At 37.9% G+C, this 139,590-nt stretch overlaps 12 protein-coding genes across 15 annotated transcripts in view; 6 read left to right on the forward strand and 6 right to left on the reverse strand.

Annotated features, from left to right (window-relative positions):
- The window catches only part of mrpl11 (mitochondrial ribosomal protein L11), a 45,208-nt gene extending 34,911 nt beyond the window's left edge, over nt 1-10,297 (forward strand). For 2 of the 3 annotated variants that reach the window (XM_079249596.1, XM_079249595.1), the window contains exons 4-7: nt 88-183; nt 5,948-6,041; nt 6,134-6,293; nt 10,088-10,297. In XM_079249596.1, the coding sequence (XP_079105722.1) occupies nt 88-183; nt 5,948-6,041; nt 6,134-6,293; nt 10,088-10,202 (465 nt within the window). In that variant the 3' untranslated portion in view covers nt 10,203-10,297. The remainder of the gene's footprint in view (nt 1-87; nt 184-5,947; nt 6,042-6,133; nt 6,294-10,087) is intronic. The other variant, XM_079249594.1, reaches the window with a different exon arrangement.
- A 6,681-nt stretch (nt 10,298-16,978) lies between these two features.
- npas4a (neuronal PAS domain protein 4a) lies at nt 16,979-20,899 on the reverse strand (the record flags this gene model as incomplete). Its single annotated transcript, XM_079250538.1, has 8 exons — nt 16,979-17,007; nt 17,146-18,920; nt 19,058-19,193; nt 19,339-19,448; nt 19,570-19,879; nt 19,995-20,097; nt 20,196-20,359; nt 20,725-20,899. The coding sequence occupies 8 exons, from the start codon at nt 20,897-20,899 to the stop codon at nt 16,979-16,981; spliced, it is 2,802 nt and encodes a 933-aa protein (XP_079106664.1).
- Nucleotides 20,900-38,761: 17,862 nt separating this feature from the next.
- On the reverse strand, nt 38,762-46,242 carry efemp2a (EGF containing fibulin extracellular matrix protein 2a). The gene is made up of 10 exons (XM_079249519.1): nt 46,128-46,242; nt 44,408-44,456; nt 44,098-44,286; nt 43,476-43,598; nt 43,276-43,392; nt 42,023-42,142; nt 41,793-41,912; nt 41,503-41,629; nt 40,827-41,022; nt 38,762-39,524 (listed from the first exon to the last, which is right to left on the reverse strand). Exons 1-10 carry the CDS (start codon nt 46,227-46,229, stop codon nt 39,351-39,353), a joined length of 1,317 nt encoding a protein of 438 aa, XP_079105645.1. The 5' UTR covers nt 46,230-46,242; the 3' UTR covers nt 38,762-39,350.
- Nucleotides 46,243-51,563: 5,321 nt separating this feature from the next.
- On the reverse strand, nt 51,564-56,607 carry fibpa (fibroblast growth factor (acidic) intracellular binding protein a). Its single transcript, XM_079250616.1, has 11 exons — nt 56,275-56,607; nt 56,088-56,172; nt 54,582-54,780; nt 54,301-54,427; nt 53,938-54,038; nt 53,571-53,704; nt 52,928-53,036; nt 52,737-52,800; nt 52,547-52,633; nt 52,309-52,406; nt 51,564-51,782 (listed from the first exon to the last, which is right to left on the reverse strand). The coding sequence occupies exons 2-11, from the start codon at nt 56,170-56,172 to the stop codon at nt 51,713-51,715; spliced, it is 1,074 nt and encodes a 357-aa protein (XP_079106742.1). The 5' UTR covers nt 56,275-56,607; the 3' UTR covers nt 51,564-51,712.
- Nucleotides 56,608-60,154: 3,547 nt separating this feature from the next.
- Nucleotides 60,155-62,611, forward strand: ccdc85b (coiled-coil domain containing 85B). Its single transcript, XM_079250617.1, has 2 exons — nt 60,155-60,210; nt 60,305-62,611. Exon 2 carries the CDS (start codon nt 60,927-60,929, stop codon nt 61,527-61,529), a length of 603 nt encoding a protein of 200 aa, XP_079106743.1. The 5' UTR covers nt 60,155-60,210; nt 60,305-60,926; the 3' UTR covers nt 61,530-62,611.
- A 1,708-nt stretch (nt 62,612-64,319) lies between these two features.
- On the reverse strand, nt 64,320-66,534 carry fosl1a (FOS like 1, AP-1 transcription factor subunit a; the record flags this gene model as incomplete). The annotated part of the gene is made up of 4 exons (XM_079250027.1): nt 64,320-64,841; nt 64,943-65,050; nt 65,950-66,207; nt 66,415-66,534. The coding sequence occupies 4 exons, from the start codon at nt 66,532-66,534 to the stop codon at nt 64,320-64,322; spliced, it is 1,008 nt and encodes a 335-aa protein (XP_079106153.1).
- A 3,368-nt stretch (nt 66,535-69,902) lies between these two features.
- On the forward strand, nt 69,903-77,179 carry yif1a (Yip1 interacting factor homolog A). The gene is made up of 9 exons (XM_079249862.1): nt 69,903-69,996; nt 70,390-70,445; nt 72,416-72,660; nt 73,533-73,637; nt 75,173-75,251; nt 75,333-75,390; nt 75,490-75,645; nt 75,791-75,884; nt 76,312-77,179. Exons 2-9 carry the CDS (start codon nt 70,412-70,414, stop codon nt 76,468-76,470), a joined length of 930 nt encoding a protein of 309 aa, XP_079105988.1. The 5' UTR covers nt 69,903-69,996; nt 70,390-70,411; the 3' UTR covers nt 76,471-77,179.
- A 4,994-nt stretch (nt 77,180-82,173) lies between these two features.
- On the forward strand, nt 82,174-84,729 carry LOC306763093 (forkhead box protein N3-like; the record flags this gene model as incomplete). The annotated part of the gene is given in 5 exon segments (XM_079249779.1): nt 82,174-82,794; nt 82,993-83,114; nt 83,906-83,962; nt 83,964-83,983; nt 84,377-84,729. Coding segments are annotated over 5 exon segments (1,173 nt in total).
- Nucleotides 84,730-86,018: 1,289 nt separating this feature from the next.
- Nucleotides 86,019-98,838, forward strand: LOC306763655 (atlastin-3-like). Its single transcript, XM_079250521.1, has 14 exons — nt 86,019-86,116; nt 87,450-87,672; nt 89,119-89,253; nt 90,993-91,097; nt 91,181-91,231; nt 92,673-92,729; nt 92,840-92,932; nt 93,036-93,174; nt 93,283-93,410; nt 93,522-93,578; nt 93,677-93,748; nt 93,930-94,121; nt 94,261-94,500; nt 96,849-98,838. The coding sequence occupies exons 2-14, from the start codon at nt 87,469-87,471 to the stop codon at nt 96,909-96,911; spliced, it is 1,536 nt and encodes a 511-aa protein (XP_079106647.1). The 5' UTR covers nt 86,019-86,116; nt 87,450-87,468; the 3' UTR covers nt 96,912-98,838.
- Nucleotides 98,839-104,072: 5,234 nt separating this feature from the next.
- cfl1 (cofilin 1) lies at nt 104,073-109,582 on the forward strand. The gene is made up of 4 exons (XM_079250588.1): nt 104,073-104,166; nt 107,352-107,662; nt 107,738-107,814; nt 108,565-109,582. Exons 1-4 carry the CDS (start codon nt 104,164-104,166, stop codon nt 108,675-108,677), a joined length of 504 nt encoding a protein of 167 aa, XP_079106714.1. The 5' UTR covers nt 104,073-104,163; the 3' UTR covers nt 108,678-109,582.
- A 186-nt stretch (nt 109,583-109,768) lies between these two features.
- prss23 (serine protease 23) lies at nt 109,769-113,013 on the reverse strand. The gene is made up of 2 exons (XM_079250587.1): nt 112,773-113,013; nt 109,769-111,425 (listed from the first exon to the last, which is right to left on the reverse strand). The coding sequence occupies exon 2, from the start codon at nt 111,415-111,417 to the stop codon at nt 110,260-110,262; it is 1,158 nt and encodes a 385-aa protein (XP_079106713.1). The 5' UTR covers nt 111,418-111,425; nt 112,773-113,013; the 3' UTR covers nt 109,769-110,259.
- A 23,154-nt stretch (nt 113,014-136,167) lies between these two features.
- The window catches only part of ubl3b (ubiquitin-like 3b), an 8,976-nt gene continuing 5,553 nt past the window's right edge, over nt 136,168-139,590 (reverse strand). For both annotated transcript variants that reach the window (XM_079249530.1, XM_079249531.1), the window contains exons 4-6: nt 138,935-139,021; nt 137,961-138,038; nt 136,168-137,692 (exon numbers count right to left, since the gene is read on the reverse strand). In XM_079249530.1, coding sequence (XP_079105656.1) covers nt 137,640-137,692; nt 137,961-138,038; nt 138,935-139,021 — 218 coding nt within the window. In that variant the 3' untranslated portion in view covers nt 136,168-137,639. The remainder of the gene's footprint in view (nt 137,693-137,960; nt 138,039-138,934; nt 139,022-139,590) is intronic.

The raw sequence follows: 139,590 nt of genomic DNA on the forward strand, positions 1-139,590 counted from the left end.
GTGAGTTCAGATTCCTCATACATTTTAATGCAATTCTTCTCCATTTTTACCATGTTTATATTCTCTTTTCTATCTTTTCCAATGCAGAAAGGAATCCCTATCGGACAGTTTTGCAAGGACTTCAACGAGAAGACCAAGGACCTGAAGGAGGGCATCCCTCTCCCCATCAAGATCCATGTGAAGGTGATTCTCTCTAAGCCACACCGGCCCTTTTCACTTAACACCCTTCCCTCCCACAATTGTGGTTAATTCAACTAGCTGCATAACATCATCAGAGCACTTCCATTATTCATACTCTACCACTGAAGTAAGCCTTTCCATTTGCATTCATTAATGAAGCAATACCCAGAGGATCTTGGAGTCAAGAGGCATTAAGCGTATGCAAGAGATGTGAATTACGTAGAAATGGGGGGTTTGCGAGGTACTACTTTAACATTTCACACGCTCACATATTGTTTGACTTGTCACACCTTCCTTTCATGTTTGTGTGAAAGGAGGACACATCCAGAGTTGTGTCCTCTTAGCAGAGTAAACATGACTTGTAATGAGATTTGTGATGTAAGGAGGGGTCTTCTAATCCTTTAAAAGGCATGAATTCTGTCTTACATGCAATATCTAGCAACAGTTCTGCTGTCACAGCTGGGTCTGTCCGTTGGTGCCATCTACTGGTGATTTTTAGATCTTCTCATGTGCACACTAAATACTTGCTTGTAACATGTTCAAGGCCCTGATGCTAAACAGTTTGATTTCATCATGTCGGTGTCTTTGAGCTCTCATTGCCTTTCATCTCACTTTACAGGAACAGATGGACTGTTTAGACAGTTCACCTTTTCACTTTCCTGCAGAGAGTCAGATGAAAAGATCAATGCCTCTCATGTCTTTCTGTTAAGTGAGGAGCTGGAGCCAGGAGGCAATTAGCTCAGCATAAAGACTGAAAGCAGGGGCCAATGAGCAACCTGCCTGTCTCCAAAGTTATAAGAGTTAGTGATTTCTCTGTAGAGGTTGTAAATCAGTGCAGCTCAGTTTTGTGCTGTGCATAACAACATTTGGCTGACAATAAAGGATCAAATGGCAGATCAAAAAACATTAATAATTACTGAAGTCACTGCCGCTATGCCACTTGGGTAAACTGCATTTGCCACTCTATCCATCTGGAGACACTACACGTTGTGCAGTTGTGTGTTTCCTCAGTTGTTTGGTAAAATGAAAATGAATAATGCAAGATTCCATGATTGTTTATTTATTTTGTGCAAGTTGGTTGTTCTGTGACACTGATGGAGCAGAGTGAGCTTCATCAGTTTACACAGTTCAAAGATAGCTGAATGAATGACCGAAATGAAAAATGCAGATGATCAGCAGATAATTATTAGCCCATAATCTTCAAAAAGCTGAAATGACATAACATATCCAGCTCGTGTTTTAACAAAATTTACCCTACAAAGGTGTACTTAGCAGGAGCGTGTTCTCTGGCATTTCATTCAAGACAGAAATACGATGATATCCTCTGTTTTCCATAACATTGCAAGGAGTACTATTGGAAGCCATTATAATAATTCTTGTCTTGGCAGCTCTACCACATGAGCCACTGCCACCACTAGTGTGTAGGAACGACTATTTCATGGCTATATTTGTATTTTACTTTAGTTACTTTCTTCTGCTTTGCTGCTCTTCTTCTTTCTGGAGCTGGATGTTTCTTGCTTTCACTGTCAGGAAAACAACAACAGTGAATGTGTTTCATTTTATGAAATGAAGGAGCAAAAAATAACCTCTCATTCATCCTTATACAAGCAATAGCTTCTCCATGTTTGGTGAAAAAAAAAATCTGTTCTCTTTGTCAGAAGGTCTCTGCTGTGATAACCTGACTCTGATGATAAATCACCACCTTTGTGATATCTCCTCAGCTCAGCCTGCACTCTGTGTGCACTTCTGAGAGGACAAATAGTAGTTGAGCCAAAGAAAACTTTTCCCCTGATGATTTATTGATCGGATCAATATGTGCTCATCTCAGATTAAGTAAGGTTCATATACAGGCTGTAAATAAAAGAACTAAAAAAGAAAAGTCAGAATAACCAAGAGACATAAAGGGATTATTTCTAATTTGGTCCTGAGCAGAGGATGAAACGGGGGAGCAGATGTTCAACAGCAGAAAAAATAAACACATAAAAAAAATCTCAGTCTGACAAGTTTGATTCTTTTCAAGTTAAATAACATTTTGTAAGCTTCTCTGCTTGTCAGTCATTTTCAAAGGTGAAACGGTATATTTTTATATGAGCAGTGGATCAAATGGCTGCATGTAATGTGGAAGCGTATGTTGGTGGTGATAAATCAACTAAAGAGTATCACCAGACACCGCAGTTTGTCTCAGTTTACAGTTTTGGTCAGCTTTCCTGTTCTTGTTTAGTCCCACAAGTGTTACATCCTGCCACAACACACAGCTGCTCACTGACGACACTCTGATAAAAATAGTTATTTCACATCTTTTAAGGCATAGATTAATGAGGACCAAAGAATCTGGAACTGGTCCAGTTTTTTAGAATAAAACGGTATTACCATCAAATAAAAAACACGTATGCAATATTAGTGAAAGGTCTGTGTCTAGTAGGGTTTGTTTTTGTTGTTAAATATCCTCATTGTAGATCAACAAAACAGATAAGTGTGTATTGTCTCCTCATTTTATCATTTTTTTCTATCAGAAAAAGTAACTGTAGTAAAATGTCCTGTTTGATTGGCAGCAGTTGTCCTAAAAAACATCAAAACATGATGATCTGCAAGTCACAGTGTACAGGAAGATTTAAAGAAGGATAACTTGTTTATGGTCTGATAAGGTTTTTTGTTGTATGCATGTTTACTCAGTTGGTTGAATAACTTTTGACTAAACCATAAAACTTGAAACACCATCTTTTTCCCCAGTAACTAAGACATGTATTGTTCTGGAAGTCGCTCACCTCCTGGGAGATTTCAGAGGATTTCACAAGATTTCAGAATTTCTTCTCAAGTGAGACCAGCTTGTCGTGTAAGACACACTTCTGTCTCTGCAGGAACCCTGTTTGTGATGTTGTCAGGCACATTTTATCAAGCTGAGCATCTCTGTTCAAAAACAAGAATCCTCACTTTGACAATGCGTGGTCACCGGTGAATTTCTTTGCAGCAGTTTTAGTTTCCATCATTTTATTCCTGAATGTTGGACCTGTTCTAAACATTTTGTCGCATTTAATATAATTCAGACTTGAAACATTTAGAAAATAAGCCCCAGTTAAAAAAAAAAAAAAAAAATGATAACAATAATAATAACAACAAATAATAATAATTAATAATAATAATTGAGATTCAACTCATATTCATTAATATTGGTTATTTGTGCCTTTCTTTTCCTCAGTTACTCCTAAAAGCTGTCTTACTTCCCTTCAGTCAAGCAGCCAAAAAGACAGCTGTAGTTTCATTTTTATGATTCTTATGATTTTAATACAGCATATTTTTTATTGGAGTAACTTGGATAGAGAGTAAGCTCTTATAAGGAAACAGATTATTTAAAGATAGGTAGGTAGAACAAGAGATGGAAGGAAAAAAAACTAAATGTTCTTTTGTTCTTTAGGGTAGGATTAAATTAGAAAGTCTGTTCCTTTAAAAATTCAGCACGTCGTTGCAAGAAAAGAAAACAAATGACCTTGTTGTAACTTCTAATGTTTGATTTAATCATGTAGCCCTGAAAAGGTATTTTCTAACATTTTACAGTTCAGTAAATCAGTGTGCCCTAAATAATTTATTCCTGAGAAATATTTTAATCTAATGAAATGTGGTTGAAGCTATGCTTTTGCTGCAAAGATGTTCAGTGCTCATGTGAAAACTGTGTGAAGACCAAAGTTAAATTCAAGATAAATGCGTAGAAACTATTTTTTCAATAAAATCAGATAGATGAATATAGTTCTTCGGTAGAGTTACACACCTGGCAGTTTCAGTCCTTCTTCAAAGCAATCTTTAAACCATCATGTCTGATGGATAAAATGTAAAATGATTGTCCAATTTCAGAGACACAGAGTAGTGTCAGCCGTGCAGAGCTTTGAACGTCTTTGCATCCCGACTACATACACCAGTTGCCATCTGAAGACTAAGCCTATTATTCAAATTAGCAACCTGAGGCAGCTTTGTTTCCAGACACTGCATCATCTAGCCTCTGTGTGGAAGCTGACATCAGTTCAAGTTGAACTGTTAAAAAATGACAACATCAAGCAAAGAAAATAGTGAATGTTCAGCAGTCCACACTTATATTGCATATTTTAACCTTACTTTGATTTTACAAATCAGAGCCCCGTGTGGGAACATGTTTATGAATCCTGCTAATACTAGATTTCTGACCACTATCATCATCTTCTACACAAGGTTTGTGTTTGGCCCTGTACGACCCTAATCCCAATATTATTTGACACGCTGCTGATATTTCCTGTAACAAAATGCAAAATTGCTGTAAAAAATGGCACAAAACTAGCAGTAGTTGCATAATTAGATCCACTGACAGTGAAGCAGAGCACTACAACCCTGCACTACAAAACACTTTACATGTTTTTCATTCTTTCATGGTACACAACTCTGCTTTTCTCTACAGGCACAATAATGAGCATATTTGAGGAAATATGGAGTTCAGTGTTTTTGGTCTTTTTTTGTCTGTTTTCTTGGATATGAATATATGTTTCTGAGCTGATCCTCCAAACATGATCATATTTAAATGAGTTTTCATATCCGGTGTTGATACTTTGTCTGCATGTAAGACATCTTTGGTATCAGATGCCTGTTCACACAATGTCAGCCTCAGAATGACTGATATATAAAATAGAAACATAAAAATATGGGGGATTCTTTTTTTCTTCTATATGCTCCTTTTTCAAACCAGAATAATTTAAGGAAGCTGATTATCTTTAGTTTTCATTTAGTTTCATATGTGATTTTGTAGTTTATTATGTAGTAATTCATTTGTTTTATTTTGATGTATTTTTCTTCTTTTTTTACATCCTACAAATCCAGTTTTCAGCAAGTTGAGCTTCTGTACCTTTTCATTAAGCGACACTAAATAATCATAACCATCACAATGTTTTGATCCTTGGTGATTCTATTCTTGTACAGGTTTAATACAGTTCCTTTGGCGTTGAAGTGATGCTGCCAGGAAGCAGGAGTTTCATTTGGTATATTCCTACAAATAATTTATGTCAAATTCACAGAGCTGGATTTTTCACTCTTCTGTGGAAATGACTTTAATTAGTCTCATTCTGTATCACAGAGTTTGATACAAAATGCACATCTGATGGTGCTTTAAAATCCCAGCTGATCATTTTGAGAAGTCTGCCTCTTTGTTAAGGATCAAGAATTTAATCTGCTGCATGGCAAAATAAGACTTTGTAAACCTGCTGTTAATACAAAACAGACAGCAGGTGTTTAAGGTTTTCGAATATCTCAGGATAATTATCTTTTCACAGAAAGAAATATTTACCCTTGTGACAGATTAGATGGTTATCATGCTAAGACATTAGAGAAACAACTATTTGTAGCTGCAACAGTTGATTCAAATGTAAGACTTTTGTCTTGTTAGCCAGAAAAGAAGTGACAAGACCTCTCTGATCTCCATTTCTTGCTTCAAACATTATAGTGAATGTCAGTGAGTAAATCTGCCATTGTTGCCTCCATTAGCTGCATACATACTGTGAGAACAGATCATTTTGTCTGATATGGGGAATAGTTTGCTGCATCAATAAATAAATTAAGGATAAATGCAACAAAAACAAAGAATCCCTCTGTTAATAAGCATGCATTTCTTGTGGTAGGTGCTCTGCAGGGAGAATTGTTTCATCAAACTTCCAAAACTTAGCTGCATCCTTAATTATTGGTTCTATTACAGTCTTTTTAGTTGACATGAGAACCTTTGAGAACAGTTTTGATTTTTAGCTCCTCTCCTTCGCAGCCTGACAGAACGTATGACATGAAGATTGGCCGACCCACTGTGTCTTACTTCCTCAAGCAAGCGGCGGGCATTGCAAAAGGAGCAAGCAAGACCGGTGAGGAGCGCTGCTGTTCTGGTCTCTGCACTTTGTACCAAACTTTTTTCTAAAGATCTGTTTTCCATATTTGTTATGTGTTATTATTTAAGGCCACGAGACAGCGGGAATTGTGTCGGTGAGAGCTGTATATGAGATCGCCCAGGTGAAGACTCAGGATGAATGCTTCAAAATGAGGAACACCTCCCTCCAGAATGTCGTCAAAAGTATCATCGGCTCGGCCCGCTCACTGGGCATCGAAGTAGTTCATGAGTAAGTCCTGCTGATCTTATTTCACTGAAATGCCAGAAAAATTATAGATAGAACCTGGAGCTACCTGTGTGCCCGGCATACAGCTTCAGGTATACGTAGTGTGTCACGCTGCTGTGCTTCCAGGCCTGCACAAAAGATCAGTGGAGGTGAAGGTAACAGACCACAGCAACCACAATAACAAGAATGCCTACAAGGAGCTATTTAGATGCTGTTCAACAGATTAGTTTAGCCACTATATGAAAGGAAAATGTCTTTCTTTATGGTTGAAATATTGCCATTGTCTGGATTCACTGAAAGTAAACTTTTCAATACACTAACCTTGTACAATGTACTAGATAATTATAGCCTCAGAAAGAACTGAATGGACCCTTCGAAGGTCTCTGCTCTTTATTTATTGAATGTACAGCTAGTCTATATATATTAAAAGCATATTAAAAAAGATAAATAAAAGAAGGAATGGTTTTTTTGGGGCAGAAATTATCTGCTTGTTTAGTGGTGGAATAAAACCTTGAAAACTTGTAGAAATTATTGCAATTTTTCTGTTAATCTTTGTGGATTGGTTGTTGTAACTTATAATACCAGAGTAAGGGATCAGTCCAGTATTAGGTGTGTGTACTCATCCATGATATTCTTAAGTGTTCTGATATTACAGAACCTGATACCAGTGTGGAAAACCAGGGTTGTCAAAATGAACATGTTAATGAAGAGAAATTATTATGTGGAATTAATGCATTAATATTTCTTTTACAGCAAATTTATTACTTTGCCATGTTAAAAATCTGACTTTGGCATTATCCTGGTGAGGAAAGCTGATTTTGGACATGTAGTTGCTTTGTCACAGCTGTGAACAGAATTCACCAAAAACCACTTTATTATCCTTATTTATAAAGGTTGTGGCCATTTTCCACCCGTATATTTAGAGGATGGCTGCTGGATGACCCATTTCATATATGGCACAATTAACCACTCAGTTGTCCCATCAGACATTTTGGTCCCCAGTATTTTACTAGTTAACTGTAACGAGATTTATTAGTAGTAATATCAGTGCATTGGCAAGTACTCAAATGTAATTACTATAACTTGTATCTGGTTTTTTTTGTTTGGGTTTTTTTTTTTTAAAAAGAGAAGGGGAGGTCATCCCTACTCATGCAATATTTACTTAGCTTCTATTGTGAATGTCCCACATGCATCCAGAGCTTTAGTTTTATGGCTAGTAGGATTTCGGCTGCTGTAACAATTTTTTCTTCTGGCATTAATAAAATACTCTAAATTTCTCTCAGTTAGACTGTGTTGTATTAGTGCGGTTGTAATAGTTACATGATTCATGGTTGTAGGGTGCACATATCACCTCATTTTTCTTAGGAAATGTCATAAAAACATAATAAGCCAGCGATGGCGAGCAGCCAACACTTACAGTCTGAAATATTAGTGCAGTCTGTCCCCGAGTCTCCTGTGGCTCTCATGTTGCAAGGACCAAACTAAAGTATTAAATGTAGAATCTGTTTACATTGTGAATTAAAATTTAAAAGGCAGAAACTTGCATAAGCATGATTTTTCCCAGTTTCATAAGGCTATGCATCTGTGTGTTTCTCATGTATGAATATCAGTCATGACAACAGCCAATCTGCATTTCCGCTTCCATCATTAGTCAGGAATGGTTGGAGACGCTCGCCATACTAAATAGACATAAAGGTGAAAGCACACCAACACAAGGATTATAGATCTGTTTTACTCTGTGTTCTCATATCTGTTCAAAGAGTTCAGACCAAAGGACCCTGTAAAGGTTAAAAAAAAATGAGAGATTGTATGAGCAGTTCACTTCAGACATGGCAGAGCCATTTCCTCAAACAGCTCAAGAAGAACAGCTTTACAAAACCTTAACCTACTTGTTTTATCATCTTGCACCAGAAAATCTGATTGATTTCTAAATACGTTTTAATAGATTTTCATTTATTTATTTATCAATTTTTGTCATTGTGTATGGTGTTGATGGTATGTGGCCCTGAATGGGGAAACAACCTGGAACTATGAATTTTACCAGTCTGGGTGCCACAATGTACTTGTTGTCACTCAAAAACTTTTAGTTTGTCTTTTTTGAGTGGAAATACATTTTTGAATCCAGGCGATCAACCTCAATGCCATTAGCAAAGATTTTAAACATCTGCAAGGCTGAAATTATAGAGGTCCAACACTCATGATTCCTCTGATATATATGTATAAAGAGCAGCTAAACAAAACTGTTTGTCTTAATGATGCATGTTCACAAGCCAAATAAATGTGTGTGAAGATACAAATACACAGTATCACCAGATTTCCCCCTGGGTATTCTTCCACTTCTATACTCCAGTTTGTTTGTCTTTGTACTGCATGTTGTTTGATTCAGGACAGTGCATTCGTTTGTTGGTGTCATTAGAAGGATCAAGGTATGGTTTGAGTAGAAAATGCTGCAGTTTAACTGTGTGATGCACTTATTCAAGTTTTTTCCCCTTCAATTTTATAAAGCATACAAACAACACATCAGAGTGCAACAGCAGCCCCTCATCCTTGCAGAAATTTTGATAATCCAATAAATGTGCTGGGATTTTGCACATTCCACATCATGAAAATCCTGTCATCTTTGACTCCTCTCAGACTAGATTATGAAATCGACTGATAAAAAAAAAAAAAGAAATAGAATAAAATCACCAATCACACTGAGAAAACTGAATTGTTCCTGTTTCTGTTTCATTTTGTCAGGATTAAATTGCTTTGAAACATTCATGCGTTGATGCTCTGAAGAATGTGTGGGTGTGCACATTTTTTATTTGTAAATAGCAGTTTGTAAGTAGCAAGAGGTGTACACAGTGTGCCAGTATGCAAAGTTAATGCTTCTGGCTTAGAGTCAGTGTTTTCTCAAACCCTTGATTTTTGTGTTGGTAGTCATCAAACATCTATTAAGGCTCTAAAAAAAATGAAATAAAACTAATTGGATGTTGCTGCTGAGGTGGCGCTCATTCAGAGACTGCTGTGTGACTGATGTGCTCATGTTGCATCCTGTCTGTTTTATTGGATGCTTATTGCACAAACAGAAACAGCATAATGTTTATGCAGTACACAATCAGTGTGTGTAGAGCACACTTAAACTGCGTTACCGTTTGTAATCTTCCTTTTACAGATCCAACAATGCAAACCTGCTTGCTCTGCATCTTCATATCCGTGATTTCTTTCATACAGTCTCTCCAGATACTTATTATTTATGGCACCCACAGTGTTCTGTTCATTTTGCCATCATGTGCTGTGAGTTGGCATCCAGGCACATTATTCTCTTCCGTCACTTCTGTTTTTGCTTCAGTTAATGAAGCACTTTTCTCAGAATCAGTTTCGCCCCCTTCAAACTCAACATGTCTCACATTTATAATATATTATCATTTATTTAGTGTGCCATCAGTGGAGAGGTTGGTATCTTTGCCCCTGCAGCAGTGGATTTCTCCTTGGATGATCGTTGAACATTGCTGCATTGTGATGAGCTTGGAGGGAGGCCATTGCTCTTTGATTCTGGGGCTCTGATGCTCAAAATGAATTAAAGTTAATGATGCAGATGGTTGTTATCACGCTACGCATGTACTGGAAATATGATTATATGGTGTTTTTCTGTTGCCTTTTCAATAGCACTGTTCAATTGAACTCTTGGTGCAAAAAAAAAAAGAATAGTTGTCACTTTTTGTTTGTAAACTATTTTAAATGACTTACTGTTGTGTTCTCTTTTTAATAACTGAGCATGATTTCTTCCTCTTTCCCCCGTCACTCCCGTTTAGTCTATCAGCTGACGAGTACAAAGTCTTCCTGGAGCAGAGAGAGGAGAAGCTGAAGGCAGATGCTGCAGCAGCTGCAGTCGCTGCAGCTGAAGCTGCTTCGGGCAAAAAGAAGTGAAAACCTGCAACTCTGACTCACAATTAAATTTATGTTGACTTTATACATGTTTCTCTTTCATCAAACAACTCTGTTAATATTATGTATTAATAAATCTTGTTACAGAGTCTTTTTGTCTTCCTTCATTTTTGCTATAAAGATGTTTCCAGCATTTATTCACTGGCAGGCCAAACAGAAAATCGCTACCTGGATTTAACCAAGCAAATAGGTACAAGTCTCCTATGAGGTACTTACTGCAAAGCCAGGGGATGGTCTTTTAGCTGGTAATATAATGTTTTAACCCCAACTGATTAAATTAGTCGCTTCACGTTTCCTAACTATGTTGAAAGTCTGTTTAAAAAGAGTCACATTGTTGTTCTCAAACAGAAAACATCTAAGAAGTTTGCAGAAGCAGCTAAAATTGGGTTAAGAACTGTCTTAACCCCAGTTTAATCTGGAAGGATAGTGGGGAACAATCGTCTCTGAGGAAGAAATTAGGTTGCAAGTAATCCTATATGATTGTGATCAGCAATCTCATAAAAATGTTTGGCATCAAATCACAGAAGAAACGAGTGTAAAAATCAGGCTATGTTTAACTGAATGTAAGAGCATTTCCACATTCAGAATGCAAAGGGGACTCAAGGGATTGGGACTGAACAGCTGTGTTGCCATAAGAAAAACACTAAGCAGTGATGCTTATCGGAGCAAAAACCTTCTATTTTCTAGGGAGCATAATGATTGTACACTGGAGCAATGAAAGAAGGTCATGATGTCTGATAAATCCAGATTTACATTGTTTCAGAGTGATGTACGCACCAGGATCAGGAGAGAGGCAGGTACTGTGATGCAGGTATCCTGCCTAGTGTACAAGCCTGAGGAGCCAGTGCTATGATCTGGAGTTGCTGTGGGGTCAGTAGGTTCAGAAACATGTACCCAAACAATGAGGTGAGCTGACTAACTGAATATACCAAATGACCAGTTCATCCCATTAATGGATTTTTTTTTCTTCCTTGCTGACGTGGTCGAATTCCAACATAACGATGCCAGGATTCATGAGGCTTAAATTGTGAAAGAGTAGTTTTATTCACACATGGCTTTGCCAATTAGACCTCAGCCCCATTGAGAATCTTTGGGATGTGCTGGAGGCTTTGTGCAGTGTTCGGACTCTCCCATCATCAATACAAGATCTTAATATTAAATATTAATGGAACACTGGATGAAAGTAAATCTTGTGACGTTGCAGAAGCTTTTGCCACAGTGAATGTGTGCCGTAATAAAAGCTAAAGGCTGAATGAAATATTAGTGCAACCTTTTTCCTTGATGGTAAGTTTTGTTTTTTTTTGTCCTCGCAGTATCTTTTGCCGTTTATGACCCAGAGTAATTAGTTTTATCTGAACTGAGCTGCAGAAAATGTAATTACCCTGACAGGATTTGTAATTTTAGTCACTTTGATATTAATATCCACTATTAACACTTCTGGAAGCCGTTTGGCTTTTTGACAGGTTGTACAGGTGTGTTCCTCCACATTTTTACACTTTTTTTTTTTTTTATTAGTCAGGGATCTCAAACATTCAGCACATCAATTATTTGTAAAATCTCAAGAATTCCAGGCAGTAATATCCTTCAATATTACTGACTTTCAGAGAAATTGTGATCTTGGCTGCATAATATTCACTTTTTTAAATTAATTAGCTTAAACAGCTTAAAATTAGCTCAACATGTGAAGTCTTGTCTGTTTCACAAATTATTAAACAACAGCTAGGTATAATTGCCAATTTATCAAGCAAACAATTCAATTAAGCAGAAAAAAAGATAATTACTTTACATACTTTTTCAACCTAAATATTTATGAATTTTATAATTCAGAGTTTCTGCTGCCTGTTGAACATAAAACCATAATGTTCCCACCTTAGACTGTGAATTTGACAATTTTGGTACTTTAACTTCCAAAGAGTTAGATGTGATCTGACCGGACCAGAATCCGTCCCACCAAGGACTGCAGAGAGCGTCACCACAGGAACCTCCCAGATCAGGGCAGGGAGGAGTCCACACCACAGCCAGAGCTGCAATTCACTCACCCCCCTGAGTGGAATGATTGGTGGGCAATTAATAGTAAATTATCAAAATTGACATTTAGAACCAATAATTGATGTAATCTTGCTCATGTCAATCATTTAAATTGTTTGAATTTTTAAATTTCTTTTAATTTAAATAAATATTATTTAAACTGTGTGATTCCTTATGCATATTGTTTATACATACTCTTCTGTTGTGAAAATATTTGCAACAAAGATTTCAGTTAGTCATGAGGGCCAAAAGTAAAACTGAAATCATTGCTAATTAATCATAATTGAGAGAAGCTGTTCAATTATTTGTGATATTGATTTGAGGTTTTATCGCTCAGCCCTTCAGAAACCATAACACAACATGGCAGACGGGCCTTTCTGTGTCGTTGCCTCACATCTGTAGAATTCTCTCACTAATACTTCCTTAAGGCGCCACAATCCAGAAACTTTCAAAAGAAGGACTTAAGACATTTAATTTTAGGAGAACTTTTTTTCAATGATTACTTTCTTATAGGTCTGGTTTTAAATCCTAAACTGTTACTTACCATTAGTTTTCTCTTATGAAGTGATTTTATTGTTTTAACCTAAACATTGTTCCCTATTCTTTTGTGTTTTATTATGTCTGTTTTTGTTTTTTTTTTTTGTTTTTTTTTTTTACCTTTGTAGCCTATGGCACTTTGCTATTTCTTAATGTAAAATGCATTATATAAAAATGTACAATTATTTTTTTCAAGTTTAATTAATTTCCGATTCAAAATTGCAAAATAATTTTATTCACCCTGTTCTGTTTCAGCAATGTTAAGGTGTATTAGTGCTATTTTAGATAAAGCATGGATTAGAAATGATTTACTCTTGGAGATCAACAATACTGTGCAAAAATATTTAGCCACCTTGATTTTTCATACTTGTTACTGGAAAGACACACCTGTGAAGAAACACTTACTTAATAATATTTAGGTCCTGGGCTCCTTGGAAGAAGTATCTCTGCACCAGATCTGTTGTCACTGATTTTTGTACAATTTTAGTCTTTAGACAAACCGCATAACCTTTTTTCCTTTTCTTTTCTTTCCTTAAGATTGCTTGGTTGGTTGACAGCAGCTCTTTTCTGATGATTTTTAGTGAATAATAGATTAATCAGCTGAAGGTCCAGGTGCTTCTCTGATGCCTAATCACTGGTCTTTGCTAGATTTTCCTGATTCAGCATCACTTTAAGATGATTCTTATCTGCTGTCAGCTTAGTTTTTTCTTTTTTACTTTAAAGGACCTGAGACTTGTCCTCAACTTGTTCAGTTTTCTCATGGGTTTTATTTTAAGAGCACACTGCACACCACACTGTTTCTTATAAGTGGTCTGCTATGTATAAATGCAATACTGATTCTTTCTTTGAGTTAAGTAAGTCAGTGTTAAATGGCTTTGAAAAGTAAAAGAAGGATAAAAAAAAAATTACATTCCCTGAAAATAGTCAAGTACAAAAACTAGGCTGAAAATAAATTTGAAAAACAGCCAATGCCAAGAAAATAAACTCTGAAAGACCTTCAGAAAGTCTGAAGAACTATCAAAGACTACTTTAAAAGATTAGAATAGAGTTTGGCTCTGATGACGCATACAGTAAAGAGAAATTATAAGTGGCTCAGGACTTTTATACAATACAATACAGTATTATCAATTATCATTGTTTGCCTCCAGATGTACGAAATACTTTATCATTATGGTAAAGTGTGTCATTAAAACCTCCAGTCCTGCAAGGCCTTTATGTTCATCTAAGTTATGAAAATTGCCAGTTGTGTCTTGGTAATACTGAATGCAAGGCAAGTTTATTTGCACAGCACACTTCAAGGACAGGGTGATGCAAAGTGCTTTAAAGACACATTGAGACATTACAAAATAAGAAGCAGAGTTTAAGATGAAAAACAAGACAGAGCGGGAAAAGCAAGAACATTAGATTAAAACATTATGAAAAATATGATTAGGAAAGTTAAGTTGGATTTGGCCTAGTTCTCCCGTTTTGTCCTCCCCATAACCTTTTCCTCATATGACTTCTTACACAACACACACTAAAAATCACCTCCTTGACGATGCAGTGCTTGTCTTTTCCAGAAGATAGCAGCAGTAAGCTGTGCAGAATCGCCTCCACTCATCTTCCCTCCATCACCAACACTGCAGCAGGTAGCAGTGGAACAAAATGTTCGCTTTTAAGGAAAACATATAATGCTTTCATGTCTATTTAAAACTGTCTTTTTTCTGTTCTTTTTTTTTGGGGGGGGGGGGGGGGGGGTATATCTGTTTTTAAACAAATGAGGCAAAGATTTATTTCCACCCTTCATCTGTAAAACTAGTCCAAAGGAAAACAGCATTTCCATACTTGTGTTTCTGTAACTGTGATTCCAGTCATGTCCATTTAGATGTTTAGTGATGGACAATCGATTCGTCCCCTATACCGCTTTACTGTACCTCTAATTTTAGCCTCCCTTCACTCTCTTTGTCCCCATCTCAGCCCTCCCCACTCTGAACCTTCTGAATAGAGCTGAGAATAGATGTAAAGCTGTTTCAGTCAGAGCTCTGAAGCAGGAATGCCTATATATGGAGTCTTACACCACGCAAAATGCTGAAGGAGTTGCAGGTACATCAGTGAATATTGGCTACTGTTATTTTGGTAAAGGGGTAGAGTGTCTTCGTGTATGAGGGTGGGGGGGGTGTCATCTCTCCACTATTATGTTTGTGTGTGTGTGCATCATCATAAGTGGGAGGCCATCTGCGTGTGTCTATGCACATCCTCACATGCAAAAATTTCAATGCCAAGTGTGTGCGTCAGACTGAGTCAGATAGTGTCTCATTCTGTCTCGTCATGCGTGTGCGTCAGTGCTGTTGCTGAGCGAAACTCGCTCCAGGGGAAGAAACGTAGGAGAGTGAAGGGGAGGGAGGAAAAGAGGCAGGCATGGTGGGATGATGATGATGGTGATGATGAGGCTGAGGGAGGAACAGAGGGTGTGATTATGACGACACAAGTGCATAAGCAGCATTAAGTGCACTTTAATATAAATGCATTTGTATGACAACCAAATACACTTATAAGCATCACAATAGAACACTGGTCCACAATGTCCGTTCTGTAGTAAATAAGATGTTTAGAATATATTCCATCTTATGCATAAAAATCTCTTTCTCATATATACATACCAATAACTGTTTCATACAAATGTACAAATGTGTACAGCCTTTCTGAAAAGAACATATGCCTACATCCTGAGACATAATGCATATGAATTAACATCATCTTTTTTTTTTTCAAATTTCACACAAACAATAACAATTAAAATAATACAATTTTATACATGTATATTAACTTAGCCTTTAATAGCTAGAACGTAGGAATCAATCCTTTACTTGACCGTAGACAACTCTACGTGAGCATGTCGACACCATGGGAATTGTACCATTCTCAACCCGTGTCGTTTGGTAACTGAATAGAAATAGCACCCCATCCCTGTTTTCATTTTTTAAAACAAAACCTTTGTATTCTAACCCCTCTCAAAAAAGAAGAATCGCTCATTCACATAGTCAATTGTGCCTCACTACACCGCGCTCCAGTGGAGCAACGATGTAACTGTCCATGAAGAATGGACGTGATAAAGAGTTCAGAGTTCAGCAGGTCAGGGCCGTTTCAGGCACACAGGAGCCGCTATAAGCTGCCAGCATTTCAAATATTGATGCTGCAAGAATATCCAGCTGACTGCCCTCCCCACCAAGGGAGGAGACGGGGGGGGAGGAGGCGATGAGCCTACATTCAGAGTCTTATTGTACAGTACAACGTAGCAGTGAATTTGTGGTATGATCGTCAGAGCCTTGGCAAACTTCCAGACGTCTTGTTTGACGCTGCGTCTTGTGACAGCAGTGGACACCTTCATCATTCCCAAGCCAGGATCTCTTTACATGTTTTCTTTTTTTGTTTGCACATCACATTGATACACAAGATTTTAGATGAAGAGATAAAAATGAAATGTTAAAGGTTTGAAGTTGCAAACTCAAAGCTCAAAGTATCTCCGTTTTCGCTGAATTCTATCAGTAAGTTTTGGTGTAGCCCTAAAGGCTCTGAAGAATGTTCTCAAACCAGAGCTGTACCGACTCCGGTGACTGAAAAGAAGATTTCATCCAGAAAATCTTCCTTTTATTTGTTGATGTACTGATTGTAATCACCCTAAGGTTGTAAACAGTTGTAAACATTTGATTTCCAAAACATTTGAGGTTTGGGTTTGCATTGCTGCATGTCAGGCAAAAGTGCTATAATTCATCTCCCAACTGAAATATCAAGAAATGTGTCATTGTTTTTGTTCACAACAGATATATTTCACTACAAGTGAATACATACGCGCGTCTGTAGGTTGGACGGCGCTTACAAGTTCAGAGATGTTTCTCTGTCTGGTCGCAGCTGAAGCTCATGTAACAGAGAAGCTGAGACACCACATGGACTCAGAACCCAGTCAGTTTTGCGTCTATGTAGTTGCACCATTGTGTAAATGTTGCACCAGTTTTTGCAGTAATACACAGAAAAAATGACTGAACAAAAATATAAAGCCAATCTTTGTTCTCAGGACACATGTAGGAGTTAAAGTCCTTAAGTTATATATACATTATGTATATTTATACACTTAATGATTTTTTACTTTTCAGTAAAAGGGTCTCCACAAAATATGACAATATGCCATACTTAATGAAGTAAGTCACAGACTTATTTTAGAACGGAGGAACACTTCCACTCCCATCTGAAAGACAAAAAATTGAAAAGAGACAAAGTGCAAGTTAGTTTAGCATTTTTAGATATTTAAAAAAATAAATAAATATATATATATATATATATATATATACTGTTTAACAAACAAGAAAACATGAGAGATTCATACCTTTGTGGAAGCACTGTGGCGATGGATGACATTGGAGTTGATACAACTCAGGTTGTTGCCCTAAGCCAGGGGCGATCGAGGCACCTGCCCCAAACATGGGTTCCAGGACGGCCAGTTCCTCCAGGAGGGACTGAGTGCAAGACACGGCGGGCGTGGGCGAAGCGATGGGCGTGGAGGTGGCAGGGCTCGGGGACGTAGTGAGGATGAGGGGAGGGGAAGCTGGGATGGAGTAGCAAGAGGGCACAGGAGATGACACCACCTCGATCTCCATTGCTTCCTCCACTAGCCCCTCCCCTTCCACATTTACCCCGGCCTCAGCAGCCACAGTCGCCCCGCATCCGGCCATGGAGTTACATTGCGCCGATTGGACGCTACAGATATGGCCCACTCCCTCAAACTGGGAGGGTTGGTGCCAGCACACTGGGGTTTGAGGAGAAGTTGGGCTGGAGGGATTGGGCACAGGGGAGGTTGAAGGGGAAGAGGAGAAAAGCCCCGGTGTCTGGGGTGGAGCAAAGTCGTCTTGCAAAAGGGTTTCTAGGATGCTCTCTTCAAACAGAGAATCATCATCGTCAAGGAAGATGGGAATGTCCAGATCTCTCCATGCTTTGATGGGATAAAACTCCCTAAGCATGTGGACTGAATCAGTAGGTTCTGTGGCTGGAGACAAGAAGGGGGAGGGAGGGGAGGATGAGGGGGATAACGAGGGAGGAGACAGCTTGGACAGCAGTGGATCCAGGTAGAATCCCTCAGCCAATGAGCTGATGTGTTGAGCTAAGAGGGAAATTTCTGCCCTCTCCTTTTCCCTCTCAAGAGAAAAGAAGGAGAGGCAAGGCTGTTTTCCAGGTGATGCCTCAGGGGTGAGGAGGCCTTCGGGGGGGCACTGGAGAGGCCCCAATGGTACATCTACGTACAGTGGACCCCGTACCTCAGGTAGGGTCATCACTGTGCAGTCCCCATCTCCAGGGCTGTCAGGTGTTGGGGGCAGTTTCTCATAAAGAGAGCCACTGCAAGGCTCAACAGAGAAGAGGAGGTCAGTAGATGAGGTCGGCAGTGCAAGAGGGAGTTTGGTGGATAGAGTGGTGGGAGGAACGGGGCTGGAGGCTGTAGTTGGAGGGGCTGTGGAGGATTCAGAAGGGGCCAAGGAAGTGGTGGTGGTGGTGCAAGTTGTAGCAGAGGGTGGCGGAGTGGTGGTGCCAGTTGGATCAAAGCTGAAAAGGGGTTCACTGAATGGGAAGCTTGCCCCACCAACCTGTGGGGTGTAGGGGGGAGTGCACACAAACTCTTTGGTCTGCTGAGCTTGAGAAGTGGGGACAGGGGGTAGAGGGAGGGGGAGAGCTGGCAGTGGAGGGTCAAGCTGGAAGGAGGGTGGCAGAAGAATGTTCTGGGTTAAAAAGTCTAAATCTGCTACTGTTTCAACGGTGACTGGAGTGGGGGAGGAGGCAGCTGAGGGGGTTTCAGTAGGATGTTGCTGAAAGAAGCTCTCTTCTTCCAGAGAGGAGATACTGGATCGAGGGTCACCCTCAAGCTGCATGGCTTCGGTAACAGAGCTCCCAGGTTCGTCAGAGGAGCCAACGCTGCAGCCGGCAGTGCTGAAGTCAAAGGACTGTGCAGACAGACCACTGCTGCCTGGTGTGAACACTTGGTCTGGGCTGGAAAGGGTCTCGGGAGACTGGAGACTTAGACTCTCCTGCTGAGAGGTACCAGCACTTAGGACCAGGGTCAACTGTGTCTGCTCTGTACTGAGCTGCTGACGCACTGACCAAGCCTCAGAGTCACTGTGGACAGAAAAAAAAAAGAAATACAAAAGACAAACAAAGAGTTAGGGCTTTGTTTTACTTTGTTATAATATATTAGACTTCTGCCTTCAAAATTATATTTTTTTTATGTAAAAATTAAAAGAGGCTGTAATCACCTGATTATGTAGTTGTTGCTGCTAATGGGGAATTCTCCAGACTGTAGTTGAAGCACCATGTAGAGCCAGACCCACGACTCGTCCTGAGCCTGTACACGCACCACCATTTCAGCTCTGCCCTCTCCTCCTTCTCCCACTGTTGTAGAACAATTGAAGAACAAGTTGGCATCAGTTTCTACTTCTATTAATCATCATAGTGTCATGGTGTGGATGTGCCAGTGGGCACAATTTGTGTTATTGTGTAGGTTGAAACTGTTGTCTTTTATGAAGAGTACACTTACACAGGCTATGGTGCTGAGCAGAGGCATGAGACAGATCCTGTGGGTGGAGGAGACTGTACCAGGAGCGAGAGCGTAAAGCTGTCACATCAAAGCCGAGATAGGCGCTCACACTGCAGGGCAGAGTGGGTGGTGATGTGTTATGAGCATAATCTTTCACCGCTTTATCTCATAAACAGATGCATCTATCAATTCACATTAAAGCAACAGGTGAGAGATGTAGGATGAACTTACCTGTCTTGTGCTGCCTGTAGCCTCATGTCACGGCCATGCTGGGAGTGGAAACAGGCCAGGAACAAGTTGGTCTCAGTCAGGGAAGGAATGGAGGTCGACTCCCTCTCTACCCCAGGGCTGGAACGGGTTGGCTGTGGCTCCAGAGGAGAGCAGAAACACACCCACACTGGGTTGGAGGTCCAGTACGACCCGGCGGCAGGAGAGGTGGAGGGGGGACAGAGGCAGCGAGCTCGGATCAGAACCAGTTTGTTTCCAGCACTCTGCCTCCGCACGGACTTGGAGGTGTTGAAACGGCAGCGGAAGAGACGGTCTGTGGGGGAAAAAGATGACAGGAGTTTTGTTAGATATCGCTTTTTGGTTGCGCTGCTGTATTAGACAGAGAGGAAAAAAACACACATAAAACAAACAGGAATACTTTGTCTTACCCATTTCCAGTGATGTGGAGGTTGACAGGTTGGTCCTCACGATAAAGTGGTCTGAGGCATCGATGATATCATAAACACTGTCGCCTTGTGACACCAGATCCACCTTAAAATTACATACAGAAATGTTACTCTTTAACATCCAAACAAACGCCATGAAATAATTTCCTAATCTAAGACTGCATTGCATTTATGTTGGCTCACCATGGAGTGTCCGAGGTGCTCGGAGACGCTGTCTGACAGGTACAGGAGCTTTCCCTCTCCTGTCAGCAGCATCAGAAAGCCCGGTAGCGCTTGCATCAACTCTGACAGCTCTTCAAAACACAGGAACCTTGCGCCTTCATCAGGACCAACAGCAGTTCCCGCTTCTAGGAGGAAAAAACGTGTCGCATTTGTTAATAAAAATTGAACATAAAAATGACAGAACAATGTGTAATCCCTGCAGCAGAAAAAAAAAACCCGTGGCTGTACAACATTTCAGCACCATGGACAGCAACAAGGCGGCTCTCGTCACGTTAAAGCGTTTCAGCACCACGGACAGAAGCAAATTAATATTGTAACGCTTTATATTTAGCTTTAGTCGATCACACATTTCTGTGTTTTATACTAAATCCATTTTTTTCTATCAACACAGTTGCCTTAAGTGGCAATAAAACGCTTGCGGATTGCGCTAGTGTTAGGATTGCTGTTAATGCAGCGGAGCATGAGAAACATCAACAGGTCTTTTTCTTACCTTGGGAAAAGAAGACGGATTTCCTGGTGTACATGCAGGCGAGTGACATGATGTGAAGGTATGAGAGCCGCGCTTTATCGGCATCAGATATCGGCAACAGGTCTTTCAGGTTCCGGATCTCAGCATTGATCTGGTCCCGTCGAGCCTTGGATGCTCCTTTGGTTGAACGGTACATTGTGGTCAGATGCTGCGGCGAACTACCGAAATTCCTTCAGGAATAAGTTGTGAGCGGATTGCTGTTAAACGTCGAGCCTATAGGTGAAAGTAGACCCTGTCTCACATGTGTTGAGAGACAGGTTGCAGAAGTAGAAAAGCTCTTCAGGTGTGTTATTGGACTTTCATCTCAGCTGTTTTCTCCAGAGCAAGGTTTAAAAACCTTCTCCTGTTCTGTCTCCTTCCACTTTAGCCCTGCCACAGCGTCCAGCTCGGATGCTGGCCGGCTGCTGGATGTCTCTCCTTACGGAGTGCAGGTGAATCGGCGGATGGTCGCCGTCTCTGGCAAAAAGTCCGGAACCCGTAAATCTGGTTGAGGGACTCTGCTCGTCGGTCACTTATATAGCCTGGGACTCCGCCGGTGCAGGGGGGCTCCCGACGCACCAACACCGACGTAAAACGGAGAGACGGGGGTGAAGAGGAAGAGGGGAGGGAGGGGGGGCTAGATATGCCTCATATCAATGTAAGCTATGGTGAAACGCTCCCCCTCCCTCTCCGGTGCCCTCTCCTCTCAGTGAGTCTTCCTCGACGTCAGCTCTTCCCTTTACTCGGTGATGACGTGGGGCTGAAATCGGGAGCTCCGGCGACGCAAAAAGCCCGATTTGGACAAAACCGAGTAAGGGGCGGAGCAAGCGTAAAACGCAAACGGAGTCACCGGACTCCGGTGAATTGGAAAGGGGTGGTTGGAGGAAAGGGGGGGGGGGGGGGGGGGGGGGGGGGGGTGTAGTAGGAAGACTGTGTTGCACAAAGAGGTTTCTGTGTTTATATGTCTGGCACTTGAGGGAGCAACCCGTCACTGTTTGCCCCGGACCTGTCAGTAAAAACACGACAGGTGCTTGTTAAATGATCCTCATCAATCCATTCTGATAACATTTGCTGTCAGCAGTTTAAACGTGAGATTGATAAAGCTCAGCTGCGCCGTAGAGATCAGCACAACATGTTCAATGGAGGCACCGATGCCGAGGCTGTTTCACATCGCGCCCTCTTTCTGTCGCCGTTCCTGAATGGAAATAATATCAGATCAAAACAGCAATCATATAAAACAGCAACCTATTTATTTATTCTGTCTGTGTGCAAACTCGTATTATGTGGCAGTAATTTCCCCAGTGAGTCGATATGTTTTTGCTTCATGCTTGCTGTGAATTCACTTCAACCCAAAATAACCATTTTTTTGTCTTTTTTTTTTATTTTATTTTATTTTTTATCCGGAGTAACATTTCTGTGTATTTGATACAGAATTTTTAAAAGTTTCACTGCTCCCATGGAATAAATTCAAGCTATTGTTCACATAAAATAATTAGAGCATCAACCCACGATGAAAGAAACAACCCAAGCCCAAAAAGAAATAGTGTCCATCAATCACTTGCACACAGTTTGTGTTCTGTCTTGACAAAAGTCTAACAATGACGTTCATGTCTGACTCAAGTCGGTTTCTCTTTCATCTTTTTCATCTGCTTCCAAGTTGCGATGATGATTTTTAAAGTCTCAATGAAAAGGGAAGCTGTTTAATGAATGGCAGTCATGAATTATTTCACGCGGGCAAACACAACCTCAGCCATGTATGAAGCACGTGAGCGAAGCAACGCCGTTTCTAAAAATAGATCTCACCGGTGGCCAACGGAAGAACCGCTAGTCGCGCCCCCTCATCCAGCTCTCCTTGTCCTATTTATAGAGGGGAAAATTCACCTTTTAGATCCCAAAAGAGACCTGTTTGTGTTAACACCTTGCACAACTGTGCAGCGGTCACACACATAGAGTTCACGCGCATCATGTAGTGGACGCCATTCTGTGCAAAAGGAGACGGGAGCAGTTTGACATGATTATAAAAGTGAATGGGGGTTGGGAGAGGGGGGGGATATTTTGGCCCATTTTCTTTTGCAGGACTCTATGTAAAAGTCAAAACTTCAAGCTTGTAGATGTTTAATCTAGTGGGAAAGACCTCTCCACTCAGGTTATTCGACTTAAGTGTTTTATTAGGTTTAAGTGACAAATTAATTAAATTCCTTTTAATATTAGTCTATCTGACAAAGTGCTTCCAAACTTGATCTGTTTTATCTTCTTTGTAAGTCACCTGCACAAGAGGCGAGGTTAATTTATCAATAGGTTACTATGACGTTGTCCCAGCGTTTACCTTCTGAGGTATCCATCAATATGGATATGCAAATGATTCATCCTGCTTTTTCTTCAAAAGTACACTTTTTTTCTGGGGTCTTTCTTTACTTTTCATACGGGATGACTCAGCCATTTCTGCCTTCTCTTCCTCCATCACTGACTCTAGATTAGTAATGTCATAAAGAAAAGAAAGTGCCGGCAGATAAGCAGAGACAAACGACAAATGCGCACCTGCTGGCGAGAGTAATGGACTGGTTTTAAAAAAATAAAAAAAAAAGACTGTTTATCCAGCTTTAATTTTCCTTTCCCTGAAGGTGCTGGAGCTGCTCAAATGAAAGAGAAAATTTGTCGTCTCTGCAGCACATCACATGAGTGGTCCTTGGAGCAGAGAGAAATACATCATACACCCATCTGATGCTAAAATGGGGTCTGTAATGTGTCAGGTCAGTGACATCAGTTTTCCTTCAGGCAATTCTAGATGCAGCATCATAAACTGCTTTCATTAATGAGTGCAGTTCTCTAAGAGAAGATATAATTGTGGTGGCTCACTGGTCATTTGGAACATTGTTTACTTTAATGACTGAAAAAGGCTTAAAATTGAGTCATGCTTTTTGTTGGTGGGTGCATCAGATGGCCATTTGTTTGGTTCATTGTCTCAAAGATCATCCAGCTTGAGTTCATGTATCTGCATGTCACTAATGAATAACAGGTGGATTTGACAAAACCTTAAACAAGGGTTACCTGAAGAGTAACATTATTATTGCAACGTTTGCAGTAATCGAATAAAATCGTGACCCGTGTTGAAGATTGGTTGCTGATAGTCCAGGATTATTACATTTAATATGACTTTATGAAAATTAATTTTGAATTGTTGGTTAGGTAAACAGTAAATTGAGCAAAATTGAATCAGCAGGTACAATAATCCATTCAGCTGAACATTCTCTGGTTTCATCAATCATTACTTATGATCATTTTCCTATATCTTTTTTGCTGTAATTCACCATCTATTTGCTTTAATCCAGAACATCAAACTCCTACTTTATACAATATAATTAAATGTTTTAATGACGTACTGTTGCTTCAGACTATGTTCAGTTGAATTAAATGCAATTGCTTTATAAATATCTGCATATAATCCAAAAAATTCTTTCTGTATAGTCCTTCAAATTTTGCTTTTTCTGATGTTCATGTTTCTCATAAAAGATGTAAACATCTCACTGAATTACAGATCCCTTTCCGGTGCCCTTGCAAGTAAAGGGTTCATGTTAGACTTCACTTTCCTTCATTAAAGGCAACACAAATCTGGCTTTATAGGATTTTGCGGTTTATATATTTGTTCATTTTTATCCAGGATCCCCGTTAGAGGCGCCAAACCCACCACATACTCCACATCACCCTACACCTACAAATTAAAACCAAGATGCAATAAAAGATTAAATAACAGATACTGAAAAATGCACAATCAAATGGTAACAAGAAACAGAGGCAGATTATAATTTCTACGTAAATCTATATCTCTATCCAATTCAATTCAGCTTTTTTGTATCGTGCCACTTAACAACAGTGTTTTCCCAGGGCACTTTACACAAGAAATCACACTAAAATAGCATTTGCAAGATCAACACAGTTCATGTCATCTTAGATTTAGATTTATAACAATAACAGTAAAAATAACTTAATCTTATAACTCAAATTTAGAAATTAGATAAATGATGTATATACTTTTTAGGTTTATTTTTAAAGCTTATTCCAATTCTATTCTACAAAGAGACTTTTTTTTGCATAGTATAGGATTTTGGCATGGAAACGGCTACATGACCTGGCATGGCCTGTCTAGAGATGTGACTGCAAGGCAAGTTTATTCGAATAGCACCTTTTATGTATAAGACAATTCCAAGTGCTTTACTTAATAAAAGCATTAAAAGCAGTACAGATGGTGTAAAGAAGCATAAAAGACAACAATAGCAAAAATTACAGTAAACTAATAAAATAATTAAAAGCAAGATCAGTTAAAAGTATTTCTTTGTCTATTATTGACATGATTAATATTATAAATGAACTTGTATGGTGAGCGCATATAATAAACTAAAACTAAGATACTGGTAAATGGTCTATCCTCAACTTTTAACAAAGAAAAAACTTTGTGCATAGAATCAACGTTTGCTCTAAATGAAAAGCGCAGAACTAAACATACAGCTTTATTCTGCACCAGCTGAAGGTTGTGCAGGTCTTTTTTGTAGAAGTAACAGACCAGATAACTGAGGAATAGTCAAGATGAGAACTAACTCATAAACTCACTATGAGAACTAACAATTGTAAAAAATGTCTAATTAAGTGATCAATCATAAAAAAAAATGCACATCTTTTGACAGTGGACACTGCTTTTCCACTTTAGTTACAGTTTAATTGATATGATGGGACCACTTTAGCTGATCATCAAGGAATAACAACCAAATGTTCTACTATGTGGACCTGCAGAGCTAAACCATTCATAGTGAGAGGCAGGCTTATATTTCAGCATCCTTAACCTCATAAACCAGTTACCACATGTTGTTTATGAAAACTGTTAAAAGAAAAGAAAATAGAAACCCAGTCAGTGAAAAATGGAGCACAAATAATCAGGAGAGAGTTGAAACTGTGGAGCAGCCAGATTTAAAGATAGAACATGTAGTACTGGATTTTAAAAAAAGAAACAGAAAAAGCATTTTTCGGATCAAGATTAATGTGCATGGCATCAAGTAGAAAAAGTAGGAACATAATATTGTAATTTGTATCAAACCAAAAGCTGGTAGCTAAAGACACATGCATGATAATGTTAGCTGCTCTGTATGGTCATAATGCATCAGCAGATCATTGCAGAGCACTGATGGCTGACACTGTAATGATCAGCGTGTCTTTCTCAAGATGGGGCTCATTTTGCTCTTTAACAACAAACTATTTATATATCCCTGTGTTCAACACACAGGTATGTAAACACACAGGTGTATTTACAGAGTATGTACAAAGTTAAAGTCCATACTTCATCTTCAATTTCACATTTAATTCCTTCCATTTCATTCATTTACACTTCACCATGCATAGCATCATCTTATGCTCCAGACTATATAACTAGTACTGAGTGTGTTTGCTCTTTTCTCTTGTATGATGTTTTTCGTCTCAAAAGATCATCATGAAGAAGACATATTTTCTTTAAGGGCATTAAATCAGATAAAAACAATATGCACCAGCGAATTAAAACTGATCCTACTATATTATTAATATGGATTGTTGAAAGACTGCATGAAATGGGATCCTGCAAATGATTCATTACATTCATAATCTTTATTTAATTTATCTTCTGGAATGTTGATGCATTTTGTCCCAAAGACAACTGGGAAAATAAAAGTTGACCATACACATCTGGACCTTGCTTTCTTTGGCTTTTTTTTTTTTTTTTTTTACCATGCAGGAGTTACTGTTGATTAGATTTGATGTTATCAAAGATATCTTTTTAAAAACAGCTGTCTGAAGAGGCACACATCATTATGCAGGAACTCTCAAAACAGAAACACTTCAAGTTGTTTTCATGTTTTTTCACTGAGTGGTTTGGTTGGTAAGGTTTTCCAGTATCCCACACACTATTGTCTCAAACACTGTTGTTGGTGTGGTTGTCATAAGGATGCTACCATTGTGAGCTGTGCTTTTGTAAGCATCAACAATAAGAAAAGACAAGAACATTGCTGTGAAGAGGCAGGTGGTTGAAGAGCAAGGGGTTGTAGGGATGAGTGCCTTGTCTCCCTGGTAACAAATGGACTCAGACGAATCTGATTAGAAGAGTGTTTTGTGCCTGAAAAAAAAAATCTGATTCTCTCTATATTCATGTAGAGATTCATTTGGTTTCATAGCCATCTCTATTACAAACTCTTGTCCACGTTAACACAAATATATTTACATTCTCTCATCTGTAATTTTAAGTAAAAAAAAAGAACATTCTTCATTTTATTAAAATGATGTTGTTGTCTTTTTTGCTATGATGCTAGTCTGGAATGTAGCTTGTGTGTTTGTTCAGTCTCAACAGGAAGAGAGTAGAAACCATTCACAATCATCTGACTAATTGTGTTTTGTTGGCGTATGTGATAAAATAAGCATAATTTTCCTTGTTAAAAGAAGTTAAATCACTTTGAAGTCTATCTGAAAATGACTTGACCTCTTGCTTCACTGGTTTACTGAAGTTTGCTTTCTTGTTATTAATCGATGTTGTCTTAAATTCTGGCTCTCTTTAGAGTAAAAGAGACAATTAAGTAGGTTGTGTTTTAGGGCAGGATTTGCTTTTGTGCATGTCTGCATCAGCATGCATTTGGTGCTGTCAGCTTGACTGAGAAGTTTAGGTTATAACTGGAGTTCTCATGTCTGACTCCTGTCTGAGTTTTATCAAGGTTTAAACAGTTTTAAAATGAGTCCTTCCGTCATATGCTTCAGGGTGGTTTGAGATCTAGAGAGATGTTGTCTTGAGCTGTTTTGGGTTTGTTTAACGTGAGATATAAGCAAAGCAGTTGGTTACGCTCAGTTAGCTTCAGCCTTAAACTTCTAATTAAAAATGTTTTTCTGTTTTTCTAGAGCGCACATCACACATTTCTGTTACTGCTACAAAATCCATACTTTTGCCTATAGAACAGGGAGGATCCGCTTCAAAAACTTGAATAAAAAAATCACCAGTAAATGCAGGTTTTAGTGATTTTTATAAGGTTTTTTAAAAAAAAAAAAATCTTTTTTATGAATAAGAGTTAAACATCCTTTGCAACAAAAGATGCATTGTTCTGCTCTCTTTAACAAAAGGGTGTGAAATCTTTCAATACGGTAATATTTTACAGAAAATGTACTCAACCAGTTGAGAGAAAAACCTGTAGTCTTTTGGCTCGCTCATTTTTCACTCACATGTCGCTCACCCACACAGCAACTCAAACTTGCTTATTCAATTTCAATTCACTCATTCTCCAACACTTACTCTTTGTCCACTCACTGAGCAGATGCACAAAGGGCAGGGACTATTTTGGCTCTTTCTCTACACACTTTTTTCAGTGGCACTTGACAACAGGTGTGACTTTTGCAGCTTTGGTCTTTGGCAGCGAGTGATACTGCGGATGAGGGATGAGCAGCGTGTTCCTTCATATCCTTAGTCATCACATCACAGGGAACAGAGCACACAGGCTCGGCAGCAGCTCCATCATCATATGGGTGTGAAAGTTAATCGCTGATGAAAGTCATTATGATGATAATGAAACATAGACTTTGTTTATCTCAAAAGTATACATCAATAAGTAGGTTATTTTTGTGCTACTTCAGAAAGGGGGAAGGGGACGGGGAGGGGAAAGGGCTATGAGAGACGGGTGTATAGAAAAGAGTGCGGCTCTCATGCCACATTTGAATGATACTCATGTTTTTTTCCTTTAAGACTATCTTTTCTTTTTCTGTTTATTTTTACACCAAGAGTCAAGGTCTGCACTCTGCTTCTTAAGAGGAAGGAGCTAATCTGTCGCCTAGCAACACGTCCCACTCCTGCATTGAAGTGGGAGTGGGAGAGAATGTGGAGTAAAAAGAGCTGAGAAAAAAAACATTTGGAAAATTTAGAAGTTAGAGAGGGGCAATTGGAAACCAGAGAACATGGCAAACAGGTCAACTTTATTATTTCCTCAGACTTGCAACGTGGAGTTGATTTTGTCATTGATGGTCATGTTAATGATTACACAGCTGGCTTTATCTGTTTTGTTTTTCTCCAAATTTATATTAGACATTTACTTTTAAACTGAATTACATTCCAAAGTAAGACCCCCTGTAAGACCTGCTGAATTAGCATTTACATACACAGAGTTTAGGAAGCAGCAGTTGAAAACACCCCGAGAATCAGCTGGAAATTAGCCTCTGTTATGGATGTTAGAATTGTGGAAGAATGACCCGAACAAAGGCTCATTGCAGGTGTAGAGGAAGAAAATAATACTTTGAAGTATTTTGGTTTTGGTTTAAATGTAGAGAATCCAGAAACACAAATGTAAAGATAAAGAAAACTGGAGCAAGGCAGGAATGAGGGATTACATAAAAAAAAGTTTAACCTAACCTACAATGTAGCAAATACCAAATAAAGCCTAGTAGTATTTTACACCAACAGAGGTGATAAAAAGAAAAAACAGATCAAACGTGAGGAGCAATCAGGATAAACCTAAATGTGAAACAAGGACAGGAAGTAAGACTAAACAGCTGTACGAGGGAACGTGCTACTAGGTCAAACAGAAAGTAAGCCCAGGTGAGGAACAAAAACAATACTAGTTTCAAGCTGAAACCAGAAAAATGGATTAGAATAAAAACTAAAGCAAAATATTATAAAAACTCATTGTCTGTTCCAGCCTCAATCTAGAAATTCAGCCTTTATTGGGATTAAAATGTAACATCATGTGCCCTTCAGTAAATACTGATCGCACAGATACAAAGAGTTGTAACATAAGCCCTTTGCTGGATGTGAAAGAGCTTTGCCGTTTTATATCATTGAAAGCACTCAGCAAATATAACATGTCTACGCAGACTGATTTCCATGTATGAATACAGACTTGTGATAAATTACAGGCAAAACCATCATTCCTCTCAGCAAGGTGTTCAACCACTGTGTGTCTGCAGGAAAACTTCAGCACTTCTCAGCATTTATTTCATGAGTTTGTGTAACTGTGTTGAAGGAATGGGTTGCCAGTCTTTTATAAGATATTTCTTTTGTGTATCTGTGATTGAAAGTACTGTTCGACATGTCAGTCCAAATTATGGTCAGTTATTGCCAAGGTTTGGTTACATGTTAACGGCTTGTAGCAGTCACATTCTTCTCATCAAACGATTCATTGATGCCCTGTGGACTGAAGCAGTGTCATCCTGGCAGGAACCACTCCATGATTACAGAAAAATGTGATTTTTTCAGAACAACTTTGTGTTGATTTGCAGTGACTCTTACCTCTAAAGGATTAGGTGAACTCAAACCCTGCCAACAAAATGTCTTAAACGAGTAATTTCTCTGTATCTAGAAACTTCACGGTTAATAAAATACCAAATAATGCTAATAGAAGACATTTATCTACATGTACTTTTGTGTAATAAATTAATAAGATCAAACTTTTCATTGCTTTTTCCTGTTCAGGTGTGAAGCTGCTCAGCAGGATCTGCACAAGACCTTATGGAGCCAAATCCAGGCAAACTGCCAGGTTAAAAAACATGAGCAACCTGTTAGTTGCACATGTTTACCACTTCAGTCATAGTTTTACTCAATTTTGTTAGTTTTTTCTTATAAGCCACAGGTGTCAAACTCCAGTCCTCAAGGGGTGGTTTCCTGCAGGTTTTTGTTGTCTCCATCCTCCAACAGAACTGACAGACACTCATAAATAGGTTGACGAGAAGCTGCTGGATCCATTTGATTTGAATCAGCTGTGTTGGTGGAGAGAAACAACAAAAACCTGCAGGATACCGGCCCTCGAGGACTGGAGTTTGACACCCCTGTTATAAGCTTTAAACCATCACTTCTGTTGATTCCTGTTTCTTTCTAGTGTTTGCTGGGAGAGCCAAAAAAGTTTAAATAAGAGTGAAACATGAATTTGCTATTGCTATATTAATATATTATTGCTATATTAATATGTATGTATGTAATATGTATGTATGCACATAGAATAGAAAACTCCTAATAATTTTGCAGATCTGTTGTGTTTTAACTAATTCAATCTGCTGCTGTTTGGATGCTCGATCAGATTTTGAGTCAGTCAGACCTATCAACAGACAGACACAGCCTGTGAATGTGAGCCATACAAACACCCACTCACGCTTTTGCACCTCACATCCCGCCTTTATCCATCTCTGCCTGCCTCCCTCTCACTGCTTGGCTTTGTGAGCCAACAGCCTTGCACCTTTTCTCTTCAAGTTTCAATATCCAGTTTATTTTTAGCCACCAGGGCACAGAACAAGGAACAGAAGTTTTTCACCAGGGCTCTTTAGTTGTGTGCGCATTCTCTGTCTCTCCAAGGTCCCCGGATTATTCTTAGATTCCCAAGAGAACATGGGGACAATAACTCAGTAAATTGCCTGCATTATTCTATTGAATATGAAGTCCATCATAATAAGAGAGACTGCTTCTGCATGAAGTTTCAAGTGTTTATACGCAAATATGTAAGATCTAGATATTTTACATATGAAACATCTGAAAGGCAAGCTTCAAACATCTTCACTTAGTTTGGAAACAGTCAACTATTATTCATTTACCTCATTATACTAATTAATATAAACATCTGTATGTAACCTTTTTGTTCTTATTACTTATTTCATTTATTCTTTTGTCTTCTTTTCCTCTTCTTCTTTTTCGGTTTTTTTTTTTGTTTGTTTGTTTTTTTTAGATTTTTTTTCTCCCAGAGTACTGTACTGTAACATACCAGCACAAACACTGACTCTTTCTCCACACAATTAGTTGGTGCTGATGCAGGGTTGCCATGGTGATGTGATGTAGATGTGTTACATCATAAAAAACCTCCTAGCAGCAGATCTTTCACTGAGACTCCTTCTCTGCCTTTTTCTTCCTCTTTTCCCCATCTGTGTTCTGCTTCCCTCAATTAACTTTCAGCCTCCCTTTCAGCCAAAAGGTCAAGTGCAGAAAAACCGGGCCAGAGACAGTGGGTGTGTTAGGCCAAGTGTTGATATTTATGTAGAATATACCTGGATGTATATTTGAAATAAGAAGATAGATTGAGCTGTTGCATAACTAACGCAGTGAGTGGGTTGATGTGAGTGCAGGAGGGACAGATTGAATGGATTTTTGCTTTGTTCATTTCTAAGACTCGGTCCATTTGACCTTGTTTTTTCTTGCGGCCCTTGTCCTGTGGGGCTCAGAGTATGCCTCTCCTAACCCAGCATTTTGAAACCAACCACATGTCTTTAATTTTTTTCCCTGCTCTTTCATATTGTCCACTGTCCCTCATCTATTCATTCTGAGCAGATTTGTGAATGGATAGGGTCTTTTACTATGAACTCATTCATTCATTTTTTTCCCCTTCCCATTAAGGTCTGCTTTCTATCTATGGTAGTCCAAAAATACAAATTAGGGTGAGAGCAAGCAGGGAACGAGTGACAGATTAATGACACCTTTTTCCAGAAAAGTAGCTTTTTATCAGACGTAATTCTTATATTGTACAGTAAACACTAAGCTATTAAAAAGCAGGTGTAACTACATATACATTTTTGGTGTCTTTTTGCAGCTCCTGTGTGTCTAAATGGGCAGAGTTTTTTTTGTTAGGAGTTCTGTTTTTATGAGATTTCAACAATGGACATTGATAAAATGAAACTCATACATTTACTAATGGTGTGTTTTTATGTGATTAAAGTTGTGAAAAAGATGTCATTGTTGGCATAATGATCAAAATCCATCTCCATTGTAACTCATGTGTGAGGAGGTGGGTGGTGTTAAAGCAGGGCAGATGTCCACTGCTGGCAAGTGAACTTCTCTTTGTTTTTACATTTACAAACTTTAGTTTACTGCTCCAAAATATCCATCCAGCAGGTTCTGAACTTGTATTATTCTGTTCAGGGTCACTGAACATAATTGGTTAAGAGGACTGGAGCCTAGATGCCTCAAAGGACATTTCCAACTCAGAGGCAAATAGATAAACATACTCCACAGATTCAGTTGACTTTATCATAACCCACTATATTGTTATAATCTCTGTTATTCATCATTTCTGTGATTGTCCATTGAAATGAACTTTTAAATTCTGCACCAAAGACCAACCAAGAGGCACTGCTGTTTTACATAAATGTAGCTGCACTCAAAGCAAGGATTCAAGTCCATTTTTAGAAATTACAGAAATTAAATGAGATTTTGTCACCTAATGTGTCATTAATGTTATATTTTTCTGTTGTTGTATCTGTATTAAAAAAAAGTGTCAACATATGTGGTAGAATTATATATTTGAGTAAAAGTGCAAAAATGATCATTTGCGTGAGTATTTCTGTCATATTAAGTAACACTTTGATCGTTGAATATATCTTCTTTTAAAAGTAACCAAGTGCTTAATGAAGGTAAAATGCATGCACAGCCTCAAAATATCAAAAGTATTCTTAAATACTTGAACAAATATACTTGGAAACTTTTCACTACTATTGAATTCAGTGTCCTGTTTTTACCTGAATCCTTTAAAAGTGCGTCACCTAACCAACTATCTGTTTCACAATCACTTTGTGTTTTTGTGATTCACAGAATTCCTCTCTAGCCTTCTGTTCCCTGCCGCTCTCATACCTTTCACTTCTTCTCTGTTATTTTTCTCAGGGCTGAATGTGTTTTCAGCATCAGTCCCTTTTGGCGCTCTACACCCACACATCCATAGCAACACGTTGCTGTCTCTTGGTAACCACATTTACGCAACGAGTGAAGGAACTGAAAGTGAGCGGGCCTCAGTCTTGCTGAGATTCTAATATGAATCAGTCTTAACAACTCACACAGAACACATCTCTGCATAAGTTTTCTTTGTTTAAAAAGACATCCAGGTTTTCCGAGGCCTTATTGTTTTTGCACCTGTCCCTCAATATAGACTTCCTCGTGTGGAATGTGTACTCATCCCAGGCTGCTGCACACAGTCATACACTTAATAATGCTTCTGTTAATCACTGACATGTGACTCAATATCCTACTCAATGTGATAACCTGCACTAAATTCCCAGTGTTCATGGGAGATTACATTGACCCAAATTAATGAACGCACCCCGTAACTGAACCTTTAATTGGACAAGACTGATAAGCTAATTATTTCAAGAGTTAACATGATATTAATCCAGTTGTGTAACAAGATGGTAGTTCAGAAAGCATTTCACAAAAAGTAACTGCTTTGTGATATGTAGGGGTCATGTCTGCTTTGTCAAATGGTCACGCTTTTAAAAAGAAAATCCAACTAGATTTAATCGCTAACACTAAATCCAGTCATAACATGCCAGAGAAGCTGGTTCAGAAAGTCAAACATTGGAGCTCTTGTAGATTTAAAGGAATTGTTTTTTGGTAATTTTAGGTTCAGAAATTTGTTTTAGGTACTGTAGTTTATTTAAATGTTTTATAAAAGGAAATAAAATAAGATGGGGTTTTTTTTCTTGAGCTACTTGAAACACCTTGAATTTTAAGTTGTTCAGGAACCCTGTCTTCTGTGGAAGGAATTTTATCATAACTATTGGTTTGGATTTTGGGATTGTTTTTTTTTATCTTTATCATTGTTCTCTGTTTGGATTTTAAACCTCTTCAATTCATTGTGATGTGAGCTACAACCATAAGTCAGCCTGTAGAGCTCTCCTATGCTCTGGTCACTCTGCATTGTCACCTGCCGTCAGGGTTTTGGCTTCATGCACTTCATGAAAATCCTGAGGCGGTCTCCACAAGATCCACCAACATCCAGAATGAGCTTCCAAAGCTCCAGTAACTTCTTTGGTTCTCCATTTTTAACCTGAGAGTTTTGGTTTTTAGGTTCTTCATCGAGTACCAAGACACAACTTTAGGAAAATGTCAAAAAGCATAATGTCATTTTTAAATATTAATGTCCTCTTTTATTCCATCCAAACTAGACACATAAGTCAATCTGTATGTAAATTTGATCCAGCATGTAAGTCAACTCATGTCCATTTTGGACTTATAGCAGCGAGTTATGTCCAGTGTTATGATTAGGATAAGGAAAATATTTGGGCATGAAGCATAATCTTGCACTGCAATGTAAACATGAAGTCTTATGTTGACTGCTTGGGTTGAGAAGTTGCAGGAGAGACTCTGTGGCCTGAAATAAGTAAATATTATATAATAATTACAAAATTAGTCGTAAAAAAAATATCTGTTCTTTAAGCCCCTCAAGTGGGGGAGTTCAAATAAAAAAAAAACTGATTTTAAATGGGATCATACAGAATAATAATGATCCTAGACTGCTAGGAGTTCATCAATAGCAAATGGGTAAATGTATTTTGTTCAAACCTTATGTGAGATTATTTAATTTCAAATCCAATTGTTTAGATACTCCTTGATTGTCACAAAGTTAATCAGTTCACAATCCTTTAGTTTAGGTCAAACCTACAGTTTGACCTAAACTGTAGGTTTAGGTCAAACTGTAACTCATCATTGATGAAGGAGTGAATGTTTAGGTGTAAAGTATTTCTAGCTACTTTTAGTTAGTTATTTTTGTACTTTGTAATCATCCTCCCCCAGTGCCCACCCTCTTAACATATATCTATATATAATGTAGGCAAATATTCAGATGAGAGCCATTTCCTGCTTCGAAGCCTCACAAACTCGCACTCTATAATCACTCAGCTCTCCTTATATTCTGCATCCTGTTTTTCATGTCCCTCAGATTCCATAGCCTGCTCTTTTCATTAATAAACTAATCACAGTGCTCGGGGTTGTGGGTGGAGGGAAATGACACTCCACCTCACTCTTTCATTCATAAATATAATACCTGCATTGTAGTGTAGTGGAGGGGGAAGCATCAAGAGCTTTTTTGTAAAGCAACATGAGAAGATCAAAGGGGAAAAGATTGCTCCTCTTTCATGGTGACAAGCATTAAATGGTGGGACAGAACATGTTTGTAAAGGCATATTTTCTGTCCACTGTGTTTGTTGCATTGTACAGGAGTTGTTCCCCACATTACTACTTCTCCACTTCCGGTCCCACACAAACCCCAACATCAGTACTCTTTGCATCCCACAGGGCACGGCTTGTCCAGAAATGAGATCATTCTCTGGACGAGGTGCCAAACAAGAGAGGCCCGGGCACTCCAACAATCTCTGCCATCCCAAACACTCCTCCCACTCATCTACGTGGGCACTGCCACTCTAAAACAAATGCTCTCCTATGTAAACACCCACACCCTGCACACACGCAAACAGCCTACATACACAGATTTAAACACAATGGTTACCATATGAACACTAAATGCAAATATAAATCTACTTAACACACATTAAAAGTACTGTATTTGATTATTACTGTTACATATGAAGAAACACACACTCTGCAGTGGAAATCTGAGATACTACAGCATCCAGATAGATTCCAAGGTCCAACAAAACTGAGTTGGAACATAAATGTCTTTCCACCTTTCACAGGAACACAATGTCCAAACTCCAACAAACACGAGGATCCTTTGGGAGCTATTTTTCTCTTGTGCTTGTTTTATGCCTCTTTGGGGTAATTTTGTATCTATTTTAGTTCATTTCCACCATATTTATGCTGCTTTGCTTTGGATTAACAACATTTACAGTATTTTTTAAAATAATTTTTCACTATTTTCTGCTTGTTTAGCTTTTTTGTTGTTATTTCTCATTTCTGTCATGTCCTCTGTAACTCTTTACATGTTTGCACCCCATGCGTTTGTTAGATATTCATTTCCAGTCATCCTCTGCTTTTATGTGTGTGTTCATACTATGTTTTGATGCAACTGATTTGTGTCAGTCCAACATTTTATAGGTGACTTTTAGAGGCTGTTTGAACCCTTGAAACCCAATATTGTAGAGGTTGTCAACCATGACGGTGTCATTCTGCTTTAGTGAGGTTTTCTTACCATCTGAATAGCAGCATAAAAATGAATTAACTACTTTCTGTTAATGTGAACACACACACACCTCCTACCCAACTCCATTCTTTAACACCATCACTAGGCTCTGTCATCTTTGTTCTTCATCACAAGCTGTCATATGATGTTTGAAAAAACTGCAGCAGCACATACTGTACTCTCTATCAGAGCTTGAAGGTTTGCTGCCTGGTACATAGCTTAAAAAGTAGACAAAGATGCCATCAGTTTTTCCTCCTACAGGTGTATGAGTGAGGGAAATGGAAGAAAATGTAGGCTCAATAGTCTATTAGGTTATAAAACCACCATGTTCACCTCAGGCTTTTGCTATTCCTGGATTGCTGCCCTGCTGCAGAGAGGATCTGCAGCGTCGACTGCCCCCTGGTGGCTAAAAACTGTCTGATCCAATTACATAAAAACGGGGCTGTGAGTCATCACCCCCCCCCCCCCCCCCCCCCCCCCCCCCCCCCCACCGCCCCCACCTCAGTAGGAACAGATGGGAGGTGTGTGTGTGGTGTGTTTGTGTGTAGGACTGGGCGGAGAAAACGGCAGTGGACTGTGAAATAAGGGCTTCCCCCTCTCTCTCTGTCTCTCTCTCCCATTTTTGGTGGGCCAGGGAATCTGTGAGATGCTGTGACAGTAATGACAGAACAAAAAAGGTGTAGTCTTGCTGACTTTCAGCTGCAGCTGTCTACTGTATTTCCTTACTAATGAAAGGAAAATACAATTTAATCTATCTCTTTCTCGCGCAAAAACAGATTATTGACAAAGATGAGAAACAAATAGTGGGGAAATGACACTCAGTTTTGTCTTATGTATCCAACATGCAGCTTAGCTAAGAGGCATTAGACTACATCTATTGGCGTTACTTAACAGAGATAACAAAGATGATGCTACAGACAGAAGCTGTACATATCTTTGCTTGGCAGGCTTGTGTTAAATATGTGGGTATAGGCAAAAACAAGGTGGTTATAATATCTTTGATGATGACTTATTCTCTTAGCCATGCTCTAATTACACAGAGAGGATGTCCCTTGATAGACCATCCTGCAGTCGTATTCCCACTTGTATCGCAGGTAAAATATGTTTCCATCCCTTATATGAAAAGAAAAGTGACAGAATTCTTCAAAACCATCTGAGAGTGGCATCTTATGGTTGAGACTTATGGGGCCTTTAGTGATGGTGTCTAGAATAATGCTCTGAATCACCCCAGATATATCTTGCTTTGTATGAGTTACAGTTTGTAAACACCTACACTCCCAACACTACAGTCGATAGCTGGCATCTCACGTGTTAAAAGAACACCTAGAACTCATAATAGTCAGCTCTACTAACACTTTAATCACATGAGCAATTATATTTATAAGACTTTTAATGTGTTCTTTTTAGGTAAGTAGCTTGTGGCATTATTAATACATTTAAATTCTATATTCTTGTTTCTGACCATTTATAGTTTTTTCTTCTCACAAAAATGATGGAGCATGATGGTGAGTGGTTTTCTAATGAAAGTACTGATTCTCTTTAAGCTCCTGCATACCCAGCACTGGAAACCACAGACTGACTCACTAAGCTGATTAGTTACCTTACCACAGCTTGTTTGTGTGTTCATTCATACATTACAAAGATATCCTGCAAATGCCAGACTTGCACTATAGGACAGGCTGCAGGTCCTGTTTTATGAGATAAACACCAAACAAAGGCTCCAGGTCAGGCAGCACACTTGATGAACTTTTTAGTCATTTTATATGTTGGCTGATGGTCTTATCACAACTGATCATTTAAATTAAAAATATTCTATTTACTGGGGAAAATAGAAAAGAGCATCTAATGTTTACAATACATTTTCTGCTTCTAAACTCCCAACATTCTTTTTCTATTTCACTTATTTCAATTCATGGTTGCAGAGGATTGATGCCTATTCCAGCAATTACTAGTTGAGCTCATAAATTCACCAAATACAAAAACAATCTAAAAAAAAATATTGGCAGTGCCAACAAGACTTATGTTTAGTTGTAGTTGTTTTTTACTGAATAGTCACAAATGAAAAGGTATACTGTTTTATTAGGGTTCAGAACTTTCAAAAATAAAAAGTACAACACAATGAAAGAAACTTAGAAATGGCAGATGTAGCAATAGCATGGGAGTGAACAGTTGAGAGTGAAAAACGTGGGTGCTGAGGTCTTGAGTGAGTGGTTACTGATTCATGCTTGTCAACAGGAAAACAGACTGACAACAATAAAGTGACCCATAGAACTGAAATAAGGATGTAAACTGGTGAAAACAGATCAATCTGGTGACAAGGGGCATGGATCACTCCAGTTGAATGCAGAATTTGCCACACAGATTCATCATCACCCTTGAAAGAATTCAAACTTTGTCATACCATCTGACCAAAGAACAGTGTTGTCAGGCAGATGTAAAACAGGAAATAAAGGAAACATGATAACAAAGAAATGGCCAGGGTAAACACAAGAGAATTGATTGGACTAATTAAAGCTGCTACTTATCGGTGTGGCACTGCTGCTATGATGTAGTTGCACACTGAACTGCATGTATATTCTTACAACTAATATAGACTGACAGAAAAGAGTCACTTTCTTTAGATGACTAAGTACAAAAAGCTAATAACGTAACATCACAGTGACTGGTTGAACTGCATTGACCACTTCTGTTTCCCAGCTTGTTTTTGCATCTGTGTCCCTCCACTCTTCTTCTTCTACTTTAAAAGGAATATGGCCCAACATAGATGGAGAGTCTGAGGGCGGAGCTGGTCTGGTAGTTGCCCTGGTAGCTGAGCAGAGGGTTAACAGAAACCATCTCCAGGTCCAGCGTGTACTCTCTGGGCCCAGACACGGCCCGGGCCAGGACCAGCATGGCACTGATGTTATTGATTTGCTGCAAAAGATGAAAAGATATTTCTGAGTACACAATGTAAAAGATCAAAGATATAAAAAGCAAGTGTTACATAAACAATCACAATATTTCTGAACAGATTTGAACAATTGTCCCTTTTTTTCCATTTGCACTATTGCTTTTCTTACTGGCACATATCATTCAGTCAAAAGAATGTCCAGTCAAATACTTCTTAAATGTCAAGTATTACAAGTATTTTGACTTTTTCAAACACAATTTAGACATATGGGAAGCAAATTAACCTGTAAATGCTGGAATTAACTATTTCGTTCTGATTACATTTTCAGAGGTTTTTAAGTCTTAAGCTTTAGATGTCTTAACTAATGTTTCATACTTTTTTATGACATGTAATTATTATTTTGTGTCAAGTTTTTATTGCTACTGACCTGGCCTGTTCCCTATCTTTGCCAGAAAACTGATTTTAAAGAGATTTTAAATCTCAAATTTTTTTATAAACCTTATTTAACCAGGAAATTGTGTTTATCTTTTTTTAAGCCTGTTAAACTTTACAGTAAGCACAATGTACGTGAAATGCAACATGATGAAATATAGGGCAAAAAAATAACAACTGGACTCCAGGTAGGTAAAGAACAGTGTCATTTGAAGGAGGAATAACATCTCTCTATGTGGAGCCCTTACTCCTGAGTTTAAAAGAATATTTCATGTTTAGCTTTAAACTGTTTGGAGATTATCTCATCTTCTGCATGCTAACTATTCACAGTAATGTCAATCATTTTGCATTTATGCCTTATGTGACTAGTGGGACTTTTGTCAATAGTATCATGTTTATGTCTGATTGAGCTCAAGGCTCTTCATTACTAATTGGATTAATGAGGCTGGGAGGGTCTGGTTGCGTCATGGGATCCAAAGCTTTTGAAGCTTGATCTAGTCAGTATATCCTTGCCTGTACAGACACAGGTCCCCTGACTCTACGAAAAGGAACTACTAATTCATATAAAGTCCTTTCACTTAAAAACATTCAGTGGAAAATGAATAAACATCATATAAATGTTAGTAAACTAAAAAGACTGTAAAACAGGACACGGATCATCATTTGACATGAAAGCATTTGTGTCACATGATAAATTTGAAGAAATTCTGCATTAAATATACAGAAAGTTTATGCCTCTTGCTGACTGGAGTCTTTCATTTAAAGTAGCACAGTCAAAAACTTTAAAAACTTTGCTGTGATTACAGTTTCTGTCAGCAGACACTAAGCTGAACTATTTATCATCAGATCACTGCTTCTTCCCACTCCCGTCTCTACCCTCTAATAGTTCTCACCCTGATGTAAAAGTCTCCATTCTCGTCCCCAGAGCGAATGCGGAAGGTGTTATAAGCACCAGCAGAGACACTGGTGGCTTGAATCTGGAAGATATCAGAGGGGACAGAGCGCTCCGAGGTGATGCTCATGTAGCGGTGGACCACAGAGAAAGGCAGCTCTCGACAGGCGGGGTTGCTAATGGGACATATACAGCGGCTGGTGACAGACAAGGAGCAGTAAAAAAGCTAGAGTGAGATCAATCTTGAATCAAATAGATAGAAGTGCTATTTATCACAGGGACAGCAGTTCATATCTCTACCAGCAGAGGGAGTAATGCAACCGAGAGGAGAAATCTCTTAATATCTGAACCAAGACTGAACAGCAGCCTTTCTGTAGTTTCTGTTGCTCATATCTCATAGTATCAAGTCTTCTGGGATATGTTAACAGTGACCCACACCTGTTACAGCTTGTTCAGTGTAGTAATAGTTTTCTTATTGCACTGGAACATGTTCAAAAGAAAATGTTGCAGCATTGGACTCATATATGGAAAAAGTAATTGGGGTAATTTTGCAGTCTGAGCCATACTCAGCACAGGGCCTGATTATATTCTGAGCACATATTTGAGTAATTAGGACAAGATGTGTGGAAGTGTGTTTGCGCACAAACACACAACACCCTTCTTGAGGTGTCACTCACTTGTCAGCTACTTGTATGTAAGGGTCTTGGCAGCGGTTGTTGTCCACACATTGGTATCGTCCGTGGATATTCACACAAGTCTGTGCCTCTGTGCATTGATGTTCACCTGTTTCACATTCATTTATATCTGCAGAGGACAAACAACTCACAATGTTTGACTGAGCAGGACAAGACAGGAAGAGAGTTGCTGCCAGATAATGAATGAGTATTGACTCAGAACAGGATTCGTGACTCTGAGAGCAGAGTCGAAGGCGTTCATTTCAAGAGGAAATGGAGGCCAGCACGCTTACCCTGGCACATTCTGGTTCCATGCAGCTTATATCCTTCTGGGCACACACAGGAGAACTTCCCAGGTTCATTAACACACTGGAACTGGCACAAGTAATTGGAGTAGCTGCACTCGTCGATATCTGAAAAGGACAAGTTCAGGTTGTGTGAGTTCTGAATAATTAAGTGCCAAATGGAGCAGAAAAACAGTAAATCACAAATTGATTCTTAATTGACACAGTGGCTCTCTTACCATTGCAAGTAAAGCCATCTGGCCCAAGCTCGTAGCCCTGTTCACAGCGGCAAAGAAAAGTACCATATGTGTTGTAACACCTCTGAGAGCAGGGGGCACCCATATCACATTCATTCACATCTAAAAGGGAGGAAAGGGAATTTCATTGCATAAAAGTCTCTGTAACATGTTTTTAGTGAGTCAGTTTGTTACCACAAACGAAAAGGTCCATACGATGTTCTGCCGAATCATTCAAACGAGACCAAAATGGAGACGGGGTCTGTTAGAAAAAGGTGACTGAACAAACTGCACTGAACTGTAAAATGCTGTTACAACTGATGTATTTAATGATCCACAAGTTAATGTTTTACATTTTTTTTAAGTAACTCAGTTTTGTTAGGCACCTCATAAAACATATGTAAAACTTCATAAGAGTAATAGGTGCAGATTTTTTATGACAGTTGAGATTTAGTTCGGAGTTACCTGAAACTTGTCATGTTTTTCTGTGTTTTTTATTCTCTATAGCAGAACGATAATAATATGAACTTTGGTTCAGAGGTGACATGTGGACAAAGCGATAATGCATTTAACTTCAGTGTTGAGACCACTGTCACTGCAGCAGAATCAGTTAGTTAACTTTTGGGTGCATTTAATAAAGATATGGTTTTCGTGTTTCTTTTTTTAAATATAAATATATACCATAAATGAGATGCAGTTAGATTTGCTGGTTTAAACCAGGTTAAAACATCCTAATAATTTAATTTTCAGCATATAGAATTTCATAAAAGCATTTTTAATTAGACAGTGTTTTCAAATATTTATCAAAAATGACAACATTATCTTCAGGCTGAGTCCCAAAAACATTATCAAACAGATTTATGATTTTTTTTTTTTTTTTATTAGTGTCCATCCTGTTTTAGAAAATAAAATAAAAATATGTGAAATCTGAGCAATGAGTAAAAACTTTCTTCTTTTAATATTCTGGATACAGCCCCAATTAGCAAATACATGCATATAAGCACAGATATAATTTACAAAAGTTACATTATCTATTTAAAATAAGTTACAATATTAAAATATTTTCTGACAGGAAATAAGAAGGAACAATAACAAAAGGTCAAAGATATGTGCATTATGTAGAAATAACTCCTTCAGTGCATTTCAATCTTTTATGTTGGCAAGATGCATAGTTAACATCAGTTTACTTGTAGCAGAGTTTTGCATTGGTATAAAGTCACATTTATTGAATTAGGCTTAGAGATAATTAAACTCACCAACGCAAGAGCGGTTGTTTCCCGCCAGCTGAAATCCAGGCTCACACTGACAGGAGAAGGAACCAGGAACATTGACACAGCGATGCTGGCAGTACCTGTACCTGCACTCATCAATGTCTGACAGAAGAAAACAGAATCAGAAGGTTTTAAGGCTTACTTAAATACATGTTACAAATGATGCCACATTTACATTATCTCACCGATGCACTCTGTGCCAACCTTGCGATAACCATCAGGGCACTGACAGGTGAAGGCGCCCAGTGTGTTGATGCACTGCTGGCTTGGAAGGCAGTCGTGCTCATCTCGCTCGCACTCATCAACATCTGTGTATGTGGGTGAAGTGCAACAAAGACGGATGTAAAATGTGGTTATTGTGATCAAATACGGCATCATTCAGCATGACTGACAGATACAGTATGACTGAACCAGTAGCCACAATGTTCTCCTCACTTGCACCCAACAGCTGAGAATATCACTTTGAGTCATACTTGCTGTCTCATGCAAGCTACATGAACACCTCGTCGTCCTTCACCATAAGTTGGGTTCTTGTTGCAAGCCAGTTTCTAAAAACACAACAGCTGTCCTCGTGTGGAATCATCTAAATTCCTGCGCTGCCTGTCTGCCTCCCATGAACTCACTCACACTCACACAAATTACACCAACACGTTGCCTCCAGTCCCAACGCCTGGCAAAGCCACCTGTCCCTCAAAATATGCAGCCACCGACAGTAAAGTTACACAATCACTCACAAATGCTTAATGATCACTCATCCTGTGGCCACCTGTCCACCTCCAACCCTCAGACGAAAAACCAGACACCCACCCACACAGCTGGTCTCCTGCAGCTCATAGCCTGAAGGACAAGGGTTAAAGGGCATAGTGGGCGAGATGGGGGGCTCTGGAGCTGGGATGACTGATGCAGATCGGGGAAGGCACAGGTAGCCTCCATAGTGGTTGAAGCACTTCATCTCCCCTTTGCAGGCATCTGGAATGGTCTCACACTCATTTATGTCTGACGGGAGATACATAAAGAAATCATGAATAAAAGTGGGTGTTTATTAGACGCTAATTAAAAAGGGCTTAGAGAGGTCAGAGAAGTGCTGAGGAGGCATTAGCTTGTAAAATAGCCTTACCTTTGCAGTGCTCAGTAAGAGGGTCCCAATGATACCCATCTGTGCATTCCTACAGAAATGGGCAGCGAAAATGAGTGTGTGAGAAAATGATGGAAAGAAAAATGTGAACAGCCTCGCTGAACCAAGATGTTGCATAATATATTTGTAATATATAATAAATCTCTAGTAGTGGAACATGAAAAAAATTAAGCAAGGGATGGGGAAAACTGTTCCTCTGTGTTCGCGTCAGAATGCTAAGCCAATGAGACAAAAAGCTTGATTGATTTTAACGATGTAAATGTAATTTTTGACGTAGTTTGGAAAATGTATAATTATCATTTAATGACCACTACTAAGGGATAAAAAAACATTAATGTGGATCACTGGACGAAAACAATGGCAGGTGATTTGTGGATAGTGTTTAACCACATTAAAAGAGCAGAATAAGCTGACAGCGTCATGCAAATGTTTGGACACCTCCGGTTAAATGTTCTTAGACTATAAATGGCAAAACATGTGAAACACCTGGGGCCTCACGTATGAAAGCTGCTCTTACTCTCACTAAGAAGGCAGCCCAGTGCCTAAATGTATGATTTTTTTCTGTGTCGGCCATGTTACATTCTTAACTCCCTCATCATATTCGCAACGTCTCAGGGATTTCAGCCCAGTGCTGGTCAGTACACAGTCAGCTGAAGGTCCAAGGTGTGCTAGATCTGTGAGCCTGCAACTGCGCAGCTGTAGCAGAGATGCTGGCGCAGCCGGTGCTCATCTGATGACCCATAGTTGTGAATAGCAAGTCAACCTCATGGATGGCATCTCTGTAACACTACACTAACTTTCAAGTTTATGTTATGAATGAAACTCAGTTTCAAACCGTCATCTTCACACCGTCTCCTTGGGCTACAACGCTCCACTGATGTGCAGCATTCATTGTTTTACACTAACTTTTTCTCTATTTTGATTATAATAGCATGATGTTCACTTTTGCTGTGATTATAACAGGAGAAGAGTAAAGACTGTCTAACTTTAGTTACCTTCTGAATAATAGTTTCACATCAATTAACACAAAATAAAAATCAGTAATAAAACCAAACAAGCAGTAAAACAGATTAATGTATATCACTGCACTATACCTCCAGAACGCTTATATTCATGTATGTATGTATGTTATGAACTCTCATTCTTCTTCTCGGTGCCACCTAAAGGTTTAACTCTTGTGTTTGTCTGTCCTCAGGGGCTTGTTTGCAGAAAGTATGAGGCTTGTTTAAACTGCTATTAATGCTTCCATGAAGGTTGTAAGGCTCCAGGTGTGGCGGCACACGAGAACAACACCCAACCATGAGTGTCTGCTAAATCTTCCCAAAGGGGATTTGTAGTCAAACACCATCTACATCTATTTAATAATATTGCAAAGGATTTTCTCTAAATATGGCACATTGAAAGTAAAGTTTAGCATAGTCTTCTGTACCCCACTGTAATGGTTTAATGTTTTTTTGTACAGCACTTTGAATTGTCTAGTACATGGCATGGGCCACACATATAAATGCGTCTTGTCTTTCTTTTACAGAGTACCTTTAAGGTATCATTTTGCATTTGCCTAACTTTTTGCAGTAGCAGATGTTTTGACTAAGGTCCCCACACTTTCTCAAGCTGTAGTCAGTAAGAAGGAAGACTTATGAAGATGCAAATAAAAAGGAAAGAGAGGAGAGAAAAATTGGGAGAAAGATTCATCCATCCTTACCGTGTAGGTGTCAGTTTCTCTATGTGACTGTGAAATTGCACTGTGGAGGAGCACAGACACACATATGCACACACACAAGACTGACACACAAGCACCCTGCATACTAATGCACCAACTGATGTATAATCAAGCAGAAGCACATGTAAAACACACACACACGCAAACACACTCACACGACTATCAGACAGGTAACAGTGCCTTGAAGTCGAGACTGTAATGTACAGAGCAGTCAGGAAGTGGTATCTGTATTTCAGAGAGAGAGACAGAAGGAATGAGGGACACAGAAAGACAAAATTAAAAACTGTCTGATTCAGTGTCAAAGCTGAAAAGACAGTTTTAAGTAAAAACAGCTTTGTGGACATTCTCTCCTTGATTGCAGCAATAATAAATTAAATGAATCTCAGGTCAAAACACAAACACTGTGACATACTCCAACCCTCACCTAAAAATAACCAAGTCAACATCATAGAAATACTTTCATATTAGCTGCTTACAAAAAGCTCTCTGTCTGCACACTGGCAGTCGCTGGAACGACAGTCTGTCGTTGATCAGTTTGGAGACAACGATCCTGACCATTTCACAGCAGACACTTTCAAAGTTTAAAGTTGATATTTTGCTGTGTTTCACTGTCATTCTGAGCCTCTCAGTAAAAGAAGGCCTCTGCATTTGCCAACAATGGAACGTAATCGAATACATTAGTACTTCCGGTTTACGATACTAGATTCTCCACTTCATTTTAGAGGTAAATAAATGTTCCCCAAATACATTTGTACATTTTACACACAAAACATCAAAGGCTTAAATCTAAAGGGTGATTAAATATCTAAAAATTAAGAATATGATTCTTCTATTTCTCAGGATAGGTTTATGGAGAGCATTTCACTTCAGTCAAGGCCTTCCGTTCTTAATTATCATATTAAGATATTCTAACTTATTTCTGAAATTTCATTACTGGCTCTTTGTAAGTTATGCCTTCAACCTGAAAAAGCAAAAATGAAAAGGCTTTCTTTGTCAGTGTGTCATAAAATATATTAAATGTAATCAGACAAGTATAATTGCTTTTGGTTTGGGTAATCTAGTTTTGCATTCTTCTTCTTTTTGAAAAATTAAAAGTTTCAGTCACACTGAAACAAGAAACAAGAACTTATAATGGTTCTGCATACTTGCATTTGTAGTGAAAACCATTCATTCTGAATCTGAATGCATGATTTTTACCTCAAACTGTTTTTGCTAGTTTCCTTTAGAAAAGGATCTAAACATTTCTCCATATTTCCTGGTATTGATCATATCTACAACACTGTCAGATGTCTTGTATTTTTAAATGGATTTATGTTGTGTCATATTTGTTTAGTATTCTGATGGTTTGGCACTCTCCACTAGGACGTACACAAGAATCCCTCCGTTAATGTTCCTGAACAAGAGCTGTTTTTGTGGGTGTTTTTCAAACTGACTCTAATAAATAAACAAATCACCCATTAAAACTGGCAAGCTAAAGATGCACAAAACCTTTTAAATAAAGACAAACAGGTCAATGTAAGTCAGGAAAAATTCTAAGCAAGTTTTGGTTACAAAGTGAGAGAGCGCCACAGAAAGTGCAAGACAGGGAGGTTATCATCACTGTCTGTCTACATGCATACAGTCACGCTCTCATTTAAACCTCAGTGGCCACGTTTGCAGGGACTGCTCATTGTTGAATTTGGAGTTTGGACAAACGGAAGACCACAGGGTGACTCGAACACTAAAATACTTTCTGGGTGACATCACAGGCAATTTGTGACCTTTTGCATTGTAGAAAGAAACTAAGCTAAGACAGTGGAAGCACACAGGATAAAACATACCACCTTGCAACCGCACTACGTGACCTCTCTGAACTGGACCAAGAGCCACTTACAACCAGCAAGAATGCAGACCAAAACTTCCTGAAAAACAAATTGACCATCAGTCTAGGGTCCACTCACTCACTGGCTATTGAGTATGGACAGCGGGGACACAAGGGTGTTGCCCTGTTGCCACTAGAGATCAAGTGGCGGTGGACCTCTGGAATGTCCGTGGCAAGGATGTGGGCGCCAGTTCCTAGCTGGGATGCCCTGCCACTGCAGTGGTTCCCAGAGTATCAGGTTCTGGGAAACCCCCATGGTTCAAATAAGAGGACAGCTGGTGCCAAACCTCCAGCCACTGCTCCCCGAAACTCCCATCTCTTCACAGGCTGCGTAGGAGGAAGTCAGAGGATGTGGGTTTGACCTAGGAGTTCACTGTCTGAGTGCAGCTAACACTAAGAAACTCAGGTTTGCTAAAAATTAAAGCTGTTTTATTAATAAGTCACTCTGCAGATAATAATCATAAAGTATTTTGATTATTTAATTATTAGTTTTCAAGGCAAAGCTCCTTGCTCCAGCTTAGAAACTGTGTTTTGCTCCTCTTTTGTCACATGTAGGCAAATTTAATATTTTTTTTATTTTTCAGCTGTTGGCTTTCTGAACTTGTGATGAATTACTTCAGCAAATAAAATTTGATTAGTGGAAGCTTAGCGTGATCATGAGTTGCTGTCTATGTTGTAACCTGTAAATAACAGTCCAACCTGTAGTCACTTTATCCTGTTATGGCCACAAAAGCAGGACAGGTGGACCGTTTGTATGTCAGGCTACATACTCTTGTTCTATAAAATAATAATCATAAAAGCATAAATAATTATAATCAGCTCACTGTTTTATTTGGAGCGTGGACAGGCCACTAGAATTTAACAGATCAATTTAACAAGCAAAATGTGCAACTTCTTATAAAAGTGACCACATGGACAACCAGAATAAACACACAGCCAGACCACACACACACACACACACACACACACACACACACACACACACACACACACACACACACACACGCAGGGGGAACATAAACTGCAGGATGGTCATTTGTTATTAGAGCATACACACTTTGTGTGGCTGTGCTCAGCTGTGCATGGAGAAGCCAGTGAACATGGTGGCCCACTGCGTCCCAGATGAGCTCTGTTATAGCTGCGGCTTTGAACCTGCAAACCAACAACCAGGGGTCCTCTGTCTCATATATATCCTTCCTAATGATGACCTGACAGAGAATTCTGCACACAGCACCACATGTTCCTCTGAGCTGCTCTTTGCTCCCAGTGGTGATGCTGCCTTGTAAAGAGTGGACATCTGAGTGTCAGTGTGGCATAAAATGGACTGCTCTTGTGGGAATATCCTTTCTTACAGTTCCATTTCAATCCCATTTGTGTCAAGATACAAATGTTGACCTGTCTTTTGTCAACACACAGTATGTTGTTTAAACGCCATTATCAGTCTAAAGTCAAACAGCAGTGAGATATAGTTAAGAAATTAGCTGTCACCTGCATGTCTTTTGGAAATTGGATTCCTCCTGAACTGTGTTGCTGTTGGTTCTCCCATGCAGTGACTAAACTGAGATTGTGACACTGACTTTTTGGTTGTACAATGAGATGAGGTAAAAGAATTTTGCAATATGCAGCACCATAATACATCCCCTGTGACTCACTACTCGTCTTCCTGTCTAACTCTGTTACAGTCAGAGCCAAGCAGAACTCTACAGAGCTGGGAGAGCAGAGCAGACAGTGGTGCAACTGTGACGTGTACGGCCTGTACCAGAAAACTGGATAAGAGGTACATCTCACCTCAAATCTGTCTCTTTAAAAGGTTCTTAAACTTCCTAAATTACCTACCGACTGTCTGTTTTACATGACTCTACTCCTACATGTGTATGAAACTTTAAGCATAGAAAAACTCACGGATGAGCCTTTTCAATTGGGTCCTCGGTCTGTTAGTCTCCCTCTGACTGCTGTGTGTGTCTGCTGGCCGTGGTCGTCCCGGATGACTTGGCGTTCAGACCTGGTCCCTTAAACTGCTGCCTGTATGACCCTGAGAGAGTGAGTGAGGAAACAGACAGCTGGAGCAGATGAACACATGCAAAGGGAGGGAGAGACGAGACGAGGGAGGGAGAAAGGAGAGAGGGACAGCCCATTCTTACCCCCCCTCTAGCCCCCTGCACTGCCATCCTCCACTCTCAAAACCCCCTCTCCCTGAACCCCCAGGATGCAAATTCCTGGTCTGTGGCCCAAATACCAAATCTGTTCAAAACACAGACACAAATGCTCACAGATTCACACACACATGCCCCCCATCTTCTTTCCCAGTGGCCCCCGCCCCTCCACCTTCCACCCTGTACTGGTCCCACAACACACCTGGTTTCATTTAAACTAAACCCCCGCAAAAGCCCCACGCTCTCCCACCCTTTCCTCCCTTCTTTTTCACTACTTACCCCCCATCTATCTATACTTACCTCCCCCATCTTTTCCTTTTTTCCCCTGTAAAGCAACTTAAGACCTTGCTCTCGTCCAATCTGACATGCAGGATATTTATAGCCAGGGAGAAAGAAGTTAATGGAATGTGGACAAAAATTAGAGAGTGGAAGAAAGTGACTGTGTGGAGACCGACATGGAAAATTTTTCAGCTTATTTTGCCGAATAAACTAGTTAAGTTTTTCAGGAGGAAAAAAAAAAAAAGAAAATAAACATCTGTGCTCTTCTCTGTTTGTACATGACGAATGTATTTCTGGGCTTGGAATCATTTCTGGTTTGCATATTTTCTTGCAAAATATTTAGGTTGCCATGTTGCAAACTAGTCATGTTGCTTAGCTTACAGTACCCATAATAGTCGAAAGTCTCACAAACAAATTAAGGCCAAACTGAAGTTATATTTGCCTTAATTAGACATTTTTTGCAGAATTGTAGATTTCTCCTCTAAAACTATTAAAATGAAATCTATATTAAATTTTTTAGACAAATATCACATATTTAGTGAGAATTTATTTTATTTAAACAAAACAAAGCAAACTTTTGTAAATCAGTCTAAACTGTTTTTTCACATCAGCTTGTCTATCTGCCTTGTATGTGTGCTTGGTGGCAGAGATAGCAGCTGTCATTCTAGGGGGGTGTTTTTAAAAACTACACTGACACCCCCCTGGTTGCACCAACTGTGCCCTGCCTGGTTGGTCTTTCATGACCACACACAGACATCCCACACACTGGCTGTGGTCTGAGTTAATCACACATGTGATGTGCTGATCAACACTAACAACCTCAAACAGTTTATAGTCAGTGCTGGGCACGAACTCTTGTCACAAGTGTTTGCGAATCTGGCAACATTGCTCTCGCATGATTCAAATCTCCTTTTTACTTTTGGTCCCTTATCTCCACCCAACACCCACGAGGTCATAAATTGTGTTTCTGGGATGGCTTAATGAGAACATATCCTCCCTATAATGCTGCAGATAAAACACTAACATAAAACACAGACATATTAAATGGTAATGTAAAACAGAATGACATTCTGAAGTAAATTCTTTTTAATTTATTTATAAACCAAATTTACAGAAACAACTAGGACATTCATGGAGCAAACGAACAACAATAAGACATCAGTCTAAATGATCATCGTTAACAAAACAAATACAGAAGAGGAGACTAACAACTTCGGTAAAATGTTTGGGGGGGAGACCAAAAGGGGAGCAAACAGGCTTCCAAGAAATACGCCTCAGTCGTGATACATTTTGAAGATACAGCTTTTGACGACACCCATGTATCTGTCCCACACGACTTGATGTCTGAGGAACAGAGAAGAGAGACGGAAAGAAAGTAAACAGTGAGTGGATGACGCATAGAAATGCTTACAAAAAACTTAAATTGTGAAATCTGGGTGAAGAGAGTAAATGAGGCAATCCTTTTTCCCCTCTGTATATTCAGGGGGGGTCTTTGCCTCTTTTTATGAATATCTCTTTGTTAAGCTGTAGTGGTGCAAGGCTGTATAAACCCTTAACAACATTCCTGAGAGTTTGCATGAGAAACAAGGTAACTACAGTTTAAGAAATCATGGGTGAGATAGGGAGACACCCACTGGCAAAGCACAAATGTCAATTTTAGAGAATTTCAACACAACATTTAACACTTGAGCAGCATTTTGGGCCTATGTATATACCCTTATTGGGTTATTACTTAGTTTACTCAGAGCCCTTGACAATTTCCTGACTGTATTTTTAGAATGAGTCAACGCAAGAGAGTAGATAACCTCTGCAGGAATGGTGCCATAACTCTACATGTTAATCTCTGCAGAATTAAATCAAAATAACTCACTTGAACGTGTCAAGAATATGTGCGGAGTTGGTGTAATGAGTAAGGTAGAGTTTCATGTCCGCAGCTGTCCATCGATCTGAACGACATGGCTCAATAAACTGGAGATGAAAAACAGGGAAAATGGTCATGTGATGTCATCTCACAGGCACACTGAAGCTGACACAGGAATCAGAAAATCTGGACTGTATGAAGATATTTTACTATAACTTGGACAAAACATTTCTAAAGACGAGCTCACCTTCTCCACAAGATCAATAAAGAAATCTCTGACATCTTTGGTATTGGTTAACTTTGCAGCAATGTTCACAAGCCCCCTCGAAAGATTCTGAAATAACAAGAGAAGAATTGTGGTGAAATACTATAATTTCTCTTCAGTGTAAAAGTTAGCTGGTTGTTTTGGTGGGTGTAATGTTTTGGGCTTTTTTTACCTTGAAATTAGCCTCCATCTCATTAAAAGCTTTTGTCTTTCCTCTGAGAGCAGTGCAGACCAAGCTGAGCATAAAGAAGAAACAAAAAGCAGAAAACTAAATATGAGTGCATGGATAACATCATATTATAAAGGCAACATTTTTTCAGTCAGAAACAGAAAAGGGGGAGGTTTAGAGGATGTTTCTGTTACCTTTTGTGCTGGTCCAACAGATCTTTGTCAGTGATTAAAATCTTTAGTTCTTTCAGCTCTTGTAAAAACTCTTTATCAAGGTCAACGTCCATGTCTTCTACCATGTTATCTATAAAGAAAACGTGTTAAAACCCTGCTGAATCAATTTAAAGGATATTACAAGTCATTTACAGATCTGTAATTATGTAATTACTGAGACACTCCATGACAAGATCAACTATGTTCACTTTGCACAATCAAAATCCAAATAGTGTTTAAATGAAGCAGTTACATTGCTGTAAAACCTGCAGGACCTCTGGTGGTCAGTCAGCTTCATTGACAAAGCACTGCTCTAATATTTTACATTACACAAAACTCAATTCTCAAATGCGACATTCCTTTTAATATTGATGTTAACAATAATGGATTAAACCTATATAGTGCTTTTCAAAGCACTTAAAGCACTGTTTAATTCTGATACAGTTTGAACCCTAACCCTTACATTTTGTTTTTCTCAGATGGACCACTTGTGTTTTGTTGCTGTGTAAACCTCAAACCAAGGCCAATTAAGATACCTGATTAATACATGACATAATTTTTATAAATGGTATATGTTCCTCTCATATCTGGTCTGTAAAATGGCAAAAATAACAAGAAAACTCACCAACAGCTCCAACTGTCCAGTTGTTGATAAGCTGCCCAGCACAGAAAGCAAAATCCTGGAAGGTGAGATACTGTAGCTTTCTTTTTCCTGTCTCAAAGCGGTTATTGGCAAAGAAAACAATGGCAGCATAATCCCTGAAACAAGTAAATGAAAGTAGATTCGAAAATAGGACAAGAAACACAAATTGTTTTTTATGGGTTTAGACAACCTGAATTGTGACTATTCTGATGCTGTAAAAAAATACAATAAAGTAATTCATTAGAAAAAAGAAAAAATTGATGAGGTTATAAGAGTGACTTTTTTTTCTGTTTTGACATGTGTATACACAAGGCAGGAAGATTTAAACTCTGCTCCCCTCACATATTACCTTGCAAGCTTATCAGAGAGAAGAAAATGCTGCCGTATGTTCTCCACCAGAGGTCCCTTTAGCTCTTCGACAACTTTGAAAACCCGTTTGAAGTTATCAAACTAAAATGCAAACATGATACAGGAGATTTACATAATTACAAACATTTGACTTTGGCATTACCTGCACAACTATCTGCTTTGCACCCATCCTGTTGTGCAGGAAAATTTGCTTGTCAAAATTTTAAAGTCATCACAGAGCAAACATTAAACTGGAGTATGGTGAGGGTTTTTATTTATGTTCTTATCTGATACTTTAAAACCAAATAAATAAAGTGAAAGGCCACAGTAATCTACCCATATCCCTGTAAAGATTTGTTCTTACCTGCCGTCTGCAGCTTTTCAGTGTTACACCTGTCTTAGCACTGATATCATCCAAGTCTTTCTTTGTTCCTTTGGAGAGTTTCTTCCCCAAGACCTCACGCACAAATCCATCATCAAAGGCATAATATCTAAACATGGAAACACAGTGAGCTCATATTTAATGTAGATGAAACATTAGAGGGACTGAAAAATGACAGATTCTGTTTTAAATCTTAAATAACTGAGTAGGCTCTAAGAGAAGAAGAAATATGTATGAACCATGTAAAGAAAAAAAAACATTACCTTTCTATGAGGATGGCTTGCCGATGAGGTGTGATCTGGAAGAGTAACTGGTTGGCTAGTTTGGATGGATTGTATAGCAGACGCTCACACATCTGGAAAGTTCTGTACTGGTCCATGGTATCACTATGAACAACATCTGCATTTGCTTCACACTCATCCAGTACCCCTCCCTCCAGTCGTACTTTCACTGCATCATTCACTATTGGATGGATCACACAGAGTTCACAGTATCAGATCCACTAATGGCTAATATAAGTACTTTCGTTCTCAAATTTATTCCTACCCTTTCAATAAAGAAAAGGATGAAATTACAACCATTATTCAAATAAGTGGAGACTAAAAAAGAACAATAAATACAATTTTGCTAAATTATAATTTAGTGATATGAAAAACTTTTTTTTTTTTTTAATTTAATTGAGTCAAAGAAAAAACAAACAAACAAATCAGTTCTGGACAAATTAAAGCATTTTTCTGATGAACAGTGGGACAAAATATCTGTCGAGAGGTGCAAAGGTCTTTTTCTTTCTTTAATGGAGGGTTAGAATAAATTTGAGGACGACTGTATTATCATGCATAGACATAACTTCTACAGTATTAATAATAAATAGCCCCACTCAAGGACTGAATCATTTGATTTCACACTAGTTGGTATTAGGACCCAGGAGGCACCATATATATGTATATACATATATATACATATATATGTACATATCTATCTATATATAAATATATCTATATATATATATATATATATATATATATATATATATATAAAAATATATATGTACATATCTATCTATATATAAATATATATATATATATATATATATATATATATATATATATATATAAATATATATATATATATATATATATATATATATATAAATATATATATATATATATATATATAAATATATAAATATATATATATATATATATATATATAAATATATAAATATATATATATATATATATATATATATAAATGTAAACTATATATGTAACTATAAGCGTATTTATCTTTTATTTAAACATTATGCACAACAAGATTTGAATTTCTGCTATTTCTTCTAATAAAGAAATAAATGAGTTACTGTGGCTGTTCAATGAGGCTGGTGCCCCCATGTAATGTTTTGCAGTTCTTGGTTCAATTTGCATATTAATACAGGATAATTTTTTTTTTTTTTTTTTTTTTGGAGGAGGGGGGTTGCATATTTGAATTTGTTTTTTTCTTGGTGAAACTTGAAAAGGTCTGGGCAAATATACATTATTTTCTGAATAGCCCAACTGAAAATGGTTAACTTTTGATATCCTCATCCCAAATCCTTTTTTCCCAATCAGCATTGAGAAAAAGTTCTTCATCTCTGATTGCTTATTTCTGTTTTATCATTTGGAAATAGGCACTAAAACAGTTTTATTACATCATTGTTTAAACACATTAAATTAACCGAGCCTTTGAAAGCACATCCATCATTTATTATATCATTGTGGTCAATACCCTACCTGTGTATCCATCCAACCAGAGTTGGTAAACCTCTTCGTCCATGATAGTGGTGTTACCCACGAACACATCCAGTTCTACTGCCATCTGTGTGGAACAAAAACCAATACTTACTGTTTGGTTTAGAAACCCTTCAACACTGAGCTTAACCTGCAAAACATCAACAAAAGACACCAAGTAGGTTCATACCTTGCTAACACCGCTTTGTAAACCAGTTTCAGGTACCTAGCTTCAACTCGTAGCTTCCAGTAAATCACTCAGCCGAACTGGTATTCAGTATTGTTTCCATGGCTTACTGGTAAATTAGCTTCTTCAGATCCGGGTTAGCTTCCCTAACAGCTGCGTTATAAAGTTAACGGCCGTCAGCGGATAGTAAACTGACGACGAGAAAATAAAATGATCATTTAGTATAAAAAATTAACCAGACGATACAATCATGTTATCCTCGCAAACGTGATTTAGGAGTTTTAAGTCGAAAACATCTGTCAAATGATAGCTGTGTTGGTATGGGTGCGCAGTGTCAACACGACAGCCGCGTTGAACGCACTTCCGGTTGGGTGACGTCACTGTTTGGTTCAAAATGTTACATTATTTTGTAAAAAACATCGTAAAGATTATTATTGAAGTTGTTTTAATAATTTTTCATACGTCCCATTAAATCTTTAAAAAATAATTTAGGTTAATTAGTTTCTTTAAATAAATGCCCACAATGCACACTGTTGGTAATGTCTCAGCAATAGCAGTTTTATAATACCTGGAAATACACAGGGCATGATAGTTTTATGATAAATATGTATAATGTATGTTCAAGAAGCAGAAGATCTGGCAAATTTTTTGGGCACAACCCACATACTCAATGCTGCTTATCCAACAGATGCATTACCCTTGCAATCGTGGCACCATTTAAAAAGGAACCAAAAGAGCATTTTAACAGCATAAAATTTATCCACAAACAGAACAAATAAGTAATTGACTAAATAAACAAATTCCCTAAAAAAATTCCTTTTATTTTTACTATATTACTCTCCTTTATGGTTTGGCATTTATGTTTTATTCTGAATTTCAACATAAATACGGTGTCATACCAGAAAATAGCATGGAGTCTGTAGCAGAGCAACAAACCTCTAAATAATTATTACCACCTGTTGTTCAAAAGAAATAATAAACATAGTTAAATATGCCTTAATATGATGTGTTTTATGTAAAGACTCTTGCAGTAGTCATACTATAATTCTAAAATTATCACTGCATAAGAGTAATCCATTTATTAACTAGAGCTTTCATAGTCACGCCTTTTTCATTATATTTAATTGTCATAAGATTTAAATATCTACATTATTATGTTTGCTGAACGCACACTACTGCGTCACAGATTCATCTAGTGGTTTCTTTTATTATTGGTGACTTCAAATCATTACAATAACACAAATGTTTTGAGTGACAACCAGTTATGCAAGGGTCTATGAATGTATAATGAAACCCACCAGATTTCACGAATCACATGAGTTTACAGAATAAGACTCGAGTCGCATAGCTCAGAATAAACTATTAACTTTATGTAAGGAAGCCCTCACTGATCTGAATAAAAACAAGTGAGAATGGAAAATTATATGAAGAATCAAATTACAATATTGCATTTGGCACCATGACAATAGCCTCTTATTGACCTTTATCCTTTCATTTGTGCTCTTAGTTATTATGAAATGCGTCAGATCAAAGATAGGCCTCTGTGCCCTCTGCAGTCCGCGCTTTGCTTGCTGTCCTGCTTGTACACAATCTGCTCTCTTTTCCTCTGGCGATTAATCCGAATAAATCCCTGTAAATCCCTATCCTCACCCTCCCTTTCTGTGTTTCTGCATATGTCCTTCAAAATCACAACATGAGTAGGAAAATGGCTTGTCTTTTTGTCTCTTCCTGCACATCAACACTCTCATTTCTAACCTCACATGACACCCTGATTCCATCCCCAGATTCCCCCTTCCACGGTTAACACCCTGCATTGTTATGGCCTCAGTGAAACAATGGAGGTGGGACAGAGGGCGGAAGGATGTGGTTAAATGCCTCAGCATAAACCCATGGAAAAAAAAAGCCTGCAGTCACACTTTCCAATAGAATTCTTTGAAAAGAAACAAGTAGTGTCTCGTGATACAGCTACACTCCTGTATGTTCGTAGTGAACTCAAACAGACCTAGAGGAAATATTAGAGTTAGGTTGAATTTTCAAGGATGAGATCATTCTATGAAACAGAAACACCCAGAGGAAGTAACTTCATACAGGTCTTTCCTACTCATTTCCCAAGAAAGTGTGCTGTAATCTTTGTTGTTTTGGTTTCATTTGACAAAAAGGGTAAAACACAGCTTTGAATTCAACTAGTAGTGCAAAAGTTTTGCAATGATACTTATCATCATCACCAAATTTTAATGTATTTTAATGTAGCTCAGAGACAGATCATTGCAACATAAATATTTCCATTCAGTGTAATCCAAGTTATCCAATATGTCTTTAGTAAGTGTTAATCAGTGTTTCAATTTACAATTATACAAAATTCTACATTTGGGATATGGCAAAAAGCCCCTGCCAAGATCTGAGAAACCACTAACATTACAGATTACTATTATAGATTACTAGATACCTTTTGTCAAGTTAGCCATCATAAAAAAAAAATACAACTTCCTCTAAAAATAAAAAAAACTCAAAATAAAACCAACCTTGGTTACCAGGATTGTCAGTCAAACAGATTGAAACTAAGGCAGTATTCACACATTTCCCAGAAATGGGCTGAAAACCATTTTGTTACCCTTACAACAGTTTACATTCATAAACTGAAGGAACATAGCAGTAGCAGTAATTTGTACGTCGCTTTGGATAAAAGCGTCTGCTGAATGACTGTAGAATAGAATAGAATAGAATAGAATAGAAAGGCACACTTGCACAAAAGCCAGTGCACAATTATCTAAAGCCTCGTTTCCACAATTTTCTCTTCTGCTCTCGTCTCCTAGGTTTACTCGTGTTAGGTCATGTTTCATTATAATTTAGTGCACCTAAGGTGTAGGTGAGGTCATTTTTGCACGATGGCCAGAAAGTCCCACAATGTAATTTGTACCTGACACAAACCAGCTTGGTCTATGACATTTTGTCAGACTTTAGGTAAAAGGAGAGCCAGAGAAGGCTGTAGGAAGTAAACTGAAACTCTGTAGAAAAGTGCAGGAGTTTGGTTGGGTTCCTATAAAAAGGTTGCTATTGTGACTCATACAGTGACATCACTCCCATGCCAGTCAGTGGCCTGCAGTCTGCATATGTCACATTTTCAGCTTGAACCTTGCCAAATAGATGTTAAAAATACCTAATAACAGGTGGTGCTACCTATAGTGGAAAACCTTAAAAACTGAGTCAACCATGGTACTAGTAGAAAAGGGTCATTAGTGTGCTTCAAACAATGGTAGCATATGGTTGGTGTTGAATAATGAATGACAGTCAATCTTGTTTTTGTTTTTCCTGCAGGTTTTAAAAGTGTCCCTGCTGACTCAAACCCAGGTTAACTAATTACCATTGATGTAGGTCAGATATGTTGTAGCAGGGAAAATTCTGAAAACCTGCATGAGGCCAGCCCTCAAGGACCAGGATTGAGAATCTCTGACTATGACTGTATACAAACAAACTGGATAACAAGGAGCTAACAGTGGCATAAAAGCTAGATCTGCCACCACCCACACTCAAAAAGCCTTGGATAATTCTGTGGTGCTACTTAAGTTATATCATAACTGGGCTGAAACTTGTTTTTGAAGGTTGTATTGCTGGGTTGATTAATATTGTCTTCATGGTGACGTTGTTGAAAATGCTTACATCAAACATCCATTAAAGTAAATGTCACAAAAGGCAATCTGTGTTTCAACTCTGCACATTTTCAAAACACATCTTTAAACATTTCATGAGTTAAGAAATACAAAATATATGCTTGTATGTTGAAGGGCACTGGAACAAGAAACTTCCGGTTGAGTTGCAGCTTCACGCGCAGCTTTGGGCTCATCGGAGTCGTGGAAGTGGTGGAGGCGGACATTGTTGTGGTAACAGTTCAGCTCGGGGAGGATGAGCAGATATGATGCACTTATCATGATAGGATAACGGGTGAGATTGTTTTGCGTTTGTTTTTGTTTTTGTTTTGTTCTTTGTTTTTTGTTTTTTTTTGTTTTTTTTTAATCTGAAAATGATTTGCCCGTAGAAGAACCAGCTGGTGCACCGAGCGCACCACCGGAGATCCGAGTTCATTCAGCCGAGGCGAGCAGAGCACAGCCTGATGAGACGATGCCTGCGACGTAAAAGCTCACAACATCTGCAGGGTGTGCACCCGTGGCTGCTGGAATAAGACTCCGTGGATCGGTTGGGCCTTTGTGTAAAGACAAAGGAAGAAAAAAAATCCCACCAGATGTTTTGTTTTTTTGTTTTGGTTTAGGTTTTTTTCTGTTGTTTTTATCAGCGCTGTCAGGAAACGAGGGGATATTCGGACTGCTGTGCTCCCAGAGGCCTTTGGAGAACAGAGCCTGGTGTTAAAAGGATGACGGACTGGCATTAATGTGAGCTTGCTGTACATCTTCATACACGACCTCACTAAGGTTTTCTACGCCAAGGACAGATTTAAAACAGCAGGGTGCATTCAAGAAAGCAATCTAAATAAATAAATCACATGTTTCTGCCTTTATGTTGCCTTCGATGACATCTGAAACGCAGTGGATGGGGATGGGGGTGTAATGAGTTGAGCGTGAGCATACAGTCAGATTTCAGCGCTTTCTGCAGATCCTCAGGTACCCAGGTTTGTTTTTATCATAACTATTTTAAAAAAAAAAATGGGTAGCGAAGGTGAGATAATAAGCAGAGAACTGTCAAAGATGTCTGACGAGGATTTGCTGGCGTGCTCCAAAGAGGAGCTGGTGAGCCGGTTGCGTAAAGAGGAGTCGGATAAAATATCAGCTCTGATCCAGCGCGGTCGCCTCATCAAAGAGGTCAATAAGCAGCTGCAGGGCCACCTCCTTGAAATCAGGGAACTGAAAGTCGTCAATCAGCGACTGCAGGAGGAAAACGTGGAGCTACGGGACCTGTGCTGCTTCCTGGACGACGACCGACTGAAAGTGAAAAAGCTGGCCAGGGAATGGCAGCTGTTCGGACACCACGCGGCCAAAGTGATGCGGGAGGACCTGGGCGGCTATTTGAAAAAGCTCGCCGACCTGGAGCGCATGCAGGACGGGCTCGTGAAAGAGAATCTGGACTTGAAGGAGCTGTGCCTGGTCCTTGAGGAGGAGTGCGTTGGGAGGAGTGACTCCAGCCCTGGAGGGTCCACGGAGCTCAATCTGCCATGCATGGTGGCCCGGGATCTGGGAGATGGAAGCTCGAGCACAGGCAGCGTGGGGAGTCCGGACCAGCTTCACTTGGTGTGCTCACCTGATGACTGATGGCACGTTTATGTCAGCACCAAGGACTTCTGTACCTTAAGGAGAGGCAGATGACTTTAAATCGAAATATTGAAAGGACAAACTAAATGGGAGGGGGGTTCGATTAGGGCTTTCTGAATGCTGCAATGTTTGTGTGCCATTATAGGTTTTGGGGTTGACAAAGATTCTCTCACACCACATATTTCAGGACTTTAATAGATGTTTGCCAGATGATAATGTACCTAAATTTTACAGTGTTTTTAAATACCCTGTCTCCTTTTTCAGTGGTCTGTTGTTGAAAAAAAATGGGACCAAAAAGTGGGTCACATATATAAATTTATCTCGTGCACTGGACTAGCCTACACTGGTAGAAGCATTTTTCTATTGCACTGGATACAAATTATCTTGGATCTTTAAATCACAGATCTAAAGATTCATTTAAATCCAGTTTGAGCCATATTTAGTCTATCAAATTGAAATAGCACTGAAATAGATTTGTTGTGATAAAAAAAAAAATAAATTATTTGATATTAGATTTTGCTATAGATGCCCAGTTGTATTATATTTTATGCACTCTCTTCCTCAGGACAGGAGTGGAGTGCCATATGTGCATGATGATTGTTGAAATTTGTACAGGCTGTTTTAAGCCCGTTGGGGTTTCAGTGAGGTGGGGCTGCTGTGCATGGCAGCATGACATGTGCTGGGGCCTGGGCAGAACCAGCACATTTGTTAAAGGTTTCAGATAATAGTTCCACTTCACTCAGAGCTGAACTGAAAAAAAAAGTCACTTTTTTAAAAAGTCCAACTGGAAACTCTTTGTATCAAACTGGAAGGTCTACGAGTTTTAATGATTTTTATTCTATTCTATTTGAGCTCAGCCACTAAAACTCACCTGTTTGACTTTTTTCCGGTGTTGTTCGTGTTAAATAAGCATATCATAGAATTTGTTTGGGCTGACGATTATCAGCTTTTTCTCTTCCTTAGCTCATGTTTTATATTTAATCTTTAACATTAGGGATAATCTTAACTTTGATCCCCTTCTATCTTGATTTATCTGTATTCATTTTATCATTACTAACCATTTTCTGTTTAAATCATAGATAATGCACATGGATAAGAAAAGATTTTTTTTGTCATCAGCTGTTTGTTGGTTGGCTATACTCGTAGTGCACTGAAGAGCTTTAAATACAGTGGGTCTGACACCCTGCACTGTCCTGGCCTTTCTTTCTGTGTTTAACTTTGCCAAAACAAGCATTTTCATCTACATGACACCCAATGATGAATTGATTTCTGCACTTGCTGTTTTGACCTTCACGTCTAAACATGCTTTGCTTGATTGATGCTCTGTGCTTGTAATGCAGATGGACTTTAAGGATGTTCATCAGTTTTATTTTTGGATCCCTGTTTGCAAAGTCTGGAGAGCTGAAGAGGGTAAAGCCTTTACTCACTAAGAAATACGAAGATTTCATCTAACTGCAGCATAGACACTATTTTTTTCTTTCTCTCTTATAGTCTGCAGCTCTTAGTATGATTTTGAATCTCTTTCTGACCCTATTTTAGAAATCCAAGGCTCTCCAACCCATGGATGAATTAGCCAGAGGTTCACTTTATTTTAGGGAAATGGAGTAGGCCTAACAGCAAACACATTATAGCTCAGAGGTCAGGGAGCGGTCAGTGGAGTTTGCCACTATATGCCGCATTACGAGCTGCCACAACAAATCAGTGTCATTATTGATTATTCTGACAGCTTTTCTCACAATTAATTGATTGACTGTCAAGAAATTGTGAAACATATCTATAATAGTTTCCCATAATTAATAGTGAAATCTTTAAGTATATTGTTTATTTTTTTTGTCAACAAACTCAAGATTTTTTTTCATTTTACAGATTACATAAAATACAGATTAATTGGTCTACCAATCAGCTAATTGCTGTCGTTTTGAGTCCTGTATATCTAGTTGATATCTGAATTTGTACACTTTTCATAGGGATGCTTCCAATTATTTATTCATGGTCAATTCAATCAGTCTGTTGCTTATTATAACTATAATGTGATGGACTAGCAACCTGTCCAGGGTATACCCTCCCACTTTAAATGAATGAATGAATGAATGAATGAATGAATGTTACACCAAAAGACACCATCAGTTTTCACGCAGACATTGATTTATTTTTTTATTTTTTATCTGTGGCATCAGATCAAAGTAAGGCACTGCCCACCGAAACTGAAAATTCAAACTTTACCAAAAATATATTACACTCTCAAATAAAAATAAATATGTGATTATATTATCTTTACAAACTCCTACGGTCCAGCCTTAGTGGTCAGTAATTTGCATACATAGTAGAATCTTAAAATAAGTCACACAAACAAAAAGGAGCATTTGTTGAGGACTTCTATAAAGTGTTATAATGTGACATAAGTTGTTAATATGTGTTATTAATATATCATTAGAAAGAGTTATCAGTTTTTTCTAGAAACTTAAATATTTCTTTATGGTATGAAGGCTACATGCATTCTTTAGCGATATAAAAAATATCTAACATTATTTTCTTTTATTCAAGATGATAACTATAAGCTAAAGGTCTATTGAAAACGAAAGAGTGTAACATTCAAATCCTGGTAATGCCACAAATGTTCATGTCATGTAAAAAAAAAAAAAAGAATTAACTGTCTCGAGAGATAGAGTGAAACAATTGACCATTTTGAAATGCTAATTATAATCGTTATAATTTCTAAGACGTTTCCGACAAGGTCCAGTTTTCTCACAGGCGTGACGGAAGCGAGGAAATGAACTTTAGTGTTGTGATTCACAGAGTGATGATTGTTGGTGAGTGCAAGGAGTGATCTGATTGGTCACCACTGCTGCTGCTGCGGCGATGAGCGACCCCACAAGGCTGCGGGGCCTCTGCGGGATGGGCGTTCCCTTGTGATGAAGGAGCAGATGGATATGTGAAGACCATACCAGCGGCGAAGGACAAGAGGGAGGGAGTAGAAGTGAGAACCGGTGTGTGAAGTGACTCGGATTCACTGGCAACAGCAGAGGCGGTTGATGCTGCAGGTTTGGCGGGGATGGTTATCTTCGGTTTGGGCTTCTCCATCTTTACAGGCAGTTTGGTTGAGGGTCCAGGACGGCTGGTTTCTTCTGGCTCCAATTTGATGGTCCCCAATGAGGAAATTGATGGAGTTGGGTCAGAATCTGAATCAGAGTCATCTATTTTACAGATTGGACGGTGGGCTTCCAAGACCAGCTCCAGCTTGTCTTTCTGCTTTTGCAAGTCAGCTATTTCCTTCTGTAGACGTGATTTTTCGTCCTCAAGTTGGTCAGTCTCCTACAAAAAGAGAAATAGACATTTACATTTATTCATGTCTACATGTAGGCTAATTTAGCATTTTGATCAATTTTGTTACATTTGTTAAAATATTCACTCACATTTTGCAATGAGTCTGTCAACTCCCGTCGACGATTGCGACATTTTGCTGCTGCCAATTTATTCCTCTCCCTTCTTATTCTGCGTCTTTCCAGCTCTTCATGAGATAACTGTGATCAGAGACATAAATGAGAATTGATACGATGCAAACAAAAATAACTGATTAACAAAGACAAAGTCGAAGTGTATTTAATTTCCTTGCTTTAGATAACAAGTCAATATTTGATCAAATCAGAGGAACATGGGAACTTAATCCAACCCAAACGATAAGTGAAAGAGAAATGCTGCCACCGCGTGTTCACACTGAGTCATGACAGTTTTTGTCTATAGTAACACCTGACCTCTGACTTAATCCGACACCTTGCTAAATAATTACTGTTGAACAAATATTTCCCGCCCTTTCAGGATGATGACTCATGCCCAGACCCCAACTGTGACTCAGGTGTGAGTCACGAAAACTGACTTGCCCCTATGAGTCACAAGACAGTCTACTTCCTGTACCATGAAATTTCGACTTTGTGGCAAGGATGTGCGCCAATGCTGGCGAGATATGACACTACGCTGGTGAGAGTGATGCTCCTGATGATGAATATTCCCTGAAGACCTATTTACCAATAAGTACCACTTTAGATTGTTTGATACATTTGTTAGTTCAAAATATCAAATGTCAAAGAACATAGAGAGCAAAACAATGTTCTTGCCTCCAAAAGAGCAAACACTCTGTGTAAACTATCAAGGAACTAAAAAATTTGTTGAGTGATGGGTTGAATAACGACTTTAAATCATTTATGCTGCTGTTATGTAAATGCCAAAAGGAAATTATACATTTATGTCACTGAGAATTATAGGATATTACACACTAATTACACCACCAGTTACACAGAAGTGATTGAACAACCATCCACTTCTCACTTTTCAAACTGCAGATACACAGTAAGCCTATATACTACATTAATCAGTGTGTTTTGAAAATATATTACTAAAAGTAATTGTTTATCATTGTTTTTACTTGTCCATCATTCTTGCGCCTTGTGAAAGGTGTCACATCTGCAGCTGCTCTTATAACCCCTGGTCTGAGGTGATGGGACTGGGAAGGTGGTTGACCCAGTGGCCGTGATCCTATTAGGGCTGGATAAGGAGGTACTGGTGATCGAGAAGGTCCTGGAGGGTGGTTGAGCGATGGCTGGACTAACCACTGAAGGTCCTGATTAGTTGTAATGGCATTGAGGCTTGGAACAAACTGACTGCTGCCAGACATTGTAAATTTCTGAAACAGGAACAAGTGTTAAAAAAAATTTGAAGTTCTTTTGAAAAGAACATCATAATACAGTTGGCACAGTGAACAGAAGACTTAAATCCAAATATAGTTACAGTGATGAATAATCAAAGGGTGTAATCAGTATATATACATACATACAAATTTATATATATATATATTTGTGTGTGTGTGTGTATAAAATGAAAAATGACCTACCTGGTCCTGTTGTGAAGTTGAAGTGCTAGTACTTCCAAGGGATACTGCATTTGACCCAGAAACGTTGCCTGTTGAGTAAGGTGGGTTGCCTCTTCCTTGACTCCCAAAGTTTCGATACATCCTTTCAGATTCAGTGAAAAGAAAATTGAATCCAGCTGCGGCTTTACCGCTTCCAGGCCTCGCGAAGCTACTCTCGTTTTGAGTCTTGTGTTTTAATTCAAACTCTAGGTAAGCCCACCGAGCCCACCCTATTGCCGTAAATCGGTAGAGTCCAAATGGGTCCGGCTTTAAGGGGGAAGAAGGAAGAACAAATCTCTGTGCTTTATTTTCAAATCTACCCAAAACGTATTAAAACGATCTTCGGAGCTTTTTTCTGTCCTTAGTCATACACGTACAATCGGAAGTCTGGAAGTAATTGAGAGATTATAAACTCTTAAAAGTGACACTTTGAGTTTACCACGCCCCTCCGTATTTACGGGAAATAGTGTTGTCTGGAATCTCTCACGAACTTGAACACGTGCTGTGACGTCATTACCCATATATGGTGAGAGTTTCCTCTAGAGAGTACACCCGGGATTCCTCAGTCAGCTTGAACTCATGACGTGAAACTATTAAGTTTTTCTGTTTTTGTCTCATACAGTGGTGGAAATACTATTAGCTTACATTTTCCAATAAGAGCCCTGACAGTTATTATAACAAGTTAAGATGAGAATCGCTGGGAGTTTCCCGTTTGTTTGTTTAGCTTTTATGTTTGTTTTTTTTATTTTTTTTTATTGATGTTTTAATGAAAAGGTTCTCCATTTTCTATTTTTACACTAGGATCCATATCACTATTGATGTTAAAGAGTTTACAATATGAATACTTTAAATGAATTAAATAGATTTAGTAAATCGTTTAACATATTTCTTGACCATTCTATAGTCATTCTTATTCATGACTTTATTATCACACTATGGCTCACCATTCAGCTTAAAAGCAACCAGTCTTCTATCACCAATTTTGAATCCTACATATATATCATTTTATGTGAAGTGATCTTAAATTTGATCTCTTTTTAATAATTCAGTTTCATTTAGACTGCACTCCAAATTTCTAGTATACTGTAAAGACAACATTTAATTTATACACACACATATAAAGTTGGGTTAGATATACGAGCACATGCTTGATGGCTTGAGGTTTTTGCATCCACTCTTACTTTTCAAACCACTTCAATGAACACGCACGTTTGAGGAAATGAGTCAGATAGCAGAAAGTTCCTCAGTTTTTTTCTTAATTTACTACAGCTGTTTTTTATACTTACACATAGAGCCTTGTAAAGATTTTAAAATCGCATGCTGTAGACTCAGTGAGCTTTGTCTGTCATAACAGCTGCTGACCTTGCAGTCCCCCGAGGACAGACTTACCGGAATCGTTGATTCTTCCTGCTGCTGACTGTTGCATCCATGTCTCAAATTGCTGTCCTTAAGGTTGTCATTATTTTAAGAAGCTCATTTGAATGACATGTTAGACACTGAACTTTACACTTAGTCCTCCTCATAGTTTACAATAGAAAACAAATTGGAAATGACCCAGTGAGCATAACATTTTACAATGCCTACACCTGTTCCCCTGGCCTATTTAGTTGAGTCACATATGTCAAATTTCAGCATCATTATAACATGTTAGAATGAGGACAGATATGCAGGCTGTCCTGTTCTCTCTCTTGGTTTTGTTATCATTTCAAGGGAATGTGGGTTAAAGGTGAGCGTCACATGAGTAAGGCTTCAGGAATCCAGTGACAACACACTTATTTTAAATGTTGAGTGGCATGTCATAACATGTTCGGTACAGTTTTTCTCTGATTCATTTGAATCATTTAGTTCTTTCTTTTCTCTTTTGGATTCATAGAAAAACTTATCAAAACAATAAGATACAAAAAATTTTGTTTATGTGTGCATGAAAGAGAAAGGAGTACTTTTTTTCTGTTTTGTTGCACAGTTTCCCTCCAAAAGTTAACATTTCCTCTGTGTGATGTGGAAATGTGTAGATTCCAGTCCAATTTACTCATCCAAAAAGTCTCCACATGTATTCACATAACTCACCCACTTATCCATTCCACACATGTGCTTCGCAGAGCCACACACACACACACACACACATTTTAACGTATCAGATTTCATAGGTGTTGCAGTTCATACCTTGTCAATTTATGCTTACGCAGAGTACGCAAGGATTATGTAGCTGTGATTGTACTGTGCAAGTCTGAACATGACTCTGTTGATTGTACAAACCACGAAAGTACTGTGTGTGCCTAATGTCTAGATATCTTGTAATCTCACTTAATCGTGACTACAGAAGGAGATTTTCTATAACCTCATATATCACAATGAAATACATCATTATTGTTTGCTAAATGGTAAAAATTCCACTCGTGTAGTTTGTAAATGATTTATGTAACCCAGAGTTAACATTTCTCTTAGAAACTGCATTAATAGTTAAATGAAACCAAATAGTCCAGTCTTGAAAGTATTGTAGTTTCTAATGAGAAATAAGCATCTGCTTCAAATAAACTTCACAAGGCTATTTTCCTGCAGTTTTTGGACTTATTAGAATTATTTGTCTGTTTATTTAGCTATTGTTAACTATTTTTAATAATTTATAATGGAAAGAAATTTAACATCTATATTATTTAATCATTTATCTACTTATTTATATTTTTAACATCATATTGATAAATATAGTCTATTCTTTATAATCCAGAACTAGATAGATAGATAGATAGATAGATAGATAGATAGATAGATAGATAGATAGATAGATAGATAGATAGATAGATAGATAGATAGATACTTCTTCATTAGCTGAAGGAAATTGGATTAATTAGCCCAACCAACATCGATAAATAAATTAATAAATTTCAATAAAAATGCAAACGTACCATCCCAAAAGAAATGAAAGTGAAGTCATGTAAATTTCCAAATAAAAGTGCTTCAAAAAGATGCAGAAAATTAAAGTGATTTGAAAAATAAAGGCGGATTTTCTACAATAAGAGTTAGATAATAATAATAATAATAATAATAATAATAATAATAATAATAATAATAATAATAATAATAATAATAATAATAATAAAGGCTTAGCCAGGTAGTGGTGAGAAAAAGATTTTGAGTATAAGATTGTTCTAGGTGGTATATCAGAAAAAAAAGTTGCCATTTTATCACTTGTTTTGATGGAAAACTCGTTTTGGGAAGTAGGATATATTCATATTACGTGGAAATGTGAAGTGGGTGGTAAAAACCTCCAGTTAACCTGAAGATTTAAAAAAAAAAAAAAAGTGAATCAAGATACTTTGTGTCCGTTTAGGTGTTGAAATACTCATACCATTTACACGCAGATGTTAAAAGTGTCCCTTTTCTGCATATGATATGAACAGAAGACATAAAGTAACATAGTCACTGCTGCCTCAGCTGTACGTGTTTAGTTTTTCCACCGCTGTCTGCCACGCAGGCACCGTGAAGTCAACTCACTGTAGTGAATGGGTGGGATCAGTCCGATCAGTGACATAGCCACGTAGCTAATTTCCAGCGTTAGCTGTATAGGTATGTTCCGTCGCCTTTTTTATATTCACAATTTTCACGATTATTATTACTATATTTCCTCAGACAATGGCAGTGACCATGTATTACGGTTCTCATTGTGCTTTTTGTATCTTCTCATACGCTCAGCCTGAAACAGCTGTTGTTAACTTAGCTAGCTAGGCAGCTAGCTTAAACTTGTAGCAACAATGGTTACAGTTTAACGAGTTATTTGTTTAGATTATGCAAACTGAATAACTAGGAATTTTATTTCATTGATGCAAAATATCGACACATAACCCTAGCTATGCAGATTACAGACTTAATATCAAGACAGAGTTAAAGCTCAGTATGAGGAAATGTAGCTAACATGTCAGTGTTTTTTTTTAAAAATCATCATTATTATTATTATTTCAGGCTAACGTCATTTAGCGTTACAATGGACTTGCCACATCATCATGGGTATCGAGCAAGTAAGTGGAAACCTAAATCACTAGGAGTTGTCTGTTTTGATAAAGAATTACAATACGTCCACTCATGCTATCCACTCCTTTTTTTTATGCTTTTGCTTGCGTTGATCTGTCCCTGTGTTAGCAACTTTATGTAAAAACTACTTGATTTTTATGAGAATGGGTCTTGGCCTAACTTAGATTGCTTTCAACTTTGGCAGTGATCCGGATCTATATCCAGCCATTTTTAAAAAGGATTCTTTATCATTGCGAGCTAGGGTCATTTTCAGTATATATGCATGTAACTCCACAATAACATGACAGGGTGTTTTGGCAAAATAAACAGGAAAAGCTCCCAATATGTTTTACAAGATATAGAAAATACATCTGGATCCTGGCAAACTTCTTGATACTATGATCAAGAACAGGAAAAATAGGGTCTCTTCATCACTGCAAGAGACCATTAAATTATAGACATGCACCACAAATAGTTAGAACATTGTGGCTTCATTATCAACAAATTTAGGAATCAAATAGTATGTCCAAAAAAAAATTTTTTTTTGGACTATAACATTTACAATATGGGTGGAGAGGTCTGCAGAGAGTCTTTTTTTTCCTTTTCTTTGTGTGTGTATGTGCTGCATCAATCACTACAGCAAACAACAAAATTAAATTCAGTTTAGTTTTATTTGTATAGCGCCACTTCACTTGAAAGCAATGTCTCTGGCACTTTACAGACACATCCATTCCAGTCAATTCAAAGCCTAGCTAAGAGAGAAACCATCAAATCATGACTTCAATGCAATCTCCCATCCCCCAGCATGCTTAAGGCGACACTGGAAAGAAAAACTCACTTTTAACAGGAAAGAAAAACCTCCAGAGGAATCATAACCTTGCTAAGCATTTAACAGAAACTGAACATTCAAATCTAGACAGCATTTATAAAAGGTGCTCAGGAGGCTAGAAATTAGCTGACAAATGCCCCATATGGGACTGTGCATAGTTGGGGTGGGCAACTCCAGTCCTTAGGGACTGCAGCCCTGCAAGTGTTGGGAGTTTCCCAACTACAACCCTCCTGATTCAAATCAAAGCGTACTTACCTGGCTATTCATGTCAAGCTCTGCACAAGTCGGGAAACTCATACCACTTGCAGGATTGCGCTCCTCGAGGACTGGAGTTGCTGGTGTTTAGTATAATTTCACACATTGGTTATGGGGTCTCAAACTCCAATTCTCTATTTCCCAATCTCACCGTTTCCCAGAAACCTGCGGGGATGTTAATAAAATTCAGTGCAGTTCTGCAAATAATTTAATCTAGATGACAACCTTTGAAAATTTTCAATTATATATTGCTCCAGAACATGTATATCATCATTGCACATTAAGTATACTACTATATAACCTCACTTTGTCCACACCCTTTGCAGAAATGCCCCCACCATGTTAAAGCAGTTGCTAGGTTTTCAACATATTGATTTTAAAAAACAAAGAAGAATCTGGGTGGGCCATCTTCTGTTACCCCTGTTGATATGGTGTCTGTGATTTCTAAATACAGTTTCACATTTTGATTTGTGAGACCACAAAACTGTTTCCCATTTTACTGCAATCCATCTTAAATTTAACTCAACCCTTTAAATGGCAGATGTGTTTCTGGATCTTGTTGATGTGTGTGTCCTTTATCATTTTCATGTTCTTTTTTTCAAACTAAATTTTTGTTGCCAAACTGTGATATCATCAGTTTTGTAATGTTCCAAAAAAATATAAAATGAATGTTCCATGTTTTGAAATGTGTTTTTCCACTGTTACAACAACAACTGAATTGTAAGTTTGTCATATAGGTTTGAAATTTTAATAAAATGAACATGTTTGCAAATTGCTGCATTTTTTTTTTTTACTAATCTGCTTTCTCATCTGAGTTGACAATATGGAAGACATATCAGATTATTTTAATAGCATATTTGAAGAGCTCTGTTCTGTTTCGTTGTTTATCCACAGCTAAGCCAAGAGCTCGTGCAGCTCCTCCTGCAGGAGACTCTGTCCTGTTTGAAGACACCAGTTCTGCAGTGCCTGGACTGAATAGCCAGGGCTATTACACTCCTGGATACAATATGGGAGGACCCTCACATGACATGCAAGGAGGTGTGGGAGGGAGCAACCTTTTCACTGATCCAATGGCTAATGCTGCAATGATGTATGGCTCCTCTTTAGCAAACCAAGGAAAAGATATGGTAAACAAAGAGGTGAGGAAAAACAGGACTCTTCTTTTGGTAGCCTCAAATATGATATATGGTACTCGGTGTTTAACACAGGGTGGGGTGCTAAGTTAGTTCTGTTTATTCTACAGTTTCTACAATGATTTAGCAGATGCTTTTATCCAAAGTGACTTGTATCTGAGAGTGAGAACAACACAAGCAAGATATCAAACAGTAGGGGACATCAGACGTATGTGCTAGTCAGGTGTTGCCATGTAGTGCTGTAGGCAGTGCAGATTTTTTTTCTTTCCTTTCCTCATCACACTGGTAACTTGTAAATAAGGTTATGGTACAGGCTGAGTTTTGAATGTGATTTTAAGTTTGTTATTTTGGTTTGTTTCTTTGTTTTTCTGTAGTTTCATTGGGAAAGATAGAAATATAGATAAAAGCTTTTTTTGAGAAGATGAGTCAAAGTTTGAAGAGAAATGCTCCACAAAAATAATTTAAAAAATATTCATTTTCACAAGTGGTCTTGGTTCCATTTAATTCATTTGTGGCCGACAGTGGTTCCTCTGTTGTTTCTAGTTGCTTTTTTTTCTTCTAATTTTTTTCCTCTGTAGGGCAACCCAAACAGGGAAATTGTACATGACTACGTTATACCAACAATTTTTTACCCCCTGCTACTGAAAATACCAACTTCCTGGTCATTCATGTCAGTAGGAAGTGAACAGTGTAAAAAACTTAGCACTTCTGGATGACTGAAAACAGGTTTTGTTTTGCTGGATTGGCTGTTTTGATACGCAGCATACCAAAGGGATGTGTAATACTGAGGACGCAAGGTTTGAACGGACTGTGAGTCAGCTATTAACTGTGGCAGACTGTCAGTTCTCATCTGCAACCCATTTTGCTTTTCCTTTCAGATCAGCAGATTCATGTCAATGAACAAGCTGAAATACTTCTTTGCAGTCGACACCAGATATGTCCTGAAGAAACTTATGATCCTCATGTTCCCATATACACATCAGGTAATCTGAACCAATCGGGGGCTGTTTCACAGCAGAATGTGGAACAACACAAAACGTTTAGTTCTGAATGACTGATTTATTTTATCTGGTATCATGTACGTTTTTTTTTCATATGTTTGTCACTGAAACTTCAACAAGATAATTATTGTCTATCAGTTCTAAAACTTTGTTTATAAATGTTATGGTCTTCTTAGTAATTATTCACCACATGATTTCAGATCATTAAGTATAAAACCACTACAAACAGTCTGTGCCCTGATAATATGTGAACCTCAGAGTACAAACTCCACAAGTTCACCCAGAGCCACAAAGTATTTCCTGTTGCTCAGGCATGGTATTTGCAACCATTACAATTAGATTACAGATGTTATGGTTGCTTAGTGTAAGTCTGGTGACATTTTCTATTTTCTTAATAATCTATAAAGCTGCTCCAATCCATCTGTGAGACAGTTTTACCTACAAGCACCATTTTCTATCAAATGCATTAGCAATACCTTTGTAAATGTGTAACATATCCATCTAAATACCTTCAGTTAAAACACATACAGTACTTTCCAAACTATTAATAGTTGGTTTCCACTCTTACATGCTTGAAATTAAACTTGAACTTTTATGTAATGCTGCTTATTTGCTCATTATATGTATACATTTCATATTCAAATTCAAAGGCTTATATGTACTGTACATACAATCTTTAGTTTGGCCTGTGCAAATATTTAAGGTTAGCAGTTATTTAAAGAGTCGGTAAGGGATGTATAACACCACCATCATTTTGTTTTCTCTTCAACTCTACTGTGTATTGGCTCTCTTTTTCAGCAGATATACTCCACTTACAGTAACACCTTAGATTTCCAAAGCCAAAACGCCATCCACATTGAACAAGGCACCAGAAATTTCAGCAGACATCTTGTTTTTGAGATGTTTGTTTTTTAGATCGTTTGTTGTTGAAATAAATGGTCCTTGTTTATTTTAATAATGCATCACTGCCAATGGCAATAAATGAGTTGATCCAGGTTATCTCAAAACTGTAAATGATTTGCTTGATAAATTGATGTAACACAGATTTTAAAAACATATTTCAGTGTACTGTCTCATATGATACAGTTACCTTAATTAGGGCTGGTGCTGCGTACTGCCCTACTGCTGTCAAACAGACCTGAATTGCATCCTTGACAAGCTCTCTTCTACAGGTGAACATTTTAGAAAGTGAACAGAGAAGGAGACCAAAAAAAGCTTTAAAGCCACTTGTTCTGGGTTGCCTAGTTATTTTTAGTTCTGTGTTTGTTCATAGTAAGTTCATGTTGTATTTTTCTAGATCAGACAGTTATTGTCTACATAATTTTACACTTGAGTGTCTTTGAGTCTTTGGTAAAACAACAAAACATTTTTTAAGGGCAGAATTGTTTCACTCCGCAGGGTGATTGTTGTTGGATTTTTGTGATTTACTTATGTAGTAAGTTAGTTAGTTAGTAAGTTAGTTGGTTAGTTAGGTAGTTACCGGTATGTATTTACCGGTGTTTGTTAATTTATCGTAGGATTGGGAAGTCCGGTACCATCGGGACACTCCACTGACTCCAAGACAGGATGTGAATGCACCTGATCTTTATATTCCAAGTAAGTATTCTGTCAAACTCAAAGTAGGGAATGTTTTGGTTTTATCCTTTTAAGTTAATTAAAATGTGTGTAATCTTCTAGCCATGGCTTTTATTACCTACATTCTACTCGCTGGAATGGCCCTTGGCATTCAGAAAAGGTAAAGTATTTTTCCTTATTTAACTTGTTTCTTGTAACACTTGGCATGTTTGTGTCAGATCATCTAAATAAGGAAGTGCATGTTTGTTTTTGTGTAAAGGTTCAGTCCAGAGGTTCTTGGGCTGTGTGCCAGCACTGCCCTTGTGTGGATCATCATCGAGGTTTTGATCATGTTGTTGAGTTTGTATCTGCTGACAGTACACAGTGACCTCTCAACCTTTGATCTCATCGCCTACAGTGGATACAAATACGTTGGGTAAATAAACATCCACTTCACTCAGTGTGTGTGTAACTTGATGTACAATTGACAGTGTTGCTGGTGAATTTCAGCTCAGTGGTAAAATATATATATATATATTGTTCCATGTTTGAGTGACAATGTTGTCTTTGTCTTCCTTTAGGATGATCTTCACAGTATTGTGTGGCTTACTGTTTGGCAGTGATGGTTATTTCGTGGCCCTTGCCTGGTGCTCGTGTGCCCTCATGTTCTTTATTGTAAGTCTTTTCTGACTGTTTTAGATTCATCTATCAAAATTACAAAGATAACATTAATATATTTCAAAATAGTATTTAATGTCACAACTACTTTTAATCGCATTGCATAGTTAGGCTAGGATGCAGGTTTTTTTCCAGTAGAGCACTACTTTGTAGTAAGATTAACAGCCTTACTTATTTCACCTATAATTTGGGAACTCTGGATTTTTATTTTTCCCCTGCTTGAAATGAATAATGTTGACCTAGTCCTGCACACATTATTATAGTTTATACCAAATACATACATGATGACACTTATCATGCCAGACCTAACATCTTATTCTGCAGCTTCGTTCCTGTTTTATTGCTTACTCCTGAATTTTATATTTTAAATATGCTGTTTTTTTGTTGTGTTGCCCCCCCCCCCCCCGACCCCCGACCCACACAGGTTCGATCTCTGAAAATGAAGATTCTGCCCTCTCTCTCCTCAGACTCAATGGGAATGGGACCAAGTGCCAAACCTCACTTCCGCCTTTATATCACTGTGGCAACCGCAGTGTTTCAGCCAATAATTATTTACTGGTTAACCTCTCATTTGATCAGGTGACTTGAGAGGCATTTAATAACCTCAGATCCAAATGATCTGGAAAACTGAAATTTGTGGATGTTAAGTGTTGTACACTTGCCCTATTTTTAGCATATGTAGACGGTGGTGAACTGCAGTTTGGCTGAGCTTTTCGGTAGAAATGGTTTAATTAGTATTACCAGAAAGTGTGAAATAGTCTCTCAGTCTGCCATTACTGTACTGCCACAATGACAAATGCTTAATTCTGTCCACCTAATGGAACAAAAGGGCTTTCACAGACACATTTGTTTGATAAGAACTGGTTGTCTGCAGGTTTCCTGTAATACAGCCTCTTTGGAAGTCTTTAAAGTGACTATAACACAGTCGATCCAATACACTGACAGAAATTCATGTGACACTTGTGACTCAAGTTGTATTTTTCTGCTGTGGTGATATTGCAGCATAATTTTCCTTTCTATGTTCAATCCTGAATTTTTAATAATATACATTTTGGAAAGCATGTCAATGTTTGGATTTTTTTTTTTTGTTTTTAGAAAAAAATAAATATATTTAGCCTTGTGTAACCAATGACCTGTTAGAGAATTTTTAGTTTTTTTTTAATTTTATCTTAGTTTAAAACAATTTGCACGATTATTACATTTTATTTTTCTATTTAATTTATTAACATTTTAAGACTTGTCATGTTAAATCTACATGCATGCAAAAAGTCTCGAATACAACCACAAGTAACTTGCAGGACTATGCTGTTAACTCTAAATACACTGCAGTTTAAGGTGTAGATGGTGTTTGTTCCACTATGTAAAGAGTTAAAGGTAATATCGCCATCTGCTGACGGTACATTTAAATGCCTAGTTATTTCGAACATTTTTGCTAATAAACATAGTTACGTCTCTCCTCCTTTTGATAGTACAGTGGCGGCTTGGCGTTTATTGCAGGTTTTATATTTATTATCTGTAGTAATGGAGGGATTTTGATAACATTTCCAGAAATAAGATGAGGAACAGGGGATCTAGATTTTGGGGGTCATCCGGATCTCCCTTTGTTTTTTCTTTTTTTTTTTTTTTTTTAAAAAAAAAAAAAAAAATCAGCTATTTTCTATTGTAGGAAAAATAGTATCTATCAGTCTATCTGTCTGTCTGTGAAAGTGAAAACTCATCTGTCTGTTCTGCTGGCTGCTGTCAGTCTGTGTGATTGATACGTGAGCGCGCGCGGGGCGCTCCCTGCAGAGCGTCCTTTTGGTTTCCAGGGAAACCACAGCAACACAGCAAGAAGACAGAGGTGTCCGAGTGCGATTCCACTTTTGTACATCAGTATTTGGCTATTAACTTTCACACGGACGCATTTCGGACATTTAAAGAGAGCTGTTTTCTGTCAGCGTTGTCGTTTTGAGGCTAATTGGTGAGTAAGTGTTTACAGCGAAGTATTTAATGAAAGACCTTCAGCACCAAGAGGGCTACCTGTGAGGGGGAAAAGGCGGCTTTCCTGAATAGCTAAATGAAACTTTATATTGCTCCGCCATTTGCCTGCTAAACTGCTTTGTGGACCCATGTGGCATCACGAACAGACTTTAAGAGCTATTGAAACATCATCGTACATGGGATAAGTTGGGGGACTGGCCCCATTTTGTATATATTTATTTTTTATTTAAAGGATGTAATCTGTGCACGATAAAGGTTATGATTCACCCTCGAACCTGCACCTGCTGGCTTGGTTGTGCCTTCACTAGAGTGGGACGTGGAAACACGAGTGGACTTTGGGCATAGAGTAAGATGTTCATCAGAGTGGAACGACTTGCAAACGTGGGGTCTAACTAAATTGTTTTTCCATCAGTAGGTTAATTTTATGCTAAACATTTAAAATTAAATTGAACTTTTAACAGTTGCCAAGCAGATGAGACATGCTATTTTGCTTTGAATGCAGTTCTTGGCTATTTGATTAATTTAAAATAGAAGCCACTTGAAAACAAACAAAACGAGAAACACACTGCACAGACCTCCACCAAGCAGCTCATTTCCACCTATATTGTGATTTTCACCCTATTTTATAGTCCCACACTCATTTACACCGTTAGATTTATTGATGCTCAAAATTGACCTTGAGAATTTGAAATATCAATGAGATAGTCAGATATTTAAAAAGATACCTTATACAGTTCTTGGTCTCTCTTGCAAGGGGAAAGAATCCTTTCAGAAATCCCTGTACCCATTGTTCCTATCACTCCTAAAACTGAATCTTTATGGAATCGAGGACAAAATGCAGAAGCGGTCAATAAATCAGTAGTTGCCCGGATACTGCTCCCATAAAGAAGCAACCGAGTGCTGTCAATTAAATAGTGATCTGAGAGAAGCCATTGCTAAAGTCTGTAAATGTAGATGGATTATACAGGAGTCCATCTCAACAAGCTTGCTCCAAGTTCAGACAGCGCAATGTTCAGAGAAGCTTTTAAGAAAAAACAACTATTTACTTTGTGTTATGTACATATCTGCAAAAACATCTCGAACTGTTTGCTGAGCACAGAGGAGCAGAAGTAATTACACTGCTAAAATAAAATAAAGAGAACACTTAGCACAGTGTAACTCCAAGTCAACCACGCTTCTGTGAAATCGAACTGTCCACTTAAGAAGCAACACTGATTGACAATCAGTTCCACATGCTGTTGTGCAAATGGAATAGACAAGTGGAAATTATAGGCAATTGGCAAGACAAACCCAATGAAGGAGTGGTTCTGCAGGTGGTGACCACAGACCACTCCTCAGTTCCGATGCTTTCCGGCTGATGTTTTTTGTCACATTTGAATGCTGGCGGTGCTTTCACCGTGGTAGTGTGAAACGGAGTCTACAACCCACATGAGTGGCTCAGGTAGTGCAGCTCATCCAGGATGGCACATCTGTGCGAGCTGTGGCAAGAAAGTTTGCTGTGTCTGTTAGCGTAGTGTCCAGAGCATGGAGGTGCTACCAGGAGACAGGCCAGTACATCAGGAGACGTTGAGGAGGCTGTGGGAGGGCAACAACCCAGCAGCAGGACCACTACCTCCTTCTTTGTGCAAGGAGGAACAGCGCATGTGTCTGCTCAAACAGTCAGAGACAGACTCCATGAGGGTGGTATGAGGGCCTGACGTCCACAGGTGGGGGTTGTGCTTACAGCCGAACACTGTGCAGGATGTTTGGCATTTGCCAGAGAACACCAAGATTGGCAAATTCGCCACTGGTGCCCTGTGCTCTCCACAGATGAAAGCAGGTTCACACTGAGCCGTGTGACGGATGTGACAGAGTCTGGAGATGTTTTGGAGAACGTTCTGCTGCCTGCAACATCCTCCAGCATAACCGGTTTGGCAGTGGGTCTGTAAGAGTGTGGGGTTGCATTTCTTTGGAGGGCCGCACAGCCCTTCATGTGCTCGCCAGAGGCAGCCTGACTGCCATTAGGTACTGAGATGAGATCCTCAGACTCCTTGTGAGACCATATGCTGGTGCAGTTGGCCCTGGGTTCCTCCTCATGCAAGACAATGCTAGACCTCATGTGGCTGGAGTGTGTCAGCAGTTCCTGCAACACGAAGGCATTGATATTACGGACTGGTCCGCCCGTTCCCCAGACCTGAATCCAATTGAGCACATCTGGGACATCATGTCTCGCTCCATCCACCAACGCCAAGTTGCACTATAGACTGTCCAGGAGTTGGCGGATGCTTTAGTCCAGATCTGGGAGGAGATTCCTCAGGAGAACATCCGCCGCCTCATCAGGAGCATGCCCAGGTGTTGTAGGGAGGTCATACAGGCATGCGGAGGCCACACACACTACTGAGCCTCATTTTGCCTCATATTTAAAGGGCATTACATCAAAGTAGTGTGTTTTTCCACTTTAATTTTGAGTATAACTCCAAATCCAGACCTCCATGGGTTGATACATTTGATTTTCATTGATACGTTTTGTGTGATTTTGTTGTCAGCACATTCAACTATGGAAAGAACAAAGTATTTATTAAAAATATTTCATTCATTCAGATCTACAACATGTTACTATAGTGTTCCCTTTAAGTTTTTGAGCACTGTATTTGGGCTTGCTTTTGAAGCCAAAGAATGTGGACACGTAGCTGTCAGAGTTAACTACATTGCTCAAAAAAATAAAGCGAACACTTAAACATCACATCTTAAATCTAAATTAATTTGATATTCCATTTAAAAATATTCATTTTATAGTGGAACATGTTGGGAACAAAATAACATACGAATGAACACTGGAAATTAAAATAATTATCTGGATTTTCTCCCAGACATCCACCACAGGCTGTGCAAGGCAGAGCAAACAAAACTACTGCAAAAACAAAAATCGAAATATGAATTAAAAGTATTTCATTGCTGAATGTGAGGCCATGTCTGACAGCTCAAGCCTGGCCAGAATGAATTCCTGCAGGTTTTACATGTGTTCAACACACCTTAAAAAAATGAACTGGTCATTCACAGACGAAGGCAGAAGGAATTTTTGTGTAGATCCGTTTAATCTAAATCAGGTATGTTGGAGCATCATACAACCTACAGCCGGCAGCCATTGAAGACTGACACTGGACATCCCAGTCCCAAATACAGATTTACACAAATTTATAACAGAAAGACTGAAAAAGAAAAGACCCAAGGTGTTGAAAAGTTCTAGTATGCCGTGGGACCTTAAGATTGCTGTGCATCAATGATTGCTTGCAAACCCAAATGATAGAAGCAATGGTAGGAAGAAGATTGAAAAAAAAAATCACTCTGCAATGAAGTGACAGACCAATAATGTCATACAGAAAACTAGGGAAGCACCAATCCACTTTTTGGGAGTTCGATCCAATACCAATATCTGAAATTTGATTATCTGGAGATACTAATATTTGCCAATACCAAATCTGTTCATGTGAACATTATTGTGATTATGGTTATTATTGCTGTTATAATTGTGTAAGGTTTTATTCAGCTGTAATAAATTACCCATCCTTTCTTAAGTTACTTCACCAATACAAATATAATAACATTACTGATCTAACTATTTCAACAAGTTTTATTTTGATTTGGCACATTTTACCAAAATACAACTATACATGTGCGATTTTGAAGCAAAGATCTCGCTTTTAGTGTAACAAAAAAATGTCACATTTTAACATTCAAGGCATTTATTTATTTTAAAACACGTCCGAAGCATGTCACCAAACACATCTGCGCTGGCTGACTAGTGTGGTATCGTATGTGGTATCAGAACACTTTTATTAATACCAAGTACACGCACGGTATTGAGCCGATACCGATACTGATGTCGGTGTTGGTGCATCCTTACAGTAAACAATTAAAGTTGATTTTACAAGTTGTGGTATTGTGGAGTGTACTTATTGTGTTTACACACACTCTGATGTATTTTGGCTAAATTTTTGTTAAATAAGAAATGACAAAATGTAAAATGTAGTGTTTTATTGTTTTATTGTATTTGCCTAATTCTACAATCTGTTAAAGACCATATTTTTTTTTCTTTCAACATGATAAATCATAAACCAATAAGCTTTACCTGAATTTCTTTATCATCATGACAATAAAAACTGATGACTAATCTTATTACTTCTACTTTCTCTTCACAAAATGCTTATTGTCAATCTAAATCAGTGAAAATGTACAATTTTGGGCTAAATATCTTTGTTTACACCTGTAACCCTGACTTATTTCTGCCATATCTTTCAGAAAGTCTTACAGCTGAATGACCTGAGTTATGGAGAAAAGCTCTCACACACTGCCATCCTCAGTCCCATGTCCCGCTACTTTTGGAGGGTCTCTACCATTCCCCTCCTCATCCCTGCAGTCCTCCTCAAATGGCTGTGCTTCAATCCCGCTCTCACCCATCTCATTCCCCATGTCTCCAGCTTCGCTTTCCCCAGCAACAGCTGACTCCACTAACTCATCCTCCCCTCTTTCCCACTGCTCTTCATCTCATTGCCTTGAAGGACAAAACACACAAAGCCTCAGACAGGAAAGCATATGTGACCAGGATGACCTGACCTGTCTCAACTGGCTTCATCAGAGAGGCAACTTGCTTCCACTGCAGCCACTTGCCAAAATGACACAACTGGCTCAGCAAGAGTCTTGCACACCTGCTCAGCCTCCTCATCCTCCGCCTCCTGTCTCATCCAAACCTCCATATTCTTTCAGCAGCTTGATTTTTATGGCAATTGAAGATTCTCCACACAAGAGGCTGCCAGTGAAGGACATTTATGAATGGATTGTGAACAATTTTCCGTACTACAGGACAGCCACAGGAGGCTGGAGGAACTCTGTTAGACACAACCTCTCCCTGAGCAAGAGTTTTTGTCGCATTCAAAGGGACAAAAGCCAGGTGGGTAGACAACTTATAATTTCCAAAACAATATGCATTAAAGAATCAAGCTGACTGAACTGTCCTTCAGCATCACACTGATATTTTGTTGTACAAGCTAACCACCACTAAGGCGAAGCTATTTTATCATACTTTTCATACCATCTGATACACCAGTGTTGTTTACTATTAACAAGAGGACTTGTGTATTTGTTGCAGTCAGTGGGGAAGGGGTCGTTGTGGTGTGTGTGTCCAGAATATCGACCGGCACTCTTGGAGGTCCTAAGGAAGACCCACAGTTATCACAGCAGCAACTGCAATCTGTTAGTTAAGCCTGAACTGTAAGTGCAATCACATACTGTGTGCAGTGAGGCTTCATCCAACAGTTACCATAATTTCATGCTTTATTCACTTTATTACTTTATACAGAAGTGTTTACTCGTTCATTCATGCAACCTAACCACAAACTCTTAATGAAATTTTGGAATGAAGGCCTCATTTACCATACAGTCAAGTACAAAATAAGTATGAAGGCATATTACATTGAAAGCTGAATAAGAAATGTTATTTTTGTTTGTTGGGTATTTTATGAGTGCAATGGACAGTAAACTTTGTCCTTTAATTTTTTTTTATAGTTTTAGCAGTTGCCAGAAATATCAGTGTCTGATAAATTAACAGGACTAAATAAATAAAATGTAGGCAGCTTTTTTAATGTGAAAGCTGCTATGTAAAACAGACAGAGAATAGAATTTTTTACTGATTAAGATGAGTGATTCTAAAAATTGAAAAACATGAAGACTTTTTGACTGACTCTTTAGCCTGACAATAAATAAATAAATAATAACATTGATAATACTGGTGTATATTCAGTTAAAGAGTCATAGATAAGAACTAAAGATATACTGCCACTTGCTGCTCAAATATATGATTGGCTACATTTTGGTGTTTTTTTAATCAATTTGAATACCTTCATATTATAAGTTGGAAGAGAAAATAGTAAATACATTTTTCTTAAATCATTTTTGAGGATTGATAAAAAGATTCATTTTTTAATATTAAAAAACTATATATATTTTTTTTTTAAAAACTTTTTCCCTGTGTCCATGAAATATCTTTCGTATGTTGTGTGCAGGTTGGAAGGGGCTGAATACGAAGTGCCTGCAGTGTGTGATACAATGGAAATGTCAGGTTGGTACATATACTGGACCTAATTAAGACATGAACCCACATATTTGACCATGAAAATATATTTTCTTCAGCAGTTCTTTATCAATAGGGTAGAAGCTCTGTGACACTTTTATCACTTGCAGTTTTTCTCCCACTCTGCAGCTTTCTCAGCAAGCAGCATTGTTCTTGTGTTTGTGTTCTGTGGGCATGGTAACTGCCTTCTATTACCTTGGTAACCAAGCAATAACCTAGCTTAGTCTCTGTCATAAGTCTCTTCTTTTATATCCAAGCCTGAACAGTTTAGATGCTCATTTGTTCTACTGAAGAATTTGTGTTGTGCTTGTTCAGTCACCATTACTGAAAATGACCTATTAATATGAATTTTTTTATTATTCATTCAATCATTTCTATATTTATCCTTTTTTCCCTTGTGCAGAACCACTTTCTCAAACCTTGCTCCTCTCCATGTCCTCACCCAATATCCTCAACACTGGTAACTCAATTTTCACTGAGAATCTGCCATGTCCTTTGACCCCCGATCACGAGGAACTTGTCACAATGGAGTCAGTTGAATACCAACAGGAGGAGGTTAACGAAGACATGGAAAAGGACCCCCTGTCTGACAGTGGGTACATTGAGTTACATTATTACCAGTCCAACCAGTACCAGTACTTAGTGCTGCCTGGTGACACTGAGCTGGACTTAGAGACTGTGGAGATCCTTCAGCTTGATGCCGAGGCCCAAGAGGCTGCTGGGTCACTGCTGGACCTAGCAGGCGGTGGATATTAGCTCACTTTAACCTTAGATTTCCATTGATTCTATCTGAGACCTTGACACTGCCTGGTTGATTGTGTGTTGATGTGAAATTAGATAGCAATAAAGATCCATAGGTGGACTGATTCAAAACTATGGATCACATGACTCCAAATGTATTCAAGCACTTTTCCTGAACAAGTTGAACTCAGCACCACCACAATGAACATTACCAGCTATGTATGGATACACTATTTTAAACTAATGATAAAGTATTAATGAGGTTATTTTTTAGTGCAACAGATCAAAGTCATTCTCAGGGGTGGAAGGAGTGCTTCCAGCTCAAGAAAATATATCGTTTTTCAATTAAGTTTCCCAAAGGTAAAGTTGATTTATGTACTGCTGAACCCTGGATGACAAAATGTGCAAAATTTCCACACACATTGCTAAAAAAAAAAGTTGTGGTAAGCACTTGTCAATATCAGTAACTTGATTACTTCCAGTTTGATTTCTGTTTATCTCTTTGTGCTCTTTTTTATTTTTTCAATGATACTTTTTTCATTTTTAAAATTAAGTCTTTTTCCAGGGCTCATTTTTATGTTCATCATGTTACTGTGTGTTCTCAAACATTTTACAGTCTTTTCAGTATACAATATAAATCCTGGGTATGATCTTATAAGTTAATATTTTATTTTCAATTAGGAACAGTTGGATTAACCCACTGCCATTTAAAATAAAGTTCACTGAAATTCTTTCTTTAAATTCTATGTATTTTCAAAAGCTTTAGATTTTGTAACGTAACAAATACAAAACTGTAATGTGAATAAAATCTTTGTTTTGTTCTGATCAAATGTATTCTCTCTTATGTATTTGTTTATAAATGTTTTGCTGTATGTTTGTTATTTTCAGAATTATTTTGCTGATTTCATGTTTCTATTTGTATGAATAATACCCATAGACTGTCTATAAGGTCTATGATAATACCGCTGGACGGCGCTATACCGACACTGTTTGCCAGACATTCACTCCTTCAGACCAGAGTTCTGTTGCTAAGCTACAGTGTTTGTGTCATCTATGAGAATGATTGGAATATGATTTGCGTAAACCCAAAATGCCTCTCCTGTTTTACATGATGTGTTCGATAGTTCCGTATTCGTCGCTTTTTAAAAAAAAAAAAAAAAAAACTACAGTTCCCAAACCCGAGTCGGTACAAAGGGGCATGTAGTCATATGACGAACCCAGATAAAGCCTGGAGTTCACTTCGAAACTCCATTTCCCATGTGACATTGCGCAGACGGAACTCGGAAGTATGCGAATGTCGTGGTGGAAAAAAGTTCTCATGGTTGTTTTCGTGCCAGTGTAAAAAGTTAGTCGTTTCTCGACTCTCATGAGACTGAGTTGAAGCTTTTTGAAGACACCAAAGGTAACGTCACTCTGTTAACAACACTAGAAAAAGCATATAAGCCCTTTACAAGTTGTTTTTAGTTATACGCATTGAAATGCTGTCTTGTATTATCCATCATCAGCTTTATCAACAGCTCGTACGGATCTCAAATAGCTCTTTGTTTATGTTTGAATGCGTGCAGCTACATGACCATCGTCACGTAAGTTAACCAGGAGACATCCACGTTAACTTCAGCAAACATTTAAGCTCCTTGTTACTGCTTTAAAGCCTCTTTCGACGGCTAAGCTCGCGTCGTTGTGTGTCTAGAAAATGTGCTATGCGGTTTAGTTAGTCTCACGCTGCCTTTCCTCATTGCAAAGCAACATGGAGATTACGGGAAACTTCTCAGCTGAAGATTTTTTGCACAGTGCGTGATAGCTTTTGACACGCTATCATCGCAAAGAAATGACTGGCATGCTGCTCCTCAGCGCCACACCTTTTGAGATGTTAAGTTATGGTTGATGGAGTGAGTTTGATTGTGATGCACTGACCAGTTATTGAAGCACTATTGTATCTTAACCAAAAATCGGCAACAAAGGCACCATTTGAAGCAGCCGACCTGAACAGAGTATTAGAGAGCATGCTGAATCTATAAGCTGCAGGCAGAGCAGCATGACACGCCTAAGAGCAACCCACTTCCAGTTCTGCACAGAGCTTAATATTGTCTGAAGGACCAGAGCTTGTCTAATGTCCTTTTTTCAGCTATCACAGGCTAAATGGTTTTCAGTGAATAAACAGCTTTTTTGTGTGCTTGCCATTCAGTTCCTTAATATGTTTGAAGTTAAAGGTGGAGTATGTAAGATTTTCAATATTTAAAAAAAAAACAACTAAAAAATAACTACAATCATAATTAGTTTTTTTTAACATGTAGGTTCCAGTCTGTCCATATTTGATGTGTTATTAAATTACAAGTTTAATTAATGACAGACCCTTCTTAAATGTTTGCCTACCAGTAAAAAAAAAAAAAAAAGAAAGAAAAGAGCTTTTTGTCATTTGTCATTAATTAAACTTGTAATTTAATAACACATCAAATATGGACAGACTGGAACCTACATGTTCAAAAAACTATCTAATTATGATTGTAGTTATTTTATTAGTTAATTTATTTTGAAAATATTGAAAATCTTACATACTCCACCTTTAATGCCTACAGCTAATCAATATTGACATTATTTATTCCTCTTTTAAAAGTTACTCTCCAATAAGTTTTATTGGAGCCAAGTTTTTTTTTTTATGTTGTGACATTTTTATGATAGCAAGGTATGGAAACTTTTTTTTGAAAGCTTCTTGATTTTACCTTTAATTTTCACAGGGACCATTAACAGCGCACAATGGGGAGTGAACCAGGCCCAGTTCAAATTGTTACAGTTTCCAAAGAGGATCATGCCTTCGCATTGGACACAGAGGCTTTGGCTCGGATTTTGTTGGCTCCTGAAGTCCGAGACAAACATGTGGTGGTGCTCTCGGTGGCTGGAGCTTTCAGGAAAGGAAAAAGCTTCCTGCTTGATTTTATGATCCGTTACATGTACAGAAAGGTAGGTTGCACTCTGATATTCTTTTTAGTATTCAGTGATCGTGTCCTTCATATCTGTTTTTCTCAAAGGGTGCCTAAGTGCTGGATGTTGGTATTTTGTCATTCTAAGGAGCAGCAAGTCTGGACTGTAATTTCTCCTTTTCCACTGAACTTAGATTCTGTAAAGTTACTAAATGCTCGAACAATAAAAACATGCAGTCATACAACAGTAATGCCCATCCCCGTAGTAACATGTGAACAGACTTGTTTTCTCAATTGAGATTTTAGTTGTCTCTCTTAAGGAGTGGACTGTGTTTTGAAAAGGCTTGCATTTGCATGTATTCTAAATATGCTGTACTCCCTGATTTGTCATACGTTTTTCCCTCTTTTCTTTTTAAAGCTCATTTAGCTTTCAAACTGCCAGTAGATCATTATTTATCAGCCAGTCAATCCTTATATATTAAAATAAAACTTTTTGTACAAAAATAAAATGAACATACTTAAATTCTTTACTTTAAAAATATAAAGAGAAAACAAACAAACAACAAAAAAAAAGACTAGACATTTTTACCTTTATAATCCATCAGATCACAAGCCCATAAATCAGACATATATGCAGCATATAACACTTGTTACAATACACATGATCACACACCCATACATACTTAGAATTGTTTCTAGTAGCGCTGTCCTAACCCTCAATAAACACATTGGGCATGGAAAAATAAATTATGTTAAGGTGATTTAAAAAAAAAAAGAATATAAACATTATTAAAATAAAGACACATTAAATACAATTAACTAAATTTAAAATAAAATAGGAGTTATAAAAAACAGTTGTTGCACAAAAAAAACCTTAATCAAAAGCTTTACTAACCCAGGCAAGGACTATGAACACTAAAAGATTCTTCTCCATATAACTTAGTCCCCACACATAGAATAAACAGACAAGCCCCTGATGTCCTGTGATCACTGGGAGGTTTATAAGCTAAAAGCAAGTCTGATAAATAGAGCTAAAACCTTTTAAGAAAGAACTAATAAAAGTATTTTAAATTCAATTTGTAAGCACACAGGGAGCCATTGCAGAGAATTTAAAACGGTGTAATATGAGATCCCTTTCTGGTCTTCATCAGCAGACGAGCAGCTGAGTTTTGTAAAAGCTCTAAAGGATTTATAGTCTCTTTAGAAGTTATTACAGTAATCTATTCTACAAGTGTATAGAATGAATCAGTATCTCTGCGTTGGTCTGAGAGTGGAAGCATCGCACACTGGAAGTATTTCTGTGATGGTAAAAAAAAACCCTGTCTTCATTATGGCCTGAAAGCTCTGCACCCTATTCCCTGCGGTTATAAATGATGCAAAACTCGTGGCAAACTGACTGCTGCTGCTGCTTAATAGAAAATAAATGGCATGATACTTTTTTTTTTTTTTCCCGGTATTTTTTAATTTGTTATGTTTGTTTCTGCAGGGTGATGGTGACTGGTTGGGTCAGGATGATGAGCCTCTGACTGGATTTTCTTGGAGAGGTGGTTCAGAACCAGAAACAACAGGCATCCAGCTGTGGAGTGAAGTTTTCCTTGTCCAAAGGACTGATGGGACAGAGGTAACTGAGATATTGACATGAGCAGCTAAACTTACAGCTTCTGTTGAAGATTTATGAGATAGTCCTTATGGTTATTATTTAAAATCCAGAGCTAATATTTTCATGCATCATAAAAATAATAATGATGTTTGAATGACAAAAGTGAAAGATAAAAACGCACATATGTTGCATCAACTTGTAATGTGTCAATTTATAGGTAAATATCCACATTAATTAATTTACTAGTTTAATTTTTCAATACGTACCATGTCAGCATGTGTTGTCTGACATCACAGGTAGGAATGTGACAATTAATTTATTCATTGCAATATTAATCAGCACAATAAATTAATCTTAAAGATTGCTCATTATCATCACTTTCCATAAAAGGTTACTGTTAAAAACTGTTAAAGGGAGTTTTTTCCTTCTCACTGTCACCAGTGTGTTTGCTCAGGATGGGAGATTGAGTTGGAGCTTCCAACTCAATCTTTTGGGTGTTATGTATTGGCTTTCATTATGTTTTCTTTTTTTCTTTCCTGTCTGTAAAGCGTCTTGAGATGGCATTGCCGTGATTTGACGCTATATAAATGAAGTTTAATTGAATTGAAGATCATGTCTGAACCACTACGTGCAGCTAACGTATAGAATCAAAACAGTTATTTGATATATCAAATGCATTATTCTGTTGCCATCCTCTAAATGTAGGTTTAAAAACTACAGAAACTTCACAAATGAGAAAAATAAAGTGATATTTGGTGGATTCTGTTCACCGCTATGACAAGGCACCTATGTGTCCAAAACCAGCTTCTCTCGTTGAGATAATGTCAAGTTTCGGATTTCAACATAAAATTAGTAATAACTTTGCTGTTTATATGTTATTGTAATACAAAAGATAAATGCTTTAATTCCACAGAATAATCTCTTTCCATAAACAGATTAAGTTTGACAGCTTGAATTACAACTTAAAGACCTGTCAGAAGGGCTTGTGATTTTACACATTTATTGTGTTGGAAAATTAATTGATGCAAAATAATCATGATAATCAAAAAATTGCAATTATTTTTTGACAACATTCATACCATACTGTATCTGTGACATCTCTGATTGCATGTACTCAGAGCTGTGTGAACAACACACTTGTTGACCTGAATCTGGGACTCTTTGGTAGATCTAGGACTTCTTAAACTGTTTTTATTGACACATCTAGTTACTTGCAGCAAATATCTGCCAAAGCAAGTTATGTCTCTCTCAGTATGTTATTATATTTTATGTTTTTCTCTGCTTTAAGATCAGCTGTATCACCAATAGTTAAACTCCTGTATGTTCAGTGTTGCTCTTTCATTCCTTTCTGAGGCTTTGGAGATAGAGGAATTGTTGCCAAACATTGTAAAAACCTCAACACTTTTCATGTTAAATCATTTCCTTCATTTCTCCCATCCTGAGTGTTTAAAATCACCATAATTTCTGATGTAATTTCACATAATATCATGTTGGATGAGAGTGCCCCACCTCCTCCTTTTTTAATTTAACATCACTGAGTGTTTCAGTATTGGTAGACAAAAAAATGGTTACATTAAAAAAATTTTAGTTTAATTTTTAGTTTCTTCATTCCTATTTCTTTGTCAGACAGAAATTTCATCATATTTATGTTTGGCTTAATGTTTCTTCAACTGTACAATTCCCATTCTAGCATTTCATATGCTGTTAAATCATTACACATTACACAATGTTGCATGCTGCCATGTCTTCTGCTGCTGTAGGTGGCTGTGGTGTTGATGGACACTCAGGGAGCGTTTGATGACCAGTCTACTGTGAAGGACTGTGCCACCATCTTTGCCCTCAGCACCATGACAAGTTCTGTTCAGGTGACTGATCTCTGATCATCGCTGACCTAAAGATTCTTCTTTTATTATTGTCGCTGTGTATTTACAAAGTTTCTCTTTTGTAGATTTACAATCTCTCACAGAACATTCAGGAGGATGATTTGCAGCAGCTGCAGGTCTGTATGCATAAGCATGGCATGATATGATGGGGGGCTGAGCGATAAGACCAAAATCTCATATCGCGATATAGCTCATTTTATATCCACATAATGATATAAAATACAATATAAAATTTTATATAGTTACAAAAACAATATAAAATTGTTTTTGTCATTTTAAATCAGTCATCAGTTATGTGTCAGATGTGCTTCGTAACGGCAGCAGTGATCTCCTTCCATCTGCGGGAACTATGGTTGCGCGGCGTTTTACGGGTAAATGCCTGTTGCAGCGTTTGCGTCTGGAGTTTAATATGAGTGGTTTCACCACCACTTGATGCTGCTTTTGCGGCATTTGCTCATTGACTCTGTTCTTTATTCTTTATCCTGATTCTTGCGGAGGTAATAAAATGAGTTAGTTCTGTTGGAGTCTGTTGTTGGGACTGTAAGCTGGTCAGTTGTTGGTCTTTTTTGATCCAAACCGCATCCATGCGACAGAAATTTCCCCTCTTTTATGAACAAGCTCATCAGTTTTGGTTGGCAAGTCATCTTTTAGAGAATTATCCTGCTCTGAAACACGTCTGCTACCGTCTTTCCCCATGTTTGTTTATATATTGCAGCGTGCATGTCGTAAACCGCATCTTGACGTAAAATACTGCAGCAAAGCACCTTATCTTGGCGTAAATGATAGAAAATGTCTATCGTTTCATATGAGGCTTTATCGTCCAAACGATATATATCGTCATATCGCCCAGCCCTAATATGACGCAAGCAAACGTGTTTCTTAAGATTCCACTTTAAGAAAATGATATTCACATATGTTTAATGTAATTTAGATAAGCCTCTTACAGTACCCAAACCTTAAAGTTGACTTGTTCATATTTACAGCTGGACTTTGTAGTGATGGGACTCCATAAGACCAGTTTTGCATGATTAGCATTTCAGTCTGAGTATTTTGAGAAGTCCTGGGTTAATCTTCTGCATGAGACAATCTGATTAAAGTCTTTTTAGGCTCATGGTTTTCATTTTACTGGAGCTAGACTGGAAAAGGGGTCAGGCAAAGAGGCAAACTGCAACAATGGGCACCAAGTTGGGATCTAAACCAGAGTCTGTGACATCAAGGATCTGTAGCCTCCATAGCATTTCATACCTACACTGGTGTCTGCATCACTGTCTGCCTGCACAGATAGCCATGTATTTCTCCACTATGTTAACAATGCACAGACATTGTTAAGCAGATCAGATACTAAATGGTTGAATGCAAGCTCAACCCAGGTAGACTGCAACACGTTTTATCGCAAAAATGAGAAAACCCAAGAAAATGTTCCAGGTTAGACTTTTCTGTGGTTAACAGATACTTCTGTGAGAAACTTCACTGACATTTGATGTACTCATTAGTTTATGTCAGCATGATTTTGCTTTTCTTTTTTTTTTTTTTAACATGGCTGCCTTCTCCTTACAGCTTTTCACAGAGTATGGTCGTCTGGCCATGGATGAGATATTCCAGAAGCCCTTTCAGGTACAAGAAATTCACCAGATTTCACACATTTTTGCAGAGGTTGGGTGCTTATCATCAGTTTGTATCTATATTCGTTTTTAACCTAAACACAATTCTTCCCTCTCTTACAGTCATTGATGTTTCTCGTCAGAGACTGGAGCTTTCCTTACGAATATCAATATGGCTTTAAGGGTGGAAACGACTTCCTGGATAAACGATTGCAGGTACAAAATATCTCTTTCTTATTCGTTATGCACCTCATTAGAAATACATCACAATGAATAGGTGCATAACTGATTTTAAATGGTAAATTATGTTCCATTATAGGTTAAAGAGGCCCAACATGAAGAGCTGCAAACAGTGAGGGAGCACATTCATTCATGCTTCACCAACATTTCCTGCTTCCTGTTGCCTCATCCCGGGCTGAAGGTTGCCACCAGCCCTTCTTTTCGAGGACAGCTTTGTGGTAAGATCTCCACATTTTTATCTGGTTCCAATTTGCTAAATAAATCCATTAAACAGTGTCCAGTGTACTAAGTGAACCCCTGGGTGTTGATATATTTTATATGTTCAGATGTGGCCCCAGAGTTCAAAGAACAGCTGAAGAATCTGATTCCTAAACTGCTGCACCCAGACCGCCTTGCAGAAAAAGAAATAAATGGAAATAAAGTTACATGTATAGGCTTGCTTGAGTTCTTTAAGGTAAACTCTCTTTTCTCTGAACATCCCTGCTTAATCCAAGCAATTTGTCATACCTTCAGTTACATATATGTTTTTTTTTGTTTGTTTGTTTTTTGTTTTTTTTTTAACTAGGCTTACATCAAGATTTACCAGGGAGAAGACTTGCCACAACCCAAGACTATGCTTATGGTATGTGCAGAATTAACATAACTTACAGAAGAATGTTTTCTTGAGTCTGGTGATTTGGAGATTAGACTGCTTTATGACTAACGCGTTTGATTGGCCAGGCTACAGCAGAGGCCAACAACCTTGCAGCTGTGGCAACAGCTAAAGATCAGTATTACAAGAACATGGAAAAGGTGAGTTGTAAATAAACATCAACCACATCTTACTCTTTTTGTTAATCCCTGTTGGGAATTTGTTAAATGAAAAAAAATATAAGTTCTGTTTTATTCATGTTAGTGTAGGCTTTGATAGGTTTTTACTGCGATGGATTGATCATTTGTATAAATCTTTGTCTGTTCTGTGTGTTTGTTTTAGATGTGTGGTGGAGATCTGCCATATGTGGCTCCTGACTCACTGGAGGAGAAACATAACTTTTTCTTCAGGGATGCTCTTCACACCTTTTCGTCCACCAAGAAGATGGGAGGACCAGAGTTTTGTGACCGTTACCGAGCTCAGCTGGAAAAGGAGCTGGAGGAAATGTGGCAGTCTTTCAGCAAACACAATGAGGTATGGCTTTGTGTCATTTTCCGTATGCTCTTCTGCTTTATTTTGTGTTGTCTTTGTAAGAATTAAGCATCTGAATTATAAATTTGATTTTGGTGGTGATGTTACTTACATCACTGATATTTTTTCTTTGTTGTCAAAGTCTAAAAACCTCTTCAGCGCCTTCCGGACACCTGCAGTGCTCTTCGTCCTGGTTTGCCTGCTCTATGTGCTGTCAGGCGTGTTGCTCTTTGTTGGACTGTCCACCTTTGCTTTGGTGTGTGACTGCACTCTGGGCTTGGTCATGATGGCCATGTTGACGTGGGCTTTCATTCGCTACTCTGGTCGGTACCGAAATGTGGGCGGAGCCATCGACCAGGCTGCAGGTGTTGTACTGGAGCAGGTAAGTGCAAATGGGGTGGTTGACCAGTATTATCTGTTTATGAAAACTGTCGGTAATATCTCTGTTAATGTCATGCACCTGTTGAATCACTAGAGGGAGCTGTTGGTCTTTAAAAACAAAAACATGATCTATTTTTCATTTAATTAAATTAAGCTTTATTTGCAGAGTACCACTTGATAATCTCAGGGTATTTTTTACAGACACATCAATTAGAGCCAATTCATAATAAATAGCCTAGTTACTTTGATCCAATCCACTATTCTGAGCATACATGAAACAACAGTGGAAAGAAAAAACTTGCTATTAACAGGAAGGAAAAAACCTGATTCATAGAGGACAGCCATCTGCTTCGACCAGTGAAAGTGGAGAGGACAGGAAAGGGAGACAGTGCCACTTTTTTTTTAACCCAAGAAGACCTAGAGAAAGAGAAGAAATTATGCCAATACCATCCTATGTTTGTACATGGAAGATCAGGAACAGAGGGATGAAAAGGAAGTGTTCAGTGCATCATGGGGCATCCCTCAGCAGCCTAAGCCTATGACAGCAGAACTAATCCACCCGTAACTATAAGATTTATCAAAAAGGAGGTTTTAAGCCTATGGTCATTTAAAAGGTAGACAGGGTATTTCCAACTGCAGGTTTTCCAAATTGGGAGCTGGTTCCTTAATAGAGGAGCCTGAAAATTTAAACAAATAGGTGGAGTAGATTCATTAATATTGACATGATCCTCTTGCTGCAGCCAGATTTCTGCTGGGCAAAATAAATTATTATAATCACCAATCACGTAATTAACTAACAGAGACTTAGACAAAAGAGATCTGAGTAAACCACATTTAATTTTTTTGTTCCAGTAAATTTACTGTTTTGATTTCTATGAGATTTTATTGCTTTACATGTGCTATTTGGTTTATTCATTCTGCGTGGTCGGGGGGCAGACAGAGTCATTAGGGTTTTGGGAGGGCGGCAGTAGATGGGAGACTGCAGAGAATCCTGTATGACTACAATTCTGCCTCCTGGTCTCAACCTTGAGTTGTCACTGGTTAAAACATGTGGAAAGCGAATCACTGTGATTAAAGGAACGGTTGTGTCACAAACCAATTTTAGCAGAACTAGACTTCCTCTGAGTTGACAAGTACATAAAAAAAAAACTTAAATTAAAACTTTTAAAACTATTACAACTTTATATTTATTGATTTTTGTGTTCTTTGATAGAAAAATCCAGTTGATTCCTCACTTTGATAACATTTAGCAACTCTTTAGAAACAAGACATGTTCCAGAACTTTTTAGCCATAAGAATCCTATATTAAACAAGAAAAGGGCGTGTTTCTGCCATGAATTTCAATATTTTAAATGTTTAAATATGCACGTTTTTGTTTTGTTTATAAAATTATTAATTATTACATTCTGTTTTAACTTACATAGTATCCCAACTCTTTTAGAAATGTGGGTTTATTTGAGGCTAGAATATACTATGCATCGACTTGATACTGTTACTTTTTTTTCTTTTTTGCCAGCTACTTGGTAAAAGCTTAAGTGTCTTAAACTTATCCAAATTGTCATCGTAAGGAGTGATGATATTGCTAGCCAGATAGCAAATACTGCTATATAATTTGTTCATAGACTGCTAAATTATATGTATCTCTCCTGATGAATGTCAGTCTCCTTGAGTTTAAATCGCATGCTAGCTGTCCCTAATTTGCATAGATAAAAACACCCGAAAATGGCCATAAAAATTATTATTATTATTATTATTAGTATTAGCAATAGTATTATAAAAGCAACACAAACAATTATTTAGTTTAACATGGTCAGCACTCAAATTTTTGTAATCATTGTCCTGTTCATAGAGTTTTTTCTTAAGACCAAATGCTGGACACAAAAGTGCTGCAGTTTTTTAATGAAGTCTGTCTGAGATTAAATTTGTTCAGAAAGACTGTTTGTGAATGAGGCCTTAGTAAATGTAAGGAATGTACAAAGGGATAATAAGACTCGTGTTTGCAAATAATTACCTTTGGGTTATATCACAACTTTTATTTCACAACTTATACTTTTAACTAATTTCTTTTCTAATTTGATCAAGTCAGCAGTTTAAAAAAATTGCATAGTCATGAACCAACATATTTACAGTACACAAACAGAAAAAACAATTACCAGCAGCAAGAGTTACTGAGTTCATTTCCTGCTATCACAAAACCAGAAGCAGTTTGAAATTATATGCTGGCAAAGTAAAAAAAAATAAAACGTGATAATTATTTATGTTTTATTATGACTGATGTCATAAAATGTTGAATAAATGTCTTCAGTAAGTATACAGTTGAATAAACTGTCTACTCTTCTCTGTTTTCAGGCCACTGTAGCACTGAACAAGTCAAGAGGAGCAAGCACCAATGACCAGAAGAAATCCAACTAGAAGGCCTCCAGATCCTCAGAATCTCAGCAGAGAAAAGACGACTCAAGCACACATTCAGCACTAAAGCCTTATCATCCATAAAACACTTTATATATGGTCACAATACAATGGCAGTTCACCAGCATTTTTTATTATGCAGATTACACAACCTGCTAAAGTCCAGGCTGACAGGCAGGAACTGAAACATCTCAGAGTTTATAGCTCCTACTCCATGTCATCAAAAGATACTGCCATTACTTTACAGGTTTAAAAAAATTCTTAATGGACAAGTCACTGTTTACCTTTAAAAGAAAACATACACACTTAAATTTTCATTTAAATTCATTTACTTAGCAGAATATTGGGGAGACATGGTTACTATGGGTGCTATTCAAAACTTCTGGAGTTCATCTTTAAATGCTTTAAAATTAAGCTTTAAAGCTAATTTCCATTTGTTTCTTTTTTGTAAAGTTGCTGGCCTAGAAACATTCCATCTTTCTGTTTGATTTTTATTTGATATAAGGATGCATTACTTGGGAAGTGGGCATCACTGCTCGTAGACAAGAGAAAAGAAACACTTTCCGTGCACAGTAGACATGCAGATTTATGAAGTCATGTGTATTTGCGCTTATGAAACCATTTTTTCTACGCTATTCCATTATTCTCTTGATAGACATCTTTTACACTTTAATTGTACAAATAATACTGAACATTTTACAAAATTCAAACTATTTTTTATGTATTTAGCAAAAACCTCAAACTCAAAAGCAAAGTGGCTGTTGAAAAATTGAAAAATCTTAAATGGCCAAAATGCTACAACTAGTGAACAGTCAGCCAGAGTTAGCTTTAAATGTTGAAACATTCAGGAATATGCTCTGGTGTTTGTTCCTGTCACTTCATATTTAAGTGAAAATTAGGCGAAATACAGCCTGGTAAATAAACCATAGGCTTGTACTCAAACTGTCAACACAGTGAGAAAACACTTATCTTACACATGCAAAGGACAAGTAACAAGCAAGATGTATGCAAATGGACCAAAATACTGAAGAAGCCAGGCGTAGTACCTGCAGCTTGTGAGACAGTGTTTATGTACAAAAACCATGTGGTTTTTGTATGTCAGTTTTATCAAAATAGTTACCTAAAATCTTGCGCATGCAGTCATGCTGCGTTATCTATATCACAGAGAGACAATTTTGCAGTTGTTATATAGAGTTTGCGTTAGTGAGCTGTTTGCATGTAAAGGAGATATTTCAGTAGTTCATGCAAACTGTTCCTAGTAAAAATCACTTTGATTTAACTTTTTAGGGTTTTTTTTTGTTTCTTTGTTTTTCTGTCGGTGCAAACAGGGCTTCTCAGGCTAAACTCAAAATAAATAATTTAGTGGATTAATAATGATTACTTGTAACTATGTCCTACATTTCTGAATACAATGAAATGTGGATTTAAAGTCACTTCTGATTGGAGATGTCAAATGGAAGGCATTTAGTATTTTGAAGCTGACACCAGACTGCACAACCTGATAGCATAAGTGGGATCCCTGAGCATGTAATAACAGCAGCAGCCAGCACTTTAACAAATATTTTACTTTTATAAGCTGAGACAAAAGGAGCTTATTGGTAAGCTTTTACTCTTGCCTTATTCCCACACATTGTTACTTTAGGTGCAAGTCCTAAGAAAGCAAGGCCAAACAAGGTTGTAGAAGGTCCATGGTTTTTAACCATTGTGATGCACTTTGTATGCGAATTCCTTTCCACAAGAGGATATTTCAGGATGTTTAAAAAGCTGTCACTATTGCACTTCCTCTCCACTTAGGTTCTTTTTGCATGCAGCTAATTCCAAAAGTAAACAAATGCATGCAATATTGTAGTAATGACCAATGTAATCATCTCTTGAAAGGCGTTGGTGGAACTTAATTGAGAATAAATGCTGTTTTATAAAGAATAAAAAGCTTGACACTGTTCATGTGCTTGTCCATCCTGTTTATTTAAAATGTTATATAAACACACGTGTTTGTACAATGTTTGTAAACTTCCGCGATTGCACAAAATTACACAACAGACAAGGAATGTGCATAACATGATAACGGGGATATTTATAATCAGCTCATTTCCAATATGTCGTATGCAGGCTTTGGTATCAATAAACAGATCACTGCCCTATTCAATATTAGGCGGCGTATGCCACTAGATAGCATGTCATTTAACAGATACAGTTCTATTAATGTGGAGTATGAGAAAACGAAGCCATGTTTAGTAAAATAGTTATGAACAAGGTCCTGGCCACATTTGTGTAATCCCCCCACACAAAGCCTGTTAAAAAATATATATATCTATATCTATATCCATATATATATATATATATCTATATATATATATATATATATATATATATATATATATATATATATATATATATATATATATACACATACACACACACACAGTGGGGCTCCAAAGTTTGGGCACCCCTGGTAAAAATTTATTTTAATGTGCCAGAAAGAAGCTAACAAAAGATGGAACATCTCCAAAAGGCATCAAATTACAGATTAGGCATTCTTATAACATGTCAAAAAAAAAAGTTTGATCTTATTTCCATCATTTTAACTTTTAAAAAAACAGAAAACAAAAAATGGCCTCTGCATAAGTTTGGGCACCCTGCATAGTTAGTACCTTCTATTCCCCCGTTTGGCAAGTATGACAGCTTGTAAACACTTTTTATAGCCAGCCAATAGTCTTTCAGATCTTGTTTGTGGTATCTTCACCCATTCTTCCTTGCAAAAGTCTTCCAGATATTTGAGATTTCTGGGCCATCTGTGACGCACTGCTCTTTTAAGGTCTATCCATAGACTTTCAATTATGTTGAGGTCAGGAGATTGTCAAGGCCATGGCAAAACCTTCAGTTCATGCCTCTTGATGTAATCCACCCTGGATTTTGAGGTGTTTTTAGGATCATTATCCATTTGTAGAAGCCATCCTCTCTTTAACTGCAGCTTTTTCACAGATGACATTAGGTTAGCATCCAAAATTTGCTCAAATCCCATTGAATCCATTTTTCCTTCTACTCGTGACATGTTCCCTGTGCCACTGGCTGCAATACAACCCCAAAGCATGATTGATCCACCCCCATGCTTAACAGTTGGATAGAGGTTCTTTTTTATTAAACTGTGTGCCCTTTCTTCTCCAAACATACCTGTGCTCATTCCAGCCAAAAAGTTCAATTTTAACCTCATCAATCCACAGAACTTGTTTCCAAAATGCATTAGGCTTGTCTATATGTTCCTTTGCAAACTTCAAATGCAAATTTTTGTGGTAAGGATGTAAAAGAAGTTTCCTTCTGATGACTCTTCCATGAAGGCCATATTTGTACAAGTACCTCTTTATAGTGGAAAAGTGTACCACAACTCAAGTATTAGCCAGATCTTCCTGGAGGGATTGTGCAGTCAAACTTGGGTTTTGACTTGTTTTTCTTACAATCCTGCGAGCTGTTCTGTCTGATTTTTTTTCTTGGTCTTCCAGATTTTGCTTTAACTTGCTCTGTTCCCAATGACCGCCATTTCTTGATTACATTCAGAACAGAGGATATTAGCATCTGAAAACGCTTTGCTATTTTCTTACACACTTCTCCTGCTTTGTGAGCATCAACTATTTTCAGTTTTAGTGTTCTTGACAGCTGCTTAGAGGAACCCATAGTGCCGATTGTTGAGGTAAGGTAAGATGAGTCTGAGCATTTAAAACCTTTGAGACTACTGATCAAAAGTTTTAGAACACCTCAATTTTTTCACAAATTTATCATAATTCAAGTCATCTAAGTCCAACAAATATCTTGAAATGGTACAAAAGTAACTGGTAAACTGCCAGATTACAACAACAAAAAAAAAAAGGTTACCCAAAATTAAAAAATAATGTACATTTCAATATTATGCAAAAAGTCCTTCTTCTGGGACCAAATTATTTAAAGCTTTCCTGGAGCAATAAAGGGTGACCTCCACCCCCCCCCCTTTAAATCTAATGATATTTATTCTTACAGGTGTTCCAACTTTGCTAGATTACTTACAACCCTGTCTGTCTGCATAAAAGCAGTGTTTGAACACATTTTGGTACCATAACCTGATGAGCATCAGTTGAACAGTTTTGTACTGCAGAAAATGTTTTTTTGCTGCAAAATGCAAAAATGGGAGGAAGGACAGACCATAAGAACACTTAAAAATATAGGTTTTTCCTACAGAGAAATTGCAAAGAAAGTCAAGGTGTCGGTGAGTACAGTTTCCTACACCATCAAAAGGCAGTCAGAAATTGGGGCAAACTCTGACAGGAAAAGGTCTGGCAGACCCAAAGTAAATCTGATGACAAGTTTCTGAGAGTTAACAGCTTGTGTTATAGGCGGCTCACAGGACAACAGCTTCAAGCACAACTTAATAATGGCCGTACTAAACAAGTCTCAGTTTCAACTGTGAAGAGAAGACTTCGAGCTGCAGGTTTAACAGGACGAATTGCAGCAAGAAAGCCTTTGCTAAGATGCCAGACTAAGACAAAGAGGCTTGCATGAGCAAGAAAACATTCCAATTGGACGACTGAAGACTGGAAGAAGGTATTATGGACTGATGAATCAAAATTTGAAATCTTTGGTTCATCACGCAGGACTTTTGTGAGGCGTCGAGTAGGCGAAAGGATGGTTCCACAGTGTGTGGCATCAACTGTCAAACATGGGGAGGAAGTCTGATGGTCTGGGGCTGTTTTGCTAAATCCTGGGTTGGTGACTTGTACAGAGTGAGTGGCACCCTGAACCAAAACGGCTACCACAGCATTCTGCAGCACCATGCAGTACCCTCTGGTATGCGTCTAGTTGGTCAGGGGTTCATTCTACAGCAAGATAATGACCCAAAGCACAAGTCCAAGCTATGCCAGAACTACCTGAAGAAAAAAGAACAAGATGGTGAGCTTGAAAACAGAGTGGCCAGCACAGTCTCCAGACTTAAACCCCATCGAGCTGGTTTGGGACGAACTTGACAGAAAAGTCAAAGCAAAGCAACCTACAAGTGCTACACATTTGTAGGAACTTCTGCAACAAATGTGGGAAGAACTTTCTGAAGAATATTTAACTTCTATTGTTGAAAGAATGCCACGACTGTGTTCAGCTGTTATATCTGCCAAAGGTGGTTACTTTGATGAGTCGAAAGTTTAAAATAAATTTTGGTTTATGAATTGATTCTGTGATTTCTTTTTTGATTGTTAGTACAATGCTTCATTTCGCAACACAATGAGACATTAAACTGCACAAGTTTCAAGAAATAACTTGAAAAACTGGGGTGTTCTAAAACTTTTGACCAGTAGTGTGTGTATATATATATATATATATATATATATATATATATATATATATATATATATATATATATATATGTATATATATATATATATACACATATATATATATATATATACAAATGGTAATCTTTGCTGATGTATTGCATCTCCTGTGATTCCATTCGTGAGATCATTTGATATAACATTTGGGTTCCTTTGCCTCAGAATCTCTGGCCTCCAGGTGCCACCCAAAAATTCTGACAAATGTAACCTGCCTTTTACCAGGGTAACCTACATATATGAAGGTGTGAGTAAATGCAGTACATAATGGAAGTCTACTTTATATCAGTACTACCATGTTTTGTTTAGTTTTTTTTTGTTTTTAAAAAAAAAATCATAATGTAGCATTCATATGCCATCATTTTCTTCATCATATGCCAGTCTGAAACTTCCATTTCTGCGATGACTGCTCTACCTGCTGAGCTAAATAATGTTCCTAAAGCCCTCCATTTTTCCAGTAGTGTTGTTGCCTTTATTTTTGTCCCTGTAATCATTTTACATTTAATTATTTGTCTTTGTATGTTAAGCTATTTGTAGCCCTTTAGCATTTGCCTCATTCTGCAATGATGTTATGAATTATGAGTCGTATGTAAGTTGCTTTGGATAAAACCTGCTGCAAATGACTGTAGAAAGAGTCGAGGTAATTAGATCATGTGCAACGCAACATAAATAATTGCAGCCATTAACCACAAGAGCATCTTACTGTCTTATCAACTTAAGGGGAAATATTGTAAAACCATTGAAAGTTAGAAAATATGTGCATTTTATCTTTCATTATAAATGTGGGTCAGTTTCCAATGTTTTCTGCTACAATGCCCTGTCATTCTTGTCCAACATCTTCCGCTCCTCCCTTCCTCCCCCCTGGATATCTGCTTCTCATCCTACCGCCGTCATCTCTCGGTGTCCGTTTCTCTCGCGAGCAGGATGCTGTTTAAAAAAAAAAAAAAAAAAAAAAAACTACATCGAAACTGGTGTCCCTTGTTTCCTTATATGGCGATCAGCGCTCGGGCCCGACCCTCCTCGCGCTTTTAGAGAGCGAGGCGCGTGCACCGCCCGCCGCCGATCACTGTTCGCTTCCATATTTGGAAGTGAGTTCAACAAAAACGGCTTGAAGGGGAGGAGACAAGACTGACAAAAGTGAGGCGAGATGGCGGCGAATTTCCTCCTACCAAAAAACTGATCCGATGACAACTCAGTTTCCGTCACAACAACAGTGGAGCCGCTTTGCTTGTCGCACCACTTATTACCATCTTTGGAAGAATTCTGAGACGTCTTGCCAAACCATTATATCCATGGTTTCTAATAAAGAATGATGCGATCAATATTATTAAACTTCAGTATATCTCTGCAGATAGAGGACTTGCATCACAATCGTGCAAATTGTGGTTATTCTATTCTAAATTTGAATGAGCACGAGCAAACAGGTTATGAATTCATCGTACATCAGCTATTATATGTAGATGTGTTTAAATACTAGTATAAAACACTTATTCCCGTGATGCTCAACGCCATGTTGTCTTTGGGTGGGTTTGATTTGTGTACAAGAGATTGCCGTCACATCCCGGGGAATCAAAATCATTACTGGAGAGAAACTGAACAGAAAATAAAATGAAAATATCATTGAATTGAAGGAACTACTATGAAACGTTTCACTCCAGTGGCAGTGGTAAATTTTTTATCAAACTAATACATGCCCTCCCCCCTCTTGATAAACAAATGCATACCAGAAAAGGGGGGGAAAAACTGGGTCGCGGACTGCCGTGGTGAACCAACCAATCGCACCTCCTCGTGCACTTTGCTCTGACAGGGATGTGCTCTTAAGCGCGAGCCCGCCGTGTATTCGTTGTGTCAGTCTCGTATCACATCATCCTTTCGGTTTCAACCAGACTCAGACTCTATCAGCTCCTGCAATGGTATGTTTGACATAGTTTTACACCTTTTTCCTTTTATATTCTTTCTCAGGTTTGGCTGAATAATACAGATTCCTTCTCAACATTATGTGAGCTTCCAGGTTAAACTGTGTATTTAGCTGATTTTTGCGTCGGTTTTAGCATCACGCATAGCATGCCGGTTGTGTGCCGCAGGAATCGCAGCTAGCGCGAGCGCTAAATAATGAACAACTACTGAAAAGCTACAAATACAGAAACGGAACACAGCAAATTAGACCTTTACTAAAGTTATATTGAGCAGAAATCTATATAAAGACACAATGAGGAGATTGAAAACAGAGCGGATAAAAACATGAACTATTTAAAACAGCTGGCGCCATTTCGTTCATCTTGCTGCGCTTAGCCGACATGAAGCCGTTTCATCACGGGGCCTTGTCGAAGTTCACGTCTACACTGTTGCCATGACGCTACTCAGGCGTTTTCACTGCATCATGTTTCCATTATTTCACCTCTGCTGAATAAAGCACCACCGCTGACAGTTCAGCAGCGCCTCTGCGTTATCTTGCTATCAGTTTTAGCTGAGCTAGCTCTGCTTGCAAAAGCGGAGAATGACGTCCATTATGGCCGGCGCTAGCCGAGATTTCCTGGTTCTTTGTCTGTTCACGACTTCCTCGTCCGTCAACAGTGTATTAGAAATGGCCTGATCATGGTTTTCAGATCAGGTCATTTATTTCCTCAGTTTATAGTAAGCGCACATTATGTAGAATTATACGACAATACGGATTTGTCAATAAACCCTTATTTCCAGTCTTGCCTTTATATAGAAAGCAAGCGCACACATGTGCGTATGCTGCATTCATGGCCCCACCCTGAATTTGGTGCAAAGACCATTTTGTCTGATGCCCGTTGTATAATGTGCTGCTGTTTGACACATGTAGTTTTCCTATTTTATCCAGAAGTTAGAACTGAATATTTAACAAAATCATCATCGTTATGTAACATTTGTTTGGTGATTTTGGCTCTACTGGTTCCATTTATTTACATTTAATAGTTGATGCGCATCAGATTTGTGCAGCCATTAACACGCGCTGCTTCATTGTCACATTATTAGATTACATTATATCACCAAAGGGAAACGATTACCAAATGTTTCCCTTCATGTACACACAGTCCATAGCCCTCAAACATTAGACTAACAAAAATACATTTGGCTTTTTCTTTTTTCTTTTTTTTAAATTTTATTTAAAAAAAGGGTTTACTGCGTCACAAATATTGTGATTTATATTTAAAATGGTACTTTATCACAGTCTTTAGTGTAGGGCAGCTTTACAGCTACTCATTGCTGAGTTTGCGCAGTTCAAAAGCTGACATCAGTGTGGCTGCTACACACACGTTCTTTAAAATAGTTTAAATCCAAGTCGCATGCCTCCACTTTCAGGTGAAATGATCTGTGTTAATATTGAGAAGGTTGTTATACCAGTTTTACCTAATGAGTAAAGAAATGACAGACTTTGAGATTGTTTTGGTTTTATTGAACAGTCATTTAGATGGAGCGTAGTGATGATCACCATGGTGATATTGGCTGTTAAAACAAATATGAAGACTATTAACAATGAGGCAAACTAGGCCGAAGGAAACTGGAATGGAGAAGAAAATGGAAAACATTCAAATTGTTATAAAAGCATGCACGTCACTGTGTGCTATGTCACAAAATGGCTATGCAGTGGGTTATATGTAATTATGTTTGAGTATGTTGTACAGAGTTTATAAATTTGTCAATTCCAGAATTTTTTTTGGGGGGGGGGTCTCTAAACTGTATTATTACAGCATTAGGAATGTTTGTCAATGATAAAATTCAGATTTTGTCATGCAAATCCTTTACTGAAACATAGGTCCATGCTGCTTTGCAGTTGGGCTCATTTCTAGCCTTTTCTGCCCCATTATTTCCTTTGCATTGCCAAGTTGCTTGTCGATGGCAGAATTCTTGTCCTGAGATGCATAATCTTGTGATGGTGCAACTTTAAACAGAGTCAGAAGACTTGTTCAGTGAGTTTATGGAGCAGCAGTGACTTACGATGTGATTCAGTTGTATTTAAACAGAGGCCCCATTGTTTTTGACTAAACCCTTCATTGAAATGCTTAACTCCTGACCACACCCTGATACACATCTTTATGGCAGAGCTGTTCCTTCACAACTATTAGCATAATCTTTACAACTACTGACCCAGTCATTGTCTTATGGTGGAGACACACCTGTTGGGTAAACTCATTTAGCAGCATTTATATTGCAAATGGAATTTGGACAGGTGGAACACGCTATATTTTCTCTTAGAAGTTATCCTCCCAGCCTGACCTTGTACATAATAAATGGCTCTATGGGCTGAATCAACAATGTTGATTTAATTTGTACTAGATAGTTTTAGGTTGTTTGTCCCAGTAGGTACGCCAGCATTATGAACAAACATGCTCATGTTCATTTCTCATAAGGAACATTCCTGCTGTGTGACAGTCACATGCCACCCTCATGGCTCTTTTCGCTCCACAATGTCTGTACTTAGTTTACTTCTGTTGTCAAATGAGCTAGAAATAACTATGACAGCTTTTTTTTGTGTGTGTGTGTGTGTAAATAAAACAAACATTACCACCACAACTTCCCAAAGCCCTTTGTTTTTTGCTATGTATAGATATTGACGTAGGTTTAAAATCTAAAGAAATGTATCAGATCAAGAAATAGGAAAAATACTTGCATTTATTTAGGTTTAAGATGGTCTAAACTTCAAATTAGCTGTGAATGATTGTCTATTTGTGAAATTGCTAAATGATGAAATTACTTTTTTTTAAATTTTTTTTTTTATTGTAATCTCTGAATTAGTTGTGACTGATACAGATGTATACATGTAACTGGTTCAGATCACAGTATAACATTTATTGATAAAATGAAGATTTTCTATCATCTGGAAAGTGATTTTGTCCTAAGAAAGGCACTCAGGACCTAGTGCGTGTAGGCTAATTGATCTCCAAATTCTCTTTAGGATTGAGTGAGATTGGGAATAGTTTTGTCTCGGCTGTGTTGGTCCTGTGATGGGAAAGCGACCTGTTCAGGGTGTAACCTGCCTCTTGTCTGCTAGATTGAGCTTCCCTGTCACCCTGACTTAAACTAAGCAGTACAGAAAATGAATGAATGTATTAACACTTTACTGTCTCCACAGGCCTCCGGTGTGAAAGTCACAGATGAAGTTATCGCAGTCTTCAATGACATGAAGGTGCGCAAAGCCCAAGCAAATGAAGATGAAAAGAAGAGGAGGAAGAAGGCAATTCTGTTCTGCCTGAGCAAGGACCTCAAGAACATTGTTCTGGATGAAGGCAAAGAGATCCTGCAGGGTGACTTGGGAGTCACTGTTCAGGACCCATACCAGCACTTTGTCAAGATGCTGCCCCCAGATGATTGCCGCTATGCTCTGTATGATGCTACTTATGAGACCAAAGAAACAAAGAAGGAGGACCTGGTCTTTATTTTCTGGTGAGAATTATTACATAAACAAACTTTGACAGTGAGATGGCATTATGCTTAAATATTGCCCCACTCTTTTCACAGGGCTCCTGATAGTGCTCCTTTGAAGAGCAAGATGATCTATGCCAGCTCAAAAGATGCTATCAAGAGGAAATTTGAAGGTATTTAATCATGTTTGTTTCACACATGTTTCTCATAAACATATCAAAACACACCTGCAGCATACCCAAACTTGAACCTGTATTGTCAAATGACTAAGCAAATATTCTTGTACCATACCCAGACAAGCTGATTACTGTAGTTCCCTTTAGTTTCCACATTTCAGTGTTTAAACTCATTGCTCTGGCTCTCCAGGAAGCAATTTTCTTTTTTGGTTGTGTATTTACTTTATTTATTTATTTATTTGTACGAGTATGCAAAGATGGAGTACGCGGATGGTTTTTCTGTCTTTCTCCTCACCACAAAAAGTCTGGAGTATTTAGCACGCATTTATCACTTTGTGTTGTTGGGTACCAAAAATCTGAAGCAAATATGTGATGCAAGAAGTTTGACAATATGTGAATTGTATTGTTTCCCTGCTCAGTGTGCAGCTGGTGTGCTTTTTTGTGTATATATGCACATTTAGTTCAGCAAGTTAAGTCACTATAATATTCATTATAGGCATCACCATAGCAACGCGTTAATCGACTGATTCTGATGAGCTGGCATTTGATGGGTGAATGAGAGAGGGGCACTGTGGCTTTACAATGGTTATTTAGCATAAAAAGTACTTCGATTCCAACATTGAAATCGAACATTGTTTTTCTTCTTCTAAAATTCACCAGATAAGCTTAATCAATGATGGGTTAATCAGTGGTTCAATGTATTTGTTTGAAAACTTACTAATGTATTATTGCTCTGTTTCCTGTCAGGTATCAAGCACGAGTGGCAGGTGAACGGTTTGGAAGATCTCAAAGATCGGCACACCTTGGCAGAAAAGCTTGGTGGCTCATCAGTTACCAGCCTGGAAGGATCCCCTATATAAATAGTTGTCCCCTCCTCTCTCCGGCTTCAGTTGAGGCCATTCAGACACATCTGTTGGGTTTAGCTGTTCATTCCAGTTTGGCATGGAGAAGGGCAAAAGCAGAATCAATACCATTTGTGGGACTCTTGGGGAGGGATATTGTGGGTGGGCTCCGGGTCAAATGATAATTTTAAAATGAAGGGGAAAAAAAAAAAAAAGCTGAAAAGGAAAACTCATTCCACTTCATACAACATAAAGATTATGAATAAACATTCAAAGGAAAATAAATTAAGATGCAACTGGTAAAGGATGACGATGATCAAATTTAAATGCACACCTTCATTTCTAAGGAAATAGTTTTGTTCTTTCCAGGTTCCACTTGAATGATTGCAGAGAAAGAAACAGGCAACATTTTAGTTTCCCAAACACTGAATCCTGACAAATGTTCCAACTTTTTTTTTTTTTTTTTTTTTTTTGCCAAACTTCTAGTTAGGTTTTTGTAAGTGTGTGTGTGTGTAGTTGAGACTAGATGTAGTATGAACTAATTCACACTTATTGCACAAAGTATATCAAAACCTCTTCAGGGTGGGGATGCAACTTTTTTTTCTTTTCTTTTGTCATTCCATTGGTTGTGGATTGTTTCTGTTGTTGTTTGGACATGCAATCTCTAAAACTTGACAAATTTAATTTACAGCTCTGGGTCTGATTTCATGTAGTAACCAGAAAACATTCCTTGTACCTAAATCCAGAATTTCCATATGATTGAAAAGCCTTGGGTCATTCCAATGGTCTGGGAGGTGATGTGTATATGAAAGAGCAGTGGTCAGAGTTTACTGTAGATTGAAAATTGAATGGTGGATGTTTTTGTATCGTCTCCTTATCTCTAATAAAAAAAAAAAAAGGCACTAAACTATCAGAATGTGGAACCCTGGTGTAATGTGATTAGTAGCTGCAATAATTGTTTTGGCCACACGAGGGAACCCTAACACTGCTGAAAAATGACTTCACACACCCATATAAAATCTCTTTATTAAAATGTCATTTCTGCGAAAACTAAAGTTAACATTCTGTGTCCAATCCCCTGTGTGAAGTATACCATCTGCTGAAATGTTACCATCAGTTCCCTGTTTTAATGGAAATTTAAAGAGCAAAGTAGATATTTTGCTTAAAAGTTGTGGAAACACCATGGCATTTCAAAAGAAAATGTAAGAAATGTAAGAATATGTAATCAAATTATGGTAATCCACGACAGGAGAATGCTTTACTCACACAACGGAAACTTTTCCTGCTTGTTAAAAAAAAAAGTAGCCATTCTATAACCATGGAAACAGTAATGTTATTAATCTTGTGTGGGTCAAAATGCTGTGATGTTGATCTCACAAGCAGTTTCATTTAATAGGCAGAGAGGTTATAAACAGCTAATTAAATACAGAGGGCAAATGAGTCCTGTGTGGGGAAAAAGAATCCAGAAGTTGATCTGCTGTAGAGTGAGGAAACTAGGTCCACTCTTCTTTCTTTAGAAGTAAATGACATTTCACCCTGTAGTTTCTAAAGTCACTTTGTGCTTTCTTCTATTTTTTTAGGCCATATTTTTAAAACCCTTTTAGTCTTGAACACAGTCTAGTCGGTTTCCATGGACCCAGTAGCAGATCTGGGCGAACTTCAGAGGAGTGATGCGAACAGCTACATTGTAGTCCCTGTTCTCTCCATCAATTTCCAGCCACTGGTGTCCAGAGAAAATTCCAATAACCTTCCTTTCCCAACGCTCCAAACTGTTGTCCCACACTCTTCCATACACTCCAGAGCCACTGGCCCCAGGGCGGGCATCACAGTGCTGGTATATGAGGTCACTTGACTCTTCTTCCACTGGACAGAATCTGTACACCAGCTCCCCTGGCCTATCACTATCAAAACCAGAGAAGTGGATTCGGTTCCCTGCCAGATCATCTGAGGAAGGAGCCACTGAGAGACGCATGAATGGACGGCGGTGAGGCCAACGCAGCTCCAGCAGTGCATAATCAAAGTCCATGCTGACATCCTGTGGGCCCTGGATCCAGCCCTTTGGCACACGGGTGCGTTTCACTCGGACCCAGCGGACTAAAGGCTTCTTGGCTGAATTCAAGACAGTTTTGGTGCTGTTTATGGATGGAGGAATCAGGAAGCCCACCCTGAGCTTTCGCGCCCCATTGACGTAGTCTTTTCCATCATGTACACAGTGAGCAGCTGTAAGGACGTGTTGCTGAGACACAAGAACACCAGTGCAGCCAGTGGAGATCCGCACTGCTGTGGAGAAAGGGTAATCCAGCAGGAAGTTATCACCTCTGATATTAAAACGCCCATCCGCTCCATAAATCTGCCTCCTCACACGTTTGTGCTTTGACTTCACACCTCCACGCCTCCAGGGTGGCGGGTAAGCCAAGTGATGTTTATCTCTTTCAAAGTCATCATCGCCCTCCACTTCTACCGTGGTAAGAGTGCGGGAACCATCTGCGTACAACGTTTCGAAGGCCAATTTCTCAGTCAGCTCCTCCCTCGCCGTCTCCTGCTCTGCTCTGTGGAAACAACTTGAGTTACAGTGAGTGGAGAGGTCCAGCTGAGCCTGAGCGCTGAAGTGGGAACGGGCAAGAGGCGTCGGTACATGAGGAAGCAGTGAGGGAACATGGATGGGTGGAGGGTGGAGGAAAGACAAGGTGAGGGGCAGGAGCTGCTGGAGGAGCATGAGGAGGTGAGCTAGGAGAGAAATCTCACGTGGCATCATCATGGAAAACACTGAAAATACAGAAAACAGCAACATGCATGAGAAAAATTATTACCAACATTTGTCAAGCAAACATCTGTGTAAAACATCAAAACAAGTACGTTCACAAACACATCAACTGTGATGTCGGATGGACTCTTTCACGGCTGATAGTTGATTGTAAATCCCAGCGCTTGTGCAAGTGGGATCAGTTTACAAACTAGTGTTGCAATGCAGGCCTGAATTTCATCTGGTGTGGCAAGGCAACAATGTGCCTCTTGTTCCTATGTTATAGATTAACAGGAAATTTGGATTTCAGCCTGATGGAATCAAACAAGCATTTTAATGTCTGTAGGCACAAAAAGACATGAACAAATTTCAGCTGAAGGTTTCATTAATGAAGAAACAAAGTGACACAACAAAGCTGTGTGGCATCCAAGGATGATAAATGTGTAACAGTAACAACTCTCTCTTCAAATATTGGCCACGCTGGACACAAACTTTTGCCAAGTTCAGACAAAATGAAGTGTAATCCAACAGATATTAACTACATTACAACATGCATGGAGCTTTCAGGGCAGATTAGCAGGGATGAGGAGATACTTGATCCCCTTTAAAAACTGTGGATCCCCAGGTGCTCATGGCACAACTAGAGCAGGTGTGTAGAAAGTGAAAAGCAACAAGTCGAGGCAGTGCATGAAAGCATTATTACTTACAAAAGACAGGGTGGGGCCTGTCCATACACCTATGAGGTATCCCATCTAACACTGCAAAGGAGGCTGTTACAACAAAAAGCCCATGTAAAAGTACACTTTTTCCTCTGTTTCTGTGTTAGGTACATGACTGCTGCAGCAGCCAACTGGGTGGGGAACAGATGGAAATATAAGATTTTTGTAAAGCTGACATTTTGAAAGATTTTAAATGTAATATATGCTGCAAAGAAGTTACACTATGAATCACTGTGTAGAAAAAGGGATTTGGTATAAGTTTAAAAAGTGAACAAAAACTATCACACTGATAAATCATGAGGAAAAACTCAAAAATCAGTTATTGCTATATAAACAGGAAAATAATATTTTGATTAAAAAAAACAAAAAACCATGAGATTCTCCATGCAAAATACAAAATTGATCTTGTCTATTCTGAAATACTTTTGGAGTAAAAAACTGGGGCAAAATTAGTAAGTTTTAGCCTATAAATGAGAAAGAAAGTGAGAAAGAAAGAAATCGTGTATAATAACTACTTTATTCAGGCATTCATGCAATGACCTGTGATTACAGGACAAGTAGATCATTGAAGGGATGCCAGAGGAGTAAAAAAAAAAAAAGGGGGCCAAATATTAATCGGAAATCTCAACTAAAAAACTGTATTTACTATACCTTCTCAGAACAGATCTGTTAGCCCGTGTTTACATCGCTGTCGGGGGTTTCTTTCCATCAGACGGGTCCTTCAGGATAATTTCTCCAAGTTTCCCTCATTATCTCTGGTGACAGGTAGTTTCTCTATCCTTTCTTAGCTATGTGCTTACTGTCCGGATGGGAAATCTTGCTTGAAATTTTCTAGCGTTTATGCATGAGGTGCCAGGTGCGGAGATAATGTCCGGACGTCCACAGTAACCTGTTCAGGTCAGACACAGAGCCACAAATAAAACCTCTGTTCAGAAAAGAAGCGTTTTCTCTCCATGCAGCGCTCCTCCCCGCGGTCCTAGCGCCCGTCCCTCCCCGTCTGACCTGCTCACATACTGAGGCAAGTTGTATGGAAAAAACAAAACAAAACAAAAACTTGATTTAATGCGCCACTGTAGTGTTACGTGATTTTAATGTTCATAACATGCAAAAAATAATGTTGAAATTATTTTTTTTATTCTTAGTTATATATAAAATTGGTTATGGTAATTATGGTTTTGGATAAATAAGCAAAGAATTCGCCAAGCGAAACCACCTTTAATGAATTCCCTGAACTAAGTACTAACATCACGATGATGACTTCTCACAATGTCACTGCTAACACATTATGCAGACATATTATTCACTTGTTCATCATTCAGTGTACTATAACTATAACATTTTAAGTGTTTAACTTTCTAATTAAGGTCTGCTAGTTTTAGTTGTAAAAGTTTAGAAAGAGTATTGTTTATTTCTTTCTTTAGCATTTTATTATCATGATATTTGCCAGATGGTTCTCCATTAGTCTTGTAACTAAAGCAGAAGCAGTACAACGAAGAATACCATAACAGTAAAGCACTAGAAGTCAAAACAACATAGACATATAATAATTTAATACTTAGAATATGTCTCCATAATCAAAACAAAAAGATTATGTCTGTGATATTTAAAATGTTTTTTAACTGATAGTACTTACAGCTCTTTTTAAATGAAAATTGTAAATTGTTCATGAAAGACAAAGTGCAGCTACGGCTCGACTTTGGGCTTTAGGTTCTGATCAAAGCAGGACTGTTACTCATACGTTTCCAGTCAGATTACAAAGATTCATCAGTCTGATCAATCAAACTCCACACGGTTGTAATCCAAAGTAATATCTTCAGGGAGACACAATTAAAAAACTACACATTTAATTTTTACTTGAGAATCTTTTAATGAGTTGTAAAATAACTAATCATGTTTACAATAGTAATCTTGATATTTGTTTTATTTTCTGATCTGGTTTTGTATAATTTCATTGATTCATTCATTTTCTGAACCACTTAGTCTGATTAAGGATTCGCAGGGGAAGCTAAAGCCTGTCCCAGTCATCACTGGGCGAGAGGCAGGGTACACCCTCGACAGATCGCCAGTCCATCACAGGTGGTGTTATAAAATTTTATTCAATGAGAGCTCTCACAACAAACTTTACACACTGATGTGTGTTATAAAGCATTACACACATTTTCAGTTAGATTGTTTTAACTACAACAAAAAGAAACTATTAATTCAGGGAATCACCATGACCATTTCTTAAACGCTAAGTAAAAGATTACATGCATCCATGTAACAGAACTTTTGGATCTACTGTTTCTGCCAACATCTACACCCAAGCAAGAAAAATCTTAGTTTTGGCAAGGCTGCACTCCATTTATCATGAATGCTGAAGATCAACTCCAGAACATTCAGAGATCATATCCTGAAGGCAGAGGATTGTTGGGGCATGCTGGCTGCTGTTTTCACCTCATCCTTTGACCTTGATTTCCAAGAGGTCTTTTAGATCCATCAACCTGTGGAATTTAGGACAGCGCACTGGCGCTTTTATACGGTTTGTTGAAGCTTCACTGGTGCTGAAAACAGAGCTCCCAGTCACAGCGACAGTGCTTTCAGGAATGTCGTGGAATCTCCCAACAAGAACACAAGTCAGGCTATCGGCACAATGTGGCCACTCTCACCAAAAAAGGGAACACCTACAATACCTGTTCCTCTGCTCTGTAATAAAAACCTCAGTGAATAGCCTGGTGCTGACAGATTAAGTGTACGGTATATTCCCTCTAAGGGAAAGAGGGAAATCATTGTGGATGGTAAGGAATGTAGAAGGCAAAAGGCTAGAGAGGTGTAAACATGAACTCTGTCAGCATGATGGTATCACTAGCTGTCTCTGGTACAGAGAGCACAAGAGATTTCCTTTGTCTATGTAAGTTTGGCATTAAGTGACCTGTCTTCTGTTTGTTTGTAAATTACTCTCCTTTTCAGTGTTTCTGACAAAATGTTGCACTCTGATGAGACAGGATAGAAGATACACATGTGATAAGAATATTTAAACATTTTTACAAATATTTGCTACATTGCAGGAGCTGAGATAAGGAGGCTGATGCCTCAATGTGTGGGCTTGGAAAGTATGCAGTTTTAGGCAGGGAAAATCAGCTGAACTAAGTTTTAAGGTCGTTGAATGAAGTTTTACTTGTATAGTACATAGTTAGGTTACAAATAAAAGCAAAAAGAAGCATAAATGATAAAGTGACAACACATGTTGTAGAATCACTGCAGTATATCATCTGACAGTCCTGTAAATTACCCAGATAAAGACATTCACTTATTAGTTCAACTCTCAGATATGTAAAAATTTGAATTATTCTTGAACTAAAGAAAAACAAGAAAACAACAAAAACATATTGTTCAATAACGCAAAGGTAGAATTAGTAAAACAAAAAAGATGACAACTTACATGAGAGTTTTTTTTCTCTAAATTTTGTGTTGTTCTAAACGTCACTGTTATGGTATAACAATGATAATACTGATGTCTGTCCACTACAAAGCCCATGTTATGGCAAAATGTAAAAAAAAAAACTTCTTAAAAATAATAAAAACTTTCCAGTACATTATTCTCAACTTGTTATCCTGCATAAACTAAAATGTATCCCACCTGTCTCCTGTCAGTAGTAAGTATGGTTGATTAGTAGTTTTTTGACAAATGCATGCATAGGTGTTATTCTTGGTCACTCTCAAAAAGAGCCACTTGTAGCACATTTGACAGTTAAAAGAAATAATTACTCCTGTGGAAAAAAAAAAGAGGCCATCAAAGTCAAACAAAGGACTTTGACTGAGAAGACAGGGATTTGTTTCTTATGTGGGACAAATATTTATCCTTGTTCTGGGTTTAAGTTTGGCTAAGTAAGTCAGTCAATCTGGATCATTAACTGAGGAAAATCAGGGTTTGATCTGTACATTACCAGGAAAAAACAAAGCTGTCAGATTATTATGTTGTGTAGATTATGTACATGCAAAATCTCCATCTTGATTATGAAGTTGGATGTGCTGTTACCATGGCAACTTAGAAGATGGTGAAAAAGCGTATTGGCTTTTATGGTACTGGCATGTTATTTTAACTTGTCCACATAATGTGGTGTTACATACTTGCAGTCACGACAAGTATATTTGTGAAAAACTTGAGATATATTTTTTAAATCCTTTTTTAAATCCTTGGTCCTTTTTAAATCCTTGGTCCTATACATTCAATACATTCAATACATTGATATGGTGCTGATGTAGACCTTATTTGTTCACAACCAATTCACACTGATCTCAAGAAACTTTACAGACATATTCAATTTGTTTCAATACAATCACCAATCCTGAAAATACATAGGGCAGTGGGTGACAGTGGAAACAAAAAAACTACAGTTTTAACAGGAGGGAAAAACCTCCAACAGAACAAAGTCTTACAAGAAGATGAAAAATAGGAGAAGTTTAAATAAGATGGTTGGATTAACATTATAATAGCTAAATCACATTCACATAAAGGTTAAATGATATGCTTTATACTTTCATTTCTTTAATCATCTTCAAACTTTAAATGAATTTTTCAAAGAGGAATAAAAAAAAACTGGTTAAAGTGATAACCTGTGAAATGAGATCACAAGCAGAAAATTCTTCCATTCTTTCTCTGTAGATGTATTCAGCTTGTTTTTTCAAAATCATGTTTGCAAAGTCTGTCTGCTGCAATCAGGCCGCCAGTCCACAAGAAAGCTAACACAGCAACAGGCTTGTAACCTGACACACATGTCTTTGGACATTGAAGAATAACTGAAGCACCCAGATAAAACCTCTGCGAGGGGAAGGGGCAACACGTTAACTCCATCCAGAAACGCCCAAGCTGAGGTTCAAATACTGGACTTTGTTCCTTTATGCACCCATAAGTATGCAGTAGCCTATTTCCTTTCAAGATAGAGTATATAGCCAAGATATTGCCAAGATGTGGGAACTACTGTGCAACAGTATAACTTCTTTGAGATACTACATTATTTTCTTGGATCTGTTATTTACAGATAACTGGCCAAAGTTAAAAGAGATGGAGCGTATGTAGCCAGCGTGTGGATGACATTCCTTTTAAATAAGACCAAGAAGTTTTTCCATTAACAGCAGAATCAATAGTCCAGAAAGCAGTGTTGAGTTTCAATAGTGTTTTCATATGGTGTTTTAAAAAAAACTCTTTTGCATAAAAAAAAATCATAAGATAACATTTGAAGGAGACAAAGTGTCTCTTTTTGTCCTTTGGTGCGTGCATAGTATTACAGTTATGTGATAAATGATATGCCTACCACTAGGTTATGAAACAGAGCATGGGAGAATGGTGTGTATGCCCAAATCATGTCCAAGATGAACATGATTTGTGCATACACATATCATGTCCCACTTGGACATGATTTGTGTATGCACAAATCATGTTCAACGTGACCAAAAAGAAAGCAAGAAACTACTTAGTCCAGCTGCAGGCTTGCAGGATGCAGGACAGATCAAGTTATCTTTCAGTTCCTTGTCTGGTAACAAAGGGAGTCCAACAGGGCCGTTAAGCTCGGACGTTCAAGCCCATGGAGATTTTCAATGTATCCCTGCTCCAACACACCTTACTCGAATTAATGATTAATTATGCAGAACTCCATTGGCTGTTGGATCCATTTAACTTGAGTCAGGTGTGTCGAAGGAGGGATACATTGAAAATCTGCAGGACCACGGCCCTTGTGGGACTGAGCTAAAGAATGAGGAGATCCATCAGATTCCCTAAACTGGATGCATCAATATGTTGTGAAATGGTCCTATGCTCAGTTTTATGTGATCTCTTTAAACTTTGCCATCCAAATGATGTCCATGCAGACCACAGATTCTTGTGCTACCTGTTTGTGTCTCTCTGAACGTAGACAGAAATGGGTTTCGAAGCACAGAACCCACCACGTGCTATGTAAAAGCCTCTTTACAGTGTTCAGAGTTAATACAAACAAAACAACAAAAACACAACCTTGGGACTTTGTTGGAGGCTACCTTTGTATGAAAACGTGTCATTAAGCAAGTTTCCATAGCTGCAGTGGATTTCAACATCATATTCAAAGGTTGCAATACAAATAACCATCTTCTTCTTTATTTCACCCAACTTTGCTGTTTCATGATGCGAGAAAGTCAAAACTCTTATTTACACATCTTGCTGTTAAAAGCTCATTCTTGACAGCAGTCTTAATTTACTGAAGAGAAAATGAGTTAATATTGTTCTATAAATATTTTATGGTAACCAGATTACAAAATATAATGTTGTGATATTCTAGAAAATTCTCCAAATGAAATGTACCTCTGCAGTGAAATGTACAGTTTCTGTAGCATTTTGACCAAAATGTCACACACATGTCATTAGGACTTCAGGATATTGTGTCAAATTGTAAAAAGACATAATATGTAGGCTTTTATAAATCAATTACATTGTCTCTCATCTTCATGTTTACATCCTCGACTTCGCAGGCTTTGACCTTCCTTTTCTGCTTCCAATCACCACGAATTCAACACTGTTGATCACCTTCTTAGTCTGCTACTCACACTTTCCAATGTGATTCATTTAAAAAAACAAGGGACCTCCTTTTTTTCCTCCTCTGGAGAAACGTCTGCCATGTTCATTGACATCTGGTCACTTCTACAGGAAGCCCATTATTAGTCTGTCGCCAGGTGATGAAGGGGGTGAGAAGAAAACAAATTAGGAAAGTCAAAAGTGTTTGACTTTCCTCATAATTACTCTGTGTTTGAGTGGAGTTTTCGGATAAATCTAATTTCTGGTAGCTGGATTCCAGATGAGTGAGTTCAGAAAGGGTACATGTGAGCAGGCACACCTTAAATTTCCATGGAAGTGGTGGAGTGGCACTGAGCACAAGTTAAAACCTGTAATGACTCAATATTGTAGCAGCAGTATGTTTTATGTGTGTGCCTGCATGTGCAAATAAGAAAGGATAGAAGATATCAGGTCTTGAAACCAAGATGTGGTCATTTCCATATCAACGTGGGGGGGCCAGTGGATCAAGAAATGTGTGAACTGACCTGCTGTTAGGGGCCCAAAACAGTTTCTCTAAGCAATTTGGGGATTTATTAACAGGATCACAGGGTTTTCTCTGGACTCTATAATCTGATAATTGGCTTGAGAATCAAACAAGCCATATGAGCTTTGAAACAGCGGAATAAACCTGTAACAATCCTTCAGGGCTTGACCCAACCCTGGCTGGTCACCTCAGACACTGTAGCCTATTCAGACAACTGCTCTTTAAAGAGCGGGACACAAAGAATGTCTTCTTTCTCCTTTCCAGCCTGTGCCTCGGTGTTTTATGTAGCCTTTTTCCATAGGTTTATTTATTGCTTCCTCACTCCTTCTGTTTTCATCAAAGCTCTCTCATCCTATCTGTCAGGCCTCCATCGCCCCTCATTTTCTAGTCAAAACAGGACAGATATTTTCCACATTTCAGTCCCTGTGTTTTAGCTTCACTTGACAAAGAGCTTCATGTGTGCCAGCAACAACTTTTTCAGAGGCAAGATTTTCCTCTCTGATAAATACCTCGTCCTCCGCTTGAGTAGATACTCCTGCCATTGGTCCCTGGTTCTCCTGCAGGGCCTCATGGGTACGTATCCAGCTTGACTTCCCTTCAGCATGATGTCATTTAAGTTTGGCTGCAGGAGCTACAAGAAGAAAAAAGGGAAGCACAGTTAGCAAAAACATGAACTAAGGAATGCAAACTGACTGCGATGAAATCTGTCAAGAGAGAAGCAAAGAGTGTCTCCTCATATCTTCAACCAGTCTGGGGAAAGTGTAGGAGGGAGCCTGCTGCTAAGATGGGAAGGCATCCCGAACAGTTTGCTGTCTTTTACTCTCATTTAATGACATTAAAACATATTTTTTACCAGGAGATTGTTTTTTTGCAGAGAAAAGGAGCATCTGTCGACTTCATCAAGTAATTTAAGGGTTGCAACATGATTCATAGTTCCAAGAAGCTGCAGATATCTGCTTATCACCAAGACATCCTTTGTCTAATGTCCAGTTCCATGAGAAATGAAAATTGATCTCAAGCATGTTTTTTAATAAGCCTGCAAATTTTTTTTTTATTTATTTTTTTTTAAATAAAGTGATGTTGAGGAAAACTTGTACAAAACAGGGTGTAAATGTATTAATCTTATCGTTTGGGGAGCAGCTGAGACACAAACACAGTGGCTTTTATTCTGATGACAATTATGAAAAATGTTACCTTAATCAGGACCCTGAACAAACCTTTACCCTGAAAACAAGAGTCCAACGGGGAACAAATAAAGCAAATAAATTCTGACTTTAGTTTCATGAAATTATTTCACACACAATCTTCCTGTGAGGTAAAAGTGTCTGTGCCAAAAAAGATGGGGGCTCAGAAACCAACAAGCACCAGTATGTGAGTTGACTATTGTGGTAATTTTAAATGATACCAGAAAGGAGACGTTTCTGAATGCCTGAAATCTCCAGAGACATACCGAACATGATTCATAAGTGTCCCTGCAGCTGCCATCAACAGTGGAAATATCTTGAGGACAGACAGCCATGCAGCTGTTACACGTGGAAAACACAAACATGTGCGTCAAGTTACATAACAAAGCTTTTATTGCTTTAATATGGTTGGAACAACGAGAAATCAAAGATGATGTGATGGGAGCACTGTAGGCCTTTACAAAGAATCTCAACACATGAAATGGAACACACTTCCTAAAGCTGCTTCTGTGGACGAGATAGACTAAAAGCATTGAGTTTGCTTCAGTGGGGGAACAAATCTGCTGTAAATGACTCAGTAAACAAGCCCAAATATTTACAGCCTCGGAGCGAACATTCCTGCCAACAGTCTTCAGCGTTAACATCTCCTAAAGGCAATGGAGCTCCATAGATGACTTGCATATTCTCACCTTACCCCTGATGTGTAGGGTGACGCCCTGTCAGCTCCGAGTCTGCCTGCACTGGAAAGATCATTTCAATATTTCACCCACTTTGGAAACATTTAACCAGCATCAGTGACTTTACGTTTAATATAAATAAGTTAAGATCAGTCAAGATAAGTTACTGTAGCATTCTCACAGTTTTAATTTATGATAAAGTGTGTGTAATATGGATATAATCAGTCTGCAAATACAGAAACAATCAAAATGTCAGTCACCATTTTTTGCTGTGATTCTTTGAAGTCTTTTGTTCAGCTTGTTACCCACTGCTCCCAGTTGATGCTGACTTTGTTTGACCTGCCTCAGTGTGAACTTTTAGGTCACCAGGAGAAAAATGTAGTACAGTGTAGCTTATGTGTCCTCTTGTGTCACAGGGAAGAGTTAAAACTTAATCAAGGCTGAAGGGTGCTTGAGTTCCCCCAGAATGTTATTGCCATGGGAACCACACAGGAGTAGCCCCGGACACAATGTGGTTGCCAGGTAACAAGGAAGTTTTTCTAACAACCATACTGTGAAGGGACATTCAGATGAGATGTGTGTAAACATGATGGGGACAGAAATCTGACTTCATATCACATTATGGGGACCTCCTGTGAATGTTTTCAGTTCTTTCTAGCTTACAGAAGAATGAAGTTACTTGGTAAATTAGCACTTTTTTGTTACTTATTCATTCATTCAGACAGCAACTTTGTCCATATGATGACCAGAGAACCTTGGACTCAAATAACCCAAATTCAGAGTGAAAGCTTGATTGTTTTATAAACTGTGGCGAGTAATGAGTATATTGGTTTCCTAAAGGTGCAGTCCAAGGGTCATCAACATGAAAGCAAAAGCATGAGACAAATCCAGAGTTTGAGGCTGAGACAGAAATCTGAGAGGCCAAAAAACAACATTCAAATGTTATTTATTTATAAAGGACTTTTCATGCCATAAGGCAACACAAAGTCTTTACATTGGAAAAGAGTTTATGCATGTTTTTAAAAAAAGTCATTTAAAATATTCTGGAAGTTCTTTCACACAATCACAGACACCCCCCATATGTTCCCCCGATATACCTTTCCTCAGCCTTTGATACAACTGATCATCAGATCTTGTTTGCTAGGTTGAGGCTCTGGGCTGGTGTATCTGGTTCTGTGTTGCAGTGGTTTTACATCTTGCTGAGCATTCATTCTCTGTGGCCGCATCAATTCACAAGTCATCTTTAAGTCCCCTTTTTGGTGTATCTGAGGGTTCAATTTTAGGGCCCCTATTATTTCTGATTTACATTCCCCATCTTCAGCACATCTTGAGCACTTTTAGAGATGTTTCTTGTCACTGTTACACAGATTACATCACATCTATTTTAAGCCAACAAAGTTTCAAAACTGCATAGATACTTAGACTGTTTAAAGAGCTGTATGGGTGACCATTTTCTTCGTTAATGAAGAAGAAAGTGAGATTCTTGTTTGTGCTCCCAAAATGTATACAGCTCAAATGGTGGAAATCTTTGGTCAATCAGCTCTTTCACTAAGCCTTCCATCAGTGATCTGGGAATAAACTTTGACTCTGGTTTCACCTTAAATAGTCACACTCAGTCTGTGGTTTGTTCCTGTTTTTATCATCTACAAAATTATGCCATGCTTAGTGGTATGATCTTTCAAACAGAATTGGAAACTGTTGTTTTTGTTTTTGTCTTATCGGGGTTGGATTGTTGTAGTTCTTTATTCACCTGCTTAAACAAAGCTTCAGTGCACCGTCTGCAGATTGTACAGAACGCTGCTGCCAGCCTTCTAACTAAACCTCTGAAGTTCACTCATGTCACTCCAATATTTGTCAAGCTCCACTGGCTTCCCATCCTCACCAGAGTTCATTCTGAGCTCTTGTCACTCACTTATTGGGGGCGTAAATGGTCAAGCACCAGCATACATTGAGGAACTTTTACACTGATGGATCTCCAGCAGGTCCCTAGGGTCATGTGACCAAGACCTGCTGCTTGTACCTCATGAAGACATTTTTGGGGGGCAGGAATGACCTGCATTTGACCTTATTGTAGCAGAGTTGAAGAAGCCTTTGACTGAAAACCAGCTAATGTTTAATCACCTGTGTATAGTGTGTACTTAGTGTTGCTTCTGCTTTATTAAAAAAAAAAAAAAATTTTAAGATCTAGGTTTCAAGGCAGTGACAAAAAGTAAGTCTTCATCATATTGTTGAGTTTCATTTAGTGACTGCCTTTGATTTGATCTAAATAGTCATTTTATCACAATTATTATGTTATCAGTCCAGAACTTTCGCTCTTTCAGGTCATCAGATGGTTTAACAGCTAATTAAAATTACTATACATTACATCATAATAAATTACATTTCTGGACTTTTGAAAGCCTGATATCACACTAAATTGTTTTTAACTTTCTTTTCCGATGCAATTTTGGATTAAACATATTTTATAATGTTTGTCATTATCATATGGATCCTGACTTGTATCATTTAAAGCATTTAGTCAAACATATTTTAAAACTTTTGGTCATTTAATTTGATTTGTGTTATTTAGATTAAATGGTCTTTAAGTTTTATTCAGATAATTGATCCCACTCAGTATAACCCACTTATCACTTATTACTCTAAACCTGATGAAACACATCAAGATTTCAGTTTTGTTTGGTGCAAAGTTCAAAATTACAAACAGATTATGCAAACTGTTTATTTTATAATGTATTTATTTTTATTTATCGCATTATTTCTTATTTTAATTCAGTTTCTTTGAGCAGCCCGAAACCTTTTGGCTGCACAGGCTGTTGATTTCAGTGTGCTCCAGATGTGACAAACAGACTTGTGAAGCTGCCGGATCTGTACACATTGTACTTATCTGCAGCTGTAACTCCTTAAATTTACATGCAATATTAATTTGGTGACATTGTTCTTTACAAAACACAACAGCAGTGTACATAATTACAGTCAGGCTCAGTAAGATGACATTTCCGAGGGAATGTACTAAATAACTTGTGACTGAATAAAGAGAATTGCAGCCTCCAATTAGAGTTTGGCACAAACTCTCCTTCAAAAGTGAATATAAGTTATCTGCACATGTGTTTAATCCCTTTTCCACACCTCAACTCTCTCCCTCTGATATCTACAACAAGAATCTTTATGATTCTGGCTGTGCCAAAACCAAGCAGGCCAGAAGAGTGCATTGGAAAAAATCCACGAAGGACACGAACGCAGCTCCTTTTGCTGCATTCTTTCCTTCATCAGGAATTCACTGAGGTTTGGCCATGCATTTTTGACCGGAGCCTTTTCCTGTTAAAATGGGAATAACAAGGCAGAACAGTTCTTGTCTCTGTGAGCTTTGAACACTGAGAACACAGACATGGCAACTCCACACTCGCAGTTTAATCCTGTAAACTCTGCATATCAGACACAAACAAAGTCCTGAATCCCACAGAGCTCTAAAAGCCGGAGAGCTCATTTTCCTGAGAATAATACTCTCTATGCAGATCAGCTACAAGCTTGGGTTCAGGGTTTTGTCCCCATGACCGCTTCTCCATTCAGCTGCAGACAGATTGATGAAGCTCATAATTGGATTCCAGCACGGCATATCTCTGCTCTGAGCTCAGCTGGAGCTTATTGTTTTTGACCAGCATTTAATCCAAGGCTGATTGTGGTCTATAAATTTAGAAGACAGGAGATGGAATACAGATTTACAGCTCCATAAAGAAATCAGAGCAATAACAAAGCATTCCAGTGACAAGTTCTTCATTGTAAACCCATCTGAAGTTTACCCGCAGCCACATGAACAAAAGGCTTAGAGGACATGAGGCCCTGCGAATTTGTAATGATCACAAAATATTTGCCAACACATATTTGTTTATAACAGAGCAACAGAATCAAAAAACCCGTACAAGGCCAAGAAATACTTGGTGGAAACAAAAATCAAGTTCGTGGAGAGTTAGCAGAAAACACTATGTAAAAGCAAAACCATAAGAACAGTGAAGAATTGTCTCAGCCTGTCTTGTTTTAACTTAATATTCTGCAAAAAGACTAATCATGATCTCATGTACACTACTTGTCTAAAGTTTGGACAAACGACAAACTTTCCTATTGGATTTAATGGAAAAGTGTGTCCAAACTTTTGACTGGTAATATAATCTTGATTCAAACTACAAGTCATGTGGCACTTATCTTGTATGTGCCTTATGCCTCACTTACCTTACTGGTTATACTTGTTCTTCCTTGAGGTGTACAAGGCAGCCCAAAAGTCTGGCAGCTCAGACTGGGCAGCAGGACTGTTGACAGCAATCTGAAATCACAGTAAGCAACAGAGTTGGGGCCTGATCTCAGCAGACTAGGCTGGGCTGCAGCTGCATCCAAATGTTCAACTCCAGAGTTGATCAAAATTAGCAACAGTGTTACTAAGCCAAGGTCTGCTCCCAAAGAGGCAGCTTTGTCATCTTTACAGCATGAGAGCACACACATGACATCACCATGGCTTTCGCTAATGGGTACCAGGCCACTCCAAATATCAATTATTAAATGTACATGCACTCAATTAACCAATGGTTGGATGAAAGTCTGCAAGTACACAAATAGTTGGTTGCAACTGCATCATCCTACTGAAATTGTATGTGTTAATTACTCAGTTGTTATGATGTTTCTGATATCAAATGATAATTCTGAAAACAAATACATCATTGATTCATCTGTGTGAATTTCTGATAAATAATACTTTTTTTTTTTTTGCTTTAAATGTATTTCTTATCAAAAGCACTTTGAATTGCTTTGTTGATTAATTCAAGTAGGAAAGTATATTTATTTATATTTATATTACATGAACAATAAAATAGATCTAATTATAACACAGTACTGAGCATGCTGCTCAATTTTAAACTACTTAGCATTTATTTGATCAATGCTTGATTTGTTGCATGAAATGTTGAAAATACAGCATATCTTTTAATGTAAGATATAATAACCATCTGTGCAGTAAAAGTTAAAGGATGCTCGGTAAAATGTACATTTCAGAGACATCTGTCTATGATGTGTTTACTATAATATGATGAGCCTCTTGTGATTGATATGAAAAATGTCATATTATACAGTAGCAGGTTATTCTTTTATATATATATATATATATATATATATATGTATATATATATATATATATATATATATATATATATATATATATATATATATATACCCATTTTTTTTCTTTTGCTTTAAATGTATTTCTTATCAAAAGCACTTTGAATTGCTATGTTGATTAATTAATTTGTGCTACATTTCTAAATATATTTGCATTTAACAAGTCCACAGAACTGTGAAGATCAAAATATTTTCTTATAATCCTTGAGTTTTGAATCTCAGTGTGATTTATTTTTACTCTTGAACAAATATACTTCTTTGTCCATTATTCAGTGCAATAATGTAATATTGAGGTTACCTGTAACTCCCCTGGTTGGGGGAGGCACACAACCATCTTTCTGCATGCTCCCATCTGAGGGCTTCAGCTCTGCTCACACAGGGCTCCTGGAAGGTGTTTTTAAATAGTGAACCACTTGCTTGGCAGGGTGTTGAGTGAATGTCAGCTTAAACAGCACCGGTTCACCACAATCAGAGCAGCTTTACTCTGCCACCAAGTCACCCACAACAAACACCCTGAGGACATGAGAAAACCACAGAGAATGAACTGTGAGCTGTGCTGTCATTAGGCCCACTAAAGCTTTCATTTTTTTCCTTTTTTTCCGACCAGCAGTGGGAAAAAGTGGCTCAAAACTGTTACAACTGTTAGCTACATATTGCAGTTCCTGAGTGTAAAACGTAGCCTCATTGGAGGGGTTTTATTAATACTAGCCCTGTTCAAGTTCATTTTATTTATTCCCAGGTAATCTGGAGCTACAAAGCATCAACTCTGTAATCAACTTATTAATTCAAGAGTTTTGGAAAATTAAAGTGTAAATAAACTCAGTGCAAAATATCTTTACTTTTCAACAAAAAACTTCAAGTTTTTACTTCTTTCAGATGAATGAGAACAATTTAGATCTGCATTATTTTGTAACAAAGAGAAAAGACTAACCCATTAGGTGACATAAGAACATTGTAATAGGCTTAATTAGTGTGATTAGGATCTTCTGGTCATGCATCAAACATGGCTAAAGACCAAAAGGAGCAGAACCTTTGCAATAGTCTGCTATCTGCAACTTACTTTCTCTGAGTCTGAGATCTCTAAACTCGGTGATCTCTTTTAAATCAAGATTTTAAATTTGCATTTATTTAGTTTTTGTCGTTGTGTTTTATATTTTTTTGTTTCTTATGTTTCTTGTAAAGCACTTAGTGATTTTTTGTCTTGACATCTACTACATAAATAAATTTTTACTATGTTACTTTTAACATGTAGGCTAATTATATATAATGAAACTCATGGACTTCTTGAAAGAAAAAAAAAGATTGTTAACTGCAGCTTCAATCAAAAGCTGCTATGTCTGATTGTGGTTCAGGGCAAACAGTGCCATGCACAGCGTGCACAATACTTTCCACCTAAACAATATCTTGTTCCTTCCTGTAAGTGAGACCAAAAACATGGAAACAGTGAGGGGGTAATGCTCTGCAAACAGAGTGAACCTGCTGACCATAAATCAGAGATGTGACAGCTATAACAATGGACTTAACCTTCTTCCTTGTTGCTGCTCTCAGCACCAGAACTGCTGCAGGGTAGTGAGAATCTGACAACCTTGTCTTTTTTATCACATAATAGGGAGACAAGCAAATATCTGTAAGATGATGTTTGATTATATCTGGAATCAGAAACAGACTAAGCTTGTTCTGGATATCAGAAAATCAAACTTTTCAATTACAAAAAAATAAACAAGATACAAACAAGTTGAAGGCAGCAGAGCTGGTACTGGAGTTCATTTCATGGAATATCTTGTAGCTGCACTGAGTTGTTTTTTTGCCATGTGATGGGCAGATGGAGCGCTAAGCCGTGACTCACTCAGACTGCCGTGTCGAAACATGATGAAGGTTAAAAATACTCAAGAGGACAGAGATAAACTAAGAGGAACAAATCTGAAACTCTACACTCTCAAAAAATGAGATATGGAAATCACTTCCTCCTCAGGTCTTCATTTGTCATTTAGGTTAAGACTTTTTCCACTCTGTCGTGTTTCCTTCAGAGTGGCTTGAGCGCTAAGAAACTCCAAAACACAATCCAACAATGAAAATCAACATCAATTGTTGTCTTCCCGACACTGAGCGGCTCCCAACTCTCCATCATCTGATACTCTCTCACTGAGTTGCAAACAGAGTCAGTTTCATCTGGGTCACTACATAAATGCTGGAGTTGACAACTCCTTGATAATACAAGTGGGAGCACAAATAAATCTCCCTCCAGCCTCATATTTTTGCAGCTTCTCTTTTCAGCTAGAGATGTAGTACCAACAGCAGTCTGAGCATGTGCAACATATTTGCTGCGCCCCACATGGTGAACTGTGGAGGGGAGTGAGGCAAGGTATCTTAATCCCCGCCACCCTTGGGATTCCCCACCAAGAGATCCCATTAGTGAGGATAAAAGCTGTAATGTAGTCCAGAGAGACTTGGAGGACTTGTGGTGTGCAGTAACCCTGCAGGCCAGCAGTGACCTCCATCTGATCCCTCACTGACTGGAATTACAACTCTGGCTCCAACAGGCAGTGCAAATGAGCAATGAACTGTAAAGTATTTTGTTGTCTTAATGAACACCATACACAAAGCAACAAGTCCAATCAAAGGCAACAGTGTTTTTTTTAAAGATCAGTAGTATTTGCAGACACCATAGAAACCCCTGCAAACACTTAAAGGCTCAGTGTGATGAGAGGAAAGGTACATAGTAATGCTGTGTATCTGAAATGAGGGAACAGGTACCTCTGGGGTACTTGGAGACACTTTAGAAGGTACCTGAGAAAGTAACTAAAGAGAGATCATTTGTTCTATCTTTTCTATCTTTCTGACTCTATAGATATAACCCCAGTTTGTATTGTGAGGTGAGCCAGTTCTGGTGGTCAGAATAACTACAGACATATGAAAATGTGTACATATGTACACATAAAATAAAATGTAAATGTGGAGTGCAGTGTAAATAATATAATTTAAAAACTCTACTTATTGTTTACAAATCCCAGAAAAGTTTAGGCCCAGAATACATCTAATATATTCAAAGATTGTAAACAAAGCAGAGATCTTAGATCCACAGACTCAGGTCAAGTCCAGACCAGAGTCAAGACTGAACACGGAGAAGCATCATTAGCTGTTATGCTGCTATATATATATATATATATATATATATATATATATATATATATATATATATATATATATATATATATATATAACATGGAAGAAAAGAGAGGCTGGAAAGTGTTGAGTCAACTAATAATCAGATTTCCTGACTGTCAAAAACATAAGGTTTAAAGTCGTAGCAATCAACATGAAAACAATGATTAGACCAAAAGCACTGATTGCGTAATTAGTGCGTTCAAGTTTCAGATCTAAGTTGCAGATACACATCCATTCTCATGCACACAGCAATCAGCAGGACGTTGTGTGTAAATAAATGCGTCTGGATGACTCTGGACTGTATTCCTCACATTTTGACCCTGGCTGTGAATGTAATGACTTTGGTATGTTTCCCATCACAGTTTGTGCTTTTCATTTTGAGTGAAACAAAAGGAGAGAGCTTGGTCAGAAGCCAATACCCTCCAGTGACCGCCTGTCCTAACGAAACTATGATGACACAATTTCCAGAGCCAAGAAGAGCAGAAAAAAACTGACAGACAAGGAAACCATTTGTGATGTTTGTGCATCACCTGTAAGCTATGTGACTAAGCAGAGGTTACCAGATACTTTTAAATCCTGTACCAGAGGCATTGAGTTAATTTAGTTAATTTTTCATGGACACTGTTAAACAGAACTTTTCATGAAAAGGATACATAGACTAAACTACTTGCTGTCCCTCCCTGTACTGTTATAATACAATAGGGGAACAATAAAAAAATACAGTACAGTGTTCTACTTTGACCCACACTGGAATGTTTCTGGATTTTATGGTTTTATGGTTTTTGTCTACATGGAAAAGTTTTCATTTTCATTTGTATTTGCGGAGACAAACTGTGCCCACTGATAGTTTTCAGATATGAACCTGTACATTGATTTCCATACTGATTCACGTCTGTTTTTAATGCAGCTCAGCATCAAGCTACTTCTCAGCCTTGTCCTTTGCTTCAACTTTAAATTTGTCAATTGCATTTTGCAATTGTATTTTCATATGACTTGCTTGTTCAAGCAGCTTCTTACTGAAAACTGAACTCCTGTCCGTCTTTACTTCAAAGATTCTCCATGATATTGTAAATGCAACAAAGCCTGCTGAAGAGCTCAGTCCCTGCCAACCTGAAAGAACAAAGAAAAATAAAGCAATACGGAAAAGAATAAAATAAAATAATTTATATACATACATTTTTAGTAAAAAGAAAGAAAAAAAAGCTATTTCTTTTAAGTAGAGCATTGTTACTGAGAAATGTTTAAATAAAATTAAATTTAAAAAAAAAAACTTGAATTGAAAAAAAAAAAAGTGGTGTAAAAAAAAATTAAAATGAAACGCGCGAATAAATGAGCAGGGAGATCATGCATTTTTTTTCTTCCTCTCCTGGCAGAGACTCATCATGAAGGTTATTCTTTTGGGCAGAAATAGAAACGCTGGTTTGGCCTAATCTTCCTTCAAAATTTCACAATCAGCTCTATCTGTCCTGTTGGTGTTTGAAGTGTGGTCATTATTTCCACACCATTAAATCATTGAAAGATCCCTTTAGGGGATTTTTAATTTTTTTTTTTTTTTTTTTTTTAATTTTGTTATCTTGAACTGAATAATGCCACAAAGTGATTGACTAGTCATCTGTATTCAGCCCCAAGTCCATCATAAGATGACCTCAGTTGAACAGAAAGGGTGAGGTGAAGGAGTCCTCCGCCAGGCTTTACATGCTTGGAAACACAGCTGTGGTGTTTTTTTGTTGTTGTTGTTTTTGTTGTTGTTTTTTTGCAATTTCCTAAAACAAAAGATAAAAAATCAGATAAATCAGCTATAGAGTGGCAACCTGTCCAGGGTGTACCCCGCCTCTCACCCAGAGACTGCTGGGATAGGCTTCAGCTTCCCTGTGACCCCTGATCGGACTAAATGGTTTGGAGAATGAATAAATGAAAAGATTTTAAAAAATTGCAAAATGCCACAAATCCCAAGCGCTGTTTTTTCTGTATTTGGCTTTTACGTCTGCTGACAGACTGTTGATCAGAGAACTTCCCCTCTTTAACCTTGTTTGCAAGTAGAGTAAAGTTGCTTCAATTTCCACTGTAAATAGAAAACAACATCACAGTTTCACCTGCATTTAATGACTGCAGAGATTGAATTAGAAATGAACAACTGATGTAATATAACATCATTGCTTATGCACGTTAAGCATATTTTGTGTGGAAATATTGTAAAAAAAAAAAAAAAAAAACTACATTTTTTTGGAGACAAAACGATGCTGAATTTTCTTGCTGGTTGGGCACACTGAACAAAAACACTAATAGTCAATGGGTTCTAGATATATGAAGAAATAATCAGAAACACAAATATTAGTATGTTTTTTGCATGCTTATACACCAGCATAACAACCATTTATGGCAAATAATGCAAAATGAAAAAACAGTGAAGGTCAGCAGTAACTTCATGATGTGAAGCATCAGAAATTTTTAACTCAGTTTGCTTGGCACCATAAATGTGCTGAAACATCCCATCAGGTAACGATGACTCATAACAGACTGTTGACTGATTGAAGGGATAATTTGTCATTTAGATGCAAATCCTGGTGATTTGAGGTGTGAAGACTGAGGATTTGACAGAATAAAATGCAATTCAAAGTAAAGCACTTTGAATTGTCCTGCACATGAAAGGAACTATACAAATAAACTGGCCTTGCCTTGTTTCTGTACAAACATGCAATGTGCAGGGCAGTGAAAATGATTGCTGTGTGTACAGGTCAGAGTTCATCTCTGCTTTTGAGTGGAGGAATGTGTAACAAAGCACAGATGCTGGAAAAGTCTAATCTGTAGGAGAGACATGACAATATAAAAACAGGTTTAGTCTTACTGGGGTCAGAAACAGTCAGACTTAGCTGCAGACCATTTAAGATTTTTCATCCTTGCTATGCAGTCATGGAGAAATGTTTACATGTTCATCTTGCATAGGTTTGAAGGCTCTCTCCACTTCTCATGCACAGAGCTGATATTATTATCAGTGCTGTGGCTCTGTTATAGTGGCACGTTACAAGGAGCTGGGGTCCATCTGGTAAAACAAACTGTCAAATAAAAGAGGGTAGATGACCCCTCCCTTCATCCGACACACTTCTTGCAGCTCAGTTATGGAAATGCTGATGCTATAGCACATCCATGTCAGCTTGGCCCTCCTAGAATTCCCTCCTTTTATTAGAAGACAAGGGGGCTGGAAATGAAGTAAAATGGTATCAGCTTCTGGAATTAGCATGAAAGCTGCTCATCTGCAGACCCCCTGCTGGGTCAATTCAACCCCTGCATGAGTGTGTTTTCCCATAAGCCCACTGAACACTTTTGTTCTATGGCATGACAGGACCCTGGTGTGGACAAAAACACTCAAAAGAAGTGAGCAAATGATGGTATATAAGTAGTCTTCACACACACAACAGAGAAATTACTGAAGAATGAAAGAAAGTTTTTTAATGATTTATTTGCTAAAACTTAACTTTAAATATGTATGATCTTTTACAGTATTAAAGCATAAAATAACTTATTTATGCCTAAAAGTTGTAGCACATTCTAAAAACTTTCCTTTTTTTTTACTTTTGCAAAACATGTTTGTGAATCATCTGTCAGTGTAGTGTAAATTGACTAAACTGACTAATAATAAAGTTTGTTTCTTAATTTAAGAGACAAACTTGTAACTGGAGAGAAAAAATCTTTTAAATAGTCACAATGAATGCATAAAAAGGTATCAGTATTGGATATGCTCACTTTAGTGTGTGTTCACAGCTGGTTTTCATAAAAGAGGACCTTACAGATAAGAAAATGGTCTGAAGCAGTGAAGGGAAAAAAAAAGGGATTTGCAGCGCTAAACAGCATGACAGAAAATAGCACATATATCACAGTCCCCTGTTGATTTAGGCATTTAGTTATTTTCTCTTCATCTTGTGTAGGGTCCATCTACATCTGAAACATAAAGCAGAGGACAAAATATGTTGTCTTTGTGGTGTATTCAACAACACATAGGTTAAAAGTTATTTGCAAATCAATATATTCTGCTTTAATTGACACTGCTGGACAGCAGAGTACAAACTACTCTCCAGAGACATCAAAACAGCAGTGAGTGGAGCTTGGACAACAGCCCAGTGCAGCACACTGGCTGAGAAACTGCCTGCTGCACGCGTGCTTTGAGTCATGTCGACCACAGTAAACGATTCATCCTGCACGAGCAGTCATGAATGTGGGGCGGCTTAAGAAGCAATCATTTCAACAAAACATCTCCCCAAACTCTTGTTAAAATACTGCACATCAAGTCTGTGGTCAGCTTCTGTTCTGATTTTAGTATCCACTAAATTCTGTTGATACGATACTCAAACGGCTCCAAATAAGTGGAAAATATGAATAAAGTAGTTTAAATACAAAATGCTGAGACATCGTATGCTGAGATATATGAGGGCTGATTGCACTTTTCCTTTATGGTTTGTTGCCAGTGTCAACTGGAAACCTGGATGTTCTTGCAGCTACATATCAAGAGCAGATTTCCAAAGAAGACAAAGAGACAGCTACTAAAAAATCAGCTCAATGGAAAACACACAACACCCTCTTCAGGTGATGCCAATGACGGATGTCACATATCACTAAAATGTCACCCTCCAACAGACCATGACACCCAGGGACTCACAGAGGCACACTGCCACCTACAGGCTGGCACTATATATTAAATTTTAAAGGCAGCTAAATAAATTCTTATGTATGCACAAAACGGTGCAAAAGTCTTAAATTAACTTGTTTATTTACATATGCATTCGTTGATATGTTTACAGAACACAGCTAAATAAATAAACATGTAAACTTAAATGTAAATACAATATAAGACACAATTATATATAAAAGTCAAAAACACAATTTGTACATTTCCAGTGAGCACGAAAGTCCTTATTTGGTAGGAAGATGTTTGGTCTAAATGACTGCCTGAACCCGCCGGGTTATGTTCTGTTGTAATTTCTTTTGGTGGACTTCAAAAGTAAGTCTCCAGACCTGTTGAAGTCTGTTAAAGCTCATATTTGGATGTTTTCTGCTTTTTGTTCTGCTCTGTTAAAAGGATTAACACACACTGCTTCAATTATGTTGAGGTCTGGGCTCTGGGATGATTCATCACCTGCTGCCACTGAATTTCGGTCCAGTTCTTGTGTCATCTGGATTACCATGTTTTTTTCTCTCCTCTTTCATGCCAAACCGAAGAGCTAAATGCATCTCTCAGGTCCTTCAGCAGAGCTTTGCCAAATCCTAAAAACACTTTCAGATACTGTTCATCTGATAAAAAAAATGTTTTTGTATGCTTGTGACTTTTTGCAATTCAATTGTCCAAATTCCTTAAAGTGTTAATGCCACACTCCACACTATGCAAAGATGTGCCAAGTTTTTAATCAATAGCTCGCTGGGATTCACTTCAAATTAAATTTATTTCAATAGCACCTTCTAACATACTGTTATTATACTACTTCATAAGAAATATAAAAAATTAAAACAGAGAACTGATCAGACAATAATTTAACATGTCTTTAAAACAGGCTACAGGTAAGGCCCCTGAAGATAATATTGATTCATTGCTTATTTGTCTCGAATTAGATGTCTTTTTATATTTTAAAAAATTACATTTATCAGTATTTAGTGGCTTCAACAATAACCTAATTGCCGTCACCAGTTATAATAATAATAATAATTCAAACTAATATAGTACTAATATAGCTTTTTGGACACTCAAAAATGCTTTACATAGAAGAGCAAAGAGGAGAAAAGATGTTAAGTCCTTCAGAGGGTCTGAGATATATTGCTCAAAACTACTTTAAAAGACTGCAAAAAGTCTGATAGCAAAATGCAAAATAATAACTGAGTGGGTCAAGACTACAGCAACTTTTTTACTCATCACTGGACAATGATGAGGGTTTTCTTCCCTATCCCACCAATAGACAACATGCCTTCCTGCTGCCATGTTATGAAGGTCAGTTAGAACATGGGACTTTTTTATTGCTCCTCATTTTACTATTGTTAGCCATTTTTACCATATTTAGTTTAGTTTTTTTATTTGAAGGTGTCATTGATTGTGCGCTTGGTTTTTGTTGCCAGACACTTGAATTTCTCCTTTGGGGATTAATAAAGTTTTATCTATCTATCAGTCTATCTATCTTAGTATATATATATATATATATATATATATATATATATTTTTTTTTTTTTTTTAATCTTTTGACAGCAACAAGCTAATGTTGTATAACTACCATTTTGGAGTTTCACACAACCTAATTTCACAGAAAGAACTAAAATATAATGCTTATTTACATGTTCGCGGCACAAAGTAAAGTGCCAAACCCAAAGAAATCAGCACAATGTTAAGTTGATGATGAAGCCTAAATAATTTCTACTTAAAATCAAGGTATTGTGTTAATTAATGCCGTGAGCAACGGAGGAGCATATCTAAATATATTAGGTATTTAAGAATAGACAGATGGATTTTCAGATGTTAGAGCAAGATCTTGCAGGAAATCCTCGAGAAACTACCTATTCGCAGAGTATAATGGATTTAACTAAAACATTTTAAGCTGGAACTGAAGCACAAAACCATTTTGTATTATTAATCTATTCTGATTGTAGGTAAATAATTGACCATTTTTAAATAGGTATTTAAAAAAAAACCCAAAAAAATAACCTTCTTCCTAAACTGGAATTGTTTTGATGTTAGTAGTCAGAGTCCCATTTTAAGGTTACCTAAAATGTGAACTTAATATTTCTTCAAAATGAATTCACAATTCAGAAATAGAACATTTAAATGAAGAGAAGTTGCCTTATGTAAAGATTTATTAATTTATAATACAAGATTTAATGTAGAGCACATTGCAATTTAGTTTTTACATTTATTCATACAGAGCTAAATTTCATAGCAGTGACACTGATTGACGAAAACACAAACCAAAGGATACTCAATGGAAGGAATCAAAAGGTTTCAACTGTTTCTGATGAAACCGCAGCCCATCAACTCTCCCAGTGCACTACCTTTGTTTCTTTTTTTTTTTAAAAACACGTCCTCACACAGTATGCCACGTGCATCACACACCCCTCACTCACACAAACTCACCCTCACTAAAATTCAACAAATACCTATGCACAAGATAAAAATTGATATTTAAATTTCAATATTAATATTACTTAATTCCACGATAAAAGGCAAACAAGAAATAACAACAGCATCCAAATGACAAGGAGGTAAAACACCACCCAGTTTTCTTTTTTTCTTTTCCTTTTATCCAACAGGAAAAATTCCCACTGCTTAAGTTTTCATATTTCATAATGGAGGAGTGGGGGTCTCAGAGTAAAGCCACTCCTCCCTCCAACACTTCTACTGATCTGTATTTAACTGGCCCATTGAGTCAGCTCCCATTACAAGGAAATGTTGGCAGTCTAGTCAATAACATTGCCCATCTAAAATTTGAACAAGACTTTTGACTTCTGAGTCCCCCGATTACGTCTTTTTAGGCCTCGCTGGGAGTCTGTCCTTGTTTCCTTTGGACCTGCGGGTGTTTACCCAGCTCTTCCTGTTTAAAGTCTTTTCTCCATTGGTCCACTGACAGAAACAGATGCAGGTGATGGCTTAGAGGCCACCGGCGCTGACACAGACAGAAGCTTCAGTTAGTGAGGCAGAAACAGTCTGTGGAGGATGGCACGCTTTCTGCCACATGGGGATTTAAGGTCTGTGTGACCAAAAACATGAACATAAAATAAACAAGCCGTGAGGGAAGAGACAACAATAAACATTTCTGAATTAAACTGGTTAAGTGCATGAGAAAGTTAACACAATTCGGTAAGACCAAGAGAAATGTCTGTGTGACTAGTAGGGAAGGGTTCAAGCCCACAAATCATTTATAGCACTTCTGTGTCCGTGAAGAGTGATGAGTTCCTGGGTTTTTTCACAACATAACATCTTTGCTTTTTGAAAACATGTCTGGGACAGAGTGTATGTTTTGTTAGACCTTCGATTAAAAAGGAGCAATAACCCCAAATTATGCTGATAAAGTACAATTTCAGGGACCAAATGTGGATTTATTGGCACAAAAAAAAAAAAAAAAGGAAAAAAGCTTCTGATTGGACAGGAATTCAGCTTAAGCAAGTAAGGACCCCGGCAGTCTTCCTGTGAGTTATTCCACATCAACAGCTGATGGGACCACCGGCAGGAGAAAACGAAGTGTGTGGATGTTCAGATGCTTGTGTTATGTTCTGTTTGTAAGATGTTTGGATAAAGGGAGCGGGGTCATTTCTGATGATTTACAAAAGGAGGCAGCAGTTGCTCTCTGTGGTTTTTTCTCTGTTCCTTTGACCTACAAAGAAAAGTAAAAAATGAGATAAGAAAAGTAGAGCTGACAGGAGATGGAGGCTACAAATCATCTGTGCGTGCATCAAGAAAAGAAGCTGCCTGTCTGATGTTTGGAAAGAAATGGATCATGTTGATCTTTTTTTTTTATTCCCTTTAACTTCCTTTAAATATTCATTGCTGTAATACTGCATCAGATAAACACATCCAAACAACATAAACCAATCGTGTTTTACTGCTAAATAATAACCACACATGAAAGACAAGTCTCTCACCATGAGAGTTGGGCTCCGGAAGCGTCTCTCTGGCAACCAAGTGCATGACAGTCGTCCGGCCCGGTGGAAGTTTTAGAGCTTTAAACATGAAATACACATCATGAGTTACTTCTGTTCAATGTGCATCACCATATGTGAAAACAAGAATGTTGTGGGGTTTTTTTGTTATTTTTTTTTTAATTCTCTGGGAAACATTAATTCAAATGAGAATCCTTTGATGGTTTTCATGTTAAGACCCTCCATTTGTCTCTAAGAATGACAGGTTTAAATGCAGGCAGGATGCTACTGTCACTATGGCAACAGATGGGTTCATTTTCTCAATCCAGGCTACATGATACTGTATGAGTTTCTCGTTTAGTACAGCTAATCAGGGACCAAGTGGTCTTATCAAATTAAAGGTTACATAAACTTTTGTTGTAAAGTATATTTAATTCTTAAAGAAATTGCCACTGCATAATTCTACTTAAATGCCTTTCATTCATGATATATCAGCATAGCATCTACTTCTTACATTTTTGTATTTAACATATCATAACTGGATAGTTTTTGTGAGTAATGTGTATACATTTACCAGAGATTAATTTTAACTCTTATTATGCAAACTATTTCATTCACTTTTGAAAAGTAAAAACATTGTTGATCTTTGTGGCTTCATACATTTAACAATAAAACTAGTTACCATGCATTAGCTACCATGTAATTTATAGCTTCATATAAGGAGCATCTGTGACATAATTTGAAGACAATGAACAAATCCCTCAACTGCTCTTTAAGATTTAAAGCATCATATTTTTGTTATATTGCTATACCTTTAATTATGGTTGAGGTTACATCTAGAAATTCCCACAGTTGGGTGTGAAGGTTTAGATTTGGCCCTTGGAATAGTAGGCTAACAAATAGGTGCACTCAGTTGAAATGCATTACAGACAGCTGAAGGTAACATTTCTGATCATTGAGATGGACCATGTTCTTACCTCCCAGGGTAACATTGCCGTGAAGGAAGCGCCCCTGGAAGATGAGGCGCAGTATACTGGGACTACTCACCCGCTCCTCCTCCCATCCTGCCCAAAAAACAAAGAAAGGCATCGCTTTTAGTTTTGTTTTTTTAAGTACACATTTCATAAATATAAGTACATCAGCCACTGTTATTGTTTATTGTAAGTAATATAATCTAACTGTGCCTCATAAGATCTAATCATTGTGAAAAGTTTGAGCCAAATTTATACAATCACCTACTTTACAAGGGAAAAAGAAATCTTAATATTTAGCGCCTAAAACCTTGTTTGGTATCCCAACAATATCTTTTTATGCCAGCTTGGTGTCAGTGTATCTCCACTAACTTAATATTGTCCAGTCCTCAAGCTCTATTATCCTGCAGCTTTTAGATGCATCCCTTTACCTGAATCAAATGAATATCTCGTTAACTAGATCTCAGCAGAGCTGAATGACCGATGAGTGAATTCAGCTATTTAATTTGGCTGTGTTGGAGAGAAGTTCTACGTAAAAGTTACATGATAGTAGATCTCAAGGACTTGAGCACTCATGCTGCAAAATGTAGAGTTCTGGGCCAATAATTTGGACTAGCTCTATTATTTAGCATCACTATGCAGTGCTCTTCCTAATCCTTTTT

This window comes from Telmatherina bonti, assembly GCF_933228915.1.
Source record: "Telmatherina bonti genome assembly, chromosome: 12".
NCBI lineage: Eukaryota > Metazoa > Chordata > Actinopteri > Atheriniformes > Telmatherinidae > Telmatherina > Telmatherina bonti.

Excerpts from the sequence above, each read along its gene's own strand:
- LOC306763655 (XM_079250521.1), top strand. The coding sequence starts at position 87,469 with ATGGGGAGTGAACCAGGCCCAGTTCAAATTGTTACAGTTTCCAAAGAG. Across the intron at positions 92,730-92,839 it reads TATTCCAGAAGCCCTTTCAG|TCATTGATGTTTCTCGTCAG; the intron begins GTACAAGAAATT and ends CCTCTCTTACAG. Across the intron at positions 93,411-93,521 it reads GCTTGCTTGAGTTCTTTAAG|GCTTACATCAAGATTTACCA; the intron begins GTAAACTCTCTT and ends TTTTTTAACTAG.
- cfl1 (XM_079250588.1), top strand. Across the intron at positions 107,663-107,737 it reads GACCTGGTCTTTATTTTCTG|GGCTCCTGATAGTGCTCCTT; the intron begins GTGAGAATTATT and ends CTCTTTTCACAG. Across the intron at positions 107,815-108,564 it reads TATCAAGAGGAAATTTGAAG|GTATCAAGCACGAGTGGCAG; the intron begins GTATTTAATCAT and ends GTTTCCTGTCAG.
- prss23 (XM_079250587.1), bottom strand. The coding sequence starts at position 111,417 with ATGATGATGCCACGTGAGATTTCTCTCCTAGCTCACCTCCTCATGCTC.
- fibpa (XM_079250616.1), bottom strand. The coding sequence starts at position 56,172 with ATGGCAGTAGAACTGGATGTGTTCGTGGGTAACACCACTATCATGGAC. Across the intron at positions 53,037-53,570 it reads CTGGACAGTTGGAGCTGTTG|ATAACATGGTAGAAGACATG; the intron begins GTGAGTTTTCTT and ends TTTTCTTTATAG. Across the intron at positions 52,801-52,927 it reads CTGTTGGACCAGCACAAAAG|CTTGGTCTGCACTGCTCTCA; the intron begins GTAACAGAAACA and ends CTTTATGCTCAG.
- yif1a (XM_079249862.1), top strand. The coding sequence starts at position 70,412 with ATGGACTTGCCACATCATCATGGGTATCGAGCAA. Across the intron at positions 72,661-73,532 it reads AAGATATGGTAAACAAAGAG|ATCAGCAGATTCATGTCAAT; the intron begins GTGAGGAAAAAC and ends TTTTCCTTTCAG. Across the intron at positions 73,638-75,172 it reads TGTTCCCATATACACATCAG|GATTGGGAAGTCCGGTACCA; the intron begins GTAATCTGAACC and ends AATTTATCGTAG.
- ccdc85b (XM_079250617.1), top strand. The coding sequence starts at position 60,927 with ATGGGTAGCGAAGGTGAGATAATAAGCAGAGAACTGTCAAAGATGTCT.
- efemp2a (XM_079249519.1), bottom strand. The coding sequence starts at position 46,229 with ATGCAGGGTGCTTGTGTGTCAGTCTTGTGTGTGTGCATATGTGTGTCT. Across the intron at positions 44,287-44,407 it reads TCTTACTGAGCACTGCAAAG|ACATAAATGAGTGTGAGACC; the intron begins GTAAGGCTATTT and ends ATCTCCCGTCAG. Across the intron at positions 43,393-43,475 it reads GGTTGGCACAGAGTGCATCG|ACATTGATGAGTGCAGGTAC; the intron begins GTGAGATAATGT and ends TTCTTCTGTCAG.